General features: G+C 48.6%; 1 protein-coding gene and 1 non-coding gene across 2 annotated transcripts; both read left to right on the forward strand.

The window, feature by feature from the left end:
- The first annotated feature begins 43948 nt into the window (after positions 1-43948).
- On the forward strand, positions 43949-116096 carry PTPN3 (protein tyrosine phosphatase non-receptor type 3). The gene is made up of 25 exons (XM_036260812.1): positions 43949-44088; positions 48384-48491; positions 48568-48610; positions 51340-51418; positions 56306-56350; positions 59864-59916; positions 65381-65501; positions 66555-66642; positions 70390-70478; positions 71587-71650; positions 72945-73114; positions 76100-76234; positions 78252-78428; positions 87443-87629; positions 88066-88143; positions 89251-89307; positions 90401-90557; positions 92793-92953; positions 103580-103670; positions 103947-104008; positions 106319-106465; positions 112192-112320; positions 113141-113286; positions 113774-113909; positions 115521-116096. The coding sequence occupies exons 1-25, from the start codon at positions 43951-43953 to the stop codon at positions 115596-115598; spliced, it is 2739 nt and encodes a 912-aa protein (XP_036116705.1). The 5' UTR covers positions 43949-43950; the 3' UTR covers positions 115599-116096.
- On the forward strand, positions 97706-97823 carry LOC118630353. Its single transcript, XR_004959595.1, has one exon. It is a non-coding gene; the product is annotated as a small nucleolar RNA SNORA31 (small nucleolar RNA).
- Positions 116097-140970: the final 24874 nt, after the last annotated feature.

Here is a 140970-nt window from a genome sequence, read left to right on the forward strand (position 1 = left end):
GTGGAGTTGGGGAAGGGTGTGAGAAATACCGGGGCGGTAGCGTGGAGAGGACATGTTGTTCCCTTCGATGGCCACAGAGAGGGAAGTCCTGGGGCTTGGAGCCCAGGCACCTGGGCATATGGTCACTGGATAAGGAGCAGGCTGAGGGATGGAGCTGCTCTCTTAGTCCGGGGACAGTTAAATTTGAGGTGTTTGTGGGACATCCAGCCGGAAGTATCAAGTAGGCATCAAAGATTCAGAACTGGCCTCAGAAGAGATTTCTGATTGATATTGTAATCTATTCATTTATATCACATTTACAGATGTTACAGTATTATTATGTATATCACATTTACACATGATCCCCACTGAGGCAAACCCCCACCCCCTGACCCTGCCGATGCCCACCAGCTAAAGAGCAGGCTAGCGGCTGGGTGTTGCTGGGTTTTCCTAAGTTTCTGCCTGGAGACAAAGGGGACAGAGGACCCAGCAGGAAATCAGGTTCACGGAGACACGTGGCCACGCCAGGCAGAGCTCCCTTCTTTCCCTAGAAGTCTGAACCCTGCCAAAGACAGCCCCCGACTTTCACACAAAGGGTTATTAATCCCTTCTCTGTGCCAGGCACGGTGCTCAGGGCCAGGGACACAGGGACGAATAAGGGAACACCCCTGCCCTGGAGGTCAGAGAAGGGGGTGGAGACTTACGGATTTAGATAGCTGCCACCAAGCGATTCGATTCAGAGGTGTGGATGAATGATCAGTGGGCGTTCAGAACAGGCTGGCAATTCTGTCTGACCAGAGGGCGGAACATAGTAACAGACACTAAACTTTTGGGAAAGGTCCAGGTGGATGGGAATGGACAACAATAAAGAACCTTCTAGATACAGTGCACAGCTTGAGCCAGGACTAGTGACAGGTGAACCAGCCTTTGTGTTCTTGAAGAGCTGACCCTGGGGGGCAGGAGGAAGAGGAGGGGGGCCAGGGGAAGGAGAGACCAAGGTGATGCAGGGCTGAGATCATGCACAGACTTGGACACCGGGTAAAGGAACTAGAGATGTGGCCAGGTGTCCTTCAAAGATGTCCTTGAAATATTTCCAGAGGGGTCTCATAGGTCTGGCTCTCCCTTCCTTAAGAGATCAAAACAACTCGTACTGAATCCTGAGTGATTAGCTAAATATAGATAGAATATTTTAATCCTTTGCATGACATAGCTGTGATAAAGAATGAGAAATCATCCGCGTGGTGCTTTCTGTTTCAAAGCGCCATGACTTAGTCCTCGGAGCACAGTGAGAGGCAGATGTGACCAACATCTGATTGACAGATGTGACATTCAGACTTAGAAGGAGTCGCTAACAAATGCATCTCGGTAGTTCTGAAAGCCTTTCTTCTAAGAGCCTTGGAGATTAGCACGAGAATGTCTGACTAAGGAGGTGTGTGATCTCTGTTCTCAGGAATTTGGAAAGTGTGTTTGGCTCTCGGTGACTTTCAGAGAATTCTGTTGGTTGGGCCAGTGGTTTCCAAATGCCCTTCACTCGTGAACCAGCTGCACCCAGGAGTTTCTTAATAACACAGATTGTAAGTCTCCACCCCCAGGGCTCTGCAGAGTCAGTAGGTCGGGGGTGAGGATAAGGAACTAATATGAACAAGCCTCCCAGGTGATTCTGAGGCACAGCCCGCTGGAAAATCCGCCAGTTGGCCTTTTCCAGTCGCACGAATAATTTGAGGCCCTGATGGTGAAAGTGTGTCCCGCAGGCCACCTGCCCGGGCCCCTCTCAGGTGGCTTAATAGCTGCGCAGTTTCCTGGACCCAAACCAGGATTACCAAATCAGAGTCTCCAGCGGTGGGGCTCTGGAAGCCATATTTTAAACAAGCTCCCAAGATCTACTCGTTCATTTATTTACAAATATCTCGCAAGTTCTTGCCGTGTGGTAGACGCCATTCCAGGCGCGGGGGTGTGATGGTGAACAGGACTCATGACTCCCCACGCCCACAGACACTCGCTCACGCGTCCCTAAAGACACTCACTTCGGTTCAGCTCTCTCAATGCTGGGGTTGGACAACTGCCTTAAAATGATGCACGACTGAATGAAGGCAGTAAAGACCAACATGAAAGATGGGAACCTCAAGGAATCCCAGAAGACTTAGCTGGGCCCGGAGAGCCAGGGATAAACGCAGTTGAGAAAGGGGAGGACGCAAGGCAGAGGCCTCAGCAACGGGAGTTCCTGTTGGGAGTCCCCAGTTATCTATTCCTGGTAACGAACCACTCCCAAGACTTAGTGGCTGAAAGGACACAGTGTGTGTACGTGCGTGTGCGCGCGCGTGTGTGTGTGTGTGTGTGTGTGTGTGTTTCAAATTCCTCATGACTCAATGTGTTGGGGTGTGTGTGTGTGTGTGTGTGTTTCAAATTCCTCATGACTCAATGTGTTGTCTGGTGATTTTTCCACTGGTCTTCTCTGGGTTCCACTGAGACAAATCTGGACCTCTCTCCATGTAGTCCTTCATCTCAGGCTTCTTCTTCTGCTTCTTCTTTTTTTTTTTAAATAATTTTCTTTATTGATTTGAGAGAGAAAGGAAGGGAGAGGGAGAGAGATAGAGACATTGATGAGAGAGAACATTGATTGGCCGCCTCCTGCATGCCCCCCACTGGGGATCAGGCCCACAACCTGGGCATGTGCCCTGACCATGAATTAAACCCGCAACCTCTTGATTCATGGGTTGATACTCAACCCCTGAGCCACACCAGCCAGGCCAGTCCAGGCTTCTTAACGGCATGATGGTCTCAAGGTCCCAAGAAGGCCACTGTGCAGCTAACTTAGGGATCTAGACAACAGGAAGTCACTTCTTTGAGGGTCATTAGTATAACATTTGATCACAGTTCCTCTGGTTGTCTCTTGATCTTGGGACCTCTTTGAGTGTCTTCTCACTTTTCCCCCTGGGTTCTCCAGTTTAAATTCCCGAGCGAAGGAATCCATTTGACCTTGGTAAGCACTCCCATGGCTCATGAACTTCCCAACTCAGGGGGGTAATAGGACTCAGCAGGACTGCCACGGCTAGTGTAAAGAACACGTGAAGATTGTGGTTATAGTAAGTCTGTAGTTAAACTCCCATGGAAAAGTCGTGAAATTGCTGTGCTCAATGCTGTAGTCACCCTGATATAAAAAGATCCTTCTATACAAATATCTGGGAGCAAAGGTGAGTTTCTGTATTTGCTATTGGTCACACAGTTTTTTAAAACATTTCCTTCTTATTTTTGAAGTGCTGTGTGTACGTTGTAGAAGCTTTGCAAAGTACAAAGAAGAAAATTAAAATCATTAGTTGCAATAGACCGAATGTTTGTGCCCACCCCCAAAAAACTTTTATGTTGAAATAGAATCCCCAGTGTGATGGTGTGTGGAGGTGGGGCCTCTGGGAGGTAATAAGTCGTGAAGGTGGAGCCTCATGAATGAGATTAGTCCCCTTGGAAAAGAGTTCCAAAGGAAGCTCCCTGGCCCCTTCCAACTTGTGAGGACAGTGAGAAGATGACCGTCTCCGAACCTGGAGGCACATCCTCACCTGACACGGACCCTATAGCACCTTGACCTTGGACTTCCAGCCTCCAGAACTGTGAGGAACCAATGTCTGGGTTTATAAGCCGCCCAGTCTACGGTGTTTTGTTGTTGTTGTTGTTGTTGTTGTTGTTTTATCCTCACCCGAGGACATTTTTCCATTCTTCGTTCAGGTAGAGTGGGGGGCAGAGAGAGAAACATCGACGTGAAAGGGACACATCGAGTGGCTGCCATCCGCACGACCGACCAGGGCCGGGGACAAACTGCAACCGAGGCACATGCCCCCAGCGGGAACCGAACCCGGGTCTCTCAGGACCGCAGGCCGACGCTCCAACCGCTGAGCCAAACCGGCCAGGGCTATGGTGTTTTGTTGTAACAGCCAACAGACATCAGTCATATCATCATCTAGAAATAACTACTTTTTACATGTTACTGTGCTTTCAGTCTTTTTTTTTTTTTTATCCTCACATATTGTGCATTTATCTTCAGATAGAGCAGGAGGGAGAGAGGGAGGAATAGAGAGAGAGAAACATTGATGTGTGTGAGAGAGACATCAAGTGGTTGCCACCCACAAGACCCCAACTGGGGCCGGAGACAAACTGCAACCAAGGTACGTGCCCTTAGTGGGAACTGAACCCAGGACTCTCTGGTCCACGGGTCAACGCTCTAACCACTGAGCGAAACTGGCCAGGGCCTTTCAGGCTTTTTAACATGCATAAATGTGTTTTCTTTACAAAGTTCTGCTATGAATACAACTTTATGTCCTACACTTTTCATCTGAAGTAAAGTATTTCCCCATGTCATTGCAAACTCTTTGTGAAATAATGTTGAGTTACATAATAATCAATGGGCCATCCATATTACATATTTATTCAGCCCCTTATTTCATAGTTTTAGCAATTATCAACAGGCTAAAGTAACTCATGTCCGTTCATAAGTCTGTCTACATTTGGATTTTTCCAATATATTGGGTCCACATTTTTTTCCTTATGTAGCACAGTTTTTAAGATCACTTTGTGTTTCTTAACAAATCGCTAAAGAAGTATTTTTCCTCCCGAATGGGATGGATATTTTTCTCTGCTCCCCATGCCAAGGCTGGCTTTGCAGAATGGGTCTATTTCCTCTTATTTGACAGTCCTCGTCTACCCCATTTCCGTGTGGGCTCACAGGACAGCCGGGCTGGGCTGGCTTCTCAGTGACTTCGCCAGAACCCGAGACAGGTCTGTACATGTTCCCACGGTCACCTCTGTATCCAAACCATGGAAAAATGACTTTTTTTTTTCTCTCATAATTGGCACAGACTGTGTCTGGGTCAGGAACCTAACATTAACTACAAAGACTGACCTCAACCAAGGGAATTCGAGAAGAAACCAGATAACACTGTTGGGAAATTGTTCCTTCCTATAAATTGGCATCTGAAATATGTAGAAGTATTATGTATACTTTTTTATGCCACTGAACCAAGTGTAACAGAAAATAGTACACTGGCCTTAGTAGGTCAAGGGACTTGGCCTGACATGGGCATAGCAATAAGGCAATCCAATTTCAACTAATTTTTCATTTTCTCACTCATCACACTCTTAGTAAGAACCAGCACAGGAGGAAAGATGTGAGAGCATTCACAGCGGAGGTAGCAGACTTGCTCGATTATATGGTATGTGTTAAGTGTGAACCTAGTGGAATCTAAATGCACAAGGAGGGGCCCCTGCACCTGCCTAGGTAGTCAGAGGATGATAGTTACTCAGGCTGCACAACAGAGAGATCTGAAGACAGCCCTCGGTGCATTTATCTGTAGCATGAGGATGAGACACTGTCGTGGTGCTGAGACTGGCCAGCTGCCTATGGTTGGGACTACAGATGATTTAGATTGCAATGGAATTGAAACCATGAAACACCAAGGAGGTTTTAGCCCCACTCTGTTCCCTGGTAATTTTTAAAAAATATTTATTGATTTGAGAGAGAGAGAAATATCGATTTGTTGTTCCACTTATTTATGCATTCATTGGTTGATTCTTGTGTGCCCTGACCAGGATTGAACCAGAAACCTTGGTGTATCGATGATGCTCGAACTAGCTGAGCCAGGGCCCTGATAATTTCTAGGATAGATTTTACTCGCCCTGTTACTCCTGGTCCTGCTGTATAGAAATGTGTGTCATGGGCCCCAGAGCTGGTTGAGAATTAGCTCACTCAGCAACGCTGGTAGATAACAGGGTGTGTCCTTGACCTACAGGCCTGGGAGCGCAGCTGGGTGACTCCCAGGTGTGGAGGGGCAGAGGCGATGTCCTCATTTCTTTCATTGTTTCACATAGAAATCGAGAGTGCAGAGTAATATCTAGTCACAGAATTAATTATGCCTTATCTGTGATACCACTAATCACATTCTCCCTTATCTCTCTATCTACATCTGTCTGTGTCTCTTTTCTGTCTACCTATTGGTGAATTAATTATGAAGCTCAAAAGCAACATTCCAGAGGGACTTTAGACACAACACAAGTCTTCTTGCTCACTGCAGAAAGGCAAAACATTTTTCAAAAGGGGCTCAGAGCCCTCTGTATGCCTTGCTCAGAAATGGTATCAGGAACAACTTTGGCCCCCTTCAGGGGATTTGCCAAGAGCCTTCCAAAGGGGGCAAGTACATCAATAACTAAATGCAAGTCAAGCCCTGGCCAGTTTGGCTCAGCGGTTAGAGCGTCGGCCTGCGGTCCGTAGAGACCCGGGTTCGGTTCCCGCTAAGGGCACGTACTTTGGTTGCAGTTTGTCCCCGGCCCTGGTTGGTCGTGCGGGTGGCAGTCACTCGATGTGTCCCTTCACATCGATGTTTCTCTCTCTCTCCCTTCCTCTCTCTCCCTCCCACTCTATCTGAACAAAAAATGGAAAAATATCCTCGGGTGAGGATAAAAAATAAATAAAATAAAAAAAAATAATAATAAATGCAAGTCAAAATGAGGTAAGAAGCATAAAAGAACAGACCAAATGCCCTGGGGTGCAGGGATGAGGGAGCTCACAACCAGTTGGGATAAGCCAGGAAGAGGTAGCTTGTGAGAAGAACCTTAATGGAGAAGTAGGATTTCAACAGGCAGAGATGGCAGAATGAGTTGTTTCGGGAGGTTGATCTGCGACAAAGAGGTTTGTGCCAGTGCTTAGGCTGGGATGACCAAGACTGGGCTAGGTGGTAGCATCAAAGACCAAAGTGAGAGAAACCCAAGAAGGTGAAGAAATGGGGAGAGGGTAGTATTTTTGGATACAGTAGCTGGAGAACTTTCCCCTGGAAGGGGGAATTTGGAGTGAAGAAGAGCAGTATCTGCGTTGGCCTTGGCGGCGGCTGCATGAAGTCATCTGCTCTGGCATCTTGGCAGGAAACCACGTGACTCTCATCAACCCAGACCCCACATATGAAGATGATATGCCTTCGGAGCTCTGCTGTCCCTGGCTGAACACAGATCCCTTTAGGTTTCCACGTGACTCATGTTTACAGAAGCATCGGGGGACACTCTGTTTGGACTGTGATGCGGTGACGATGTGTACCATGGAAAAAATGAGATGGACATCCCAGCAGGACGCCAGGGCGCAGTTGAGGAAATCCTGTGGTGTGTCATCCATGCAACACTAGAAGGTCACCAGAGCACTGGGCAGGCTGAACAGAGTCCCCTGTTCTTGAAATGTCACCAGGGCTGGAAACACAGTTGTCTCCTGGGGTCCAGATCAGGTTTCCAGCGTCAGAGATGGAATGGTCAGTCAAACAAGAACAGGCTTCAGCTGATCATCTTTTCATGGATGTGACTTCCAGTCGAGGCCCAGGTCAATCAAGTTCTCTGTCTTACTGCTCCAGCCATTTTGTTACCAGCTGTTGTCAGAAAAGCATCATTCTTGATCCTGAAGCCACTGAAACAAATTTTCTGTGTCTTTTATCCTCATCCAACGCTTTTTTTTTCTGTTCCATCCCTCAGCCACACATAGTTCCAAAAGGACTAAGAGTTCTTGACCTGCCCTGGCTGGTTTGGCTCAGCAGTTGGAGTGTCGGCCTGCGGTCCAGAGAGACCCGGGTTCAGTTCCCGCTAAGGGCATGTACCTCGGTTGCAGTTTGTCCCGGGCCCTGGTTGGTCGTGCGGGTGGCAGCCACTCGATGTGTCCCTTCACATCGATGTTTCTCTCTCTCTCTCCCTTCCTCTCTCTCCCTCCCGCTCTATCTGAACAAAAAATGGAAAAATGTCCTAGGGTGAGGATAAAAAAAAAAAAAGAGTTCTTGACCTATGGCTGCGTCTTTCGGACAAGTTATACTTTGCTGTGCACTGGTCATAGTTACAGACGTGACTTGTCAAGTAGCCTGGGCTTTGCACTTCGTCAGCAAAATTTTGTGGGAGACGGAATGTAAAACAAAATAATTTTTACAAAATAATATGCATATATCATAATGCTTTTCCAGAGAGTACTTAATTTTAAATAGGTTATACATCACATTGTAGATGTATAACCCTCCCCTGCCCCCACTTATCCAGTTCCTCTTCGGGAGGTAATGACCTTCCCAGTTTCAGTTTTGTGTGTACTCTACACACCTCAGTGTGTTTACTTTAAGGTCTACCCCTCTTAGCAAACATCACCACCACTGTGACCACCACCATTATCACCTCCTCTCCAGTCACATGGTTGGCTTGCTCTTGGCCCCCAGAGAGCATAGTCTGATGGATGGAGTCAGAGATCCAAGGTCAAGAGCAGAGAGCCTGACAGCCCTCTATTAGTGGTCCCTATCCGTCTGTAGGTGGTGTCCTCTCTCCATCTGCTCTTCTCCTCCCCTTTGACCCCTTGATATGTGCACTTTCTTTTTTTTTTTTTTATCCTCACCCGAGGACATTTTTCTATTTTTTTTTGTTCAGGTAGAGTGGGAGGGAGAGAGAGGAACAGAGAGAGAGAGAGAGAGAGAAACATTGACGTGAAAGGGACACATCAAGTGGCTGCCACCTGCACGACCAACCAGGGCCAGGGACAAACCGCAACCGAGGTACATGCCCTTAGCAGGAACTGAACCCGGGTCTCTTGGGACCGCAGGCCGATGTTCTAACCGCTGAGCCAAACCGGTCAGGGCGATATGTGTACTTTCTTTAAGAAGCTGATGCTTTGGTTCTTAATCCCATCCATCCAAGCATCAGTGATGTCTACAAGACCATGATTATGTCTTGGTAAAATTCCCCATCCTCTTAGTTAATTATTCACACTATGTTCTTGGTGTACATACATTGGAGACTGTAGGACAAACGTTGTAAAACCAGTGTGCATAAGATTCTTATAGCAAATAATAAAATGCAGGTTCCTGGGTCCCATAATCAGAGATTCAGAAGGTCTGCACTGAGACCAGGAGGCTATTTTCCAAAGGACTTCTCCACAGGGACTCTTTCCCCCAAGGTGATCTTGATAGGTAGTTCCTAGATCAAACTTGAAGACAGGCCGCCTTCGGTGTTGTTCCTGAATCTTCTATTGAGGATCACTGGGGGTTTCCTTGATCACAGCTGACTTCTTAAAGCCATGACCTCTGTATAACTATTCTACATTGCCTGTTGTTTTCTTTCTCCTTATGTAGGTCAGTCATATGAACATTGAAGGTGTGGGTCTGGCCGGTGTGGCTTAGTGGTTGAGCGTCGACCCGTGCACCAATAGGTCGCCGGTTTGATTCCCAGTCAGGGCACAGGCCCAGGTTGTGGGCCAGATCCCCAGTGAGGGGGCATGCAGGAAGCAGCCAATTAATGTTCTCTCTCATTGATGTTTCTATCTCCCTCTCCCTCTCCCTTCCTCTCTCTCTAAAATCAATAAAGGGAAAAAAATGTATTAAAAAAAACATTGAAGGTGTGGTTGAGAGGCTTGACAAACCCATTTTCCCCGGGGTTCTGTAAAACAACACCTCCCATTTCAGGGAAGGCCACTGTTTAAATGTGGTCTGCCGCAGTACCAGATGCCAACTTTCTTCCTTGGCATTTCTCATCATTTCTCTTCGCTTCTAAAGCCGTGGCTTTCTATTGATGGGAACATCCTTAATGCTTTGAGTTTCCAGAGCAGGATCTCAAAGTCCCCAGACTTACATTTGTGCTTTTCAGCGTATCTTTGTGGTGGTCTGTGGATCCATCATGGTCCATTGAGTCAGATCTATAGCATGTGTGCCAGAAGAGAGTTTCTGAAACTCAGGTCTATGTATCCTTGAGGGTTCATTCAAGTGTTCCTGAAGGTCTCAGAGCCCTCTGAGATCATTGTTATCTTTCCATTTCTATGATAATGTTAAAATATATTCATAATCTGGATTGTCTGGCTGACTCCCTTATAAAGGAGGGCTACTACATGATTTCAGTGCCCTTACTGAAACCTGTGCTTACTGTCAAGTTGGCATCAAGTGACTATCCAAAGGGACAGCATTTAACTTTGGATGTGTTGTCAAGCACGTTTGACAGCCATTACATCGGCTTTCCGGCTCTGAAAGGTTGAGTCCCTCCTGAGGCTGACTTGGGGGGGCGGGGGACAGGCTCCTGTTCTAGCCCCTGCTACCCCTTTGGCTTCACCTCCTGCAGCTTTCTTTCCCCTTGCCAACCAGCCCCTTACTCCAGACACACTCCCTTAAGGGCCTTTGAACTGGCTATTCCCTCTGCCCAGATTCTTGCCCCAGATTCTGCTCATCTCCTTCGGGTCTTTCCTTACGTGTTTGCTTAAGTGATTAAATTTCTCAGTCCTGTTTAAAATGGCAACTCCCCGCCCCACCTCCATCATTCTCCCCATCACCCTTAACCCTGGTCTCTTAGCATACAATATGACTCACTTATTCATAATGTTTGTTGTTCATTGTCTGGCTTGCTCGGTTAGAATGCATGCCTATAAGAGTAGAGGTTGTTTATTTTGTTCACTGATGTCACTCAAGCGCATAGAGCACTGCCTGACACACAGTAGGTGCTTAATAAATAGCTGATGAGCCCTGGCCGGTTTGGCTCAGCAGTTGGAGCGTCAGCCTGTGGACCAGAGAGTCCCAGGTTCGGTTCCCACTAGGGGCATGTACCAAAATAAATAAATAAAGTCTTGAAATATTAATTTAAATAAATAGCTGATGAATGACTGAATCCACAACAATCACCTCATCACTGCTTTTGTGCTCTTGTTAAATCTGTTCATTGGTTTTACAGACAAAAGTCTTTGGCAGTAATAATTTGCAACAGAAAGATTAAAAAAAATTTTTTTTAATTATAAAACTTGAGGTTTAAAAATGTGTGTTTTCAAGGTGAGACCCATGAAATCCTGGATTCCCCAGGAACACAGGCAGAGGGGATGAAGAGTTCCGAGTTGAACTAACATTTTTCTACAGGCTCCTGGCTTGACCACTGACCAATTCTTCTTCTCCCTCCCTCCTGGGCCAGTAACAGACATCCTGTCGCCATCTGCCAGTGCTGGACAGGCAGAGCAGAAACTTCACCCTCTGCGAAAAGAATCTCTCATGTTTCTGTACAAATCCAGAGTAGCTATTTTACCTCTCTTTACATCATTTTTTACGGTTTGCTAACTTTCAGGTTTGTTTCATTTTTTTTTCCTGATTATAAAAGAAACACACTTACCACAAAAGAAGATTTAGGAAACTAGAAAAACATACAAAGAAACAGATGCCCAAAGACTTGAAATTCTCCTGATTTGTAAAAGATACTTTCTGTATCTTTTTCTCTCTGCCTGTAAAGGCAATACGCAGCCACCATTAATATCTTGCTGCAGTTCTTCCTAGTCTTTTTTTCTATGTGTCTGTATTAAGTTGAAATGAAGGAAGTTGCCAATGTTCAACCACTGCGGACCTACAAAATGGCAATTTTAAATGGTTTAACCTAGTAATTCACACAAATGAAGCCATACTATGCAAGTCATTTTACATCACATTCTTTTCACTTGTCATTATAACAGCACCACTTGCCCTGTATTTAGGGATTCCTGGGCCCTTTTCGTGAGCTTGCATTAACAGCACAAATAATTGATGAGCATTAGCATCTCAGCTGGGAGCCCTGCCCTGTAAATCATTCAAACTGTCCACCCAGTGACCAGACTTGCTGAGTCTTGATGTGAATGACAATCCTCAGTGATTCTTCCAGGAAACTCTTCCTATAAATGCCCCCAGCCGATTGCCTGTGTGCAGCACTTTGGCACCAGATTTCTGCCCAAATGGCAGCTTCTGGGAAGGCTGCTAATCACTGTGTTCAGTTGCTCATCTGTCTTTCCTCTTCATTTGTATGAAACTGGTCCATTACCAGTGATGCATATTAGGTTTGTGGAATTTCTTTCCAATGAAAAGACCCTCATTGGCTTTATGCATTTGTTGTTGTTGTTTTGTGATTTCTGGACCAGGTACAGTATATCAGCACTATTTTAAAAAGACAGCTGACTAATTTTTTTTTTTTTTTAAGCTTATAAGGCTGCTTTTAGGGCCCTGTCTTCTCTCAGCAAACATCATCAGGACTATCAGCTCTGTTACTTTTCATCATAGCAAAGACCTGAGGAGTGCACGGACCATGTGATTCCATTATGTTGTGATTCTGCCTCCAAAATGATTGCCAGGAACAGTAATCTATGTAGGTCCTTTCTGGACTGGCCTCATATCTGAGACTTGGTAGAGCCCTATTCCCAACTGGCCCTCTCTTTGCTCTAGACTTGGCTGGGTTCAACCACACAGACTAAGAAGATTATGTGCCCATCTAAAAAAAAAACCCATTTGCATAAGGTTTGGGAGCTTAGGATATAAGATCAACTGTCATTGCTGATAATAACAGCTTGTCACTCCAGGTGCAACAGCTTAACAAGATGGACTTTACCATTTTGGCCCCAAGAATAAAACAGCAACAGGAGACTAGAACATTTAAAGGTAATCTGTGGTCTGCAAACACATCAAAGGGTAGAGAAAATAAGGCAAAAAAGACACAAAATGGAATAATATGTGCTTTCTTTTATGATCAGTCTACAGTAAGCTATTACACAGAAAGGCAGTATTATAAAACCTAACACTCCAGCTTTGAGATAGACCAATTTGTGTTCAGATCCTGGCCCGTTTCTTACCAGCTGTGAATAGCTCCTGAATGTTTCTCTTTGGTAAAACTGAGCGAAAAACACCTACTCTGTGGAGTGACTACAAGGATTAAAGACAGCACATGAGTAAGGTATTGATCACACTTGAGCTCGGTAATGGCAGTTATTATTGCTGTTATTATTATTAGGCTTACACAAAACTTTAAGAATTCTTAATTTGATCTTTTAAATCTTTATTATTGCAAACACAACATTGCAACATTAACAGATAAGCTTAAAAAGAAAAACCAACACACTACCCCCCAAATCAGACTGTTAGATATTCCTACTTCTTTCTAAGTCTTGGTGAATGTGTCGACATCATCTTTACACCGCACATTTATGTTTACAGCTCTTTTTTCACTTAACATTGTACTGTAAGTGATCCCTTATTGCAACATGGTCTAGTTTGGTGTAGAATAGTTATTATTTCAACAAATACCAAACCTAATCACTCCTCTATGTGTAAACATGTATTTGTTTCCAATTTGAGTGGTCTTCTTTCCGTTTGGTCCTGTTTCTGTTATGATGATTTGAAATGCATGATTTTTACAAATATTAGGTCTTTTTCTCAGGTGTACAGATTTTTTTTAGCTTGAATTTGAGAACATTGTTTAAACTAATGGTTGTGACTGTGGGGAAAGAAAGGGTAGTTTCAGCCTAATTGCTTGTAGAAGGCAAATTAAGACAATTCCAAGAGACCCGGTGTCCACTAACTGCAGTTCCTGCTCATCTCAGCACTTGGCAAACTGCTATTAGGATAAGGGATAATTGAGGTAAGCACTCAAGAAATGGATCTCTAAGTGGACTAAACATGCTCACGTTCTTGATTTCATTCAATCCCCACACGCAGGCCAAGTCCAAGAGGTACATATTGGTGTTATTTGAGGCACAGAGAGGGTAAGGTTCATGCACCAGATCACACAGCGGCTGAGAGAGAACAGAGAACACCTTTCGCAGACTCTGAATTCCCAGTTTTACCCCTGAGCTTTGAAAAATAAATGTCCCCAGCCACCTCCCCCTCGCTCAGAGAGGGGGACAGAGAGGGTCTGAGGGACTGGCGGGGGCTCCACTGAGGCCGTCGCCTGCCCCACCAGGAGGCTCCTCTTCCAACTCGGCTCCGAGCATGCTCAGTGCGCTCGCCGTCCGTCTTCATGGTGCCTGCAGGGGGCCTCAGCTCCAGGTTTTTTGGACGACCGCAGGTTGGAGCGGGGTTGGGTCCCGTTCCTGAGTCTCCCTAGCTCCGTAGGAATTCCCCCGACGCCTCTCCAGCGGTGCCCGCTGCAGTGGCGCTACGCCAGGACGTGTGACGCGGGGACAAGGATCGAAGTGGGGTACCAGGTGCTGCCGGCGGCCGCCCTATGACCCTAGGCCTACCGGCCCTTTGGACCTCAGGCATAGGTCCGGACGGAATCTTCATTTACTTATTTATTCAACAAATCGTTTTTGAGCACCTACTGTGTGCCAGGCGTAATTGTTGAGTCTGAAGACACTGCAGCCAAGACAGGCAGCAGTCCCAGAGCTGAAATTCCGGAGGTGAATAATACACAATAAGAAGAAAGCAAATTAGAGGAAGTCAGTTATCGACCTCATCTCCTGCTACTCTGAGCTCCTTGCCATTGCCTAATCAGTCCTGCGCCTTAGGGTCTTTGCACTGGCTGTTCCCTCTGCAGGAAATGCTCTTTCCAATTTATCTCCGTGGCTGAAATGTCACCTTCTCAATGTCACCTGATCTGACCACCTTAGTGAAAATTGCACTTCCTCCACCCCGAAGTCTACTTATCCTGTTCTTTTTCCCTCGTAGAGTTTATCACCTTCCAATATACTATACAGCTTGCTTACTTGTATGTTTATTGTCTGTCGACTACCTCTCTCCCCACAAACTCCCCCGATTTTTGTCTATTTGGTCACAATGCATGAAGAACCAGAGTAGATGATCAATAATTATTGGTTGAATGAATTAATGGATAAATTGTGATAAATGTGAAGTAAAGAAAGTGAGGACATGGACAGTAGAACGGGAGCAGAGAGCTAATTTAGCAAGGTGGTCTGGGAAGGCCTTCCCAGGAGTTCATTTGCACAGTGAGAAGGTGCCAGCCACGTGAAAAGCTGGCAAAGACGCCCCACAGAGAGGGAAAGGCGGGGAGGCTGGCCAAGTTCTGAGTGTTTGATGGACAGAAAGGTGCTCATAGGGCTGCAGGAAGGCAGGTGTGAGGTGAGGGGGAAGAGGTGAGGTAGGGGCCCCACAGATCCTGGGAAAGTTAAAGCGGGGAAGCTCTGGTGGAAGGGGATGAGCACTGGACTGGGAGTCAGCAGCACCCTCTGGACAAGATTCCTCCTATTCCACAGATTTGTTGGGCCGACAGTTTGACATTCCTAGGTATGAAAACCCTGAGTGCCGGGCACACAGTAGGTGCCCAATGGGACGAATGTCTGCGTGTTTGCGCGAGGGGACTCGGGGCTGCCCGGAGCCCGGCAGAGGAGCCCCGGTGGCCCTGGGAGGCGCGTCCCGGAGACACAGCCCCGGGCGGGGGCGGGGGCGGGGACGCCCCGCAGGGCAGCCCGGGCGCCGGGCGCCCGCCCCCCGCCCCGCGCGCGGGCCCGTCGCGGCCAGCCCGGCCGGCGGGAGCCGCCCGCGGGCGGCACTGGGCATGCTCAGACGGCGTCCAGGTCGCGCCGCGAGCGAGCGAGCTTCCGCGCCGCCCGCAAGCGCGACCTACCTGGGCGCCTGGCGCCCCCGGATGCTGCAGGTACGGCCCCGCGCGACCCCAGCGGGCGGGGACAGGGCGCGGGGCGACGAGGGGCCGGGGTCGCGCTCGGCGCCGCCCCGCCCCCACCCGTTCCCAGGCGCGCGGCGAACGCGCGGGCGGGCTGGCGGCACGTTAGCCCCGGGGTCCCGGCGCCACGTCGGGGCGGGGAGGGGGCGCCCCCGCCGCGCTCACCTGGCTGGGCCGGGGCGCCAGGGAGCAGGCCGGACCGGGTGGGGCTCGCTCCGGGCGGGCGCCGGGACGCGGCGGCGGCCGGGCGTGGGCGTGGGCGTGCGCTCCGACCCGGGCAGGGGCAGACAACACCCGCGGAGCCCGCGCGTCCGGCGGCTTCGGAGGACCCAGCGGCACCGCGACCCCAGCCCGGGCGCCGAGGGGGCGCGCAGCCCGCGGGGAGCAAGCCAAGCCCGGCGGCTAGACCTCGGCTCCCAGGGCGAATCCGCCTCTCGGCTTTCAAAGATGGCATTTCCTGGGCCTGGCACGAACTCCAGCGCCAGTAAATCCTCCTGGTTCCGCGGGCGATATGGAATGGTTTATCAGGTACCTGCGGCGAGACAGCTGCATTGGGGGAGTATATGTGAGCGCGCATCGCCCCGGAAATTCCCATTTTCAGCAACCTAAACTTACTGAGAAGTTGCGATTGCCTTAAAAATTCATGGGAAGTTGAGACAACTTGACACCTGGGTTGTCCGAGGTGGTGGAAAGAGCTTGTGACTTGGAAACTGGAGACCTCCGGTCAAGTAGGTCTCCCCTTTGGCCGGCTGGTGACCTTGAGCGAATTGTTTAACCTCTCTGATCCTCAGTTTCCTCCCCTGCAAACAGCCTGTAATAATGCCCACCTCACTGAGTTGTCGGGTGGATTAAGTGGGATAAATTATGTGGAGGTGTTTGGCACTGTGCCCGGCACAAAGCAAGTGAGCAGTTGGCGTGATGTGAATTTAATTCGTTTAGGACCCTCCTGCCTCCCATTTCACTAGGAAATTAGAAATAGGAAAGCATCTTCAGGGCCTAGTGGCAGAGTGACAGACCCTGTCGTTGTGCCCTGGAGAACTACTGAAGTCAAGGGCTTTGGAAAAACAATTCAGTCGAATTGTAATCGGAGAGCATCTTCTTTAAAGGCGTTTTATACATTCAGAAACTCCAGAAGTTGGCAGTTCGGCTGTACTTACAAAAGAGCTGTTTTGCGAGATGATCCATCCTGCAAATGTTTAAGCAGATGATGCTTGAAAGTAAAGCCAGGTCAGGAAGATGTTTGTTCTAAAAAGCTTCTAAACCCACTCTTAGTGATCATTTAGAACAGCGTTTCTTAACCTCATGGCGGGGCTAGTTAATTCTTTGTTATGGGGTCTGTTTTATGCACTGTAGGATATTGAGCAGCATCCCTGGTCTCTGTCCACTAGATTTCAGAAGCAGCCCCTGTCCCTCAGTTGTGCCAACCAGAAATGTCTTCAGACATGGCCAGATGTCCCTTGCGGGGGCAAATATCCTGCTTGGACATTTGGAACTATTCCTGCTTTGTCATTAGCGTATTGAAGTTGTTTGAGAATTTCATCTTATGTTTTTACTATAATAACTAACCTTTGTGTAGCCTTAACTGCACAAAGTGCATCCACATGCATCAACTCATTTAATTTTTACAACTCCCGCATGCAGCTGGTGTTACTCCCATTTTACAGATGAGGAAATTGAGGCTTTGAGCAGCCGATTATACGTTATGTGTTATAGTTGGGATGTAACTCAGGTCTTCTGGTTCCATGGACAAGTCTTTTAGTTCTGCATCAAGCTGCCCTTTATTGTACTGAGACTTTCAAATAGATGACTTTCCTGATGATTAAATCAAGATATAAAGTAGATTGGAAGCTGGAAAGCTTTCTGAGATTGACTAGTTGAACATTAACAACAGTAGGTTATTATCTGACAGAGAATAGGTCGTTCTAGTTAAATATTCTAGTTTATAGTGAGCTCCCATAAATCCCACGTACAGTTAATGGAATACCAATTTGCAGAGAATCAGAGTAGAATAAAACGTGCCTAATTCTCTGTATTGATCCTGAGTTGTCTCTGGTGATTTGCCATCTCCTAAAACAGACTCCTATATGCAAATTAGGCATTAGCTGGGGAATGTAAAAGGTCAAGTTACTGAAGGCATTTCAGAGTGGCTGAAGCATTCAGTTCAGCCAGCATTTATTAATTAAGCTGCTTCTATATGGCAGATGTAGTGCTGTGTGTGGGTGTGTGGGTGTGTGGGTGGGGGGGGCAGAGTTTGCCAGCAGACCCAGGGAATCCAGGGTGCCGTCGTGGGGACTTCTTTGCTGGAAGAGGGCAGGTCCTGGCCAGGTCGGATACATAGCAGGCCCTCAGGGACAGCTTGGGGCAGGAGAAAGAACCTAAGTTAACATGGAGTCTAACTCAGGGTCCCATACCGCTTCACCTCCTGTCTCAGCCCTGCTTTCTGCATTTTATCATAGAGGAGTATTCTGGTAGCTTTTAGCATTCTCACTCAAGTGTCAGGAACCTGGTCAGAGACAAATCTTATTCCTGAAAGAAGTTGGGGTTCTAAGCTGGTGGTTGGTCTCAGCGGATTGAGTGTTGACTGTGAAATGGGAGATTGCACATTGTTTCATTTCAGTGTCCTCCCTGTCCCCCTTTTGCAGATAAGGAAACTGTGCTAGCAAAGTGGGTCTAGGAGCAAGAGGGACAAATTTTGACTTTTGAACCTCAGATCCAGGCCCGCGAGGGATTTCTTTTTCTAAGATGGACAACCAACCAGAGGGGCTTAGCTTTGGGGATTGGAGGGAACAGGAAGATGTGGCACCCTACCTCCCCACCAACTTCAGGGTTTGTGACAGGTTAGGAGAGGACCAGCGATTTGTGGTCCCTTCCTCTCTGCCTAGGAGAGTGCTAATAGACCACAATCCCAGTGCTCACCTTCCTTCCACCAGACAATGGTTCCTGGACAGCAGGACCAGTCCTCTTCCTCTCTTCCCAGGGTCTGTTGCTGGGGTGGAATGCCTAAGGCACTCTGCACTTGTCCTGGTGTTGACCAGAGGCGGGGCAGGGCAGCCTGCTGGTGTTCCCAAACCTCAGCTCTTCTTACCAACTCTAATAGAGACAGGATAGAGCCTGGTAGGTGTCCACACTGCTGTGGTCTGGGTCCTGGCCACCACAGCCTCTTTCCCACAGGTGTCTTCCTTCATCTGCCTGAGGGGGGACTAGGGAGTGTACCTGGCTGAAATCTGATCTGGTGATGGGTTCCAAACCAAGAGATTTGCATCACATAGCTTCTGGTTGTGCCTCCAGTGAAGACCAGCTGTGAGCACAGATTTAACACCAAGTTCAGACATTTATTGAGTCTCTACTATATGTCAGGCAATAGGGTTACAGAGATGAAATTTGAACCTCTGTTTTGAAAGGATTCATGGTAGAGTTGGGAAGACATGTGTGCGCATGCGCGCGCTATCTGTCTGTCTGTCTGTCTGTCTATCTGATAACTGCTTTAAGACAGGATAAAGCCAAATGCAGAGAGACCGGTGGAAGTGACCACTCATTCTGATGGGCATCTGGGAACATCATAGGGAGTAGCTGGCATTTGAATTCAGCCTTAAGGTATAAAACGATGGTATTCAGAGGGCAGGCAGAACAGCAGATGCAAAGGCTCAGAGGCATGAAAAGCCCTTGTGTATATCAGGAATGGTGACTCTTCCCCTTCTGGGCTTGGTTAATGCAGGACCCATCTCCTGTAGTTAGAGTACTCTCCCATCTCTGTACAGGAGACTGGCCTCACTCAACCTAGGGTAGGTGCCAATTCTCCTTTTCCTCGGATAGGAGCAATGCCTCTGGGTTGTCTTTAGGGTATGAGCACCTTCTGCCTGGGATGTCTCTGGTTTTAGTTATTCAGCACTGATACAGCATTTACGAGCTTCCAAGCGTTGTTCCTGAGCGCGTTCCAAATATTAACTCATTCATTTAATCCTCATAGCAACCCTCCAACCAGGCTGCCTCGGTGGGTAGTGCTCACTTGGTAGGTAGGTGTGGGCAGAGCTTATCTCCCCAGCCTGGGCCCCACTGTGAGTGATGCTCCGATCTAGTACACCTTCTCCTGGCTCACTTCACGCGACTGTCAGAAAACAGCCACTCTGAGAGCTGTGACGGGGTGCTGACTGCTTCAGATTTTTATCCCTGACCCCGTTTCCTTGAGGGCGCCTGCAGGGCTCCCTGACTGCGTTTTTGGAACCAAAGATTGGGAACCGTAGTCTGGGAAAGAGTGTTTGTGCTGGTTTTTTGTGCGGGTGGGGGCGGCGGGGGACCTGGGAGGTGTTGTTTGGATACTGAGAGAGTGGAATTTTTGAAACATTTTGATGGTTTGTGTGGAAAGTTAGGATAGAGGATTTGAAATTGGGATAGTCCTGGAAAATTCATGTCCTGTGATTTATTGTCAGGATATACAACCTTTTAGTAAATATTTAAGCAGTATGTAGTTTGGAGTGAGTTTTCTATACTGAGCCTATTGGAACCTCAAAAGGGGATAAATGGTACCTTCTAGTCCCAGAATCTTGCAAATTCCTCAAGCCCCAGTTTACAGGTGGGGCGAGAAAACGGAGGCCAGAGAGGAGAAGCGGCCACCTGAAGGGCACATTGCTCATAAGTAGGGGAGTCAAGATTGGAACCCAAGTCTGTTCCTAGACAAGTCACTCAACTGCAAAATGAGGATACTAATAGAACCTGTGTTTTTTAGGTTGACCATTTTAAAGGAGCTAATGATGAAAACCCACAAAGGCAGAACTTGGTGCAGAAGAGGGTCCCTTCCCATGTGGTCAGACCCTGACCCTCGGGACACGCACTTTGTCTGGAGTTCAGTGCTGAGAGTCACTGTGGGCAAGCATGGCCCACTCCCGGGGCAAGGTCCTAGCTCTTAGCACGAGAGAGGTGGTCAAGGGCCGGGACCCAGGACCAGAACGGGGCTATGGCCAGCTGGATGCTGTGTTGATGAAAGGCACTGGTCTGACTTTGGGAGTGGGGTGTGAAGACCTGGTCCCTGTACCCCACTTCCTTCAGGTGAGTCAGCCTCAGTGTAGACCTGAGGTTCTTAGTGAGAGGCAGCAACCATCTCTGACCCAGACCACGGGTGGGCCGGGAGAAGGGATGTCGACAGCGTGAACCCAGATCTTACCCACTTTGTTTCCCACCCTCCCCTGATCTGGTTATCAAATTTGTACATGTTGTTGGAGAAAACTAAAATTAAAACATCAGCCCTGGCCAGTTTTTCTCAGTGGTTAGAGTGTCTGGCCGTGTACTGAAGGGTCGCTGGTTTGATTCCTGGTCAAGGGCACATACCTGGGTTGCAGGTTTGATCCCTGGCCCTGGTCGAGGATCTTGTGGGAGGCAGCCAATCAGTGTGTCGCTCTCATACTGATGTTTCTCTCTCTCTCTCCTCCTCTCTCCCTTCCACTCTCTCTCAAAAAATAAAGAAAAAAAAATCAATGAAAAAAGTATCCTTAGGTGAGGATTAAAAAAAAAAATTTTTTTAATGTCAGGGAGCAAAAGAAAAATCAGGGGCTGTGGGAGCCTGGAACCTTCTCCCCGCTCCCAGGTAACTCAGCTTTGGGGCTTTGCTCCATGATCGCAGGTGCCTTCCTCACCTCCCTGGTTCGGGCAAACCTGCCTGCGCTAAGTGCTCACGCCACCGTCTGTCTCCCTTACAGAGCTTTTCACAGTTGCAGTCTTACAGTTAATTAGTGTAATTATTTGTATTAATTAGTACCTGCCTCCCCAGCTACACTGAACTCTGTGAAGTCTTTCTTTCTTAAAAAAATTTCTCTGAGACTTATTGTTTCCTTTTAATTTTTTATTTTGACCTAATTCAGACATAGATAACTTCCAAGAATAGAACAAAGAACTCCCGTATACCCTTCACCAGCGTCCCCAAAGGGCACCGTTTTATCACATTTATTTTATCCTTCTCTGTATGTAGGTATTTTTCCCGAACCGTTTAAGAAATAGGTATAGACTCTTCCTTCCCCCAAATTCTTTAGTGTATTTCCTAAAAACGATGACATTCTCCTATAAAACTATAGTACAGTTTTTAGATCAAGTCAGTATTGATCCAATACGATTCTCTAACCCATAGACCTCATTCTGGTTTTGCCAGCTACCTTGCTGGTTTCCTTTATCACAAAGAAAAGCCCAGATGATGGGCTGCATGTGGCTGTCATGGCTCTTTGTTCTCTAAACTGGAACCATTCCTCGGCTTTGTCCTTTACGACCTTGGCGTATTTGGAGAGTGCAGGCCAGTTATTGTGAAGAATGCCCCTCAACTTGAGTCTGTTTGTTTGAACTCGCCATTGTGTCCCCAGTGCCACTGAAACATCAAATGCACTTAGTAAATATTTGTTGACTGAAGAGACCATAAGATGGAAGTTGCTGGAAGGAAAAAGTCAGCAGTTTTCTCCACTCCCAGTCTTTTCTTTGCTAAATGATGTTGTTATTTAGTTGCAGTCATACTGTACATAGGTTTGAATCCTGCTCTTTTTATAACACAGCTTTCCCCCAGAAAGAGACTTCCTCAGGGAATAGTGAGCCTGCTGTCCCTGCAGGTATACAAGCAGACACTGGGTATGGCTTAGCAGGATGCTGGAGAAGAGGATGGAACATTTGACGAGGGGTGGGGCCCAGCCTAGAGATCCCGCCCAATACTAAGCAGCCTTCGCTAACTACAGCTTTAACTTTGCAGGCCTAGGAACCCAAGAATAGGGCGAGTAGAATTCATCATCCGAACCAGAACATTTTGAGAATAAAAGGAGCGGCTATAAATAATTGCATCAAATCAACAGCATCAGCTGGGACTACCCTAGGCAGATGAGGATGTATGGTCACGCTCCCCATTGTGACTTTGAGTTTGGAGGTCAGTGCAGGGGAATCAGCCTGGAAAATCCCCTAGCACTAGGAATCGCTACCTGGACAAAGACAAAACTTGACATTGCCTGCCAGGCCTGTGTTCGTGGCTCTGGTCCTCTCTGGTCGCGGCCTCCTCTTCATGCTTTGCTCCAGCTACACCAGCCCTCTTTCAGCCCTCCCCTCACCTGCTGCTTTCTGTCCCGGGAGCCTGAAATGTCAGTTATGGATCCAGGCTGGATGAATTAGGAGAGGCGGGTGTGTGATAGATGCCCAAGGGGGACAAACCAGTCAGCTGAGCTACTTACTGACCAAATTCTAATGGAATGTAAGAGCCAGGGTGTGTGGGTGAGGTGGGCCTGGAGAACATAGTCTCCCGAGACCTAATCTTCCTTTTTCCCCTGGTGCTCACACCTGCACCCTGTCCTTCCTGCACAAACATCCATGTTCCCGTCCCAGCCCGAGTTCTGAGATCAGAACCGAGTCGCTGGCCTTTGGCAGAGGCAGGGAAGCAGATGCCACTGGGGACCCAGGCTCTGGTAGGTGCAGACAGGGACTGGAATACAGAGAAACCAGGCAGGAAACCAGCATCTAGGAATCCTGGTAACAAGGTTAACAGGGGGCCATTTTCAGTGTCAAGTGCCCAGACTCTGGTCAGAGACAAGCACCGGGGTCCGTGTGGTCTGGTACTTGAACCCACATTATGCCTAGCAAAAACTACAAACCCTGGCTTCCTGGGTTACACAGCATGGCAGATGAAAATGTGAAGCTGTGTCTTTCTGGGGCATCCCAGGCGTGTGGACGTCATGAACACAGCCCAGTGCAGGGCAGGTTCTCATAACTCCAGGCGTCGGTGGCTTTCATGGAAAAGCCAGCTAGTGCAGGAGAGTTCTAGTTCTTAGAAGGCAAGATACTAGCACTGACTGAACTTTGGAAAGGTTTTCCAGTTAACTGTTCTATTCTGCCTTACTGGTTTAAATTGTTCCTTTCCGCCCCAAGGCTCAGTGATGTAAGAGCATTTAGTTTGAGGTCACTTTTTACAGGACAGAAAGAATCATATAGTTTCAAACCTGGAAAGGATCCCACCAGCTCCCTCTCTTTACAGATGGGGAAACCGAGTCTCTGAAAGGCTGTGACACACTCCAGGGCGCACAGGTAGTCCCAGGGCAGGGACTGGTACCCATGGGGTACAGTTTCAAGCCCCAGCTCTCAGATCTGTTTTCTAGATCTCATCTAAGCAAGTTTGTTAAATAGACCATATATTTCTCTAATTTTGTTAATAGCATGCTTTGGTGTTTCTCTCACTGTAGAAATAAATTGCGTTGGCATTGAAGCAGTTATGTATTTCTTGCTCTTTAATGTAGAAGTTGCTGGGCTGATTTTTCATATAAAAAAGATACGTACTTTCTTTTGGATTTCTGTATACTAGTGTTTCTCAAACTTTGGCATATCAGAATCACCTGTGGAAACATGGGCTGCTAGGCCCCTCCCCCAGAGTGTCTGACTTCTGTGGGTCTGAATCAGACTCTCAGGTGGGGCTTGAAATTTTGCATTCCGTACAAGCTCCCAGGTGATGCTGCTGGTCCAGAGGCCAGGGACCATGCTTTGAGGACCGCTGCCCAGGCTTAGTGATAGTTTCAGACTGTGCTCTGTGCTCTGTAGCCAGCCAGGCCCTCACTGCTTTCCGTCCTTCCTTGGTACTGCCACCCAGCCAGCCTAACCATTTCACCCTTTCCAGCTCTCCTGCCTGTGTCCTGGCCCCCAGGTGCTCAGGCCCTCTGGCGGGCGCCTCCTCCCCTTCACCCCTCCTCCTTCATTTCTGGCTCCTCCTCTTTCTCCCTGTCCTCCTGTGGAGAGAGTGAGTGTCTGTGGCTCAGGCTTATCTCAGCGTGGAAGGCTGTTGCCCATCACCTGGGAAAAAGCCCTCTCCAGGCCTCCTCCCTTCTCTTTCACTGCCAAGCCTGCTGGGGCGTCGTCTGCAGTCGGAAAAAGGTTTGCTCTCACCTCTCTTGACACACACATGCCGTTCCATTCCAGGTGTTCAGACTCGCTATACCTATAATGAAAGACAGAACTTTCTTCAATTGTGGTAAAATACATATAACGTAAAATTTGCTGTCTTGACCATTGGTCAGTGTAGAGTTCAGTGGCGTTAAGTACGGTCAGAATGTAGTGCTGCCCTCACCCCGTGCAGCCACGGACCCTTCGTCTCGCTCCCCATCCGCCTCTCCCCGAGCCCCTGGCACCCACCCACCTTCTTTCTGTCTCTCATGTGACTGCTGTAGGTACCGCAGATACGTAGAACCATGCAGTACTTGTCTTTTGCGGTCGTCGTATTTCATTTAGCACAAAGTCCTCCAGGTTCATCCATGTTGTACCACGTGTCTGAATGTACTTCCTTTTTAAGGCCGAATAATCTGTTGGATGTATAGGCTACATTTTGCTTATTCATTTATGTATCCATGGACACTTGGGCTGCTTGCACCTTTTGGCTATTGCAAATAATGCCGCTGTGATGTAGGTGTGCAGAAAGAATTTTTATTGAAGGGGACTTGCAACCTCAGGTGGGATGTTTAGGCATTTGTACAGCAGTGTCGGCTCTATCTACCCTGCATCCGCCAGCCTGCCCTCCCCAGGCTTCCCCACTTGGCCCATGAGTAACACTACCCTTGCTGTGACGGCCAGGGACCGCTCCCTCGTGAAGACCAGGGGCGGTGTGGTCTCTGTGCTGCCGGCCGATCGCCCCTTCCTCGTGCCAGGGCCTCTGTGGTGCAGCTTCCCTGCCCCCCGCCTGCCTCAGCACACCCTCTGCTGTCGTCCCTTCGTCCTCTGCTCTTACCGTCCTGCAGGCTTTCCCAGGTGAACTCCCCTGACCCCTTCGTCAGGGCTCACAAGTCTGTCCCAGCCTGGTCATCTGGGCGGTTCAGGTCCTATGTGTATCACATCTGAACACTCCCCTGACCTCTGCACATCCAAAACAGAGCTCAGCACCTTCTTCCTTAAGAACACCCTCTCCTTAAGTCTCCGCTGTGAAACCCAGGGTCACCCTTCACTCACCCCTACACCTGCACTGGACAAGTCTGCCTGGGAAAACCCTCCTCCACCCACCCCTCCTTCCCACCCTCCTGTGAGCTTCTCCAGGGCAGAGATGTCTCTTTTTCTGTTCCAGCTCCCAGAGCACAGCTGGGCCTCCTCAGGATGTTGGCTGAAGGGGAAGGTGAGTGTCTGGTTTTCTCGGAGATGCGTGTGGAAATATGACTTGGTGTGGGAAAACTGGGAAGCCCGTGCCTCCGACCTTCTGGGGAAGGCGGGACCAGTCGGAGGAGGGAGAGAGTTCCTGGCAGCTGGACTTTGCCGAGGGTCACATGAGGTCCGTTTTGTGACTATTAATAAGTTTGCTGTGGAGGTTTTGGGGAGCTGGGCTTCGGCCTGGGAGAGCAAAGAGGGGTCATGCAAGGCAGAAGATGAGCCAGTTGTACCTGGGAGTGGAGAGGCATTTGCCGCACGGGGAGGGTTGGAAAAGCAAGTCCCCAGTGGTGAAGAATCAGGTTCGTGGGGGTGAGGGGAGAGGATGGGATGGATGTCAGGGAAAGATTTTCCACTTTTAACCAGCCTGCTCCAAAAACGCCGTTACCTTCCTGCCCCCTGCAGGTCTAAGCTCTTTATTTAGTCCGCTACTGAAGGGCGTCATGGCCTGCCTTTCCCACGGTTCTGGACGCCTTCGCCCTGGTTTCCAGGTGCTGGCCAGGTGCCTGTGCCCCACGTCAGATGCACACGTGCTTCCCCAGCGCCTCACCGCCTCACACAGCCAGATGCTCACTGTTAACTCTTGGTGCAGGTGTAATCCTGGGGCCGTCCCCGCCCCCATCTCCTTTAACCCTGTGACCCCCGTGGAGCCTCCTAATGTCTCAGGTTTCCTCACCTCCACACATGGAGTGACAGGTATGTCAGCCTCACTGCAGAGGTTCCATGATGACAAGGACTTCTGGTGGCACATGTTACTTGCTCAGGAGGTACCCTCTCCGGAGGCTTGACAGGAGGACCATAGTGCGACCTGTCTTCAGGTGGAGCCAGAGGTCCCAGAGGTGCAGAGCTGAGAGGTGTGCATGCTGCCCTGGGAGGTGGGGCTGAGGTGCTGGGGTGGTTGGGGAGTGAAGGTCAGGGGAGCTGAGGAGGAGGAAGCGAGGCCTGGGAGAGTTGATCTGGAGCACAGAGCAGAGCATCTCAACCTTTAATGTGCATACTAGTTGATTCAGATTCCACAGGCCTGGGGTGAGGCCTGAAAGTCTTCATTTTTAACCAGCGCCAGGGTGATGGTGATGCCACCAGTCTAGAGCTAAAGTGGCATTAGTCCGGAGCGTGACTTATGCTGGGGAGGCTCGTGGAGCTGCACGGCTTCCCTCCCAGTTCCATGGAGACACCGTGAAGAGGCAGGTGCACCCAGGTGTCTGGAGTCTGGCGGGTTAGATTGGAATCAGATGATGGATGATGATGGGGGGGCAGTAGGGACCCCTGAGGGCTTTGGGATAAGTATTGGGTGATTTGATTTTGCTGTTTGATACTCGGTCCTTCAACGCCTAGCTCTGCCGGTAGAATCCCCCAGAAGCTGTCCCAGGCTGAGCTGTGGTCACAGCCCAGACCAGGCCCCGGCAGCCAGTGGACCTGGGCACACCTGTCTGCCCAGCACTCAGCACGCTGAAAGGTGGTGATTTGTGCATCTGTCTGACACGCCTGTGAGTTCTCCTAGGGCAGGGACCTAGGCTAGCCTCTTCCCTCCGAGTCCCAGCACCTGCCATGGAGCCTGGCTGCAGCTGATGCTCATTAAATGCTTGAGGAGTCAGAGAGAGGGATGAATATGGAATGTTCATGAAGGAAGAACGTGGAAAGCCCTGTGACTGAATCACAGCACTGAGAGCCAGTCACTGAGCCGGGGTGCCTGGGAGGGCGTTGGTGTGGACAGGGAAGATGGTTTCGAAGTCACCAGGACCTCAGGTGAAGATGCCGATAGGACTTAGAAGGGAGAGTGGGAACTCCGGAGGGGTTGGTCATGCGATTGGATTTGGGCGTCAACTCTGAGGAGCCAGAGTTGGGCTGTGAGTTCTCTGAAGGAGTGGAGGCTTCGGCAGGGGAAATAGGGGCGTCAGTTAAGAATCCACTGTGCTGGTCTAAGGCCAAGGGCAACGATGCTTTACTTTGCTGCTTTCAGGCGAGGACAGGTGTCCAGGTTCAGGCAGATTGAAGATGAATTTCAGCTTCACAAGGTGGGGCGCAGCCAGCAGATGGGGGCCTAGAGCCGTGGCAATGTCTAGAGCACACTCAGCCGTTAGCACTTTGAACCTCAACCTCAGAAGGGCCCTGTGAAGTGGGGGCCATTAGCTCCCTGAATCTCAGATGCCCTGTGACTTGGGGTCAACTTCATTTTCTATGTCATTATGAAGTCACCATGGATACCCTGTGGCTATTTTGTGACTTCCTTAACTACCCTCTCCAAAGTTGGAAATCACATTCTTTGATCGTAATGTTCAATGTTATAAATGTCTCTGGGAGGAAAATCTTTGCAAACACAGGGGACGACAGGTTCCTAGAAATGGAGTTACTTGGTCAGACCACTCCGAGCATTGGAGCGTGAGCACAGCCTTCTGGAACGGCAGCCGCAGGTCCACTCACTTGGGTGTGCAGTTCAGAGCATGTTCTGAGCGCCTGTGGGAGACCCCGTTCTGTGTGGCCAGGCCAGCTCCTCGGCGGACTGGGACGGAGTGTGTCATCACCCAGCGCCTTTGAGCCAGGACAGCCCGGGGGCCTCTGGCTGCAGGGGCCAAGCAGCACTCACCCGAGAGTTTGAGCTGCCTGCCTTCCCCTCCATAATGCTTAGTGATAGGGTGCATACTGAGGTGGTGTCCCCCATTCTACCCTTCTAACCCAGCATTCCACAGATTCTTACTGAGCACCTCATGTTTGCTGGCATCGTCCCCGTTGCTAGGGCTGCGGCAGTGAAGGAACGAAAGTCCCTGCCTTCCAGGACTGTCGTTCTAGTGGGAGGTAGGGACATGGGGACTGGGAGAAGGTGGGCAGGGAACAAATGGTGTTGCGTCCGGTGCTGACAGATGCTCAGGAGAAAACCAGAAGAGGGGAGGGGGAGGCTTCGCTGAGGTGAAATTTGGGCAGACTCACGAAGAAGGTTGGGGAGAGCCAGGTGTCTGAGGAATGGGTGTTCCAGGCAGAGGAACAGGTGTGAACACCTGAGGTAGGAACGAGCTGGGTGCAGCCGAGGAACTGGAAAGGGGGCAGTGTGGCTGGAGCAGAGAGAGCGGGGGAGGTGCTTCGTGAGGAGGGCAAGATGAGATCTAGGACCAGGGAACTTTTTTTTGTTAGGAGATTTTGGAGCGACAGGGCCACTCCTACCCTGTGCAGGAATTCAGACTAATCTCATACCCGTTGGTCGCTGATCTGCCTGGTGGTCGCTGAGGCCGGTGTTTGGTGGGGAAAGCCCTGGGAGCTGAAGCCCTGGGACTTGGGAAGTCAGCGCCTCCGTCGGCCCGCAGGGTCCTTCCTCCTCTGTGCAGTGAGGACCTTGAACTAGGAAACTGGTAAGGACATGTTGAGCTTTTCAGGGCTGGGGCCTCTGGCCTGTCATTAATTAAGCATGCTAGTTAGATCTCGGATGATTCTAGTTGAACTGATAGGAGTGTGTGAATATAATTGTTGATGTGTATTTAGTTCTTAATATGTTTATCAGATCAGATTTACTACTTTGTTACAAAGGAGTCTTTCAGCCAGTTGTGGGTGGTCTTGTAGCTGAGGGGTGGAGTTTATCCACTCAACCATCCATTTATCTCAGTTCATTATTGTGCACCTGCTGGGTAGGCGCTGGGCTGGCCGCCTACACCACGTTGGTGGTTTTTAAAGGACCCAGACTCTGTCTTCATGAATTTCATGATGTATGCAATGATGCTAGGTATCTCTGCCAGACCATCATGGTGGGGAACGACCTGCTCAGGAAAAAACAGGGCAGCCTCTACCTCACACAGTGTACCAAAATTAACTCAAAGTGGATCCATGACCTAAATATAAGCACTAAAGCCATAAAACCCTTACAAATCTTCATGACCTTGGATTTAGCGATGGATTCTTGGATATGATACTAAAAGCATGAACAACAAAAGAAAAATAGATAAATTGGACTGCATCAAAATTAAAAACTTTTGTCCATCAAAGAATAATATCAAGAAAGTGAAAAGACAATCCACAGAATGGGAGAAAATATTTGCAAATCATATGTCTGATAATGGTTTAACATTCAAAATATATAAAGAATTTCTATAACTCAACAACCCAAATTAAGATAAAAAAAAAAATGGGCAGAGGACTTGAATAGATATATCTTTAAAGATCTGCAGATGACCAATAAGAACATGAAAAGATGCTCAACATCACTAGTCATTAAGGAAAAGCAGATCAAAACCACAGTGATGCATCACACCTACTAAAATGGCTGTCAGGAAAAGTAAAATAAGTATTGGCGAAGATGTGGAGAAATTGGAACCCTCTTACATTGCTGGTGGGAATATGAAATGGTGCAGCTTCTGTAGAAAAGTTGGGTGGTTCCTCAGAAAGCTTAACATAGAATTACCATATGATCCAGCAGTTCTCCTGGATGTACACCCCAAGGAACTGGAAACGGGCTCAAGCAGATGCTTGTACAGTGATGTTCATCACAGCACTGTTCACAGGAGCCAACGGTGGAAACCTTCCAAGTGCCCAGCAGATGGGTCACAGATGGGGGTCTATCCATCCAGGTGGTGTATTATTCATCCTTAAGAGAGAATGAAGTTCTGACACCTGCTACAACATGGATGAACCTTGAAGACATTGGGCTAAGTGAAGTCAGCCAGATACAAAAGGACAAATATTACATAATTCCACTTGTATGAGCTATCTAGAATAGGCAAAGTCATAGACACAGGAAGTAGAGGTTGCCAGAGGTTGGGGGGGTAGGGGGGGATGAGGAGTCATTGCTTCATGGGTACAGAGTTTCTGTTTGGAGTGATGAAGTTTTGGAGGGAGGTAGTGGTGATGGTTGCACAATATTGTGGATGTACTTAAAGCTACTGAGTCGTATACTTAATAGTTAAAATGGCAAACTTGATGTCCTGTTTGTGTTACCACAATGAAAAAGACCTGAGCAGGTAGTGCCGTGTCTGGGAGGAGGCTGACTGTGCTGGGAGCCACTAGGCTTGGGTTCTGCTCTGCGCCGGGTCACCTCAGGCCCGGTTCCTGCAGTCTTTCGCCAGGTTCTCTCTCTTGATGTGGGAGTCGAATGAAATGACAGGTGCCTTCCTGTCCCCTTTAATGTGGTCCTTCTCAGTATAAAAAGATGGTTCTGCCTCATAGAAAAGACGGAAAACAGTAAATCTGGTGGTTTTATCCAAATCATCAGTTACCTGCTCATCTGTTTTGCCATTTTCCTCCAGGCAGTGGTCTGGCCCCATTTTTGTGCTTTTGCCTTAATGCGGGCTCAGCTGGACCTCACTTGCTGACATTTGGGCCTGCCCTCAGTCCCATGCTCCGTCCTCTCTGGGTTCTTTTGGAAGTCTAAGCCCTACTAATTAGAAGTCCTCTGGACACCCAGCCATGCCCGTGACTCCACTGGGGAGGGTATTGTAAAACCATCACAGCAAGTGCGGTGGAGTGTTTGAACATCCTGGGCAGATGTTTGATAGTGGGATAATGGGAAAGAGTGGGCCGTGTGATTGTAGAGACATTACAAATACAACTTTAAAAAAATATATACCCCAGACAAACAAGCCGGTGCGTGGGTTTCATCAGATGTGAGCGCATCAGACCTGCAGCCGGGTCTGGCCTCTCCTTCCCCTCCAGGGTTCGTCCCTCTGGGGGTCTGAGCCAACTTGTTTTTTCTCTGCCACGGAGGTGAACTTTCTAACAGCAGGTGGACAACCCTCAAGGTTGAGATGCTGTGAGGCTGTCCTGGGTCCTCCTGGAGACCGAGGCTCCTGCCACACCCAGGGTGCCCCCCACTTTATCAGTTCCCCCACCCCCTGTCTGCCATGAGATCCTCGGCTTAGAGCCAGCACCTCTGCCCCGAAGGTGAGGGGTCTGGTTGGGCTCAACTTCATGGAGAAGCCCAGCCTCCCAGGCGCTGGAGTGCACCTGGGCCTCCCTCAGGAGACCTCGAGGTTCTGAGATCCTGGGCTGGTGCCGTAGAAGGGGCTGGTGCTGGAAGGCAGTGCGGAGCTGGTCAAGGGGTGGGAGAGGCGCAGGCCAAACCCGAGGCCCGTGCTGGTTCGGGAAATGAGGCAGCCCACCCCGGCCCGGCTCTGCCGCTGCTAATGATTAACCCCGTGGCAGCCTGTGTTGCTGGGAGGGCCCTTGCCGGTCCCAGGCCTGACTCCAGCGCATGCCTTTTGGACGGGAGAGGAAGTCATTCACAACGCTCCCGCGGTTCTGAAAGGCCCATGTACCGCATTGTAACTTTTCTGAACTTGGCGTGATCTTTGCAATCTCAGGGTACTTGGGATGTACTTTTTCTTTAAAATTTATGAAACACCTGTTAAATCATTTGTCATCTTAGAAAGGAGGGGATATGGTAATAAATACCCAAGTCATTACTCAGGTTTCTGTAGTTGCGGAATTAATTAGGGGGAAAAAGGCTTCCTGGACCATTTCTTCCCTAAGAGGAAATTTACCAGCTTGTGGCTATGGGGAGTGTTTATGAAAGATTATCTCAAAGCTAAGGACATACTTTTAGTCAGTAAATTAGAGGCAATTGTGGTTAAGTGGGGCCCTTTCCCCTCAGTGAATCACCTGCAAGTCACCTTCCTCCCAGTCATACGAGCCAATAGACTGAGTGGGCAGGTGTTTGGTGCCCTGCGCCGAGCTCGGGAGCACTGCCTCGTGCGGAGGCTGGCTGGAGCATGGGTCTGAGTCCGATCTGCCAGCACGTAAAACGGGGACCACAGTGCTGCCCGCCCGGCTTGGTCAGAATGAGCGGAGCCAGGAGTGATGGGCGTGAAAGTATCTGGAAACCTGAAGCCCTGTAGGCAGGACCCTTAGTTGCTCCTCAGGACAGGAAGCCTGGGCGTGGGACAGGCCAGGGGCTAGGAGTGAGGTGGTGGAAAGGCTGGGACTCGGGAGTCGGTCCTCATGGCAGCTGGTGTAGGGGCAGTGTCTGCAGGGGCCAGGCCCTCTGCCAGCTTAGGTACAAGATCACTGCTCCTCGAGATGATCTACAGGTGAGTCAGCGGAGACTTAGAAAGTGAGTTTGTCCACAGTCATGTCAGCTTGGATGTGATGGAGCAGAGACTGGAACCCAGGTCGGGTTTGTTCCTTCAGACCTCTGGCTTACTGAGACCCTGGCTGCCGGGACCCCGCAGGTGGCAGTGTCACCCGTCTGAGCCGCGGAGTGTTCCTGGAGACCAGCGCACGAATGGGTTGTATCTGTCCTTACTTCCAGGTACAAATAAGTGCACCAAAGGCAGCAACAAGAGATACTTTTTCGATTGTTCCTAAACACTGCTTTCTGATTAGCATTTTGGCCACCTTTATAAGTCTTTCTTAGAGTTAATACAGTTTCCTTTCATTACTTTCCTGACCCCCATCTCCCAAGACCTATAAAGCCCTGGAGACCTGACTAGGCTGCATGAAGCTACATTGTGTCTTGGCTTCTGGTGGCGTGGGCAGGGTTGGTGCCTGAGAACCTGAGATGGCCCCTCAGATTAACCCTTTCAGGCAGGGGATTTTAAAGCTGGGAGGAGCCTTGGAGGCTCTGAGCTGGGAAACCCAGCTGAAAAGTAATGGTCACTTGGCTGATGCGTGACAAATAGGGTGATGCTTTGCCTGGGAGGGGTTGGAAGGTCTTTTTCTGTGTTTCCTTGCGATAACGTTATGGCGAGGGCCGCTGGTGGGGACGATTGGGTGTCCCTGGCCAGGCGGCTGCTGGCTTCGGACAGACTCCTTGGCGGGCCCAGAGCTGGCCCGACGGGCCTGTTGTGAGATTCCAGCTTCTTGGCCGGGATGCGCTGCGATTAGCACATCTCAGACCTTTCAAAGTGACTTTAGCTGTTTTTTGAAGGCTTCTGCTCTGAGCTGTAAAGGGTGGGGACTGGAGCCTAAGATAGAAATATCGTGGACTGACACCCACATGGGCGTGTCTCTGCCCGAGGGCAAATATTAGCTCAGTATTTTTGTCAAGTTTAGCAACTTGATTCACATCCCTGTAGAGTAAATTTATTCCATCCTGTTTTTCAGTCTGTTTGGGCCTGGTAGAGTTGAACAGCTTAATTTTAGGTAGAAACTGCTCCATGTGAAACATATTCCATTATCTGTATTTTGAGCTTTGTGTATTGCTGTTTGTGTGTTCGTGTTATTTTTATCCCCTATTTCATGGTATGATGGGCCATTCTTATTTCTTTTCCAAGACTGAGGTATGAGGCGCCTGTTTAGAATTATTTCCCATAAGAAATCCATGCAAGAAAATCCAGTTTTGAATGGTGTTGCTCTGAGCAGGGCTTACATGTGCAGAAATTTAACTTTGGCACCGTCGGAACTGTCATAATAGAATTGTGGTCCTAGAAGCTCAAAGTCCTACCCTTCCCATTTTATCCAGCTTCTCTGTGTGGTTACCTCTAGTGATGGGGAACTCCCTCTCTACCAAAGCTGTCTCTTCCTTGTTTGTGCAGCCTTAACTGTTCAAAAACTGTTCCTTCTGTTTCACTTCTTCTTCCATCCCTTAAAACCTTGAGGTCTAAGACAATGAGTCTAATCGTAGTAGAAAGAGTAAATACCATTGACTGGGCCCTGCTAGGTTCCATTTAATTTGCATAGGTATTATCTTCAGTGCTTAAAACAACCTTGGAAAGCAGAGAAAATCCCCCCTTTTATAGGTAAGGAAACTGAGTCTCAGAGAGGGTGAGTGATCTCTGTAAGTTCACAGCTGATAAGTGGCTAAGCTGGGCTTCCAGCCTATGTCTCTGCCAGATTCCATTGCTGTTGACCTTCCCACAGCCTCACACCACATTCTGACTCTTCTGTGTCACAGTCCCTTGGATTTTTGAAAAACCTCATCTCTTCCCTGCACTGCCCCTAGGATGTCCAGTGTTCCCCAGACACTCCTACCAAATCTTTGTCCATGGAGTTTCTAAACTGCCCGTGCACGTCCCCTCCTGGCCTTTGCACGCACGGTGCCCGTTTCCGCGTGGCTGCTGCTCCACCGCCCACTGCCCTTTGTCCGGCAGGACTCCCCGTGAACCCACGGAGCCTTTGCGAACTGCTCCCCCGTCCCACCCCACCCCACCCCGGCAGGAGCCTTCATCCCTTCCTCTGGCACCAGGGCTCCCGTTCACTCTGAACTTAAACTCCAGGCGCCTGTGCCCCACCCGCCCCTCTTCCTGGCCTGGCACCGTGCCCCGTCAGTGCGTGCTGAGCCAGGGCTCCGGAGCGCCCTCCTAAAGCACTGACGAAGACCCCAGTAATCACACACGAGTTCGATGTGTCTGTGAAATTGTAGCCCCCAGCTGGGACGGGAGTATGCCCGTTTGCTTGGAGGCTGTGGGCGAGCTCGGCCGCTGCGGAGTCCTAGAAGTCGCTTTGGGTTGTCCAGGCCCTCCCCGGGCTGGCAAGTGTCTCCGTTTTCTCCCGGGGGACAAGCTCGCTGGTCTCTAAAGTTTCTGGGTTCACCGAGTTGGCAGGTAATGGAAGAAGGTTCCCAGGCACTGTGTAAAGACATACTTGGGGGGATGCCGAGTCACAGCCCCACCCGTTTCTCCACAGGCCACGCAACACAGGCTGCCAGAAGGTGCCGTGGGGGGAGGCCAGCCCGGGAATGGGAGGGCAGCATTGCCCGGGGCACCTTTTCTTACACGTTAAAAAACAACTAAAAATCTCGTTTAAAAAAATCTCATGAAAATGGTATTAAAACTTAGGAGAGTGGTCCTCTCCAGGAGAAGAGCCATGTCTGAAAAGGGGCGTGAGGGGCTCCTGCCAGGCGCTCGAGAGCTGTGCCCTCAGAAGCCGCGGTGTTCCCGCTGTGTGGCACTTCGAGAGAAGGGGGGGGGGGTGACTTAATTTCACACACTCACAAGTTCAATGTCAGTTTCCTGATCTCTTTGGAGCAGACTGTTTTGAAGTTACCTGGCTTCTCATCCCAACCCTGAAACTCAGCTCATGGAACATAAGAGGTTGGTTTCTCTTTATAGCAACATTACCTCTTTCCAGAAGCGGCCTGCAGCTCCCCCCACATTCTTTGTCTTGCCCTTCAGGGAGCTTAAAGCTACTTCTTGTTATCCTCCGGTATCAAGTATAACTTTTATTTTGTCAGTTTTGCAAGTGTCCTGGTGTCGAACCTATAAATAAACCCCACTCCGTAAGAAGAAAACTGTTTGACATTTTGAAGTTGTGTGAGAGCAAGCGTGCTAATGATGGGTCTCTGTTTGAACAAGCTCACCCTGCAGATTACTCTTCCCTGCTTCCTGGGGTGCAGTTGGAGATCTGCATCCCTGAACAAATGATAGGATCTGTGGAGCAAATGATTTGATTCCAGGGTTGTACTTCTGGAGCATTTGGGTTAATAATTGCAAGATAATTTGAGTATTGAGCTGTTTGATTTAAAATAACCGTGTGAGCCTTTTCTCCCCTTTGGTGGAGCATAATGTGAAGTCAGAGTTAAAACCTTTCATAGATGCATTCACAGAAGCATTTTTAGAAGTCAGAGGTATTAAGTACTTTTATATACACATACCCCAATTAAAAATAAGTCTTGTGTATCAATATTTTCATTGCTGGTTGGGATTAGTGTATTCATTAGCAAGCTTTAAGCTTTAAAGATGTTATTTAAAAATTAAATTTTTGGTTTATAGGCTCAGGACAAATTAGTTGATTGGCTTTATCGTTGAATTAGAAATAAATATGAAAATGCCTGCCTTAATGAATTCATTTATTTCTAATTTAGGAAGTGTTCAATGGTGATATTTACATTATAAGCTAGATTTTAAAAGAAGTATATTCATCTTTGTTACGCAGTGTTGTACTTTGGAAATTAAAAAAGTTGAATATGCAGGAAAAAATGGCAGAAGGTAGTACTGATAAATTTATGAAAATTATAGTCATGAGGAAAATTAAATTTCATGTACTGGTCGTATGGTAATTTGCTTATCAGCTACACATAATTTAAAATTAACGTGAAATAGAATTTATGAAAGTGCTTTCTAAGATACAGGGGCATTTCACAAATGAAAGCTAAAATCATTCATTTTTCATTTGTTGGGCTGAGTTTCATTGATAACATTTGCAAAGCGTACAAAACGCACACATCTCTTTTCCTTCGGTCTCTTTTCTTCCTGTGACAGTCGTGGTTGACTCTCACCATTTCTGACCAAGGGTGCCCAACAGAGGAGAGGCACTGTGGTCTTTTTGTATAACATGGATGTATTGTGAATTGTTCAGAATTGCCCTCTCTGAAAGATGTGAACTAATTTGAAGGAAAGACAAGACATCTGGTTATATAATATCAAGCGAGAGAATCCTTTCTGAACCAACATTATTTTCACGTTTCTTTCTTCCTCTCTGTTATGACAACAGTGCTAATTCCAGCACTGACATATAGACAGCAGTCTGTGACTGCAGGGCTGCAGGAGGTGCTTCTCCAGGACCAAGTGCTAATCCCAGCACTGACATATAGACAGCAGTCTGTGACTGCAGGGCTGCAGGAGGTGCTTCTCCAGGACCAAGTGCTAATCCCAGCACTGACATATAGATAGCAGTCTGTGGCTGCAGGGCTGCAGGAGGTGCTTCTCCAGGACCAAGTGCTAATCCCAGCACTGACATATAGACAGCAGTCTGTGGCTGCAGGGCTGCAGGAGGTGCTTCTCCAGGACCAAGTGCTAATCCCAGCACTGACATATAGATAGCAGTCTGTGGCTGCAGGGCTGCAGGAGGTGCTTCTCCAGGACCAAGTGCTAATCCCAGCACTGACATATAGACAGCAGTCTGTGACTGCAGGACTGTGGGAAGTGCTTCTCCAGGACCAAGTGCTAAGCTGTTGAAACTGTTTAGCCCTGGGATCTATTTGTAATTCAGACAGTAAAACTGACATAGGGTGCTGACCTCACCGAGCCCCTGGCTGTGGGCTGAGATGGGCAAAACCGAAAGGAATGCCCTGCGATCATCATCTGGTTGAGTGTTCTCCACTGCCAGATGCTCAAGCCCCCCGCACCACAGTCCCCTGGAGGTGTCTATTAAAAATGCAACTTCTAGTTCGGCCGGGGTGGCTCAGTGGTTGAGCGTTAACCCATGCACCAAAAGGTTGCCAGTTCAGCTCCTGGTCAGGTCACATGCCCAGGTTGTGGGCCTGATCCCCAGTGGGGAGCATGTGAGAAACGGTCAGTCAATGCTCTCTCTCATTAATGTTTCCATCTCTCTCTCCCTCTCCCTTCCTCTCTCTCTGAACAATAAAGGAAAACAATTTAATTTAAAAAAATGCTACTTCTATATAACAGTTAAAGCAAGGCCTGGATCAGGAGGAAAGAAATCGAAGACATTATCAAACACTGTGCACGATTTCAGTATGGACTGTATATTCCATAAGCGCTTGATCGTTGTTAAATTGCCTCTGTGTGATGATTGTACTGTAGTTACAAAATGTCCTTGTTCTTGGGAGATTCATGCTAAGCTATATACAGTTTTTAGGTGTTCCGTTAAAAGCCTGGGGTGGGGGTGCAGGAGAAAGAGAGAAAAAGCATAGGTAGCAAAATGTTAACAGGTGAATCCAGGTGGGGGGGGTAGGGGGAGGGAGTTCTCTTTTCCTTGCAATTTTTCTGTAAGCTCGAAAAAATTCTTAAGTTTGAAAATGCAATTTCCTGGGTCCTTACTAAACTAGAATTTCTATGGGTGGTGCCAAGAATCTGTATTTTAACAAGCTCCCCAGATGATTCTTAACTACACTCAAGTTTCATTTAAGTCTCTGGCTAAAAAGAATTTCATTTTAATCACTCTTTCTTTTTTAGCAACTTAATAAAGTATACATTCTTATACTTTGATATAATCTAAATCTAGGGCTCAATAAATGAACAGTCCCCATCCAGATGTTTGTAAGCTTTTTCTTTAGAGGGGAAACCCCACTCACCTCAGAGAGGTTTAAGGATACGTAAGCCTGGCCTTAAACCAGAACTAGAAGCTGTCCAACGCGAGGTGCAGACAGCAACCGGAAAGTGTGGTTTATGTTCTCCTATCGGTATGCAGTCAAACCGTGAGTGATGTGAGTGATTATTAGGGCCCTGGTTTGCTCCCCAAAGACTTGGTTAGCCCATAAAGCAGCCCAATTGCTGTCTGTTTACAGTGAAAAAGGAAAAAGCAGTATTGGTATTCTATTAGCAGCTAAACAGGTAAAACATTATTAAATATTGGTGTCTGCCGAGAAATGCACTTAACTTGATGATTCATTCGTCTGGCATGGCTGGCTGTACATGAGTATTTATTAGTTTTCCATGGAGGAGATGTCCCTCTCTGGCTGATCAGGTGATCTGTTGGGGCTCATACATAGCCAAGAAAAAAAGAGGGAGCTCTTCTGAATTCACTAGGGAAGAAGAATTAGGCATAGGTAGGAGGGAATCAAGACACAAAGAAAGCCTATATATTGTGAGAGAGCATTTTTTGTTTTGAAAAAAAGCTGTGTTAAGATAGAAGGGAGCAAAGCGGTCCATGTTTCCTTTGAAGAAGGAAGCAGGTCAGGGTGAGAGGTGGTGTATTTTCTTTTGGTGGCCACTAGGTGGTAGCATTGGCCCAGGTCAGCTGGATTCAGGTAGAGTTACCTGTGGTTCACATTAGGGTTTACTCACAAATTAGGTGTTTATGAGTCAGGACTGCTTGCTTGCTTTCATTCCTTCCTAACTGGCACTTGCACTCAAGTAAAGGGGTCTAAGTTCTTTTTTCTTTCTTTTTTTAACAAGGGTGTGAAGCAACCCTAACACTTTTAAAATGATCAAAATGGAGTTGAATTGCTTTCTAACTTTCTCTAATGGAGAAGAGTGTGCCCCTCTCCCTTCTTTCTGTCTGTGGTCATGGGCTTGTGAAAGAACAGAGTGCCCAAGATGTAGGCCCTTAGGAAATAAAGCACCACCTTTTCCTGGTCTAGGCTCCAGGGCAGATGAAGAGCCCAGAGGGGACAGTGGGTAAGCCTTGTCACCCAACCTGAGCAGGAGGGCTCTGGCGTCTCACGTGACAGGGATGTGGCTGTCTGTGGCACGGTGCTACTGCTGCTTCTGGGTCGACCGAATGTGTAGAGAAGCTCAAAGGTAGATCTCATATGTCTGACAGCTCTCCTTATTAACATAAATAAAATGTCGAGGAATAGAGCATTTATGCATTTGTACGGTATTTGAAGTCAGGCTTGTCTACAAAATACAGAATCTACAGCCAGTTCCTGATGGCATTAGAAGCTCGGTATTATTAATAAAATGCCTTTTAATGAGTACCTAGTACGCGTCCCACACTGTGGGGGCACCCTCATGCTCACTGTACCTGTGGGCTTCTACTGGGCACAGAGAGGTGTGGCCTCCTTCTGTGTTTTGCAAGTAGAATCTTTGATTTAAAAAAAAAAAAAAAAAAACTAATCGTAGTAGAACTTTTATCCTTACAGTGCAGAACAGATTCTAAAGCCATAACCGTTTGTTTGTTTTTAAGTATGCAACGGACAAGCTTGGCTTCCATACTGTCCATTGCACCAGCTTACAGCTGTAATCATGTGTGGTTGCAGAGGCCAGAGTGTTCCTGGTTGGGTTGTGGCTTTGTTTAGAATTAAGAGGCTTATAAAGGAAGCCATAGAAGCCCCGAGTTCCCCCAATTGCTGTGGTGCAGGAAACAGGGCAGTTAGTCAGCATCCATTGTCCCGACTGGATTGTTTAAGATGTGATTTCAAGACCATCTGAACACGCTTCACAGCTTGACTATGGTGAATTATTAGCGGGCTCCCCTTATTAAGGTTTGCTTTAGGAACAATTGTGGGAAGAACGTTTCTGCAACTTTCATGAATACCTACTTAGGGCATTGTCATTAGTTCCAGGCCCATGTATGTAGCAGGGAGTGATGTGAGGAGGAAAAAGTATGTCCCTTCTGGGTTGCTGGTCTACAGGGTTATGATGGGGCGCACCATGAACTACAGTTTAGTTCAGAAGACCCACGGTACCCACACTGGTGCTAGCGATGTGGAGCCTCTAGGTGAGGGGCAGTTTGAAAATATGGGCCTGCACATGGTGCTTCAGTCCCGGTGACTTTCATTTGGTGACTCCTGTTTGAAATCACCTCTGTGCGTTTGGTTTGGTTTTTTCCTGTCCAGTGTCATAGTGTGATGAGCTCTCTGTTTTAGCTGTTCTGAGGACCTGCCTGAGTCCCCCAAGTGTCCCCACAGTGAGTGGCTCAGACTCTGCAGAGCCTGTATTCCAAGCCCCACCATCTGAAGCACACCCCAAGGTGCCCTGCAAGCCTACTCCTCTAGCCCTGGACTGCCCGGCCCCTCCTCTGAGAGCTTCCCGAGGAAATGTCACTCTGTGCCCCACCCAGGATGCTGAGTCACCACCTGTGGATGGGGCCAGGACAGGCATACTTTCTACAGGCTCCCCAGGGGACCCTGATGTGCACCTCCCACTAAAAGTTCGATTGTGTCTTTATAAAAAGTCATAACCCACCTGGAATTCTTAGACAAGGACCAAACAATAAATTTGACATTTTAGATTCAGTATGGTTCAGGCATTATGGAACAAACACTTTTGTTGTCTTTTGATAACTTTTGGTATTACTCAGAAAATGCATTCCTGCTTCTGATGACATTTTCAGTGGAAATGGCAAGGTGGAGGTGGTGGGGTGGGTGGAATTTTACAAGTTTCAGAACAAGTTTCCTTCCACTGCTGGGCCCAGGAATTTAAAAAATTATTAATATGAGAGTCGCTGTTCCTGCCTACAGGAGAATGGAGGTTCGCCCGGAGCTCCTTAGACAGGATGAGGGATCACTGCACCCCTCTCTCCTGGATGTATCGTCTACACAGCTTTCATCTCCCTTGTGTTTCCAGTCCCTGCCGCTGAGCGGTGCCTCTGTGGCTCCCTGAGGCTTGATTCTGCTTTGTCTTCCTCCCTCTTTGCTACTGATCCCCAAATCTGGCCCTGCCCTGACATTTAGTGCTGTTTTTTCAGTTATCTGTGACTCTCCCTCTCACAGTGTGGACCCCAGATCAGCAGCTTTAGCATCACCTGGGAGACCAAGAAAAGCAGAGGTCAGGGCCCTACGCAGGCCTACTTGAATCCCAGTCTGCGTTTTCAGATCTGCAAGCCAGGCCGTCAGTGTGCGCGTCCCAGTGTGGGGGCGCTGGTCCACGGTGCATCATGCTGCAGCGCAATGGAAGCCCCATCCCGCCCTTCCTGCCTGCTTCCACAGTACACATCTGTCTGTCATGTCGGGCTGCTGTTTTCCACACTGTAAATCTCGGCTTCGTTTTTCATCTCACTCTGCCTTTCATTCATTGATTTGTTCAGAAATTCATTGAATGCCTCCCAGAGCTAAGTTTTGGAGATACAGTGAGCAAAACCAGACCTGGTTTCTACCCATCGTGAAGTTTACTCTAACGGCGGGGGGGGGGGGGGGGGGGGGATTAAATGTTACATAATCTCATCACTAGTTATAAATGTGAAATTATAATGAGCCCTATGGAGAGCCCATAACACAAATGAGTGGAAGGCTTCCCTGAGGGAGTGGTGGTATGCTGAGCACGGAGGTATGAATAGGAGTTAATCAATTGAAAAGCAGGACTAGCTCTCAGGCAGAAGGAACAGCATGTGCAAAGGCCCAGTTCATTATAGAAAGTTTGCAGAGAACTAATCAAAAGGAACATTCTTAAGCCCCTTCTCTTTATCTGCTCTTCTGCTCAACTTTGTCAGATGTGCACCTTCTCCATTCCTTAAGCTGGCCTGACTCCTTGGCTTCCTTCCTCATGATGGGACCATGTGCTCAGTTGCGTACCTTCCAGGTTCTTAATCTACCACTCCACAACTGTAAACTGCATTCACTAGTAAAACCACTTTTCTTCCTGCTTCCTGACTATACCATGGTCAGATTCCAACCAGCCTACTGAGCCCATCTTCATACATGTATTCTTCTTAAGTAAATTTGATATTGAAATATACATACATAAAGGTACACAAATCATAAATTTAGAGTCTGATGAATTTTCACAAAGTGAATATGTCAGTCTCACTAGCACCCAGATTAAGAAATAGAATAGTATGAGCACCCCAGAAGGCCCTGTGACCCCCTCAGTTCCTATACCCAAAGGTAACCACCCCCCTGTTTTCTATAAGCCTTGATTAGTTGCCTGTTCTAAACTCATATAACTGTGTTCATACTATAGGTAATCTGTTGTGTCTGGCTGCTTTTGCTCAATATAATGTTCGAGGATTTAATTTATGTTGTGTGTGAAAATAGTTCCTTTATTTCCTTTGTTGCGTAGTCATGAATGATATGCCTGTACTACGACCTACCCATTCTGTTGATGGACATTTCATTTTTTTTTCCAGATCGGGGCTGTTATGAAGATTCTTGCACATATATCTTAGTGAAATGTACATTTTCCTGTTGGGAATGTGCCTAGAAGTGGAATTGTCATGTCACAGAATATACACGTGTTTAGTTTAGGAGGGGCTGCCAAACAGCATGTGCTCACCAGCAGCGCGAGAGTTCCAGGCTCCGCGCCCGGTCAGCGCGGCTTTGTCAGGGTTCATTGTGGCCGTTCGGTGGGTGTGCAGTACTATTGCTTTGTGGTTTTAATGTGCACTTTCTGACAACCAGTGTGGCTCCTATATTCTAACAGATTGTTTATCTTTTCTTACTGATTCATAGGAGCGCTTTCTGTATTTATAAATAGGTATATTGCAAATATTTCTGTGGGTTGCCTTTTTATTCTTTTAAATTGTATTTTTTGCCCTAGCGAGTTTGACTCAGCGGTTAGAGCGTCACCCGCGGACCAGAGAGTCCCAGGTTCGGTTCCCGCTAAGGGCACATACTTTGGTTGCGATTGTCCTCGGCCCTGGTTGGGGTCATGTGAGTGGCAGCCAGTCACTGTGTCTCTCTCACATGGATGTTTCTCTCTCTCTCTCTTCCTCCTTCTCTCCCTCCTGGTCTTTCTGAAGATAAATGCAAAAATTTCCTCAGGTGAAGATAAAAAAAAAAAAGGTCTTTTAATAGAAGTTCTTAATTTTAATATAATCTAATTTGTCAGTAAATGTCTTCCTATTTTAAATCATTTTTACATCACATTTAGTTCTGCAAAATCTTAGGGGTTGGATACACAAATGTATAAAATAGTAAAACATAAATAAAAAATTAAAAGCCTAGGAAATATATATATAATATGTGTGTGTGTGTATGAAAATTTAAACCAGGGAAATAATAAAACATGTCAACAAGCCGTGTAATCCTACAAACATGTTATAATTTAACAATAAGTTTGCTCAGAGCTTCTTAGAAGTCGACACCCACACAGAAGCTTGGTCTTTTATCTAGTTCTCCTTAGTCCCAGGATCCTTGTATTGGGACTGTCAAAGCAGAGAGGTGTGGGGTGGGTCGGCTGTGAGGTGCGTTCGTGTGTAACTGTTCATTTGCTTATCAGAGAGCTAACAGGTATGTCTTCTGTTACAGGTTACTCAGCGACAGTTATGACCTCCCGATTACGTGCGCTGGGTGGAAGAATTAATAACATACGCACCTCAGAATTACCCAAAGAGAAAACTCGCTCTGAAGTCCTGTGCAGCATTAGCTTTTTAGATGGCTTGGTACAGACCTTTAAAGTTAATGTAAGTTGTCCAAATACAAGTCTGAGTAATGCACCTAAGAAATAACTTTTTCTTCATCTTATAAACTATTTTTAAATGAAAGCTTGAGAATCTCAGGTCTTGTGTTGAAATTGGACTGGAAATGCCCTTAGAAATCATGCCCACACCCGGACCGGTGTGGCTCAGTTTGTTGGAGCATTGTCCCATACACCAAAAGGTGGCGGATTAGATTCCTGGTTAGGGCACATACCCAGGTTTCAGGTTTGAACCCCAGTCAGAGGGCAAGTAGGATGCAGCCGATCAATGTTTTTCTCTCATACCAATGTTTCTCTCCCACTCTGCTTCTCTCCTCCCTCCCCCCTTCCACTCTATAAAAATCAGTGGGAAAAATATCCTCGGGTGAGGATTAACTAAAAGAAAAAGGAGACCAACTGCTTTGGTGCACTGAACTTTGTCCTATATTCTGTTTCCTATTAACATCGTCATCTATAGAATTTTGTGATTGAACCAACTCTGCAGAGGTCCCAAGTATCTCTTCTAGTTACTGTAAACTGACAGTTAATTTATATCGAATTCCTTTGTTAACATTTATGTTGTCAATCTGGAGCTATTCCTCAGCCATACATCTTCTTCCCAACAAGAATGTGAATGTTTATTTAACAGATGTTTACTGAGCACCTACTGTGTGCCAGGCTTTGTTCTGAGTACAAAGGGTACAGCAGTGAACAAAACAGAGCCAAGTCCCAGCGAGGAAGTGGACCATAGACAAATGCATGCTATGTCAGTGGTGTCATGTGCTTAGAGAAAGCATAAAGCAGGATAAGGTGACAGAGTGCCAAGGAAGGACAAGGGGGTGGGGTTGTCATGTTACAGAAGTGTTCGGGGAAAACCTCACCCAAAAAAAGTAAGGGCAAGAATCCTGTTGTTCCCTGGGGGAAGCCCATTCCAGGTAGAAGAAATAGCAATGCAAAGGCCCTGGGGCAGAATCATGGTTAGTGTGATTGTGGAACAGTATGTGGAAGCCAATGCATCATGCGTGGAATAAGCAAGGAGAGTGGCAAGAGAGGTCAGAGAGATAACAGGTCAGTTGGGGTGGGGAGGACTGTGCAGAGTCTAGTAGGTCATTCTGAGGGCACTGGGTTTATTCTGAGTGAGGCAGAAAGCATTGCTAGCTTTGGGCATTGACCCGACATGATCTGACTCAGGTATCACTCTGGATGCTCTGTTGACAGTAGACTGGGGCCAAGGGCTAAGAGGCTGCTACAACAGTCCAGGGGAAAGATGATCATTGGACAGTGTGGCAGCATGGAGGTGGCCAAGGAAACCAAGTCAGAAACTATTTTGAAGGGGTACCCAGTGGGGCTTGCTGACAGATGGGATTTGGGATGTGGAAGAAGCCTCGAGGTGACTCCAGGGTTTTTGGCCTGAGCAATTAGCAGGACAGAGGTGCAGTTTACAGAGATGAGAAAGGCTGAGAGAGGAGCAGAAGTGGCCAGTTCTGTTGTGACCAGAACGGCTGCCTTTGCGATGCCTGTTGCTCACCTGCGAGGGAATGCAGACATGGTGGCAGATGTATAGAAGTTGGGAGTTTAAGAGCGGAGTCTAGGCTGGAGTACATGTTGGGTGTCACCAGGGTAGAGGTCGTATCTGAAGCTATGGAACTGGATGAGATCCCCTGAGACGTGAGTGGACAGGAGATACGAAGAAGATTCGATGTTTAAAGGTTGGTGAGATGAGGAAGGAGCACTAAAGAGGCAGAGGACTACCCAGGGAGGGCGGAGGAGACCAAGAACAAGAGTCTGTGCCCTGGCCGGTTTGGCTCAGCGGTTAGAGCGTCGGCCTGCGGTCCAGAGAGACCCGGGTTCGGTTCCCGCTATGGGCACGTACCTCGGTTGCAATTTGTCCCCGGCCCTGGTTGGTCGTGCGGGTGGCAGCCACTCGATGTGTTCCTTTCACGTCGATGTTTCTCTCTCTCTCTCTCTCTCTCTTCCTCTCTCTCTCTCTCCCTCCCACTCTACCTGAACAAAAAATGGAAAAATGTCCTCGGGTGAGGATTAAATAAATAAAGAAAGAAAGAACAAGAGTCTGCGAATCCTAGGTAAGAACACCTTTAAAAAGGAGCCATGAGCCCTGAAAACGGGAGCAGGGAAAGCACCCACCCAGAGCAGGAAGCACAGAAGCCTTAAAAGAGAGCCTGGCATTCAGCAGGTGCCCCGTCGTGCTGAGCCGTGAATGTCTTCGTTATCAGCACGCAGCTGCTCCTGCTGCGTCCCCAGCTGCCAGCAGCCTGGCCAAAGCTCCCTCACACTGAACTTGAATCTGAGGGCCTTGTGGCAGCTGAGAATCTCTAGTGCTTTGTATTCGTCTGCTCGTGGGGACTGTTCGCACTGTCTCATCAGACTCTTCAGCCCAGATCGTCTTTCAACCAGGAGCAGGCATCATCAGGGAAGCTGACCTGGGCACCGTTGTCCTTAGCCCAGCCAAGGGAGCAGTCCAGTCACTGGCGGTCACCTGGTATGGCAAAGGTGACCTCTGGTGGGATAGGGACTGGGCTGGAAGGCTTGTTCTAATTACACACGTGTCCTGTATTATATTTCAGTTTCTTTTGCGATCTGGGCAAGTTGTGCAAAACAGATACTGGAGTGGATGGGCTGTGCACCCCAGAGGAGGGAAAGGCGGTATCGTGGGAACATGCAGGCCTTGGCTTTCCACGGACCTGAGTCAGGCAGACAGCAGTGGTCCCTTGGCCAACAGCACGTGACTCGGAGTTTCCCAGGGTCTATGTTTGCAAAGTTGCTGCAGAGATGAGACATTGTGTTTCAAAAGTGCATATGGTGTTACCATGTCTAGCTCCTTGTAGACGTTCACTGGATTATTCTTGTTAGTAATATATTAAATGTAACACAGAGCCATAGAAATAATCGTGTCAATAAGGGGAGCAGAGAACTCTTTGACACGTGTCAAGAGTGTCATTATTTAGGGGGAGAGAACCTCACGATTCAGAGTAAATGACCGGTCATCTTTTCCACACCGTCACGATTCCCTTGTGATGGAGGTGCGTCCTGGGCACAGGAAGCGGCCGGTACAGTAGGGCCCTCAGGCAGGAAGAGGGGATGTATTCCGGAAATGGGTGTGTCTCGTGTTCCCACACTTCAGATCCAATTACATGAGACCATGCCAAAGGAGAGGCTGCAGGAAGGGGCCTGAAATTACCCACTGTCCTGGTCACTGCGACCTATTTTCAGGTACATTGTGTGCGCGCAAAAAAGAAAGCTACCTTTGCTTCTTCTATACATGGTCTATTTCTGACTCAGATTGTCCTTAAGTTAAATGGTTTGGTTCAAAGGACTCCTGAGAAGTCAGCCCATCAAAGTAGACTTTGCAATTTCCCAGACCCCCCACGTTCTTCTTGACCGCTGTGCCTTTGTGCCGGGCTACCTGCCCGAAAGGGCTTTTCTTAGCTCCTACCCCTGGAGGAAAGGGGCGTCACTCAGCCCCATCACCCTCGCAGACCCAGTCAGGGGTTGCTTCCGCTTGTCCCCAGGTTGAGTTGAACATGTGTGCTGCCCTCGTGTGTGTTCGCCGTGCCCTGAGCATTCTCGGCACGTGAGAGCATTTGGCACCGTGCAACAGTCACTGCTTCCATGCTGGCCTCTCCGGGCGGGCGAGAGAGGGACACTTACTGTGCCTCTGTCCCCACGCTCAGCCTCGGGCCTGCGCCATCAGCCCTGCGTGGTGACGGTGGCAGAGTCCTGCTCCTGATGTGAAGTGTGGTTGACTGTCCCCACGGGCTTCTCATTTCAGATGGCGCGGAGCAGTGAGGCAGATAATCCCCAGGGTGCCACATGCCAAATCACTTTCAGGGTATTTTGGGTGTCATTTGAGTCTCCTTAGCCCTCTTCCTTCATGTGGTTAGTAGAGAGTTTTCTCTTCCATGCCTGCCGGGGAGCCAGCGAAAACCCATGTGGGATTAGCATGGTGCTGGGGATAATCCTGGGGGGTCACGGAGAGTTTGCTGTAGCTGTGATTGCTGAGTTTTCCAGTTTAGTCATCATCCCTCGGGATCTCAGCTAAGGGGAAGCAAGACGTCTCACAGAATTTAACTACACGGTCTCCAGTCAAACTTAAGTCGTTTTTCTTAGCCCTGCTTCCCACAGGTACCATGTGGCTTCTTGAAATTTATTAAAGCGTTTCTTATATGTGTGCACATAAAATCTCTCGGAATGCTTTAACTCCTTTCTCCCTACAATGAAGAATTTTAACCACCAGTTCTTCATTTGTTTTAAAATTTTGCCCACTCGACATTTTTTTCCTAGAAACAAGATACCGGTCAAGTTCTCCTGGATATGGTGTACAACCACTTGTGCGTGACTGAAAAGGAGTATTTTGGTTTGCAGCATGCCGACGAATCGGTGGGCTCTCCCGTGAGTACCATCCCTTTACGATGTGCTGGACTCCTGCACAGTTTGGTTTTACATCTTGTGTTTTCTTACCCAGCAGAGATGGCTGGAATCGAGCAAACCCATCAGGAAGCAGTTAAAAGGTGGGTGTGCCCTCAGTTTCCTTGACTACTCTGTGTTAGTGTATCATGGCCCAGGTCCTCCGAGCATCAGTGTGCCTGCATTTGGTACCTGGATTCCCGGTGGCCCAGGTGACGTGAGGGAGCCGACTTCTCCCTGTCTGACTTCTGAGTGAGCAGAGGTGCTTCCAAGACCAGCCCCCAAGGATCCCCACCGACTGTGAGAAGGCAGGGAAGAGCAAAAGAAGGCAGCCTGGAGCCAGGGAAAGCACTTCCTTGTGCAAGGGAGGGAGGTGGCCTTTCCTAGCCCAGTGTGAGAGCAGGTGGGAAAGAGGGACGGACACCCACAGTCCTTTCCAACAGCATGATTCCAGTCACTGGGAACCAAGGCCTAGGCAGGTGACATCACAGATGTGACATACAGTGCATCACCCAGAGGCGGGTCCCAGTGCAGGTCAACTCCTAGCTGGGTGAGCTTTCAACATCGCCCTCCGTGGCTCCTCTGTGCCCTCCCTCCCTCCCTCCCTCTGTTCCCTCTGTTGGGAATGCCTTTCCCTCCTGCTTCCCTGTATCCAAACCTTGCCATTCTTCAAGGCTGCTCAGATCCCATGTCTTCCCTCCTACAAGCCGTGAGGCCCTCCGCCCTCCCTTACATTTGTCATTCTCCGCCTCGTACCTCGGGACACTCTCTCGTCCCATATTCTCTGCCTCTGTCTTTCTCAAGGAGCTTTCAGTTTTGCAAGGTGAGGGCCCTTGTCACATCCTCTCTGCACTCTTTGCAGTGCCCCCTCATCACAGGAGGTGGCCAGTGAGTGACTGAGGGGTGAAGGCAGGTGGATTTGTACACAGAAGGGTGCACACACAAAGGCCACACCCCCAGCCGCCAGATGGGAAGGAGTAGAAACGAGTTGCCCAGACCCTGATCTCACTGCTGCTCTTACCTGGAGCCAGGGCCTCGGCATCCTTACCTGCTGTGAGTTCTGTCCTGGGCATTCAGAAGGACCCACAGGGAGCCATGGAGCCTCTGTGCAGATAACTACTGCCTCATTTGAATCCACAGAGGGATGAGTGCACATAGGCCTAGGTAGGTGCTGTCATTTATTCTCTCACTAATGCATTTATTCAGCTAGTGTCCTGAGCTCAGACTTGGGCAAGGCACTGGGATCAGCTCTGGGAATCGGGTCCTAATCAGATGTGGACCCTGCCCTTAGGGAGCTCCCAGCCAAGTGTGGGGCCTTTGACAAGAGGAGAGACAGTTGTAGGATAGTTTTTAGCACATAATAGGATGCTCTGGGTGCACAGAGGAGGACGAGAAAGACTTGGACGCATGTTTGAGTCACACAGTGACAACTTACAGAGGGGGGAGGGAGCCGGAAGGGCATCCCAAGGCAGTAGGAGGACTTAGGTATCCCCTGATGTGCAGGTGGTCAGCCTGCAGCAGTTACAGCACCACCCATTCTGGTGCCCAGGCACCAGTACAGAGGTACATTCATAGATGCGCACACACCAATTAAAGTCTTTGACATGAGCCCTGGCCAGTTTGGCTCAGCGGTTAGAGCGTCGACCTGTGGTCCTGAGAGACCCGGGTTCGGTTCCCGCTAAGGGCGCGTACCTCGGTTGCAGTTTGTCCCCGGCCCTGGTCGGTCGTGTGGGTGGCAACCACTCGATGTGTCCCTTCACGTCGATGTTTCTCTCTCTCTCTCTGTTCCTCTCTCCCTCACACTCTACCTGAACAAAAAATGGGAAAATGTCCTCGGGTGAGGATAAAAAATAAATAAATAAATGAAGTCTTTGACATGAGCCAGACGTTCAGAGAGAGGACACTAAAGAGAGGGAAAGGTGGAACCCAGAATGAACTAAGGCAGAGGAGATGAAGGAGAGGAGCCTGGTGGAGAGTGCTTGAGTTTCAGAGAGCAAGCAAGTACTGAGAACTTAGCCAGGTCCAGTGAATGTTTCCTGAGCAACAGACGGGGCAAGAGTGACCTTAAGAAGAGTACGGATTTTAGCAGCACAGTCTGATTCTCTCCTGTTGCTGTGTCTAGCAAAAAGGAATGGGCTTATTTTATTCATACAAATGGTTCGACTCTAGGTATTGCATAAAGCCATGTTTGAGTATGTTAATTGTGTACTGCTTGCTATTATATTGATCACTTTTGGAATTCACTTTGCATTAAAAGCATGATGTGTTTTTTAATATAAAAATGTTTTTGAACTGTGGCATAGTAGAATCAGAAACCCCAGTGCTGTCATTCTAGTTTTGTGGTCAGCTAGGTGACCTGAGGCAACTCACACCTGTAAGCCTGTTGGCTTATCTGCCATCAGCAGCAGCCTGGTCTTTGCACAGGCATGGTGGTGTTACAATCAAGAGTGTACAAGAAAATGTTTGAAAAGTGAAAATCACTATATGTGGGAGAGAGTATTTCTTTGTAGATTTCATATAATCTGCTGATGTAAGGCTTTTTAAAATTCCTAATGCAGATCATGGAGTGCACTATTTGAACACAGCCCTGAGCTAAACATGTAATAGGAAGTAGATCACGCCTCATTCTATGCTGATGTTGCAAAAATATTTTACTTGTAGATGTGATGATTTCTGAGCAATTAACTTATGCACTCCTGTTTATGAAATTGCTGCTTTTATTGATGGGAAAGCTGTGGTCTAGTGGAAATGCATCAGTTATGGGAGAGCAGCAGCTTACATACAATGACTTCTTTAAAGGGAAAATTTAATTTGTTTTTGAAAAATGTTGTAGGAGGTTTCCCCTGTACTCTGCATTTTCGAGTAAGATTTTTTATACCTGATCCCAACACACTGCAGCAAGAACAAACCAGGTAATAACATCTTTTTTTAAGTCTTCTATTTAGTGTATAAAAATGAGTAATCTCTAAAAATGTACTCTTTATTTTGTCACTGTGGCCAAATATTTTACTGGGGTAGAACTGTACCAACAACTATGATCCAATTAAAAATCGGGGTACACAGATTGGCATTTTAATAGCTAATTTGTTTTCAGTCTCAGGCCTGCTTCTCTCCCCTCCTGACTTGGTGTGGTTCCCAGCACACTCCCTTTCACCACCTCCTGCCTCCCCCACCGCCCAGCCTCTCCCGCCTGTCGAGCTCCTGTGTGAGAACCAAGTCCCTTTCTACTAACGCAGGCAGGGTTTGGAAGACGAGTTTGTTGAACAGTCATCCAGAGATCACGGAGCGGGGATCTCCGAAGGGCTAGGATTGAGGCTCTCTGGGATGACAGAGATCTCTAAACTGAGAATTCTCCATCGGATCCCCAGGTGGCAGGAGCTGGACAGGCAGGCGAGCAAGCTGGGCGGCCCCTCCCGTCAGTGAATCAGCCAGTTCAGACAGCCTGGGAGCCAGATAAGGGAAAGTGGGCTGTGATAGGGGTTGTTTACCCCTCGGGGCTTGGTGTCTGTGGAAGGCTGGCACGTGGGTTTTCTGGGTGGGGAGCGGTGTTTGGAATGGAGGGGGCGGGCACAGGGAAGTTGTCGCTGCCTGAACAGGTACTATGCCAACTCAGCCTCTGCTTTTCCTCAGAGCAATGTCGAGCCCTTTATTACTGATCCTTTCATTCTTCTTAGGGAGGGAAACTCCCACCAGGAAAAGCCGTGCGTGGAGAGCCATTCAGGAGTCCTGAGTCCTGTTCTGTGCTCACCTGGCACGAGACCACCGCCAAGACAGCCGTGTTAACGCAGACATAGAGTGTGGTCTTTTTTATTTTCCTTTCTTTTTTTTTTTTTTAAGTGGTAGTCACGTGATCATATTTTAACTTTGACCATATTTAAAGGCCAAACATTAGTCTGTTACTCTGTTTTGCCTTCTTTGTGCCCCTTTTCCCCGGCAGTAGCAGACACTGGCGAGCTGGCTGTTACCACGGAGTCACACTGTAAGCCAGTGTGAGAGGTGTCCGTCATGGCTCACTGGGTGACCGTGGCAGTGCGCGTGGCAGTTCGAGTTTTCCCCCGTAATGGCCCTTTACTCGAGTGGACTCGGGGATAGTGTAGACGCGCTCAACCTGGGAGGTCAGTCCGTAAGCCCACGGACAGAGTGGTGGCGTAGTCTGTAAGAACATGTGTCTGAAATGACCCTGTGCCAAGGTTTCCCCACACCGTTACTAAGTAGCAAGTCCTACTAAAGGAATGCTCTGCCAGTGGCATGATGGGTGGGTTTTATACACACACACACACACACACAAGGTGTGTGTATATACATGTGTACAGTGAGTTTTTTAAATCACAAAATCACAACCCCACAGTAAACATGTATTTTGATTCATTACACAGGTATATATAAATTACTGAAGCCAACATTTCATAAAACAATAGGAAATGCAAAAGTACTCTGAAGTCTCCTGTTCTTTTTCTTTTTAAAATACCCACTGTGACCCCGTAAATTGATTCTACTGCCGGTGAATGGGTTCCAGCCCCAACTGTGGGCCGTGCCGCCTACATGGGTGATGGTCACGCATCACCCCGTCTCCTCCCTGCGATGCTATCCAGACGAGGGCTGGGCCGGCGTAACCCTGAGGCCCTCTCCAGCACCCTCCCTTCCTGTTGCTGGACTCCCATGCCCCCTGGGAAGAAAGCTCACTCCCTCGGGAGCCAACAGAGCCTTCCCACTTGGCCTCCCTGACATGTGAGGGAAGCGTGGGGAGCTCAGACAGAGAGGCCTTGGATGGCCGTCATCGGAGAGGGGGCATGAGAGGTGCTGGATCTATGGCCCCTGGGCAGAGGCTGCAGAGGGGCAGGTTTTGACTCAAGATGAGTAATAGACTCATTTTTGTTTTTATTGAGTCTCATATAAGATTCAGTTGTTGTGTTCTCCTAAAATTCAGTGGTTCGGGACAGACACCCAACCCCGCCACCCACCTCCCATCATGAGATCGGTGGTATCCCCAGTGTGCTGTAGGGTGAGCTGTCACCCCCTAGGACTGGGCATTGGGTTTCTCTGTAGGGCAGCAGCCACCCCCATGCCTCCAGTGGAGCTGGGCCCGGCTCCCACCATTAATTCTCAGGAGTGTGTGTTTTGTTGGTTTGTCTTTTACTTAAATGAAGAATTTTACCTGTGTTCCTGGCACATAGTACTTTCTGAAGCCTCCGCTCTGTAGCTTGTCCAAAAGGGAAGTTCTGTTTTAGAAAAGTAGCTCTTGAGAGTCAAAGGCATACAGCGGTAGTGTCTGTCGTTTCCTAAGGGTCTAGGCAGGCAGGCATGTACCGGTTTCTTCTGAAGATGAGCTCATGCATGGGGTGTACTGCACGAGTGATCATTGCATTTCTGAAGACAGAAATCTCTTCTGAAACTCTCCTTTATTCTGACTGCTCCATAAATGTCTCCTTGATGGTGAGCCTCCACAGCAGCTGTTTCTGATAGATTTAGATGATTCCACACAGAATCTCACTGACTGACTAACTCAGAATGAGGCTCCTTGAAGATGTCTAGGGGTCTGCTGGCTTTGGGCCTCATCCCATTGAAGATGTCTAGGAGGTCTTCTGGGTTTAGGTAGGCCTTATCCCATTGAAGATGTCTAGGGGTCTGCTGGCTTTGGGCCTCATCCCACTGAGGATGTCTAGGGGGCTGCTGGCTTTGGGCCTCATCCCACTGAAGATGTCAGGGCTTTGCTGGCTTTGGACCTCATCCCACTGAGGATGTCTAGGGGGCTGCTGGCTTTGGGCCTCATCCCACTGGGGATGTCTAGGGGGCTGCTGGCTTTGGGCCTCATCCCACTGGGGATGTCTAGGGGGCTGCTGGCTTTGGGCCTCATCCCACTGAGGATGTCTAGGGGGCTGCTGGCTTTGGGCCTCATCCCACTGAGGATGTCTAGGGGGCTGCTGGCTTTGGGCCTCATCCCACTGAAGATGTCTAGGGGGCTGCTGGCTTTGGGCCTCATCCCACTGAAGATGTCAGGGCTTTGCTGGCTTTGGACCTCATCCCACTGAGGATGTCTAGGAGATCTGCTGGCTTTGGGCCTCATCCCACTGAGGATGTCTAGGGGGCTGCTGGCTTTGGGCCTCACCCCACTGTTCTGTCTCTTCGTGATGATGCCATGCGGCTTAGGAGCTTTGCTGAACATACGACGAGGTAGCATTTGGTGGATGGTGATGTCCAGGTTCATGTTTTCATTTATATCCCTAGGAAAATTCTCCGATTAGCTGGGCTCGTCAGTGAAAGCCCAGATTTACCATTGGATTATCTCTAATTCTCTCCCTTCTCTTCTTTCTCTTGGTAGCATTGTGGGAGGAGAGAACACTTAATTCTGGTTGAATGTCAGCTCAGATAAACATAGAAACAAACTACAAAGGACTAATTATGTTCTCCTAGGTGGAAAAGGTAGAGATTCCATTCTGGAAGGAACATGAATCAGCAAATCTGTGTCTCTCGATGCTGGTCTTCAGCCCATGAAGGGCAGCTGATGAGAATTTTAGTCCAAGTCAACGCCAGAATTAGGAAATCGATCCTTAGCTTTTTAGTCATTAGATGCATAAGAAATCTGTACCATGGTCAGATTTTTTTCATAGCATAATTGTCAAGGTTAAAAATAAGACATAACTGACCCCATATAACCCCTCTGAACATCAGTGTCCTCATCTGTAAAAAAACTGAGGTCGTGATCCCTCCCTCACACAGCTATTATGAGGCTAAAATGAAGCAATAAGTTATAAAATACCATGCACATGGCCCAGAACTGTGTACAGAGGAAGTTGTAGTACCATGTGAAGCATGCATGTCTCAAAATACCAGCACCTTAACCTTTAAACATGAATTTGAAGGAATAATGAGAATGATCTTCTGCTACGTCTATATTATATTTCAAGAAGTTTCACTTCTGTCATCTTGGCCAGACACTGGAATGTCTATCCCACTTGAGCCCAGGCTTTAAAAAAGAGTGGGAGCTAGCGGCCAAGTGTCACGGGTATGCCGCATCCCTAAATATAAAACTCGCCAGGGCCCTTCCCAGCCTGCACAGCGCTGTGAATGCCTTCTGTCTCCATTACCTGGATGGAGCCAGACTCACAGGATGTGAGGGGCCTGTTACAACTGACCAGGCTCTGCCCACAAATCCGATCCTGGGCTTTGAAGTGATGTTGCTTACAAAGAAGTGCAGAATCCAGCTGGGAGGTCCTGGCAGCCTGCAGTTGACTGTTACGCTTTTGCTGGAGCACCTGGGGCATAGGAGAAAAACCCAGCTGGGTGTCTTCTCCCAGACCAAGGAGATGTCTCCACACACCCTCCTCTCAGCAGCTTCATGCAGAGGGTATGTGGGTGTGCAGATGCTGTGTCCAGCACAGCGTCCTCCCCGCGGGCGGGGCTGCGTGTGCAGGGGGCCTGTAGGTCCTGGTGCTTTCGGACACCCCAAGTTTGATTGGGGAGGTCCAGGCTGAGGGTGGGGGCGCTCCCTGACCAGCTGATTCTTGAAGAGTTGCTTCCACACCATCCATGCCTGCTCAGCCACCCCTAGGACAGCATGTGCTGACATGAGGCTGGCTGGAAACCACGCCTGCCCACCAGGACTGAAGCCGCCACGTGAGCCATTATTACTGAAGGGGCAGCTTTGAAATGTGCAAAGTGGTACCTGATGCTTTAGACAGAAATGTGCCTTTATGTATTTCGTTTTTCAAATGTACAGGCCGTATCCTTGATGCATGAATTTTTTCTGTTTTTGCTTATTTCACTTTGATGATGAATTAATGAAAATAATTGTTTCGTAGGCATTTGTATTTCTTACAACTGAAGATGGATATTTGTGAAGGAAGGTAATGAGAATTCTGCATTCCTCTCTCCCTGTCAGCTGCTAGATTAGCGAAACCCCTGGTTCTGACGGAGTGAGCACGCACCCCTGGTAGCACCGGCAAGCGAGCACAGAGAACGGATGTTGGAAGCAGCATCCTGTGTGACAGCATGCTCTGGACATCTGTGTCCAACTCGGCCCTGGTGTGGAGAGGCTGGGAGCCATCAAATTCATTTTATGTTGTTTCGGTTTTATTACAAAAGGTACAGATATCTTTCTGGTAAAGACCTGAGAAATTTTCAGGGGAAGGAGAGACCCCAAATATAAAGTGGGCTTTCTACAGGAAGGCAAATCAGGCCTAATTTAGGTCCACTCCACAGAGCCCTAGGTACCTGTGGAGGACTCTTTCCCTCTCTGGGACACTCGTTGCTCAAAGACGCGAGCACCTGCAGTGATTTAGCACTTCGTGTGTGTCAGGACCAGCTTTGTGGCTGGAAAGCAAGCTGCACATAGCTCAGGAGGAGAGAGGAGAGCCCAGCCAGGGGTCTCTGAGCCACCTCCCCCGAGTCCAGCAAGGAAGCGCAGCAGGTAAACTGGTGGGGACGACCACATCTTGTTCCCATTCTCCTCGTCCCCTCCCCATCAGTTCAGTTCTGCTGCAGAGCTCTTCCGGGCCTCCAGTGTGCTTTCCTCAGGGAGCTTGCGGGCTGGTTGGGCCATGAGATGGAAGAGCACGGCGTTCGTAAGGTTTAAGGAGCCGGAGATGCTGGTGGGAGCTGGACGTCTGTGCGTTGCTGTGAGGAGCCGGGGTGGGGTTGGCAGCGAAGTGAGGAGTTGGGTCTTCCTGGGCAGTGAGTGAGAAGGTATGCCACCCCTCCCCCGCCCCAGTTGGAAACGGCCTGCTGGGGGCTGACAGGAGAACCGAGAAAAAGGACCTTTCACGTCCAACGGAGACGCGCCTTTGCATCCAGCAGGCAGAGGGGATCTGTTGGCGGTTTTTCAGCAGGAAGGAGGTGGCACGAACAGCGTCCACAGATGGCGTCTGTGGATGAAGGAAGAGCCGAGAGGCTGAGGGGATCCGTCTAGATCAGGGGAGGGGAGCGTCCAGCCCACAGGCTGTGTAAGGCGCTCAAAATCAATACCAGCTGACATCACACACCTCACTGAATTAGCTTGACCAAATATAGCGGGCTGGTTTTGCATGGCCTGAGAACGATGTTGTAAATACCCAAGTGGCCCTTGGCAGAACAAAGGTTCCCCACCCCTTGTCTAGATGGAGGGGAAGGCACGGCGCGGTCCTTGAGGAAGAGTCACAGATGTCCAGGCCAGACTGGGGACCGTGGCAGTGATGGTAGAGGGAGGGGAGGAAGAGCCTTTAGAAATGAGAGGGTGAAGGAAGGACAGCCACAACCTGAGGACTCTTTAGTGGTCATAGGGATTTTCTCACTGAACTCATCCTCCCACTCAAGGGAGGGACGACTCCCTTCTCTGCACAACTGACAGGCCATCGGGCCTCTGCTTGGACACCCCTAGCATGGGGAGCACACCCTCTCAGGAGGCAGCCTTCTTACATTTCCGGGCAACTCTACATTGAAATTACCACCCCCTCTTCTGGATCCAGGCTGCCCTCTGGAACTTGTCACTCTCTCTCTACTCACTGATTTGTTTTTCTCGCCATTGTTTTGCAAGCACCTGCTAGGAGACAGGCACTGCTCTGTGCTGGTCAGGTAGGGCGAGGCCTCTGCCCCTTCAGGAACTTTCAGTCTAGCTCTCCAAGCATTGGAAGTTGGTCACCATATTTTTCTTCTCCAGACAAAATGCCTCTCGTTAGTTTTGTGTGAATTGATAGAAATCTGTTGAGGGCCACAGACTTCCTGGCTCAGACCCCTGGCATTCCTGTCATACTCAGGTCTGCAGGTGGCCCTCACCACCTCTCTGAGGAGAAGGCCCGCCACTACCAGATGCTTCTCAGGTGTGCCCCAGGGTGGCACCTGGCCCTTGTAGCCACAGATCTTCTGGCAGACTCGGTGGATGTAGGTAGTGTTCCTCCCGAGTGTCGAATCGTGCCCTGACTGACTTGGACTGTCGGAAGTGGGCAGTACCGGAGGCATCTGTTCTTTCCTGCTGAGGTAGGTCCGACAGATGGAGACCCGAAAGCCCGGAGACAGAGGGAGGTGTGAGGGTGAGGTGGCCTGTGAGCAGCGAGCCGGAGGAGAACGCAGGCTCTCAGTATTCTTCACTTCACACTTACCTTCTTCGGAGACGCGTTTCTTTCTGACTTATTCACAGAATCGTTTCTTCCATTTAGCCCCTCTCCTACGTTTCCTCAATCCCATCCAGCTGCTCTTCCCTGTAGCAAGGATTAGATTTCACTGACACCCACCTTGGTAGGACCGTGAATGACTGATGTTTATTTGCTCTTCCCCATGGATTCTCTGTGTCTCTGACGAGTGAAGAGACAGTGAGTATCCCTGGATGATTCTCCAGCCTTGGAAAGCGCACTTGTAAGTTCTAGTTGGGGGCGTTCAGAGAGGGCAGGCCAACTTCCCATGCAGCTGCAGGGCCAGCACACAGGCAGCAGACTGGAAGGGAACCCCTGGCGGGCCAGCCAGATTAGTCAGAGGGGTGAGGGTGACTCACATCTTCACGGCTGCCATGGAAACTGCGTGTTTTCTCCACTTTCCCATGGGTTTGCTGGGAAGAATGCTTTTAAAATCTGTGCCTCCCCACCCTGCAAGCCCACAGCCATTTCCCAGTGGGTTTCTCCACCTGGCAGTGACTCGGTCCCTGCTCCGGGATGCTGGCTGGGCGCTCAGTAGACCCTGGGGGCCCGGGGGGGGTGGAGAACAGGGAGCGCCAGAGGATTTGACGAGTGACCAAGATAGAGATGGAATCACAGGCCAAAACGGGGTGTTGGGGAGAGCAGTGAGCTTGAGGACAAGAGCAAGTCCAGCCTGGGTCTGTGGGTTCCTGGTGGATGGCAGGAAACTGGGAGGTGGGCAGACCATTCCCCAGAGGTTGGACGCTTCACGGAGTAAATCGATTTAGGAATCTTGTAACTAATTTAGATGAAACTTACTGGAGTTTTAAAATTCATAATACTTTCTATTTTTCCCTTTTAGGAGAGGTCCCTCTTCTAGAAAGTGGGTAATCAGAAATCACTCGGCAGACCTCAGGGATTAGTTAGAGCCCAGTGAAAGGTCTCGTGTCTTTACCAGAAAGATACAAAGGTCACCCATTGGTCTAAGCGCACAGTTTTCTCCTTTTTCTCTTAGTGGCCTCTCTTGACCAGCCAAAACCTTGGCCAACCATGGTATATGTATTAATGTACATTATTTTAAGCATGAAAAAGGTTTCTTTCAATTTTTAGAAATCTTTAGTGTTACATTTATCTTTACTGCTCGATATTAGTTGTATCATAAAATTGTCTTTGTTATGATTCATGGTGTGTTTTAATGGTTACCTCAAGAAGGAAAAGACAGGTGATCAATGAAGGTCGCAGGCTCTTGTACCACCTGACATGTTTTTCTCCTGACAGGTTGACCTGCCCTCTTAACTCAGCAGTGGTCCTGGCATCCTATGCAGTGCAATGTAAGTCTCGGGCGCAGTTCATCAGTCGACAGACTGTTCTGACACATGTATTAAGGGCCCTGACCAGTTTTGCTCAATGGTTAGAGCAACAGCCTGCGGTCCGGAGAGACTCGGGTTCGGTTCCCGCTAAGGGCACGTACCTCGATTGCAGTTTGGCCCCGGCCCTGGTTGGGGTCGTGTGGGTAGCAGCCACTCAATGTGCCCCTTTGACGTCTATGTTTCTCTCTCTTCCTCCCTTTCTCCCTCCCACTCTATCTGAAAATAAATGCAAAAAATGTCCTCAGGTGAGGATATTAAAAAAAAAGTCACTGATGCCTTGGCCGGTTTGGCTTAGCGGTTAGAGCATTGGCCTGCGGACCAGATTTGCGGGTTTGAGTCCAGTCAAGGGCACATAGTTGGCTGTGGTTTGGTCCCCCAGCCCTGGTCAGGGTCATGCGGGAGGCAACCAGTCAATGTGTATCTCTAACATCGTTGTTTCTCTCTTTCTCCCCACCCCCTTCCTCCCACTATATCTGAGATAAATGGAAAAAAAAATTTTCAAGTGAGGATTTTAAAAAAAGTCACTGGCTGCTCCTGTTTGACCTTGTCCCTTCCCGTCCTCCCCAGGAGTCCTGTTGGGCAAACATCTCTGGTTAACAGACAGTCCCACTCGCGCCCTGAGTTATACTCTCCTTCAGCTCACGGGTGTTGGATTCAGGAAGGTGGTCAAAGGTGTGAGGTTTTCTCCCAGGGAAGCCCATAAAACAGAAGACTCCTATCGCTCATTGCATTTTCCAGAGGCTTTGCTCACATTTTTGATTTGATCTCTACAGCACACACCAGGGAGGCAAGTATTTATACCAGTCACCTCTTACAGACCTGGAAGCTGAGGCCCACCCAAGTTACAGCATTTGCTGGAGGACATTCCTGCCACTCTAAACACTGCTGGGATCTTAGGAACTTACTTTCTGAGTTTCAAAAGAGCTGATGGGAGATATATATATACATATATATATATATATATATATATATATATTTTTTTTTTTTTAGTCATAGCAGTACTGCCCAATAGAAATATAATGTGAGTTGCATATGTGATTTAAAATTTTCTAGTAGCCATATTAAAAAAGTAAAATGAAACAGGTGAGCTTAGTTTTAATACCTCTAGAACCGACCCAGCCGTGTCCATGTGGGAAATGGCCTGGACACCAGTCTACTGTATTCTTACTGATCTCTGACCTCATGGATGCCATCTCTGCCAGGCTGATCGGCCACCGAGACCAAGCTTCCTACACCTTAGAGCGAGTTTGGTGTCATAGCCAGAGCTTTGGGTGTGAGGGGCAGGAACACCAGAAAGGAGCTAGGACATAGTCGGGCTTGATTGACATCCTGGCTTCTGCATTTGCCACTTATGTGAATCTTGGTTTTCTCACCTCTAACATGGAGTTGATGATGGTGCTTATGACAATTTGCAATATGACTGCTTGGTCAAGTAATATATGTGAAGGTGATCTATACCTAGACACTTTATAGTTAGACCATTGCTATGAACTGAGTCAGTGATGCATGACAGGCCGTATTATCTGGGTCTTGCTTCTTCCACTACACCCACATGACCTTGAGCCTCTCCAGACCTCAGCTTCTTAATCTGTCAAGTGGGGACGGGAACAGGATCAACTGCAGAGGGGTGTAGTGAAGGGGGGATAGTACATGGACAGCTCTTAGAACAGTGTCTGGCCAGTGTGTTTCCATGTCTGCCTAGAAGAAAGCTTTTAGAAAGAGCTGCCTGTTATAAACACATTCCATTTAGGGTAAAATTTAAGAATGGGGGGGACCCTATTCTAAGCTTCAGTAGTCAGGTTCCCCTCTGCAAAAGACGGCTAGATTGGGGGGCTAAAGGAAATTTTTAGCCCCTAAAAAGTGCAGACTAGCTTCCATGGAAATACTAGCTTGATTGTCATGCTAACAACAGCGTGAGTTGTCAGGCAAGCCGTTTTAAGTTCTTTATTCCACCACCCTCAATAAATACTCCATACTTTGTGTATGTTTTTCTGTAAGATTAATTTTTAGATATGAAATTGCTGGATCAAAGGGCATGTCTACATTTCATCTGATACATTTTGCCACATTGTACCAAGAGGGGTGTCTAATATGAAGACAGACCCTACCTACCAATGATCAGTGAGGGAGCAAACGTAAGGCACGTTTTCTTACTAGGTAAGGTAAAGGGATCTCTGGGTGAAGGACCTGAGAAGTCGTGACAGTGGAAGATTGCTGGTCTCCTGTCGAGGGTTGATGAGGCTCAAAGAATAAGGTTTTTAGAAATACGTATTACTCCATAATGCCCTCTAAGCCTCTGCCCATGTGGGTTCTGCACCAGGCTGGGTGTGCACAGCACAGCTGGCTGGTGGGCACGCGGAGGACAGCCGTGCTGGCGGGAAGGGGGAGCACACGGGTCTGCTGCATCCTGCCTGGGGGAGAGGGAAGGGAGTCCAGGGGAGCTTCCTAGTGAAGACCCCTGAGAAGAGCCTCGAAGATCAAGTGGGAGTTTGAAGAATGGCAGGTAGAGGGCTTTCCCAGTGTAAGCGCCGGACAGCTTGAAATGCCACACGTTTGAGTTCCTGCCACATTCTCTCTCTCTCTCTTTTTTTTTTTTTTACAAAATATAAAATATCAGTGATAAGAATTCATGGAACTTAAAAGGCAAGGTATTTCTCACATCCAGCCCTTATTTCTTCTTCTTTCTGCTATAATTAGCTTTTGCATACATTGCTTGGGCATGTGGTGCAGTCCATAGATAAAGAGTGTGGACTGTGGTCAGAGTCTAGGCTCCAAGTTACCAGCTGAGCAGCAGTGGGCAGATCCCTTCCTCGAGTCTCAATTTCCATTATCTGTTTAATGGGGATGGGAGTGTTGGCTGCAGCTGGGTTATCAGGAGCACCTGCAATGATACCCTTGAAATCAAAGTGGAAGCCGCCCTGCACTTTGCTCCTGTTTGTGTATCACCGGTTAACTTTGTTCCCCCTAGTGGTTAGCACAGGGCATTGCACAGAGTAGCCAGATTTCAAGGGAAAACCACCCTACAGGTAGGTTCATTAGTCATGTGTTCAGGTCAGACATTTATCGGTGACTTGACTGAAGAGAGAACTTTGCTGTTCGTGTGGGCGTTTGGACTGTTGGTTATAAGATGGATGACCAAATCAAGGGCCCAGAGGATCTGAGCTAATGAAACCAACAGTACATTTAGTAGGACTCTGCCTTGAGGCGCAGGAAGATCATTTGCGGCATTGGGTTGCCCTCTGGGGACATGACCTCCGGCCAGCAGGCTGCCGGAGTGCGGATCTGTGTTCTGATCTGGACTGCTGAGGAGTGGCTGTGGTGGGGACAGGTCCTTCCTCTTGGACCTTAGTTTCTTCCCCTTGAACACGAGGAGTTTGGACAAGGGGATTCTAAGGCTTTCTCGAGCTTTCCTTGTGGACCCTGTGTCAGGGCATCTGAGCTGCTTCCTGTTAATGAACTGTTGTACACTTTGTGTGCACAAGCTCACTTGTCAGCCACGCTTTGCTGACATCATATGCCTGGGCATTTCTGTCCAGAGCTACGCTACAATGGGCTGGCCTTCACGGCCTGTGGTCTGCCCTGGACCAGGTGCGTGCATAGGACACTCGGCTTTCTTCTCTCTCCGCCTTCCAGAATTGAACTTCGCAGTAGCCTCTATACAGGTCAGTTCCAGGCAGCATGTCCTTGAGCACCGACTGTGTGCCATGCCTAAGAGCTAGGCCCTAAAGATGAGTCCGACCCACTCCCAGCCCACAAGGAACAGCGTGAGGAGGAAATGGATCCCTTCCTTCCAGTGTGATCTCAGAGAGTGGCCTTTGTATGTGATGGCACTTGAGGGTCAGCAAGGCTGGGTGGATGTAAAGCAAGATAGTTTTGCATCTGACCTTTCAACTTTTATACACACACAGACACACACACAGATTTGTTTTGAGAGAGAGAGAAACATTGATTTGTTGTCCCACTCATTCATGCATTCATTGGTTGATTCTTGTATGTGCCCTGACTGGAGATTGAACCCACCACCTTAGTGTATCAGGACAATGCTCTAACCAACTGAGCTACCTGGCCAGGGTAAAACCTCTCAACTTTTTTATGAAATTCACCTAAGTGGCCACCTGGCTCGCATCCTTTCCTTCCGGGATTGGCCATGAAGCGTCGCCTGGGTTCTCTCCAGTCCGTGTCCTGAGAGAGGAGCTGTATTTGACTCAGAAACCTGTGCCGCATGGTTGCTTGGGAAGGGCCGTGAGCCCTCAGAAGACCCTGGCCCTGAAGCCAGCTGCAGGAAGAATGCATAGAAAACTTTGGAAATATCTAGGTCCATATTTTTTAACATATGAAATAGTCCTTTTTTGTTTTGTCAGGAAGATAAAATACGAAATTAATTGCCCACCAGAGCAAGAAGTTGCCTTTCTCGCTCCTGTTTTTATACAGATGGAAAAACTGAATCTTGGGGAAGGGAAGTAGATGTCCTTGGGTCCCTGAGGCCAGAGCCTTGGCCCCCCATCCAGGCTTCTTTTTCCCAGTCTCCTCCACAGTCCAGACACCCAGATGTTCGAGTGCCCAGGGCAGCCACGCACACCTGTGCAGGTTGGGCACTCTGCACAACTCTCAGGAATGCCCATCACACCACAGACTTTGTGGGTCATGTCTGCAGAGAGCAGTCGGGGATCTTGAGGGAGATCCCTTCGGAGCAGGAGCCAGTCTGGGAGTTCTTCTAGAAGGTTCCTTTCCTCTTCCCTCTCTGGTTGCAGGTCCCAGCATTATTTCCAACAGCCCCAGCATCCATCTTCCTAGCTTCTGAGCCCTCTAAGAATGTCTCCATCTCCCCAGAAACTCTTCCCTCAGCCTTGCCAGGGCCGAGACCCTTCAGCCTCACCCGCTCCCATTCCTCACACTTCCTGCCACCCCATGGCCTCTGAACACATCCTGGTTCCCTTCCTTCCACGCTTCCTGAATTCCAGGGAGTGAGTCAAGGTGCAGTCCGCGGTGGGTCAGCATCACCTCACCCATTTCTTAGAGCTAGTGGGTCCGGTGTTAAAGCAACCTTGGGACACTGCAGAGAGAGGCAGCGCAGTGCCTGGCACACAGGGACTGGCATTTGCAGAGTGGGCTCTCGGTTTTCTTTATCCAGGAGTAGAAACAGAGTATGGAGCACATGTGGGATTAGACTAGGACTGAGCTTCAAACTGTCTCCCCTTTCCTCCTGTGTGGCCTCGGGGACAGAGACTCTGGTTGGAGCACACTGGCCACGCTTCACCCGGTGGGAGGGTGCGAGTGGGAAATGTGGTACGCAGCCCAGGCTCACGTGGGGGGCAGAGCTTTGGGGGAGAACACTTCCAGTTAATGTTTTCCTTGTGACGCTACAGATGCTTGTAAATGCAGACCATGCTGAAAAGGCGATTTCCTCCTTGTTCTGTCTTGATAGCTCATTTTGGAGACTATAATTCTTCCATCCATCATCCAGGCTATCTTTCTGAGAGCCAGTTCATACCCGAGCAGAACGATGACTTTCTAAGGAAGGTGGAATCGCTCCACGAGCAGCACAGGTGAGAGCAGGGCTGGGTGGCCTACTTCGGGAACCTGGGCTGGGTACTGGCGGCCGCGGCCCCTGGCGATGCCGTGCTCTCCTCTCCCTCCTGTTCCCGAAGCCCCTTCCCATGCCGGCGGGCATCTGTGAACCTCTGCGCTGCGAGGAGGGCGTGCACATTTGGCATGACTGGCGTCCTGTGAAGGGGAAAAGGCAGGCAGCGTTGAGGGTGCTCTGCTGTGTTCTTTTTCAGGATGTCGCTGACATCAGTTAACTCCCGTAGAACAGGCCCCTTTTCAGTCTGGCTGCCCCACACATTGGCCCCACCAGGCAAACCTTTGAACATTTACCACATTGGCTAAAACGAGCCCTTCCTTCAGGTAGTACTGAATCCGCAGGCAGACGGGGCAGAAACGCCGATGGACTGGCTCAGTCTGGCGCCCACTCTGCCATCAGGTCACGAAGTGGCCTCACCTCCAGAAGGGAGCCCCAGGCTTCTGCGCGGCCCTTTCGGCAACAAACATGGCCCGTCTGGCCTCCTCTTCCCTTTGCCTCAGCTGACTCGAAGCTGCCGTGGCCCCTGCCGGGAAGGCTGGGTCTCAAGGGACCTCACATGCTTGGGAAGGGCCATAAAAACAAAGGCCAAGCGCCCAGCGTCCCTTCTGAAAGGCACTGCCAATCCTCTCTCCCAGAACTGCTCCCCGGGCAGAAGCCAGCGTCCTGAAATAGCACAGTGACGTCGGGAGGTTTGAGGCCGCTGCTGACAGGGTAGATAAAGGCACAAGGACCTGAAGAGCACCTACTAAGCAACTTGGAATAAGGAGGGTGGGAATTCCAAAGGTGACAGTCCTCTGCACCTGAATATCGAGAGGAGTGTTATTTAATAAAGAAATGAGTGGGCTGAAAGAAGTCTTATTCAGTGGGCATTTAGTAGAATTTAGGGTTAGATTAAGATTAATAACATAAGGCATTTAGTAACCTTAGAGTAATGCTGTTGAATTGTTTAGATTTGTATTGATTTTAAAAGTTGGAGTTAATGTCCTCCGTTGGGTGAACTCTGTGTCTCCTGTAGTGGGCTGAAGCAGTCAGAAGCTGAATCTTGCTTCATCAACATAGCACGGACCCTCGACTTCTATGGAGTGGAACTGCACGGGGGTAGGGTAGGTATCCTTGGCATATCTTGCTTCAGGAAGTTATTTTGATTTTTAATTTCTGAAAGTTTGGAAACATCTTCTGAACCCCTTTCTTTTGGGGGAAAGAAAGATTTTTTTTAGACATTTGGAAGTTTATAAAATAATATTGAGTTTTGCTGGTTGTTTTTTCAGTTGCTTTTTCATGTTTGCCTTTGTACTTGAAGACTTTTTTGAGGGGGTCAAGGGGATTAGAAGCAATTTTTGTACAGCCGTTTTCTGCTGTGGCTACAGAAGTGAAAATTGTATATAAATCTGTTTTCTAAGTAACATGTTAATGAGCTAAGGTTTCTACTGTTTAATCGCAGTGCTGCTCAAATTAGAGCTAATTATTCAAATACGATTTTTTTAATTATGATTATGAAAATCAATGTTTTAAATTGGTTGTGACTTTTTATTTCATTTTATTTTTTTAAATCCTCACTTGAGGACATTTTTCCATTTATGTTCAGACAAAGTGGAAAGAAGGGAGGGAGGGAGAGAAAGAGAAACATCCATGCAAGATACATCCATTGGTTGCCTCCTGCACGATCCCAATCAGGGCCGGGGACCGAACCACAACCAAGGTACGTGCCCTTGACCGGAATCAAATCCGAGACTCTGGTCCGCAGGCCAACACTCTTAACTTCTGAGTCAGATCGGCCAGGGCTGGTTGTGACTTTTTCTCTTTTCTCTCTTCTTCTCCTCCTTTCCCTCCCTCCTTCCTTCCTCCCCTCCCTCCCTCCTCCCCTCCCCTCCCTCCCTTCCTCCCTTCCTCCCTCCCTCCCTCCCTCCCTTCCTTCCTTCCTTCCTTCCTTCTCTCTCTCTCACCCCTCCCATCCAAGGATATTTTTCCATTTATCTCAGATAGAGGAGGGCAAGGGAGAGAGAGAAACATCAATATGAGAGCAACACATTGATTGGTTGCTTCTCGCATGACCCCAATCAGAGCTGGGGACCAAACCACAACGGAGGTACGTGCCCTTGACCGGAGTCGAACCTGAGCCTCTTTGGTCCACAGGCCGACGCTCTAACCACTGACCCGAGCCAAGCAGGGCTGCTTGTGACTTTTTAAATAAAATTGACTATTTTATCTATTATTCCCTGAGCAGTTTTCATCTGCTACATAGTAGCTCATTTATTTCCCATGAAATAAGTATTATCACTACCCCCATTTTACAGATGGAGAAATTAATACTTACGGACTTACCGAAGGGACTTACAGCACATAAGTAGTGGCTTCAGTACTTGACCCAAGCACTATCTAATTGATATCTGACCTTTACTTTTTCTATCTTTAATTGGCTTACATCATATCCAAAAGGAAGCAAATATTGGTTGACCAGCTAGTATGAACTAGCCATTTGTTCCACATATTCTCATATGAGACCATCAAGTCTCATTTAAAGATTATAGTAATCTTAGGAAATTAGTATTCTAATTATCTGATTCTGCAAATGAGAAAACTGAGGCTCAGGGAAGTTGAATAAACGACCAAATTTTATATCTATGTAATATTCTTGTAATTTATAAAAACACTTTCTTCAGTCCCATAACTGTGGCAGGCAAATTATAACATAGGTGATGAAGTAGGAGAAAGATACTGGGTCTTACGATATCAACTTTGGGACTTGACCATTAAGTTTTATTTCATTTGCAAATAATATTTTGTCTCTAGTGGAATGTCCTGGAGAACTTTCTTCAGTGGTGATATAGGATTCATATCTGCTTGAGTTGGTCCATGTTCTCCCCACCCCCAGTGCCCATGAGGATGCTGAGGCCAGGTGATTACCTGTCTAGGTAACACCTGCAAAGTGTCAGAGGGAGTTGGGTTACCCCTGGCTATGCTACGTCAACCAAAACCCCCTAAATTTCAGAAACTTGATACCACAAAATTTCTAAGTAGTTCAAAGTCTGCAGCGGGTCCTGACAATTCTCCAGGGCGGCCCTCCTCCAGGTGGTGACTCAGCAGTCTGGGCTGCTTCTGTCTGGTGGCTTCATCTTAACACAAAGCCTTGTGCTTGTCACAAGGGAAGAGGGAGCTGGAGGATTGCACACCAGCTCCTAAATTATTTGGCTCAGAAGAGACACACTGTCCCTTCTGACCACAACACACTAGCCAGAACTAGTCATGGCCCTGCTTTGTACCAGGTGGAGCTGGGAGATGGGATGGGCATGGGAAGTTAGTGATCAGTAACTGTCCGTGCTGCCGGGGTTAAAGGGCAGACGGAAAGACCACAGAACCAGGAGATTTCCTTATTCTTCACTCAATTTGTATTTTATTTGCAAATTTGTTTGCCTGTCCTCGCTGCTTAGTATTTTTCCCTATATTTTGATCCCTGGTGTCATGTTTAAATGCAACCCTGGTTTTTACCAAGCAAACTTGGTTTTGCTTAAGCATGTGAATTCAATTGAATTCATTTGGATTCAATTGAATTCATGTGGATTCATGTGAATTCAATTGAATCAGTGACTACTCTCTGGATTCTTCATTATGTCGGCTGTTTTCTTTGGCCAGTTTCTCTAATTCCCCCATGTTCACATAATTTTTCAAAAAGAAGTTGTTCCCAAGCCCTATTCTATGTTCTTTACTTATGTTCTCTAAATTTGGCCTGGTAAAAACCTTTGGAGGAAAAACTGAGGCCCAGTCTCCCAAAGCCACACAGCTTGTAAGTGCAAACCGAGTCAAACTCTGCTCCTGCTTTGTAATTACAACTGGTGGGGCAGATAAGGGTACAGATGACTCAAGGGTAGGAACTGCTTTTTGTTTTTATAATTTTTATTTATTGATTTGAGATAAATATTGATTTGTTATTCCACTTATTTGTGCATTCATTGGTTGCTTCTTGTATGTGCCCTGACTGGAGATTAAACCCTCAACCTTGGCATATCAAGACAACACTTTAACCAACAGAGCTACCCAGCCAGGAAGGAGCTGTTTTGTTTATTTATTTTTAATTTTTTTCCCTTTATTGATTTGAGAGAGAGAGGAAATGAGAAGGAGAGAAAGATGGAAACATTGATGAGAGAGAACATCGATTGGCCGCCTCCTGCATGCTCCCCACTGGGGATCGGGCCCACAACCTGGGCGTGTGTCCTGATGGGCAGCCTCTTGGTGCCTGGGTCAACGCTCAACCACTGAGCCACACAAAGCTGTTTTTTTTTTATTTATTTATTTTATTTATTTGTTTACTTACACTCACCTTGTTCCCAAACAGACTTACACTGCTTATAGTTGCTGTATCTTCCTTCTGTATCTTCATTGCCTACAGCATGCCTGGCACATAGGTCCCTGACAGATGTTGAGTTTATCGGATTTATGAGCAATATTGATATCTCGATTGGATTTAGGGTCGGTGGTTTTATACTTCCTTATAACAAAAGCCTTTTCAGTGCCGGGAGTTGAGATTTATATGAAAGTTGAATACGGGGCAAGGCCTATGTGATTTTAATATGATATCTAATACTCGTTAAAAATGTAAAACCGAGTCTTGTTTCAGTGGTTCTGTGGAGTGAGTGGGCTGGTCTGGTGGGGCAGGTGTCCCTGTCCGGCAGCACGAGGGCACGTTAGGTGAATCTGGTGCTGCGTGTCCGTTGAGAGGGGTTTCTGCCTCCTCCGTGACTCTCTCCTTCAGAGCCTCTGCATATCGCTGCTTATGAAAGCGTGGGCGCGCGAGTTCCCAGAGCACACGGGCCTGACAGTAACACCCTGTGAACCTGAGCTCTTCCTTTTGACAGGACCTGCACAATTTAGATCTAATGATTGGAATTGCTTCCGCGGGCATTGCTGTGTACCGAAAATATATTTGCACAAGTTTCTATCCTTGGTAAGTGCACGCTGGTTCTAATTATGTCTGCATTATGCTTAAAAAATACGCATGCTGAGTAAAAGTAATGTCACCTCTAATTTTAAAAGCTTATTTCTTTAGAAAAGGGGTAGAGACTCTCTCCCGAGTGTTCACCTCTGACCCCTGAATTTGATCCTGAATTTGACCCAGGTTCAGTACTTGGGAATGTGAGTTTGGTTTTCATCAGCACTCAACTCCCCCCAGTCACCTTATCGTTTGCGATGCTCAGTGGAATGTGAATAAAGTGGTACAAGGCAGGTTTCGGAGTTAAGAAATCCTGGGGCGTGCATTGGCCAGAATTCAGAGAACTTTCTCTGGGCAGGAGCTCTATTTTCAGTGCTGTTCTTTGGTTATTAATTGAACTTTTACCAAGTGTTCAGTTCTTGTCTAAAAACTCAGGGGACCCACCTTGTCTTGAGTCCTCACAAGACAAGTCCGTGGGGAAGGCAGTGCTGCCCCCACTGTTCAGAAGGCTTCACAGTGGAGGACTTCGGAGCACGGGCTCAGATCCTGGCTTCACATTAGTGATGCCTCTGAGCCTCGGTTTCCTTATCTGAAAACTGGGCGTAATAAAACGTACTTTTCAGGATTGTTGCAGGGCTTAGTTGAGGGACTGCTTGTAAAGCTTTCAGTAGGGGACCTGGTATATGGAAAATGTTCCGTTGATGGTGGCCATAACTGTGCTGTTATGCACACACAGCTGTTAAGTCACGGAGCTGGGATGTGGGTCTGGCTGCCCGGCCTGGCTGCGGTCTGTCCTCTCTGCTGCTCCACACTGCCCTCACCTGTCTCCCCCAGGTACACCAGCTCGTGCAGAGCTGCAGTCACAGAAGCAGCTGGCAGCAAAGAGCACGCTGCCCATAGTTCTTCTTTAAAAGCTACATCATAACCCATGGCCCTTATGTGATACTGGGCTTCAGTCGGCTGCGTGGGGTCTGGCCGAGGTGATGGGGCCACGACCATTTCTACACCAAAGTGAACTCCGGCCGTCGTGACCGTGGTGTAGAGATGCACAATGGGCAGCGTCCGCTGCAGCCCGGCTGATCCCTGATGTGCTTTTTTGTGTGTTTCCTTTTATTTTATGCAGGGTGAACATTCTAAAAATCTCTTTCAAAAGGAAAAAGTTCTTTATACATCAGCGACAAAAGCAGGTGAGTTCTGTCTGCACCTGCTTTCTTCTCGCCTTTAGCGGCTTCGCTCCTTCAGCAGGTGAGGGCAGTTTGCCACGTTCATGACGGGGAGGGAGGAGCAAGGCAGATGGTGGAAAGAAAATGGCCCTTGGAGCCCAGGGGACCCAGCAGTGAGCAGAGCTCACTCCGCTTCTCTGGTTGGAGAAGTAACTTGCTTTGGAGTCAGGTGATGCATTCGGGCTAGCTCTTCCCCTTACCAATTGGGCAGGTTACTCAACCTTCCCTGGCCCGAGTCACCTTGTTTACAAAAACAGGTGATGCCTGCTTCTCGGGGAATCATGAGAATTAAAAGAGCATTGGTCAGGGCACCTGGCACAGGAGTAGCAATAAGTCACCACAGGGTCAGTTCCTTCCCTTGATGTGTCTCAAATGCACGCCGGCCTTCGTACATGTCTCATAAGAGGATCTGGCTCTCCAGATACCCTGTTTGGTCATCTGGGAGGAAGAGCCAGAGCTTGGCGGTGAGGAGGCTGAGGCTGAGGCTTCCACAGCTACGAAGTGGAAGGGCTGGGATTTAAATCAGAGCTGCCTGCTCTTTTCTCCACACCACGCTCCATCTTGTGGTGATGCCGGGTTTTTACTTATGTCCCTATGTCCCTTCCCCGGTGTTTCAAAGGTAGTACGTGCCCACAGTGGTTCCCCGTCACAGTGAACGCTTAGAAACAAGAACACAAAAGCCCAGAGAAAACTAGGGCAAGCACCTGGGTCTCCTGACCCCCCAGACAAGATTCAAGGTGGCCCAGAAATGCAAAGGATGGTAATTTAACATGAAAGCAGAAATCCTAAACTGAGGTAGGCTGAAAGTAAAGCAGATCATTGACGTGATCATTCTCTATGAGCAGTAGATTGAACTCTGCTTCATAGAAAGCAAATAGAGAAATCCACAGTGTCCCGAGATTCCTGTTGTCTGATAAATAGGTGAAAGTTACCTCTCCAGGGGAGAGATTTGCCCAGAGCTAAATTTTCAAAAGAATGTATCAGATAGCCGTTCTGGTTGCTCCAAATATATCCAGCCTAGAAATGTAAGCACCTTTGAAATGAAAGTGTTCATGAAGGATCGCAGAATCTGGTGAAGAGTAGACTCGGGTCATCTTGACCGATGGTCAACGAACCTGCTCTTGAGCGTCCTGCACGCTGGGGCGCGGCCTGAGGCAGCTCAGAGCCGGTTTTCTGCTGTCTGCTGCATCTCACCTGGGGCCGCTGACCTTGCTTCTCCATCTGTGCCGATGAACTCTCTGCTGTGTTTTCCTCCCAGACTGAACCCAGGGATCACACTGTGGCCTTCAACATGTTAAATTACCGGTCCTGCAAAAACTTGTGGAAATCCTGTGTCGAGCATCATACGTTCTTCCAGGCAAAGAAGCTGCTACCTCAGGCAAAGAATGTTCTGTCTCAGTACTGGACGCTGGGCTCTAGGAACCCCAAGTGAGTACCCTTTCGTCTCCACACTAGACTGAGATGTAAACATGTCCTGGTCACCCTGGGTGGTGGCCATCCTCAGTCGGGGGAGGGGTGCAGTCACCCAAGGGCCCCAGCCGCTGGAGCGGGAGCTACTGGTGGGTCTCGGAACCATGGCTGGAAGTCTCTCCGGGGGCAGCGGTGTCTTTCCACACATACTCAGATACCACTAGAGTTCCAACATTGTCTCTGCCTTCTCCATTCTGTGGCCCTCCAAGCTCTCAAGCAGCCAGAATTATAGCTGCTCTCACACCAGGTCACAATGAGGGAAGCACGTGGCACTGACTCAGGTCATGCGGAGCCTGGCATGTACGCTTTCCTGGCCTGGTGCCACCGAGGCAGCCTCTCCCGCAGAGCTAAGTCCCCGAGCTGCTTCGCGAGGGTGAGTGAGCAGAAATAAAGACTTCTGGGGCCAGGCGACTTTGGGAGATGTTATATGTAACAATCACGAAATAACAGTAATTATTATAGCTGATAATTATTGAGTGCTTACTCTGTGCCATGCTCATAATTATATTTAATTCTTAAAACAATCCCTTGTGTACTATTATTTACAAGAATAATATTCAAAGCATTTAATAAGTAGTGCAGTAAAAGGAATTAAGCTACAAATGTTTTCCTTTTAATATAGATTAAAATTTAAATAAACAAACCATGCAGTTTATATTTCTGTATATTCTAAAACTGCTTTCTAAGTACAAGATGTAGCAGAAATAAATTGTTTACCAGTTATTCTTATAATTTCTAGATTGTTGGTTGGTTTGAAAAGAATGTTTAGTGATTTCTGCATGGTTGATGTGGCTGTCACTCACTAAATAATACCCGTGTGAGCCAGTGTCTGACACGTGGGGCTGTACCAGACCGCTCCAGGGACTGACTTTCCTGTTCATTGGTAATCGTTAAGGAACTTTATAGATTCAAGAAGTAGGGAATTTCTGTTAGTAACAGTGATCGTATTTATGGTGCTAAATGCTCTCAGCTTCTGATAAACCACGAACAAATATATTTTCAAAGTTTTAAGCTCTTAGAATACTGTGTAGTATCTTTATACACTCAGTAGCTGTATAGCTGAGCAAGTCATGAGCATAGCGTACTGGAATGTAGTGTCCACTGCCGTTGGACTCAGTCCTCGGGGCCAGTGATGGAAAGCATGGGCTTTGGTGCTGAGCAGCCTGGGTTCAAGTCCTGCCTGTGTTCCTTCAGTCTTAACTTACTTTGCCACCTCGATTCTCTCATCTGTGCAAGGCAGCCTATGTGGAGTGTAGGGGAGGGGGATCTGGTTATCCATGTGGTATTAAAAAACCACCCTTATTTTGATGACCTAAAGCAACAACCCTTCTATTCTATCTCGAGATTTTGTGAGTCAGGAATTTGGGAAGACCTCAGCCAGACAATTCTCTCCATGTCGTATGGACTGGGGGTCCTCAGTGATACGCAGCTGGTGGCTGGGCTGGGCTGAGAGTCCCAGGTGACTTCTCTCACATATCTGGTGCCTTGATGAAATGATTGGGAGGCTGGACTCACCTGGACCCTTCACCCGCTCTCTGTGTTCTCAGGGCCTCTCACGTGAGTTCTGCCGCAGGGTGGTTGGATTTCATACACCGAGGCCCAGGGCTCCAAGCGTCTAGGACAGAAGTGGCCAGTCAACTTCAAAGCTGGGCCCAGAACTGGCACAGCCACTCTTGGTCACAGCAGTCACAGGCTGGCCCGGATTCAGGAGTCTGAGCACTTGTAGCCATATTACATCTGCCACTGGGGGACACTTAGGATGTTGGGGTGGTTCAGGGTTACAGGTCAGCAATTTTTACTACCAGTATCAGCTTCAGTGTACCATAAGATTTCAGCCCTCATTATCTCCATTTCGTAGACGAGGAAACAGGCTTGGAGCAGTTCCATGCTTGGTCAACCCCTAGAGGAACAGCTACATATTTGCACATTAAGCCCCCCGAAAGGGTCCACATGAAAGAAACCTGTTTGCTGTTTTCCAGGTTTATGGGACAATGGAACACTTTTTTCCCCAAAGGGTACCTATTAATAACCTATGACACATTCTTTGGGGAACTGCTACATGAAACCTTTAAATACTCCGGCTTGCTCCCTCTTTCTGACTGTGCTGTCCGTCGGTGGTGGTTGAGTTTCTGATGCAGAATCTCCTGGAGGTGCTGCTGGGAGCATTCTGATGAGGGTGACAGCAGTACTTCTTATTATAAATTAGTACATTGATATTCTAGGGCGTGTTTTACATTGTTTGTATCCTTTTGGATTTTGTTCTATTTGTTGTTGGCTTTAGCCTGCACGGAATGTATGGAATGTTTCATTAGGACATTGAAACATTGTTTTTAAATTTAGAAATCCCAGAACTGAGTTTCCCCTGAACTGGCTTCAAACTTCTTCCTCTGAAGTAATTCATTCTCTGGAGGGTCTAGATGGAAGCTAAGATTTAAATTCCCGGTACAAATCAAGTTCAGAAGTAGCCCTCAGGGTGGCACAAAGGACAAGACCTGAAATTCTCTTGTCTAAGCATGTTCCCAGGTCTTCTGTCAGAGTTATCAGTGACTGACAGAGGCAGCCTCTGGGATAGGACGAGAAGCACCTAAGACGAGGGGTAGTGACTGTGCTCGTGCCAATGGGGGCCAAGGGAGGGCTCCTTGGATACTTGAACTGTTTGTCTGTGTTATCCTGAAATTCCTTCTCGTCGAGTAAGGCTTGATTAGACTCTGGAAGCAACTTGGTTGCTTGCTGTAGTAAGGACTAGAACACATCTTCACCGTAAGAGAAGTAGTAACGTAAAGAAAAGCCAGAACAAAAAAGAATCGCTTTTGACCCATGCACCTCTGCTCCTCCTAACCTCGGCTGATGTTCACACGGTCTGTGTAGACTGTCTCACTTGCTGTGATTTCTTTCTTGTGGAACATGTCAAGGTAGAACGTGAACCTGCGTCTGATTTTTCAGGTCTGTAAATAACCAGTATTGCAAAAAGGTGATTGGAGGGATGGTCTGGAACCCAGCCATGCGGAGATCCTTATCCGTGGAGCATTTAGAAACCAAGAGTCTGCCTTCTCGGTCCCCTCCTATTACTCCCAACTGGTATGTCCTCCTTTTTTTTTTTTTGTATTACCCACCAGTAAACACTTTCTCTCGTTTAAAAGTAAAAACTCAATAAATCCCTATGTAGAGATGCGCAATCAGAGCTCACACTGGCAGGTTTGGCTGCTGGGGAAGAAACTGTTTCCATGGAATGCACACCTCCAGCTGAAGGCTGTCCGTTGTGCCTAGTGCTGAGAGGTCCTTTCTTAAAGCCACTTGGTCTAAGCACATTGGAGATCTCCCGCCTACCGAGATGCCCCTCTTGGAACGTGAGCACACCTGGGCACGTCGATGCTATAATGTCCTGTGATAAAGGGTCTCCTTCGTTGTATTTGTCTGGTCTCGGGTTTCCCGTTAGCATCACAGAACCCGCTTTGCGGAAACCTGACAAGGGCACGCGCTGAGCTGATTGAGGCTGTGTGACCCTCGGGAACAGTGCGGGTGCGCACGGGGAGCAGCCTGCCCACGTTTAAGATGACGGAGCTGGCTAAGAGAGAAAGTGGCCACTGGGCAAACAGAAAGGGGGCTGGGTTTGCAGTTGAAAACCCCAGGCTCAGATTTTGACTTTTCTGTTAATTAACGAGTGTCTTTACCTCTCTGGTCTCGGTCACCCCAACCGTAAAAGGATTATAAAAATCTCCTCAAATGAAAGAATGTACAAGTGCTTTGTAAGCTGTACAGATAGTTTGAGGTGGAATAATAATAATTGTTATTGTTGTTGTTTTATTATAATGTTCCCCAAAGACATCAGGAGGTTTTCGTGACTGCCTCCCGAACAGCCTGGCATTAGTGCAGGAGAGGAACCCAATCTGAACGCTGCCCAGCTCCACGCTGGGGTGGGAGCATGGCTTCCTGTTCACTTCTTGACAGACAGGCGAACTAGTACCTTCCCAAGCTAGGATTTGTTGGGACGAAGGGAAGTTCTCACAGGCCTCTGGTAAGGACTCGGCCAAATGTCCTGGATAGGGATAACGATGGCGTTTCTTGTTAGCAGTCACGACGTGGCTGAGTAGATTTGTTTCTTGGTTTCCAAAATACAGGACATCCTTAAGTGGTAAATTTATGCTGTAAAGTAGCAGTTTAATTTGTCTGAAAGTCTCTGAGGCAGCAGTGCCAGGGACAGCAGCGGCCCAGGACAGCATCCAGGAGAACTGCCGGGTTTGATGTTGCCACACCCTTGGCTGCGGCTCTTAGGCTATTTATAGGTAACTCCTTTCCTGAGGAGTTACAGCCTTCCTGCTCAACCTTGGGCACAGTGTACTGATGATTCAGGCCCAGGGGATCGCGAACGGTGGAGGCCCTGGCAGTCCCAAGGAGAAATGGCTAACAAAGCCTGGGATTGCCCCCTGCAAGTGCCCAGGCGTCCTGAGAACATGGCCTCATCTGATTCGTTCTCAGGAACAGGCAGGTACAGCTAAGGCCCAGAGGGGTGCTGTGACTTGCCTAAGGTCACACAGCTGCTGCTACTATTGGAGGAAAAGGATGGTGTGTTACATCCATCTACGATCACCTAAGGGACATATTTTTACAAAGCAAACATTTCTTCTTGAATCAAGTGAAATTCACATGAAGGGATGTAGTTGAAGTAAGGTTTGAGTTCTGCCAGAACTGTACCTTGACTTCTAAGCCCTTTATTGATACTGTGCAGAGGAATCAGAGAAATCGTCTGGTCAGCAGTCAGTATGGCCTGTCACTTATGCACTGAGAGCTTGAGTCCTCCTCGAATAATGACTCCCCTCAGTCACCACTCAGTGCCTCCCCCAAGGGCGTGAACCAATACCATCTCCTGTTTATAAAGCTGAGCCCACTGCTCTGGGGGCTGCACCACGGGGCTGAGAGTATTGGGGACCCATGTCGCCCTCAGGTAGTAATAGGTGAATGGGCTCCTCATTTCCAATGGCATCAGCCCAGGTATCCTTGAAAAGGTCAGGGCACAAGTTAAATCACTGGTGTCTGATAACAACTGTTAAATGGAATTTTCTTGCAACGTGTCACACGCCACCCTCTCCCCGCCCAGGCGCAGTCCGCGGCTCCGGCATGAGATCCGAAAGCCACGGCACTCTTCTGCGGACAACCTCGCCAACGAGATGACCTACATCACCGAGACCGAGGACGTGTTCTACACCTACAAGGGCTCGCTCTCCCCAAAAGACAGCGATTCCGAGGTTTCTCAGAACCAAAGCCCACACCAAGAGTAAGAAATCGGGTTATTCTTTCATTTCACCTTCTTGTTTTGGTTGTTGAGTTTGTTCAGTCCCAAGAGGTTGGTTAAGAGGAGTCCAGGACTGGAGCCCACAGCCAGCAACCTGGGGTGCTCACCGGAAGCAAGCTGGGTGCCTGGGGCCAGGGGCTTGGCTTCTGAAGACCTCCTCCTCTCCCAGTTATCTGTCCTGACTAGTGGCCTCTCCCGTCTGTGAGCAAAGCCCTGTGTTAGTCATTCCACATTCCAAGGGTGTAGACATGGTCACCACAGTCATATTTCTCTAGGTTGTCCAAGTTTTAACACTGCCGGTTCCAGGTCCCTGGAAACATGCTTCTTCCTGGCTCTCCACAGGATGCCCTCGGGGTTTTCGTTTTCATTTTGTCTTTAATGAATATTTAGTATAAAGAAAAACATGCATAGAACATCTCTGCTTTTCTGTTAAATTTTTGTCAAAGACGCTTTGCATTAAGTTCTTTGATGTCCCCCACTCTCCTTTTATTAAATGTGACCAACTCCTCTCAAAGCCAGCAAAAAACGATCTCTCCTGAAATACTGGTTTGCGTCCTACTATTTGTCAATAAGATGTATCTAATACACTAGTTCCCTTTTTGACTTGACTACCAGGGAGCTCCGAGCTCTGTGTTGTGCTCAGTTGAATTGGCTTCCCTTAGCCCAGATTTCTGATAGAGTCCCTCCTCTTCCTTGCCTTACATTTTTCTCTTGTTTCAATTAATTCACAGTTCTACCATATCTGTACATTTTAGAGTAAGCTGTCTCAAATCATTTTTTGACGTGGAAAAGATCCAGATCATAATTAATAAAATGACCTTTTAAGCTAGAGTGGGATAGGAGAAACTGTTAGGAAGTGAGCCGTGGTCACTGGTCTCCATCCTGTGAAGCCCCAGACTACCTCCCTGATATGAACATGCGGCCTCCCCCTCCCCCAGCAGTGGAGGGTTAGCAAGGAGCACTTGGGCCCATCCGCGAACGTTACATTCTAGCTGCTGGCTGAGCGCGGCAAACCCAACCCGACTTCCTCCAGGCCTCGCAGGCAGTGGCACGTCCCATTTCCCACGTGTGCGCGGTTGCGCCCTTTGTTGCCCCAGACCACAGCAAACACGGTTTCTAGCTTATCTGTGTTCTTAACACGTCCAGTTAAATAATCCCTCTGGCCATTGTCTCCCTGTGACCTGAGCTTGGATGATGCTTTTGTTGAAATGATCACTATCTCTTGCCCCAACTGCAGGCCTGGTGAGGCTCCAGGGGAGTGTGTGCGTTCTCTGTGTCTCACTGGCTTTGCAAATCTGGAAATACAGGGCTCGAGGGCAGACGCATCGCTCGCACCAGACTGAGTCTGCAGTGGGCTCTGTCCCTTTGCTGAAAGGAGAAAGCGCGTGTGGGGACGACCAGGGGCTCTGGGAGGCCCAGTCACAGCCTCGCGACAGCTCGTCCTACTGTGGTTTCAGTCTCTTCATGGAATTGTGGAGCAGCTAGACCTTCCCTGACCAGTACAGTAGCCACTAGCCACTGTGGCTATTCAGATTGAAATTATTTAAAGGAAAATAAGCCCTGGCTGGTTTGGCTCAGCAGTTAGAGCGTCGGCCCGTGGACCAGAGAGTCCTGGGTTTGGTTTCCACTAAGGGCATGTACCTCGGTTGCAGTTTGTCCCCAGCCCCAGTTGGGGTCGTGTGGGTGGCAACCAATCGATGTGTCCCTCTCACATCGATATTTCTCTCTCTCTTTTCTTCTCTCTTTCTCTCCTGCTCTATCTGAAGATAAATGCAAAAATGTCCTCAGGTGAGGATAAAAAAAAAAATTATTTAAAGGAAAATAAAATTTAAATTCAGTCCCTCAGTCACACAGCCTCATTTCAGGTGCCCAAGATCCTCACGTGGGTCGTGGCTCCCGTGTTGGACAGCACAGGTGAAGCCTGTTCCCCTCATCCCAGAAGCTGCTGTTGATAGCCCTGCTCAGCACGGGTGCAGGGGATGGGAATTCCATCCAGCGGCGTGGGGATGTTTGAAGTCCAGCAGCACACTTTGTTTACCTTTCCCCACTCATCCAGGGAACGACAGGACGAATTAGACAAGTCTGTGCCTTCAGGGGCCTCTGGGCTGGCTGGGCAGATGGCACATCAGACTTCATCGTCGTGCTGGGGGGCCCTGTCGCTTTGGTAAAAGGAGCCGAGTGTTTGGGGAGTTGTCTGAAGGTTCCAAGAAGCCCAATTATGTGTCCTCCGTCAGATGTTCCTGCCGTGGTGTGTCATCTCACCACGCAGTTAATTGCAGAGCATCCAAGACCTTTAGCAGTCCAGTTCAGGAGCCCCACGCCACCTATGGCTGTTTGAATTTATTAAGTTCATTCGAATTAAATTTCAAATCCACTTCCTCAAGCCCAGTTTGATTTAAGCCATTTCTGACCCTGCTCACCCGGATGCGTTGCACATCAATTCTTTCTGAACTTTCTCCAGGAGACCTTGTAAGATGTGTCATCCTGGGGCACTTTTTATTTTGCAGCTAAATGTTAAAAGTAGCCAATAATGGTGATTGAAAGGCAGCCTTCCTTGGCAGGGCTTTGCCAGGTGCGCCGACAGCAGACATCCCGCAGTCACGGTGGCGGCTGTGCTTTGCAAGCGGGGTGAACAGTTGAAAAACGGCAGCCCCTACCACCTCAGTGAGGCGGGGAGACCCCTGCTTGCCGGCGGAAGCCTTCAGGGTCTCCCGAGGCAGCCTGCCTCCCTGGGAGTCTGGAGGCTGTCCATTGCCCGAGGCAAGAGGCGTTGATCTGTACTTGGTGAAGAAACTGGGTGGTTACTGCAGTGAGTATTTGCAAAATGTTTAAGAAATGTTTGACATGTTTTACGCAGCAGATTTGTGTTAAGAGGCATAAAGAAGGATTCTGTCAGAAATCAGGCGAATACTAGCACAGGCATGGAGGAGGGTTCCTTTTAGAAAGAAGAATTAAGTGTGCTGTGCCGTGCCCACTTAGAAAGAAGAAAGAGAAAGGGAGGAGAGGGGCCCGTAGCCTCAGCGCTACACCCGAAGTGGCGCAGCTCAGGGTCTGGGAATGGTGTCTGGCGGAGCGGCCCGCCGGTTTGCCCGTATTTCCAGTGGCACAGCAAAGTTGGGGTTACAGAGATGAATCCTTGGCAGCGTGCTCTGTGCCCTTGGGCTGTACCCGTTACTCTAGGCTCTCTCAGCCCTTCCGTCTTCAGAGCAAAGATCACAATCTGCAGAGAAGGAAGTTTCCTTCATGGCAGAATAACCCAAACCAACCACCCAGAAAAATGGGAGGGACGTTCCCTAAAGGAAAATGGCTTTGCAGAGCAGACACCGGAGGGGGACAAGTCTGTGGGCAGATTGGGGACGCGTGTGAAGAACTTGGTGGTGGTTTTGTCACAGCTGTGACAGGTCACCAGAGGAGACACTCGGAGGGAGTCAGGCGTCCTGCCATCACGATGCCTTTGCTACTCGCTTGTCTTGCTTCAGAGTGGCCGTGTTCCATGGGACCCGTGGCACCTGCCACTGTGTACTCCAGAGCTTCTGGGCACACCGCAGTGTGAGCACCCTTAATGCCACTACACTGCACAGTGGTTAGGCCAACCCAGTCTATATGTGTATCGTACCGTTAAAACTTTCTTAATTTGCTTTTGTAATGGCAGGCAGAAAAAAATTTCTGAACAATTTCTGTGCATTGGAAGGGACTTTGGGAATACCCTTCTTCAGTCACATCAGCCATGTAGGAATCCCCTAGGCCCTGTCCCCTGGTCACCCTGCCAGGGACGAGCTCTCCTGTCGCTGGACAGCTCCTCCGCCCGGGCAGTGGCCCAGCCTGAGCACTGCCATCCGCAGGCACAGGCCCCTGCCTGGAGCTCCTGGGACACCTCCCGTGGTGTCTGTCTCCAGTCTGCCTGACAGCCTTGTGCACTGTCCTTTAAGGTAACAGGTCCACTTCCTCCGGTCACTCTTCACCCTTCACGCTCTCAGTCACTATTCTCCGAGTTCATACTGCTTTTATGAGAGGGTGGCACCCAGATTTGAACCTGGTGACAGGGCCTTCGCCGGCTGAGTGTCCCGCAGAGACCCACCAGCACCAGGGCTCTTGAGGAGCTTTGCGTTCACCTTCCCTGCACCCAGCCTGTCTTGTACTTGGTTCGGACCCTTCCCTGTGGACACGGGGCGGGCGTCTGAAACCCAGCGTGGCCCGGGCCCAGCTCCTCATCTTCACGCCCGCCGTGGCTCTTCCCGTGTCTGGTGAATGGGACCGCCTTTCAGCGCTACCCAGTGTGCACCTGCTGGGAACTGCAGTCATCCTTGACTCCTCTCCCCGCCCCCCACCTCGTTAACGCTTCCTCCCTAGCCCCTCTTGAACTGGACCCTCCATGCCCACTGATTCAGTCACTGTCGTCTCCTGCAGGGACGTGGCAGCAGTGTCTGAGCCTCCTGTCTTGGTCTCTCCTTGTAAACCGTCCTTAACAAGGGTAACGGGCTGATCTTTCTGAAATCCACACCCAAGCGGGGCACTTCCTGCTTACAGCCGTTTCTGTGCTTGTTCAGTTTCATGCGTCTGCATATATTGTTGCTTAGTGTTTTTCTAATATATATTTTTTATTTAATGACTTTATGTATACATATTTTAATCCTCACACAAGGATATTTTTTTCCATTTATCTTCAGATAGAACAGGAGGGAAGGAGGGGGAGAGAGAGGGAGAGAAACATCGATGTGAGAGGGACACATCGACTAGTTGCCTCCCACATGACCCTGATGAGGGCCAGGGACAAACTGCAACCGAGGTACGTGCCCTTGGCCAGAATCGAACCTGAGACTCTCTGATCCACAGGCGGACGCTCTAACTGCTGAGCTGATAAACCAGCCAGGGCTGCATTTATATTACTGATGTTTTGCCTAGAATACCTTCTCCTCTGCGAAGCTCTCCTGGCCCCACTGCACCCCGATGACTGTACACCCCCAGACATGCTGTTACTCTTCGATTGCTTTTACGTCGCCTTATAAACTAGACAGTGAACCTTGAGGGATCACGTCCTATTCACCTCTGCCGCCCCCCTGAAGAGATATTCAGCGAATGATTGGATGGATGGAGGACTGGAGAGACAGACAGATGGTGATGTGAAGCGGGGCTGTTGGGGCGATCACAAACAAGCTCCCGCGTTTTCGCACTGGGATGCCCCTCCGCCACGTCCGCGTCAGGCACTGTGTCACATGAGCGGCACCACACGGATGATTTTGCCAGTTTTGATTCCCTGTCGTCTATGAGCAGGGCCGTGAGGTGGGGGCTGCTGCGGGTCTCGTGCTGATGAGACGTGCTCATTGGAGAATTCAGGTGTCATTGACTCAAATTTAACCAGCGCTTTCTTGCTGTTGAGGTGTCTTAATACCTGAGGGGGTAGTGGGAGGAGGAAAGGGACACATCCCACCAATGAAGAAACGTGAGCTCAGAAAGCAAGGTGTCTGCAGCATATTCCCTCCCGGAGTTATCCTGGTCGTGGGTGCTCAGGTTGATTGCAAAGCTGAGTGTTGTGTGAAGAATGTCTCCGTCTCAAGAACCCGTACTTAAGACACTGTTCTTTTTGTTACTCAATGACCCTTATGTAAGGATCCTCGTGAAACATTTCCCCAGGAGTCTTCTTCCAAAGAAACGTAGCAGAGCCGGGATGCCTCCTTCCAGCCCTCACCGCCGCAGCTTTGGCCGCGGCTCGGACGGCAGCCTCCCTGGGAGCCTGTCAGAAAGCAGCCCGGGCCTGCCGCAGGCCTGCTGAGCCACCTGCCTTTTGACAGTATCCTCTGGCGCTCCCAGGAGCTCTGCACTGAGATGCTGACCCCGCCTCCTCTTTCCCCTGGGCTTCCCGGTTCCCAGGGCGGTCTGAGCTTTCAGAGCTTTCAGAGGAAGTCCGAGTCCCAGGGACCAGCGGGCATTTCCCGTGCGGCATTGCATTTCCCTTCCTCCACCAGCATCCTAACCCAGTGTGCTCTGTGTGCCTGAGCACTAGGAGGGAATGCAAAGCAGTCTGCCGTCTCTCCCGACCTTGAAAAAGCTCAGAGACTGGGGGGGGGGGGGGCTCCTCGCACGTTATTAGCGGAAGCACAGCTTTGCTCCGTGTAACAGGTCTGGAGGCAGAGGACTTGGTCATTGCCTAGTGTTCAGGAGAGGGGGTAATAGAAGCATCACACGGGTATTTTGTTCATGAGCAGTCTTCCCATTTTTACTTGAACGGTGCTTTCCTTCAGAGAAAAGGATTCTGTCATGGCTGTGGTGTCTGAAACCTGTCACATTTACTGTGCCGAAGCTGAGGCGAATACCTGTTTGCCTGTCTGTCTCTAGCCCTTTATTCCCAGGGAGCTGGGGTTGGTCAGTTCCTCCCTGGCTGCTCTGGATCCCAGATGGCAGTGACAGCCCCCTTCCCTCTTCCTCCTCCTCTGACAAGTGTCCCCTTCCTGCCTCATGGACAAACCTTGCTTCTGCTGCCTCCTCCCCGTCACCTGCCTGCTTCCTGCAGCAGCCCTGTCTCCTCACTTCCCTCGCCCTGGTCCACCCCCAGCTCCCCTCATCTTTCCCTCCTCACCCACTGGGCTCCCCCTCATTAGCACCTCACGTCCTGCCCCAAGGAGAAAGGGAGCCGACATGGTTCGGCGTCTTCGCTCCTGGCACCCCTGTGCTGCGTCCAGCTGCCACCTCCTCACTGCTCTCGTCCCCCAGTGTCCCCCTCACCATCTGCCCATCTCCATTCTGAGCAGAACGTCCCTGCAGCCTACAGGGAACGTCTGGACACAGTTGATCAGCCAAAAAATACCATTTAGTAAACAGGTTTAATAAATTACTGTCTAAATGTAACCTGTCGCCAGGCCAGTGTGGCTCAGTGGTTGAGCGTCAAACAAGAGGTCACTGGTTTGAATCCCGATCAGGGCACATGCCCAGGCTGTGGGCCTGATCCCCAGTGGGGGTGTGCAGGAGGCGGCCAGTCGATGTTTTCTCTTATCAATGTTTCTCTCTCTCTCCCTCTCCCTTCCTCTCTCTCTCAAATCAATAAAGGAAATAAAAGTTTCAAAGTAACCTCTCTGACCCTAGTTGGAAAGTAGGGTGGAGCACATGATGGCTTTGAGTATGTTCTGTTTGGTACTGGGAGGGCCGTTTTGGGTAGACCGTTACATCTACTACTGAAAACAAAAATACGTTAAAACCTTCAATGATGTAATTCACACATTAAAAATTTAGAAAAAGAGTGAATATAAAATACATTAGAATTACACAGAAATCAGTCTGTTCTCTTCTGCTTTGTCGCCTTGCTTTCCTGTTTTTTGTGGGGATTTGGGGGGTTTTTTTGCATGCCCGTGACCCTTTCCATCGCTATCACCCTCTGGGGTCTTCCACACATCTGAAGTGTGCATGCTGCTAGCAACTTCTTCCTACTGAAGGCTCAGGTCCACCCCCAAACTGGACACAGCGTTTCCCAAACCCTGTTTGGGTTGATTCTGCCACAAGGGGGTGCTCTTGTGAACATTAAAACAGCCAAGCTGCCCTACTTGTGGGGATGTTTTTTTTAAGCTTTGTTTTAAGTAAATTGGTCTCATTCATTTTTAGTCTGAAAACCTACCACTAGTATGCAGCTTCAGTTCCCAAGTATCCTGCCCGAAATGCCTTCCCATCCATAGCACCTTTCCCATATTCCTCACTGGTCTGGAACTGGATTTCTGTATTCCGATCAGTCGGAATTGTGACTCCATGAATTGAATAGGATACAGATTGTGTATTTAAAGTAAGCTAATCTGAACTTGCTGGGAAACGGAGAGAAACCATCACTAAATGAAACAAAGGCTTAGTAGGAGGCAGTGGCAGCGGTCTTCTGTCTCTCACCGGATGTCTCCGTCTACGCACCACCCCATCACTTAACTTTATACGTAGAACATGGGGGAAAGCCTGTATTCTGTAGGCTTCTTAAGGCATCTTTTGCTAGGCCAGAGGCTCGGGGGGGGGGGCGGGCAGAGAAGCTGAGTGTCCTAAGCAGCGCCGGCTGAGATGTTACTCCCTGTGGCCCTGTGAGGTTAGACATTTGCGGGGGAGGCTGTCTTAGGAGCAGACTTGGCAAGGCCTGGACATGAACCAGTGCTCGGGAATCCATGTCCATCAGACTTCTGTCTGTGAAGTGAGGAGAATGCTGTGGACCTTGGGCAAGTCACTCAGTGTCTCTCGACAACAGTGTCTTCATCTACGAAAGGGGAGTTGGACCAGATGCCCATAGAGACTAGCTGAGTTCTAATGGTCTGTAATTCTCTAAGACCGTGCTGTCCAGCGGAACTTCCTGTGATGATGGGGATGTTGCGTAACTGCGCTGCCCTGTGCAGGAGCCGAAGCCACATGTGATCATTTGTAAATGGACTGGTACAATGGAAGGGCTTTCTAATCCCAAGTTATTTAAATAGCCATGTGTGACTGGTGGCCACCGTATTGGACAGTGCAGCTCTAAGACACAGAAGGACCCATGTTAGAGAAAAATAAACATAATCTCAGCGTGGGCAGCTAATGGATGTCACGGGCAAATAACACAGACTAGGATTACTACTAATTGCCCTGACTATGCGACGTTTGTCCCATTTCCTTTGGGGAGCCAGGAGTTCTGTGAAGCAGGGTGGAGGCAGAAGGAAGCTTCCAGGAGGGCTGGAGGTGTGTGTCCGAGTAGCTGGCACGTTTCCCCATCACCCTTCTGGTGCAGCTGGGAGGGGAGCTGAGTTTCAGCAGCTCCTGGATCTGCCCTGACCTTCTGTCCCTTTTCCCCCAAACTGAAGGTGGTGATGTTTAGGCCCGATGGGGACGAGAGTAGCCCATGGACTCTGGGTGTGCCAGAGCCCTGAGGCTGACCTTTGGAGCTCTCCTAAGGTTCCAAAGGTTCGTGATAACCATGGGATTTCAGGTCTCAGCAGCCAGTAATGTTTGCTCTGATAAAATATTAATCCGGTTATTGAAATATCTCCTCCTCCCCCATGATGAAGGAGCATATCCGAGAGCAATCCAACACAAAGCTGCCTGACCCGGAAGTCATCCAGTTCTGTGTCTCCATCTTCAAATGCTCCAGGCTCCTGCTCCCCTGATGGTGTGGATCAGCAGTCCTTAGAGGACTTCCACAGGGTGACCAAAGGGGGCTCCACCGAGGACTCCAGCCAGTACTACTGTGACAAGGTGAGGGAGCTGGGGTCCTGCAATGCTCAGGTAGCCAGGTGACCCCCCCAGGCTTCCTGCTGCAGAGGCACCACATGGGCAGTTAAGAAAATGTATTCTTCCCCTGACCAGTTTGACTCAGTGGTTAGAGCATCAGCCTGAGGACCGAAGGGTTGTGGGTTCGATTTCTGGTCAAGAGCACGTACCTGGGTTGCAGATTCAAAACCTGGCCCTGGTTGGGGTTGTGTGGGAGGCACCCAATTAATGTGTCTCCCTCACATTGATGTTTCTCTCTCTCCCTCTCCCTCCCTCCCTCCCCTCCTTCCTCCCTTCCACTCTATCTAAAAATCAATGGAAAAATATCCTCGGGTGAGGATTAACCAAAAAGAAAAACTGTATTCTTAGCAACCACTGGAGAGGGAAGTCACATAACTGACCACTTTCCATCATTTTCCAGAACGACAATGGTGATGGTTACTTAGTCTTGATCCGTATCACACCAGATGAAGAGGGAAAATTTGGATTTAATCTGAAGGTATGTTGTATGTATTTGTAAGGAAGTGTGATGTTCTGAAGCCATCTGTAGATGACGTTTAATTTCCACTGGAAGCGTGCCGCGTACCTCAGGCTACCTGAGGGCTTGGCTCTACCCTCAGAGTCGGGAGTGTTTTCATGTGCCCACGGCAGCTGCCTCATACCAGTGCCTGTGCTGTGCTTGGTGTTTGCTGTGCACTTATTTATACCACCTTACTGAGTCTAGTCAGTGAAGCTGGCATTTTGAATCCCATTTTACAGCTGCACACTAAGGCTCAGAGAGAGGAGGGCCCACAGTTGGCAAGCAGATCTACTTCGGGAAGAGCGGTTAATAAGAGAGCCCTCAGCATTGCTAAGCCAATAAGAGAAAACAGTGGTTCAGGTTGCAGGGCCTTTACCCTCCTTTCCCTGCTTCTGGGTGGGGTCTGCAAACTGTGGCCGGGGGGGGGGGGGGGGGGGGGCCGAATCCCACCTGTTTTTGCAAATAAAGTTTTATTGGAACACAACCACAGCAATTCATTTACAAGTGGTTTATGGCTCCTCTGGTGGCAGAGTTGAGCATTTGCAACAGAGCCCTCTGTCTCACAAAGCCTAAAGTATGTACTGTCCGGTCCTCTGTAGAAAAGGTTGACCAGCCCCTACTCTAGAGCTGAGTGAGGGCAGCTGGTCTTTGCTGCCCACCCCACAGCTGCTACTGTGCACCCCTTTCCAGTACCCCAGGAACCCCACAGATGACCTGCTCTCCCAGGCCAAAGCCCTCACAGCGTGGGACCTCGTCTGTGACTTCTGTCTCCTCCACAGAAAACTCCCTGTCCGTCAGCACTTAGAGCCTGTGCTTTTGGGGTCTCTGTCTTGGAGTTGTTTGCATTTTATTAAAGGAACTTGCGTCCTCCATGTGCACCTTAAGCTCGTGGAACGTGGGGATGGCAGTGAGAGCTTCTGAGCAGTCTTCGGGTCATTCCGCTAGACCCAGAGGGCTCAGGAGCCCGGGGATTGAAACAGGATAAAGTGAAGTCGGACCCCGCCTTGTGCCGGCGAGAGCGCCATGTCTCTGTTGCTGTGAACGACTCACGTGGCTGTTTTGTTTTTTAATTTTGCATGTTTACAGGGAGGCGTGGATCAAAAGATGCCTCTTGTGGTATCGAGGATAAACCCAGAGTCACCTGTAAGTAAACATGTTCCTTCCCTTCCCCTGTTTCCTTGCCCCTGAATCTAAGAGACCTCTGTTTCTGTGCCCTGTGTCCCTGTAGCCAGCAGCGGAGGGTGTGTGTCAGTGCATGTAGATGGGGAGGAGAAAGAACAGAGGCCATGTTTCCCAGGACCTTGCTGCTCTGTGAGGCCCTGGGAGCTCAGGAGAAATGCAGAATCCCGGGCCCCACCACCGACCTCCCAGACCATGGTCTGCCTTTTTACAGGCTCCCCGGGTGACTGGTGTGCATGTTGAAAATTAGAAGGCTGCTCAAGAGAAGGAAACTGAGGCACAGTATGCTGTTCGGCTCACTCTGAGGGGGCACATGGCCTCCTCAGCAGACCATGTGCTTTTCTAAAGCAGGGAGCGCCACTGGGTGGGTCGCTGTGCCTCCCGAGGAGGCCCCGGAGTCGGGGCCTTGCCCTCGGGCAGTCCTGAGACTGGCGGTTACTTCTCACTGCCTGTGGCCCGTTTCCAATGCCGAGGCTGCCGTTGTACCCTGTTCAGTGCCCGGCTTCTCTCCGTCATGCCTTCTGCCTTGGTGTTCTGCTTCCAGTCTTGTTCCATTGCCAGATGGGGAAATACGCACTTTTAGCTGACAAATCATTTTCAAACAGCCCATCTAGAAAACAAGGCTAGACTCATCACAGGCATTGCGTCCCGTTACTAAGGGAGGTTGCTTTGCCGCCACAGAGAAATGGCTCCCGTGATTTTCTTCGCCTGCTCCGAGATGTTTCGAAACTTGCATTCTGGCCCTGGCCGGTTTGGCTCAGCAGTTGGAGCGTCGGCCTGCGGACCAGAGAGTCCTGGGTTCGGTCCCCACTAGGGGCACATGCCCAAAAAAAAGAAAGAAAAAGGAAAGAAACCATCAAAACTTACATTCTGAGCAGCAGGTCGTTAGAATCCCACAACCAGCTGTCAGGTCATCCTAGCAGTGGCTGCGAAACCAAAGACGGCACCCCTGAGGGAGAGGGGAGCCTGAGCCTGGTGTGGGGTGTCTGGGCTCAGAGCATCGGCACCCTTCCCTGGAGGACAGTAACCGAAGGCGCTGGCTTTCCCCTCCACTCAGGCGGATACCTGCATTCCTAAGCTGAACGAAGGGGATCAAATCGTGTTCATCAACGGCCGGGACATCTCCGAACACACCCATGACCAAGTGGTGATGTTCATCAAAGCCAGCCGGGAGTCCCACACCAGGGAGCTGGCCCTGGTGATCAGGAGGAAAGGTAACAGCCACCTGCGGCGGGGGTGGGGGGGGCACAGGGACTCTGCCCTAGCCAAGTGGGGGCCTTATCTGGCCCTTGGTTTTGAAAATGTTGAGCTTGGAGCTAGCATTTGAAAAATCAACAACGTTCACATGATAACCTGGATATCTGACTTCTCACTTGAAAAATTCGAAGATTTTCCCAGAGGGGCCCCTCACAGCCAATCCTCTGGAGGTGGGCAGCACGCACCCCCGCCACCCCCGCTTTATGCAGGTCATGACCTGCAGTTCCTCCCAAGCCCAACTCGGCCCACAGTACACATCTCTTAGCTGCCTGGCCCTGCGGGTGTTTGCATTTTCAACCCTTTCTGGAAGGATCGGGTTCTGTTTTATTTTATTCATGTGCTTCTGTTGTTGTTGGAGAGGCTTTGAGCAGAGGGGGGCAGGGCCTGGCCGCCTTGGGTGGTTCTCACTCCGCCTCCTGCCAGGAGGGACCTCGAGCAAGTTTCTTGCCCAGTCTGAGCTTCGGTTTCCTCTGATGTAAAACGAGGACAACAACCACCCCTGCCTCGTGGGGTTCTCGTGAAGATGAAATGATACTCATACTGGGAGCACCTAGGACGCGGACTGGTGCGGAGCAGATGTTTGAAGGGTGGCTTCTGCTGAACACCATCACTGGCCCCACATCCCTTTTCTGGCCTTAGCAGTGAATGGCACAGCCCCCCACACATGCCTCCCTCTGTTCCCCTTAAACTTCCAGTGCAGAGCCATCCTGTGTCCACGCTCTCCCATCTCCTCCGGAGGCCTCGCAGGGCCCTCCAGGTCGCCCCCGCCTGCCCCCACCAAATCCCAGCACCTGCTCGGCGCACAGTAGGTGTTCGGTTATGGTAGGCGCAGCTGTCTGTGGAGCGCCAGTGAAGGGCCTTGCACTATGCTAAGTGCTTTACGTGATTATCCTCCTCAGTTCTCCTGACACTCTTAACAGTGCTCGTGCTGTTATCCACATCTGAGGAAATGGGGAAACCAAGTCACAGAGGTGAAGTAGGTTGCCCTGCTGCTGTGTGGCTGGTGAGGCCGCAAGATAATAGGGCCCAGAGGAATCCAGCGATGGGGAGCAGGCCCTCAGCTGCTCTGTGCGCCCGTGGGCACTGTGCGCCCGTGGGGTGCTGGGCTCACCGGTGGCCTGTCTGAGGGGAGGAAGATGCGTGTCTGGAGACTCTTAGAGCTATAAGGGCAGGGCCTCGGTCTTCCACAGCTGCAGTGATAAGTTTATCCTTTAAATAAACATTGAAGTAAAAATGCTAGCTGACTGAAAGGAAAGTAAGCAAGCAGTGTAGGGAGTAGCTTATAGGACAGAAGTCAGGACAGCAGCAGCAGAGGGAGCCTCTCTGACCAGGGGAAAGAATGTGATCTTTAGGGTCAGATGTGGACCAGATTCCCCTGTCCTGCCCGGAGAGGCAGAGTCCTCATCTGTGTAATGGGAATAATGACGCTTGTTTGGCATTATGAGGATTCAGTCCAACTCGGGGGAGATGCACAAGTTGTTACTTCCCTCTCCTTTCCTGTGGTCTTGAAGGCAGTAGGAGCCAGTGAAGGCTGTTGAGTGAGGGAGAGACATCCCCTACTGGGTGGAAAGGGAAAATTCAGAGGCGAGCCTAAACTTTCCAGTTTGGGAGATCGGAGAAGGAAGGAACAGTAGATGGAGAGGCACGTGAGGCTGGTGGCGTGCCGGTGGGGCAAGCGGGGTCCCAGGTGGTTTTTAGTCATGTGTTAGAACTGGAGTTGTTTACTGGGGAGCCTCGACCCGCAAAACAGCCGTCAGGTCGATTGAGGTCTGTGGGACCAGGGTGCATGGCCGGCATGCTGGACCTCACACCAGTGCCGGAAAAGGGCCTGTTTTAAGGGAGCAGATGGAAGGGAACCGAGAAGGGGGCGAGGGGATGAGTAGAGGAACCAGGTCAGAGAGAGCAGACAGAGAAGGTATGTTTTCTTTAAAAACACCCTTTTCCTTTCTTTTACCTCCAGCAAAAGTCTGAGTACTAAATACTATCAACAACAAACCAGAATACTATGTCATTTTGTGCAATCAACACACATTGAATCATTCAACAAGGAGTAGTGTCTTTGGGGAAGATGATCACTGTGTGTGTAATCATTTAATAAGATGGTTTAAACCATCTGCATCCAGGTGTCATAGTGCAATTTCGGGGGAGGAAACTGCTCCACAGCCCAACACACCCTTTCTTGTCCACCACAGCTGTCCACTCCTTAGCTGATATCAAATCTGAAGATGAGCTGAGCCAGCTCTTCCCAGAGGCCATTTTCCCCGTGTGTCCAGAGGGTGCGGACACTTTGGAGGGATCCATGGACCAGCTGAAGAAGGGCCTTGAAAGTGGGACGGTGCTGATCCAGTTCGAGGTAAGAGAGCCCGAGGGCACACCCCACAGCTGGGCCCCAGGTCTCGGGGGCTGCTCAGGGGCTGTTGAATCAGCCCAGACTCGGGGGCCCAGGCCCATCATGCAACACAGGTGGGGCTCCGAGCACAGGGCAGTGGAGCGGCCCAGAAAGCGGGACCACGGCCCATCCCTGAACTCTGCCTCACCCTCTTATGCCAGCGATGTTTGGTAGTCATGGAGAACACGTCAGAAATCGAGGAGGAGGGACTCTGAGCTATTTAGCTGCCAGCACAAAGGTTCCAACAGCTCAGCGGTAGAAGGTGGTAGAGAGGTGGCGTGGGTGAGCGCCCGTGACGGCGCCCGTGACGAAGCCCGTCCCCGACCCCACCATCCCTGACCCACCGGCATCCTGCAGAATTTGGAGGAGTTAGCGCCATCCCACGAAAGCACAGTGGCTTCTCTCCCCAGGTCCCCAGACCCCTGTGAACATTAGTAGTAACCAGAGTCAGATGCTGTCTTCCTTCCCCACACGCAGACTTGACAAAGCAAAGTAGGACAAAGAAGGCTCAGTCTTTAAGTCAGATTTTCTCATCTGCTCACTAGCAGAATGAAAATGGAGTGTGTTTATCATCCCAGTTTTTCTCATGGTAGTGGAAAGCACAGTAGTCCACGCAGTGGAAGATAACAGAAGAAAACAGATCATGATTAACACCAACACACCGTTTGGATTCATAAATGAGGAAAGACGGTCTCAGTTCGAATTCGAAAGCAGAAATCCGCAATTCATTGTTTATTTGTAGAAAGGAAAAGGTCACAGAAGGAAAACTCGGCAGTCTGTCAAATGTATGGGACCACGTACTGACGCAGGCAAGCGGGAGTACTGTGAATATCGAACAGAAAGGAGTGCAGAGCGCAGAGTGCTGAGTGCGGACAGGTGTATCTTGCAATGGTGTAAGGAACAGGATGTAAATAGAATACATTATTAGAGTGATGTATTGAACAATAGTAGAAAATAAAACTTACAAGTGAAGGGTGGAGATAATTGACCTCACCTCCTCCCCAAAAATCAATAGGGAGTTTAAAACTTAACAGCCATGGCACATAATATAGACAAAAAAAAATAAGCCCATATCTTGTGGAAATGAAATCAGGATTTAGGCTAGGAATACTATAATTGCTTGGGTAGAATTGGATAGACATCTGCTGAGAATCTACAAAGAGAGGAAGCCCTTCTTCCCCGTGGCCTGCGGGAGGCTATGCAGGCTGAGGACTTTAAAAGAAGAAAATGGAGAGGTTATGTTTTCCGGCCTTGCATTGCAAAAAAGTTCAGAATTGAAATACATATTCTAAACACTAAAACTGCGTAGTTTTAAACACTCTCCGAAGTAATTGAAACAAGGAGAACTTAAAAGCCAGATACAGAGCATATTAATTTTATTCCTTTTTTGGTGTTGGAGGAGATGTCAAAGGAGAAAGGCACGGTGCAGGCATCCATCCATTCAGGGGCTGTGTTTTAGGTGTCCACCATATGCCGAACACTGGATCAGGAACACGGTGAAGGAGGGAGAAGGTGGATTTCTGGTCCCAAGAAGTTTGCAGTCTAATTTTAGTATATTTGAGGAGATGTATCATGAATTCCATAAACAGCTAAAGGCCAAGATAGGGCAAGAGTTCATTACACAGAATGTATGTTCTATAGAAGCGGGAGGTGAGAGTGTTTCAGGGGGTCCTCTGGAGTAAGATGTGGTTAACAGAGGATGGATGGGATTAGGCCAGGAAGGTCACGGCCTAAATGCAGATTAAGCTCATAGGGTGTCAGGTAGCAAAGGGCCTACCTGGAGTGAGAAATACAACAAGGAGCTTTGGGAGATGTCTCCAGGTGATGAAGCCCTCCAGCCCAGAGGGAACCAGTTGTCTTTGATCACACTGTCCACAAGGAGGCACCGTGTGCTCTCAATGAGGAAGACGACCAAGCTTGGTCTTAACCTGTGCTCCAGAAAATCACCTCCACTAGGGGGTCTCTACTTTTATGTTTTACATATGGGAATCCCACATAAGGTTTTCCTTGAACAACATTCACTGAACTTCAAGAAATGGTTTTAAAATGCTTTAGAGAGAAGTACCCACCTGCCCCCATGTTTCTGAGTAGTGTTTCTCAAAGGATGACACTTTGAGCATCTGTAGTGATATTACCTGAAGAGCTTGTCACACTGGGCCCAACCACAGCTCCTGAATCAGCCACGCTGGGATGGGGCCTAAATGGTGATATTCAGCCAGATCACCAGGAGGTTGTCCAAGCTGATCCAGAGGATGATGGGAGAAGGGAGGGTAAAGATTGTACCCTAACTATTGTCCCATTGCCGCTCATCCCACATCCTACTTTTAGAGCTTATTGTTGGGCTCAAGCATCTGAAGTAGACAACACAGAACTTCTAGGGTTAAATTTCAGTTAGGTACACATTTCCACTTCTTTCATTTGGTCTATGTATTTCCTAGAAATTAAGTAGAGAAATCCTCTTTTAAAATAACATTTGCAGTATTCCAGAATGCAGAACACATAACAGCAGAGGTGCTTTGTGATGGAGCTGATGGGGTACATGGAGTCCTGCCTCAGTCTCCCCACACTGTCCCAAGGAACCCTAGACAAGGCAACATAACTAACCAATCACTACTACAGATGGGGAAAAGATGCCCTACACATCTGCTAGAGAAGAATTCGAAAGCCAGAACAAACCAGAAACTAAGACAAAGGGAAACCTTCAATGAGCACTTGCTATGTGCCAAGGGAGTTACATGCATCATGGCACAGAATCCTCACAGCAGCCCATCGTATAGATGAAGGATCAAAGTCTGGGGAGGTTATCGCACAGGTAATAGCACAGCCAACTGGAACCCAGGCAGGCTAACTCAAGAGCTTGCTCTCTTAGCTATATAACCTTTGTGAACAACAGACTATTTACTTATGAGAGTTGTTGCTGGACTAGTACAATATCAGAGCTAGAAAAAAGTCTGAGAAGCTATCTGACTGTATGCAGCCAAACAGACTTTAAATCCTGGCTCTACCACTCTCTTCCTACATGACCTTGGGCATGTCCCTTCACCTCTATGGCCTCTGCTTCCCCGTCTGTCAATGGGTGTCTCATGGGTTGGTTGTAAGGGTTAGATGAGATAAATACAGTACTTAATGCATTGTTTGGCACATGGTAAGAGTGCGATAAAAAGTAACAACTATCATTACTTATAAGTAGAGTCTCCAGGAGTCTAAAGAATATGCCCAGTCTCCACACAAAGAATAATCATGTCACGTTGGGATTGGACCTGGGGCTGCCTGACCCCAGAGTCCCGGCAGTTCTGGTTCTCCCCGAACTCTTCCAGTGCTATCAGCAGGTGGCAACTTGGCTGCTGGGAGCCGTGCCCTGGACCAGGGCAGGAAGAGATGGTGGTTCCTAGCAGGTGCCCACACCGTCCACTCCACCACACAATGGGCCTGCCCTGGGGTAGCTGGGCCACTGTGGAATCCCTCCCACTCCCATGGTGGCCAGCGGGTTTTCAGCGCAGTTCACTTTGAAGCTTATTCTCATGAAGGTAATTCCTGTGCCCCCTGCCTCCCCTGTGGCTTTCGATAAACAGTTACAAATGTGTTTTGGAAAGCATGTGGTCCCTGCTGTAGCAAAATCGCAGTTAATAATTAGCATTTCTGTAGCACTTTGGAATCTGCCAAGTGTGTTTCACATGTTGACACTCACAGCAGTTCTGTGAAACAGATATGGCCAGAATTACTAGGGTCACTCCTTTATTGATGGAGAAAATGAGGCTCAGAGGCGAAGGGACTTGCCCAGTGTCACACTGGTGAGAGAGAGGTCTCGGATTAGAATCTACGTTAAAAGTCTAATCCATTCTCAGAACTCACCATTGCCGGTGCGACCCAGCTCTTCACCCAACCTCCAGCATGAGCCCTCCCCCCCCAGCAGCTGCTCTGTCTGCCTACTCAGTGTGAGCAGTGTGGCGGCATTTGTAATGGGCCTGAAACTGCCTAGATCTCTACTCTGTTCAACCAAGGTAGGGTGTCTCATGTAAAGGAGATTTGGGGTTCACATAGCTCCAAGTCCATTAGCACCTTCAGGACACTCTCTTCCTTTAAGGAACTCATCCATTCAGCCCCAGCTTCATTTCTTCCCGAGAATAACTGTGGCTCAGTCCATGCTTGGCCTGAGTTGTATATTCTACTGAAGCAGGGAAGGCTTTGCATTCCGCATAGACATCCCTGGAGGAAAGCCAAGTAATGATGCTGACTTGTCCTTTGAGAGCCCGCATCCCAGCAAAGGACCCTGCACCCATCCTCACCCAAGGACCACGTGCCTTGCAGCTTCCTTGCCCAGTTAAGGCCTCTTTGGAGCCTTGTGGAATGTGGTTGATAGAAAGTGAGGGACATCTGTCCTCCTCCCTCCTCAGCTGCTGCGTTAGAGCAGTGGCTGCAAGACTCACCCAGCAAAGGGCACGTCAGACTCGGGTAGCCCGCCATCCCCCTTCTGCCTCTCCCATCTGCACCCAAACCAGAAGCCATGTTCTTCTGACCTGTTTTTCCCTAACTCGCTCCTCCACCACCCCTTACAGGAAACGTCCACTCGTGTGAACACAGGTGACTCACTGGCTCCTATGATCATTATAAAAGTTGATTTGGGAGGACAGAGGTGGCTGGAGACTTAATGAGAGGTTTAAATGGACACACGTAGGAATTAGTTAAGGCAGTTGTACCTTTAAGATTAGAACTCACCTGCATCCACTGATAGACCTTGAACAATCTGTTGTTTGGGTTTGCAGCAGGAGGCAAGAAATCCCTGCGCTTTCTGTCTGCCTGTGTGGCGGCCTGGATTGAATAGGGGACTACATCTAAGAAAAAGAAAAAAAAGATTACAACTCACATCTTTAAAAACAAAAAATTCTTTTAAAAAATATTTCGAATGGTTTTTACCTTTTTTAGTTTTTTTTTTTCTTTATTGCTTTTTAGAGAGAGGAAGGGAGAGGGGAAGAGAGATAGAAACATCGATGAGGGAGAACATCGATTGGCCGCCTCCTGCATGCCCCCCACTGGGGATCAGGCCCACAACCTGGGCATGTGCCCTGACCCAGAATTGAACCGGCGACTTCTTGGTGCAGGGGTCGATGCTCAACCACTGAGCCACACCGGCTGGGTGGTTTTTTCTTTTTTTAAGAAAGGAAAGCATTATATATAAAGCGTGCGGAACACCAGGAGCAAACCGAGGGCTTTACATTCCAAGCGCCGCCTCGCGTGTCATGTCTGTGCAGGAACGAATCCCTCCCGTGCCAGCCGAGGCAGCCGCCTCCAGGACTGCGGGTTTAAAGCAGCACTGTTGGAGGCCCCAGAATTGTTAGCCACACTGTCCGTTCATTTCAGCAAACCTTGGGGGGAGGCAGAGGGAGGTTCCAGGTCTTTAGACAGTGTCCCTGCCCACGCTGCTTGGGTCGGGTTCAAGGGAAAGGGGAGTCCCCGGAGTGAATTATAGTGTCTGCAAAGTGGTTCTAGGAACACAGCCTCTGGGGGCCTTCCTAAAAAATTAGTTACCCTTTGCTTAATGATATGACTCTGTGCCACCTGTTGTCATGCTTTACTCAAGTGGCTTCCACCCTTTGTTTAAGGCAGCAGATGTCATTATTCCTTAATGCTACGAATTTTCACTAGGCACCTACTGTGTGCCAGGCACAATGCCAGCCTAGGGTTTATGGTGGTGATCAAAACAAACAAGATACCTGCCTTCATGGAGACTATAGTGTGTGGTGGAAGCAGACAGTATACAGCTGTTCTGAAAGACATTGCCCTACAAGTAGACTTTTTGGGTCATTGCTGAAGGCATGAAAGGGAGTCTATTTCTGTTTGCTCTCTCCTTACCCATTGTCCCTTCAAGTCCCTCCCCCCTTTTCTTCCCCCTTTTTCTTCCTCCCCCTCCTCCGGTTCTCAGCCTCCAAGAATTCCCGCGGGGATTTGCCCTCCCCTGCCGGTGGAGTGCTTGGCTCCGTGTGGGCCCTGCCGGCACCACTGCTGCACCTGCTGGGTGCCTGGAGCCCTCGTCTGGGGGGCGTGACTAGATTTCAGGTTGGTTGGACCAGAAGCTGAGGAGATCGGAATTGTCTCCTGATGCCCTCTCTGTCACGTTCCATGACTTTTCCAAAGAAGAAATGTTTAAACTGGAAAAGCCGCGTCGTCCTGCCCCGACGGTGCTGGACAACTCCCACTCCCAACGTTCCGTTGTCTGTCTTTGGAGGCCAGAGCCGGTGATATGGACACTGTCGTTTCAATCTGGTCGTTCCACAGTAACCCCGTCGGCAAAGCTTTTTGTAGTGTTCCTAGGTTTCACAGCGTCTTAGAACTGTACTCTAAGAACAGAACACAGAAATTCATAGTTTTTTGTTGTTTTTTTTATCCTCATTCGAGAACATTTTTCCATTTTTTGTACAGACAGAGTGGGAGGGAGAGAGAGGAAGAGAGAGAGAGGGAAACATCGACGTGAAGGGACACATCGAGTGGCTGCCACCCGCACAACCAACCAGGGCCGGGGACAAACTGCAACCGAAGTACATGCCCTTAGCGGGAACCGAACCCAGGTCTCTCCGGACCGCAGGCCGACACTCTAACCGCTGAGCCAAACTGGCCAGGGCAGAAATTCATAGTTTTTAATAATACTCAGTGGTCTTACAACCTCTGTACCTATGAATGTCCCCAGGGACTGAATGTCCCCTCCTCTTTGCTCTCCTTCAAGGGCAGAATTCAAGGATCGCTCTTGCCCGCCTCACACATGTTCAGCCCTGACTAAGTAACACACTGTCCTTTTCCAATGAGGAGTTCTGGAAAGCACCTTGTCTCAAAGTTCAACTAATGTTAGAGTCCTTACTCATTTCCCTCCATCCTTAAACCTTCCGGAAAGGTGCACCTGTGTTTCCAACTTGGCACTCGGGACCACCTTCCCCAGGCACTGTTTCCAACCCAGACCTGCCGAGCGACTCACGGGGCTGCAGGAGAGTCAGTAAAGCAAAGGAACTTGCAGGTCGGCTCTTACACCTTCCGAAGATGAGTGTGTGGATAGGGTTGAAGCAGTTCATTGGAAATGGGATTCAGTGTTCGCCTTGGCAAGGCAGACATAAGTATGAGAATATTCTCACACCTTCTAAAGGTTCCCAAAAATCTTAGCTTTGTTCACCCAGCTTTTTGTAAAAGTTTTAATTTTCCATTTTATATAGAGATTTTTTTTTTTGCTGTTGTAGTTATTTTTCTCGCATCAGTCATTTGAATTAAAAAAAATATTTTGCCTTACAATAATTCAGAAATAACCAAAGTAAAATTAATATACTATCCTGACCCCCATGTCCTTTAGCATCTTTCTCTTTGTTATAATTTACAGATAATTTGTTCTAATGCTCATGAAAATGCATACACACATATATACATAAGTATGTACACACATATACATATGTATTATACATACTATGTGCATGCTGCTACGGGCTCACTACTGTATATATAATTCTATAACTCGCATTTTTCACTTAAAAATAAATGAATGGCCCTGGCTGGTTTGCACAGTGGTTAGAGCATCTATGAGTCTTCAGACCAAAGGATCTTGGTTCGATTCCTAGTCAAGGGCACGTACTTGGGTTGCAGGTTCAGTCCCTGGCCCTAGGGATCAAACAGGAGGCAGCCAATCAATGTATCTCATATCAATGTTTCCCTCTCTCTCCCCCCCTCCCCCCCCTTCCATTCTATCTCTATCTAAAAAGCAATGGAAAAATCTCCTTGGGAGAGGATGAACAAAAACAATTTTTTTTAATTAAAAAAAATAGATGAATTGAATCCTGGCCAGTGTGGCTCGGTTGTCGTCCCATGCACCGAAAGGCTCCTAGTTTGATTCCCAGTCTGGGCATATGCCCAGGTTGCAGGTTCAATCCCTAGTTGGGGTACATACAGGAGGCAATGGATCAATGTTTCTCTCTCTCTCCCTCCCCCTTCTTTCTCTAAATCAATAAAAATATTTTAAAAAACAGATGGAGATCCTTCCAAGTATATACTTTTAGTCTAATTTTTTCCTTATTGCATGTAGTTTTGTGGTATGACTGTACCATGCATTTCTAGCCAATGAAACCAGGGTGTGCACATGTGAAAATTTTGTAAACACTGCTGTAGTACTTTATTTTTTATTTTTGGTGTTCTACGATCTTATCAACAGATCCTTACACTGCTGAGATGCTTATGTACTCACTATAATGAAAGCCTTTTGCTAGGTCTGTGCTTTCCTGCTGGACCATCTCAAGTTAATTATATTTACGTTTTTTGTTATTTGGGGGGAAAAGTCTTTTTACCTCCAGGTTACCTTTACTGATTATATTTGCTTAATTAGATTTCACTTCTGTGCAGTTAGAACCACTGTGTTATTTAGGGGAATTTGATTCAGATATTCTCCTTTCAGAATCAAACCAAAGCCTCCAATAAATCATGAATTTGTTTCTAGAATGAGCTAGGAAAGTCCACTAAAGTTCGCAGATACTTAAGAAGTCCAGTGGCTACTTGACTGTTATGAGCTAGAATTATAAAGATGATCAGTAGCTGAGCTCAGGGAGAGATTGGACTTCTAAACTCTTGGTAAATGTATAAGATATGACACAATTATCATTACCCAAAATCTCTATGCTAATTCTCTCCTGGTGATTTCTGTGCAACTTGTTTGTTTAATTAAAAAAAAAAAAGAACTAATAAGAGAAAATCCAACAGAGGCTGGTTTACGAAACGAGTAATAAGCTTTGCAGAAACATAAGGGGCAAAATAACATTCAGCCTCCTATTCAGATTGCAGACACATTTAGCTGATGACACTGACCACAATTTGGTGAACTAACCATTTTCATACAGTTGGTTATATGTAAAAGTCCTTCAAAATATGCTTTCAGTACTCTGTTCCTGAGAATTTATAAGAGTAAACAAAAGAAAACAAAAACAGTTTAAAGCCTAATCAGGAAATAGAGTATAAGTCTAAATTATGAGAAACTATAGATTACTGAGACAGTAAATCATGTGTATAGAGAATACTTAGAATATTTAATGACACAGAGAACTAGACACTATATAATACGTAGGAAAAAAATAGGCTTCAAAATTATAGTAATATTTCCCGGAACACTTCTTGTGAGATGTGAGATTCTCCATGGCCAAATTAGCTTGAGAAATGCTTAGCTAATCATAATTAAATAAGCATATGCACTGCAGGGCTTGTCTTCTTGGAGAGTCATAGAATCATAAAATGACTTATAATATTTCCCAAATTTCTTTGACCTTGAAACTTTTTCTAAGGAGTATCTATTAGCTTCTTTCAAAACACTTGGGTTCCAGAGAACACAGTATGGAACATGGTAGCATGTAGTTCAATCGCAGATTTCTGTTTTTTAAAAAAATTATGTAGTATGTGTTTGCATATATGCACATGCATATTTGTATATACATGCACAAAAATATATCAACTGGAGAACATGTATGGGAAAGGTTGCCTCCGGGTTGTGTAATTTTCTTTTTTATACTAATCTGAATTTCCCAAATTTTCTGCCAAAAAAACAGATCACTTCCAGCGTAGAAAAATTGGGTTGTTTTTAAATTCCCATAAAGTTAATAAAACCCACTGGTGAACAGTGTTTCAATTTCGAGTTCAAAGTGGGAGAAACAGTTGTGGGGCCAAGAGGAAACTTGGGAGGGGGGGGAGGTATGTCTGTCTGGATGGTGTTGGTTCCACTGGTGGGTACTTATGCCCAAACTCACTGAGCTGTATAGAGTAGATATGGACTGCTTTTTACATGTCAGTCATACTTCAATAAAGCAGTTTCAAGGGAAACTCAAGTATTGAAGTCAGATCTGATTTCAGCCTGTGGTTTATGATCTAAGCATTTAATCTCTGCCTCTTTGCTTGCAAAATAAGGATACTATTAATACCTCTCACAGAGCTGTTGTCAAAATCACATCAGGCGTTGTGCAAATGTGTCTAATATGTGTTTGTAGCTATGCAAAGACGAATATAATTGGATTTTTTGCTGGTGATTGCATGTACAGGGGAATGCCTCTTTATGTGAAGTTTACTATGTGGGAATACATGTTTTGTTTTGGTTTTCTGGAGGCAATACATGTTTTTCCTATGGAAGTACATTGGTGAAATGATGAATGAAATGCTCTTGTTTTAAAGTAAAAATATGGTTTACTCCACCAAATTGGAGGGAATTGTTTTTAGACTAATGTAAATGATTTTCATTTCATTTTGAGTAAGGATTTTTTCTTTACTTGCTTTTAGCATTTGTCAAATAATTGTCATAAAGATGAGGTTTTACTTACTGTGATCCATTATCTGTGACTCAGACAGATATGACTCCCCCTCCCCCACCGCCAAGATCCTCATGTTTAAAAAATATTTAAGAATTTAGCTTCTTATGAGATTGTAGAATTTCTTATTGGGAAGATTTTTCTTTTAATATATAACACAATCAGTTATAACTGTTAAGATTTTGGTGCCATGAAGGGTAAACTTTTACCGTTCCAGTGTTTTCACACTCCCTTCATAGCTGTTTTTTTGCAATGGCTTTTTACTTCTCTATTTGCCATTTAGCAACTCTACAGAAAGAAGCCCGGGTTGGCCATCACGTTTGCAAAGCTGCCTCAAAATTTGGACAAAAATCGATACAAAGATGTGTTGCCTTGTGAGTATCCTGCTCGAAATGCCTCCTTCCCCCACACACTGAGATAATGTTTCCCTTTCTAAAACAGATTGTCTCGTGTTCTGGAACGGTTTTCAGTGTGTCTGTAAACACCACCGTCTTTATTGCAGCCATTTCAAACTCGGAACAGTTGGGGAATAGTGTTTATGCTAATGAGGCGAGAGCTGCAGATGGGGCCGGGAACTGAACCCTTGTTTATTTGGTATGATACAAATAATGCTCGGAATCATCGGTAAATGTCTTTCCTTCCCCCCGCAGATGACACCACCCGGGTATTATTGCAGGGAAATGAAGATTATATCAATGCGAGTTACGTGAACGTAAGTTAGGAATCTGGATAATGAAGAAAGAGCACATTAATCATTGTAATGAGCGTGGTAATGGCTCATGGGGTGCTTTGCAGTTGACGAAGTGTGTTCCTGTTCACTCCCTTATTTCAGCACAACAGCCCTTCAGGGAAGGCAGAATCGGCTCATTTTATAGCACTAAGGTTCAAAGATTCAGTAATTTGAAAAGTCACAAAGCTAACAGAAAAGTCACAAAGCTAAATTCAGAGTCTGTGTCTCTGACTCCATCGTCCGCATGCCTTCTGTCCTCAGCTGCTGGCATCTAGGTGTTTGGGCTTTGATTTGGGATTTTTTTTTTTTTGCCAGTTCTAACTTTCTGTGTCTCTCTTATTATTACTGTATATACTGTCTAAAATAAGAAAAATAAAATCATCTGTGCATATAACCCAAAAAGAAAAGGTAAAAGATTTTACATGTTGTGGAGAAAGCATTCATTTCTCTCTGAAAATACATCTTGGGCAACTTAGTTGACCTCTCCGAAGCTCAGTTTCTTCATCTAAACCAAGGGTCCGCACACCTTCTCTGTGAAGGGCCAGACAGTAAATATTCTGGTCTTTCCAAGTCAAGAGGCAAAATGGAGGCTATTACTTAGGTATGTACACAACCATTCAAACTGCAACCACATGAAAATATAAAATACCACTCTTAGCTTGCAAGGCGGAGGCGAGGTTTGGCCCTCAGGCCATAGTTTGCCAACTTCTGATCTAAATGAACAGATGATTTCTCAAGTTCAGTTCTCAGCTTATAGCAAAAACATAGTATCTTTCCTATTAAAAATGGGTCTGGTCAGTGAGTCCACTTATTCCGAAATGTCTGTGGGATTCATTGACCCTCACGTTAACATTCGTGGTGTCTTGAAAGCCAAAGCATCAGGAATGGCGGGGACAGCCCTGGCCGGTGTGGCTCAGTTGGTTGAGCGTCATTCCATGAACTGAAAGCTCAACAATTCAGTTCCTGGCCAGGGCACATACCCAGGTGGCAGGTCTGATCCCCGATCAGAGTGCGTACAGGAGGCAGCCAATCGATATTTCACTCTCACGTCAGTATTTCTCTCTCAAATCAATAAAAATAAATAAAAAATAAAAAGAAATGGTAGGGACAGTAAGGCCATGCAGTCCAATCTCTTTGAGTTATTGGGGAACACTGACACCAGGGTTGAGGAAGCCCTTAACCCAAGTACCAACCAAACCATGAATCAGGTGCCTCCTGTTACCTTCCCACCCAAGGATGAGTCAGTCATGGTGCCACTGCCAAACTCAGCAAGCTCTGGAGTTCTCTCCTAGAAAGGACTCGAGCAGGGAGCAAGACTAAAAATAGCTGAAAACATTGTAACAATCAACTCAAACGGGAACTGTGAGGTGATGGATGAGTTCACTAACTTGATTATGGTCATCATTTCACAGTGTGTATGGATATCAAACCATCGTGTTGTACATTTTAGTATATACACTTTTTATTTGTCAGTTATACCTCAGTAAAGCTGGCGGGGAGAACATTGGTCAACTTCATGATGTAAGTGTTGGCAGCCATGCAGAAAGTTGGTGCAACAGTAGCTGGTGGTATAAGCCTGTATAGTTTATATTTCAAAGAAAAGTACATCAATTTTAATAGAAAACCCTCCATAGAGAAGAAATGAGAATCGGGGGGAGGGAGAGCTTTAGTTTTATGTATTTATTTTTTACTGTCAATATTATTTTTGCATTAGTTTCAGGTATACAGCATAGAGACTAGACAGTCATATACTTTACAAAGTGTTTCCCCAATATTTAATATTTCTAGTACCCACCTGGCACCGTACATAGTTATCTCAGAATTATTGACTATGTTCCCTGTGCTGTACTTGACATGCCCGTAACTTTGTAATACCAATTTTGTTTCTCAATCCCATCACATTTTTTACCCAGATCCCAACCCCCTTCCACCTGACAGCCATCAGTCTGAAAAAGTGAGGGTTGATACATGTCGTTGAAAATACAGATACCCAATATAGATTATATTTACAATACAGCAGTGAGGTCATTTAAACTCTCCTGCTGTCTTATAGGTACATTTCTAAGCATCGCCTACTGAGTATCACACTTTTAAATATTTGGTTAGCACTTTGGCCAAATTATCTTTCAAGGATTTTTAAAACTAGTTTGTTAAAAAGATTTCTTACTGGCCATAAACTGAAAGAGAATATTCTGGTGTGATGTCAGTTACCAGCTAGAAGCTTTGAAGCTCCCGTTCCCTGTCTACCTTGCGGCAGGAACGGATTCTGATGCCTCCACACTCTCTTGCCAGATGGAAATTCCTGCTGCTGACCTTGTGAACAAGTACATTGCCGCTCAGGGACCCCTGCCACATACCTGCGCACAGTTCTGGCAAGTCGTCTGGGATCAGAAGTTGTCACTCATCGTCATGTTGACGACTCTCACAGAGCGAGGGCGGGTAAGTGGCTTAATTTCCAATTCAAATGTGTGCATGTCACACTGTGTTCTGTGGAGCCTGAATGTCAGAGCGGAAAGGGGTCTTAAATGGTGCCCTGTCTAGCCCCTACGTGACCCATGACTTCTGTAAAGAGCTGCTGCTGGCCTACGGACGGAGAGCACAGCCCGCCCCTGACCCGGAGCCTTGACGACGAGCCCGGGGCAGTTCCCCTCTCTCACCTCACCTGCCAGAATCCCTGCCTTGGCTGTGGCCGCACCCACAGGACGGGTGCTAGTCCTGAGAAGAGCAGTGTGGAGGCCAGGTTCACAGGGTGGTAAAATGTAGGAGGAATGACAGCCTATCAACCTCTGCTTGTGTTGCAGCAAAACCCACTGCAACGTAGGTAAGAAGGGCTTAATACTGTGCTCGGCAGGGCACGCGCTTCCCAGGGGAGGAGATCTCTGATGATGTAACAAATCAGCGTGCAGGGGATAGCTATAGCGTGAATGCTCTGACACGTGCCTGCATCTGGATGCTTCCTTCTGAAGCGCTTATTCAGAAGCACATTCCGAAATCAAATATAAATTAATTTTGAGCCACCTCCTCCCAGGCCTTTCCTTGGTCGTAGTTCAGAATGCCAAACTGACCCACACTGGAGTCAGTACACAGGATGGGGATGGGTAGTTTGTTTGAAGAGACCGATCTACCCTCTCCCCTGAGACAGCAAACTAAGTGTTCCTGCTAATGTATAGAGCCCCGTCGATTGCAAAGGGCTCTTACCTGTGGTTTCCCGGGCAGAGAGCTCCCCAGCTCTGCTGAAACACTCCAGGGTCCACTCCGTGGGCGTTCGCTCTGATACTCTAAATTCCTCCGCACAGCGAGCTGAAATCCATGTTGCTCTGAACCTTCACCCCACCCACCCCTCCCACCTGGAAGACACAGAATGAGTCACCCCTTCTGTGCAGTGGTCTTTCAGGTATCTGAAAAGAACTTAGACTTGGAAAAGGTTACAAGTTCAGCTTCCAGTAAGCTTGTGGTCAGCGGACCCTGTATGGTCTTTGTCTCAACGTTGCTGTGGAACCAGTTTCTCTGTTTTGTACTCATGCCCTTGACTCTTAAAACCTCCATGCAGTACTCTGGTGAGGCTTTGGAGCCAGACGATCTGTGTCCAAAACATGGTTCTCTTGAGCAAGCTACTTAACCTCTCTGACCCTTAGCATAGTGCTCACCTTGGAGCGTTTGTGAAAACGGAGACAATGTATTTCTGAGAAGCTTAGAGACCGGGTGTTGCAAATGTCCAGCAGATGTTAAGGTATTGGGTGTGCGTGCATGCATGGGTGTGTGTGTGCATGTTGGCTGTCATCAGCGTGTGTGCGTGCGTGCGTGTTTGCTGTCATCATTGCTAGTAGGACTCAGCCATCAGAGCTGGGCTTTGGGGTGCTCTTCGGGGCTTTCCTCCTGCCATGCTTTGTGTTGGCTATCGCCCTTAGCTTCTTGTCACAGTTCTGATCATAACCTCTTCTCTTCACATAAATCACAGTTAAAAAATGGGAAGGCCCTCAAAAGGCTGTAGAAACCTGTGAGTCAGACGCATCGAGGGCACCCTGTGGGGAGCAGTTATTCTCCCAGCTCTGCTCCCAGCCCCCGCCTCTCCCCTGCTTCTCCACCCAGCTCGAACACTGGCGGAGGTTTGCTGAGCTCACGGGGCAGCAGGCTGTGGCATCACCAGATCTGGTCTAGAAGTCTCGCTTTTGTCTGTTCTTTATTTTTGCTCAGGTTGTGTTTTTGTTTTCCTGGAGCACTTGATACCATCCTGTTCTGTGGTGTGATGGCCTAGAAGGCAGACTTAGGGCCATGTGTCCTGAATTCAAATCTCAGCTCCACCGCTTCCCACCTGTGTGACTTAGGAAAGTGCAAACCTCTGTGGAACACAGAACAATGATGCCACTTCTGTTGTGGAATTATAGGGAGATTGAATGAGTGAATACCGGCATCCTTCTCGGAAGAGTACTTGGTACACAATAAATGTACCAGAAATGTTAGCATCAGTAGCAGTTCGAGTACCACCTTACCAATTATTGCCAGGACTAGATATATTTATTTATTTATTATTTTTAAAATCCTCACCTGAGAATATTTTTCTATTTATCTTCAGATAGAGAGGGAAGGAGAGAGAGAGAAAGAGAAAGAAACATCGACATGAGAGAGACACATCGACTGGCTGCCTCCTGCATGACCCCGACCAGGGCTGGGGACGAACTGCAACTGAGGTATGTGCCCTTGACCGGAATCAAACCCGAGACTCATTGGTCCCTGGGCCAATGCTCTAACCACTGAGCCAAACTGACCAGGGCTATATTTATTTTATTGTAGTATTATTTTTTCTTAAATTGAATCACTTTTTTTTTTTTTGCTTGCTTGCTTTAATAAATTTCCTCAAAAGATACATCATTAAAAAATTTTTTTATTTAACTGTAGTTGGCATACAATCTTATATTGGTTATATTAGTTGCAGGTGTACAATATAGTAATTCAGCTTTTTTGTTGTTGTTAATCCTCACCTAAGGGTAATTTTCCACTGAATTTTTTAGAGAGAGTGGAAGGTGGGGAGGGGGGTAGAGAGAGACAGAGAGAAACAGAGAGAAACATTGATGTGAGAGAGACACATCTATTGGTTGCCTCCCACATGCCCTCAGCAGGCCAGCACCCAATCAGCCGGGGCAGAAGGTGCATCTTCAGTGGAGGTGCAGCATCACCTGCCATCAACAGACGGTGTGTGTGAAGTCCGAAGGTCACAGAACAATGCTGTGAAATTCTGAGTGACTGCCCCTGCCTTCCAGGCCTGGGCCTGAGGCTTGCTTCCTCACACACCCGCATCACATCTCTGCCTTCTTCCTGCCCTCCCTCCCCCTGGGAACGAGAGTTCAGATGTTAGGGAGACCATGTTCAAGCTAACCTGGACCCAGATTGAGACTCACCACCGCACCCATGGAAACAGTTCATCCCACCGCATAGTCCTGAGCTGTTGAAGACAGACCTGTCTCCTAACTGACCAGCAGACATCCCAGTCTTTGCAGGCCCAGATCTGGGGCCTCTCTGGTATTAGATGACAGGCATCCAGTTCATTGCCTTGTCCTTTCTGAAACCTGCCAGTCTCCCCCTTTGACAGCTGGGCTCTGTCTGCCTACCTATTCTGTTACCCAGCTGCTCCGGGTTTCTTGGGAACCATCACGGAGGTTCCTCTCTCCTATCTCCTCGGGCCTTTCAGTTCTGACGCAGTTCCTCAGAACCAACACCTGAGCCCAGCAGGTGCTGGGCACCCTCTCCCTGCCCGTGACAACCTTCTCTTTTCCCTTTAAAACCGACCTCCCCCATCCGGCTGTGAGGCCCTTCTCCACAGAGACGAGAGCTTCAGCAGGCATGGTTAGTGCAGGTGCCCGCCCATCGCACCCCCTTCTCCCTGGCTGCTCCGTCCAGCTCGGCAGACAAGGCCCTTTCTTCCAGCCACGAGGGAGGCCTCGCTTCCTCTGGCTGCTCTTGCGGGTGCCGCCCCCCTGCTCTGTCCTGATTACATCCCCTCCTCTCTCTTGTTGACGGCAGCTCTGAACCTGAGCTCCTCTGTGTCCCTGTGACCCCCACGGGTGTCTTTGTTTCCCAGCCCTTTCTTCCTAACTGAGCCCATTGTGGCTAGTTGCACGGGTCCCTGCGTGAGAGATCCCCATCTCCCGGGGTCATAGCGTCCCCTCCACTGTCTCTGGCCCTGGGAACTCGCCCCTTTTGCTTAGCGATTGTCAGCAACCTGTTCTTCTAAAGCCCAGGCTATGTGCTTCCTCCCTCTCCTGTTACAAGCTCTCAGGTGACCGGAGCCCTTCATCCGGAGGGCCCCCCTCGGGTCCTTTAAAGCACCCAGCAATCAGTTCTTCCTGGTTTCTGGAGTCAGTCACTGCAGGCGAGACAGCATGTTCATCATGCCCGTCTGTGTCTTCTGTGGCATGCATTTAGTAGAGGGAGGTTCCCCGCGGGCGTGTGACTGGCTAGAGTTCCCTGTCGCCGCTCCGTGTCGCCCTTCGCCTGCCTTTGGGGAGGGCTCCAAAGCCTTGATTCACCCCGTGGTCCAGGAGACACCTCCCTTGCAGAAGAGGAGGCAGATGTAGGCTGGTGGGTGTCGGCTCTGCCTTGGGTTCTACCGACAGCAGCTCTCATGTCTAAGTCAAGTCGGGAAGTGGCTATTAACCAAACGCCCAGACTTAAGGTTTACAAGTAAATTCTTAACTCTGACTTTCCAGCAGCATGCTTTAATTTCACGTTATTAAGTTCGAACTGTGAGCTTTGACAATAAGAATAGAAAAGCTGTTTCCAGACAGATCATGCGCATCCATGGGCGCGCAGCCCCTTCCAGCGGTAAACACCTGTGAGGTTCACGTACGAGGGAGGTGTGGAGAGAGAATTTCCGGTGAATCAGAATTTGACCGAACTATGATGAGGTGGACAGCTTGGCCCTGAATTCTGCTTCAAAGACAGGCAGGAGTATGATATCTATGGGACAAGCTTCAGGGTTTGCCCAGGGGCGGGGGTATAGAAAATGGGGAGGGTGGTGGCATCTGCCAGCCTTCGGGCCAGCCCCAGCAGCCCTGAGACCTCAGCTGCCCTGAGCCGGGGGTCTCTGTCTGTCGTCTGGGGGTGTCAGCTTCGTAGGAGTCTTGCCTGAAGACACGTGCAGGCCTAGGAGCTGCCACTCAGGTGCAGGGGGTTCATCCCAGTTCTGGGATTTCCTTCACCCGGATTTGTGTGGACGCTCTCTTCATCCTTACCCCAGTTGCCCTGGGGCCATAATGGTAGTACCAGTGGGCACCATTAACGTGACCCCCCCACACAGTGTGCCTGACTCTGCACTGGCATCTCCAGCCTCTGTCACTATCTGTGAAGCAGGTGCTGTCCCCATCTTTGGGTGAAGAATATTAAAATCAGAGCAGTTAAGTAGCAGATTCAAAGTCATACAGCCCTGGCCAGTTTGGCTCAGCAGTTAGAGCGTCGGCCTGCGGTCCGGAGAGACCCGGGTTCGGTTCCCGATAAGGGCACGTACTTCGGTTGCAGTTTGTCCCCGGCCCTGGTTGGTTGTATGGGTGGCAGCCACTCGATGTGTCCCTTCACGTCGATGTTTCTCACTCTCCCTTCCTCTCTCTCCCTCCCATTCTATCTGTACAAAAAATGGAAAAATATCCTCGGGTGAGGATTAAAAAAAAAAAAAACAAAGTCATACAGCTAACTCCTATAGAGTTCTGACTCCCAAAGGTGTAACCTTAGCCCCTGTGCCTTGAAGCCTTTACCTCAAGAGTGTGGGGGTGCATGGGGATGGAGGGGTGAGCTAGAGGCGGGGTGTTGAGAGCAGAGAAGAGTCCCGAGGGACTGCCATGGGCCCGATTGGGCTGGAGGAGGTCGGGGTGGAGACGTGGGGTCCTAAGTCAGGGGCCCACGCCTGAGGCCCCTCCTGTTCATTCCGGACCTGGTGAGAAAGAGGTAAGTCTTTGGCTCATCTTCTAGCTTCTGGCCCCGGGCTGGCTTGTGAGCTGCGGCCTGGCCCCTGGCAGCCCATCCTCTGCCCCTCGGAACATGCAGGGCAGGCTGGCCTTGCGCGAGCTCTCTCCTGGCAGGAGGACCCGGCGGGAGTGCGAGGGCTCTCTCCGGTGAGCAGCGCGCACGCACCACCCCGCAGCGGAGGTTAACTCACACCCGCTGTCCCCTTGCAGACCAAGTGCCATCAGTACTGGCCCGACCCTCCCGACGTCGTGGAACACGGCAGCTTTCACATCCGCTGTCAGTCAGAGGACTGCACCATTGCTTACGTGCTCCGAGAAATGCTGGTCACCAACACCGAGGTGAGCGTGCCTGCTGGTGGACGGGCTGGGCAGGGCGCAGCAGAGGCGGGTGTCCGCCAGCATCCCCTGTGGGCCCGGGTGGAGCTCTGTTCAGTCAGCCGTCCGATGCCCCCTGGTACGCATGTCATTAAAGAGCCAGAGCTCATGCTAACAACAGCACTCTTCATAGTAGCCAGCAGGGGAAACCGCCGGTCTGTGGGTGGATGAGTGGCTAAGCTAAACAGGGATAGCCATGCAACAGAATGGTATTCAGCCTTAAACAGGACGGAAATTCGGACACTTGCTACCACGTGGGTGAATCTTGAGGCCATATATAAGTAAGATAACCAGACACTGAAGGAAAAGTACTGCATGACTCCACTTAGGTGAAGAGACTGGCGGCTGCCCGGGGCTGGGGTGGGGATGGGCGAGGTTACTGTTCAGTGGTAGATAGTGGTATGGTTGGCCAATGCTGTGAATGTACTTAAACCCACTGAAAGGTACACTTAATGATGGTAAATTTCATGTTATGTAAATTTTGTCCATTACAACAAAAGAACCAGCTACTGTGCGTGGCCTAATAGCAAGTGCTGTCGGAGCAGATGGAAGGGGCTCCCTGGGGCAGAAGTGGAGCACGCCCTGCAGGGGTGGCCTGAGCTGAGCCTGGGGCGGGGGCAGGTGGAGGGTGGGCGGGAGTAGGCAGGGGCCCCAGCAGGGCTGTGTAAAGCGGGCAAAACAGCGTCAGGAGACCGAAGCCCCCGGGCCGGAGGCTGGAGCGGGTCTGGGTCGTCCTGCCCGCCCTCTGGATCACCTGACCAAGGCCTGTCCGCCTCCTCCACAGACTGGAGAAGAGCACACGGTGACACACCTCCAGTACGTCGCGTGGCCTGACCACGGAGTGCCCGATGACTCCTCGGACTTCCTGGAGTTTGTCCACTACGTGAGGTCCCTGAGAGTGGCCGCGGAGCCCGTCCTAGTGCACTGCAGGTACTGGGGCCAGCCGGTCGGTTCCGTCCGCAGTGCTCCCACCCCTCGGGCGGGGCCCGGAGAACCTTGGCAAACATCACGTCCACCTAAATCCCACAGAATAGATATGCTTTGCCAAGCTCTACCGACTGTTTCTTTACGGCATCCGAAGATCTGGAACTTCGTGAGAGAGTGAACTCTGAGTTTGAAGAAGTCTCTCGCTTCTTGTCCACCTGTTCTGAGGCAGCGGGCCTTCAGAATAGGTGTGAATAAGGGGGTGGGTTTGCGTGTAAAGGGGGTTTCTTTCCTTTGGCTTCCAAGCCCCCGGCCGCAGACTGACAGGAGGCCTTTTCGGCCCCTTTGAGAGCATCCCCTGAGCGTGTGTCGTGCTCTTGAAGGTCCGGGAGGAAAGCTCTGTCTGAGGAAATGGGGGTGCTGTGAGGAGTCGGCTGGGCCGTGCAGAAATGCTGGCTGAGCGAATCCCAAGTCTCTGCTTCTCTCTCTCCAGCGCTGGAATAGGTCGAACGGGTGTCTTGGTCACCATGGAAACAGCCATGTGCCTAATTGAGAGAAACCTGCCCGTTTACCCGCTGGATATTGTCCGGAAAATGAGAGACCAGCGTGCCATGATGGTGCAGACACCAGTGAGTGGAAATCCAATAACAGAAAGAGGGCAGTGCCGATGCTTCCTGGTGCTTGTCCGGGCCAGACCCGTGCAGAGGGCTTGGCAGGCCAGGTGACCGAGGCTTGAGGGGACAGAGTCACTTCTCACGGTCACAGAGCTTGTCAAGCTGAGCTGCTCCAAGGCCCACTGCACCTGCCTCTGCTTTGCACCCCTCCACTTCTGCTGCCTCGTGGTAGTGCCCGCCAGCCACGCGGCCGGGAAGCAGCCCTGGTTGCGTTCTGCGGGGTCCACTGCTGGCCACCACTGGTCCGTGAGAGGAAGCCACGGTCCCCCAAGGGTTTCACCCCTCCCACCTACCCCGAGACGAGCCTTTCGGCTCAGTGGACATTTCACACGGCCCTGCCCCTCCTGAGTGCTTTCCCCCACGTGGGTCACGCTTGGGTACGTGGCACTGCATGTCTCCTAAAGAGGAAATTTGTGGCTTCCCCTAGAACTGTAAGAAAGGTGACGGGGGAAAAGGCCGTGATTCAGGCCCCCTACCTACTGGGCAACCTTTGAATAATCCCTTGACCTCTTTCCCAGCCTCAGTTTCCCCATCTGCAAAAGGGGCATCATTCCATATTCATTATTTCATCAGATAATGGCACAGACGGAGAGCCCCAAGCTCGTATGTGTGGTAGGAGAACTGGATTAGTCAGTTATAAATCTCAGTAGCCATGGGCGAGTCCAAGGGGAATCTAAGAACTCGGCGCAGGAGACTCAGAAGCCGACTTCTAGAAAGTCAGAGAAGGCCTGGAGGAGTGGCCTCTGAGGAGAAAGCCCGGAAGGAGCTAACGAAGGAAGGAGTGGAATTCCATCTCGTGACCACTCTGTCCCCTCACAGGCTCGTGGGCGACGTTTATAAGGGGTCTGTAGTAATTGTGAGCTCTTGTAGCTTAATGTTTGTTTGTGCCCAGGAAGTCGGGTTACGAGGACAAAAGCAGGTCAGTCACTAAGGCTGTCTTCTGCCCTGTTCTGTGGCACGGACACCGCCTTGCTGGCTGGGCCTTGTCTGAGTACATCGCTTTGGTAGCTCTTCCTGCTGGGGGAGCCGTCCCCGAGTTTTCTGTCAGCCTGTGCGCACCGCTGAGATGCTGGTTCTTAGGCTGGCTAACAGAAAGAACCATGTTCCACAGAGCCGTTTTCAGTGGCCCTTCTTTTTAAACAAAATCCAAATCCTTCCCCAAATGCAGTGCCCACATGACCTGGCCCTTGTCCAGCTGCACAGTCCCTCCTCCCACGCCCAGGTGTTCTGGGCCAGGACCGTGAGCTCTGACTGCACGGCTCAGAACAGGCCGTGCCTCTCGGAGCCTCCTTCCCGTGGCTGCATGGGGTGGCCACCCTACACCGTCACCCTTCCCTGACTCCCCCGGACGGCCCGTTCCTCCCTCTGCCGTCCCTCTGGCCACTCGGCCATCCCTCTCTGGGAACAGCCCCCGCTCACAGCAGGAATGGGTCCCCAGGCAGGTAGCAGGGGCTGGCCTGGCCGGAGCTGGCGCTCAGAGGGTATTGACCAAATAACTGCGTGTGTGGTGTGATGGACCGTTTGTGGAGCGGCTGTTGGACTTGACGGCTTCCTTCTCTCTTCCAGAGCCAGTACAAGTTCGTGTGTGAAGCGATTCTTCGTGTTCATGAAGAAGGCTTAGTCCAAATGCTGGACCCCAGTTAAGGCGACTGTGAACACGTCCATTCCTCTTTCCAAGGGCATCCTCCTCAAGGACAGACCTTCTCTCTGGAAGCAGCAAGAGGAATCTGTGGGCTGTGGTGGGGAAGGAAAGGGCACGTTTGAACCCAGGCACTTTAAATTTCTGTGAAAAAGCAATTGTGTACATAGGAACTGTGTAGATACGCATGCAGCATCCTTTAAGCCCGTTATTTCTCCGGAGAGAAATATGCAAAAGGGATCTCAGATGGGAGCCCGTCCTGACGCCTTCCTCCCCAGACACCACCATCCTGTAAACTGTCCTCGGCCACTGAGAGGGGACGCCAGCAGCGCCGCTGACCTCCCGGAAGCCCGACGGTGTGGCGACGCCCAGCGGCCGAGATGCTGTGTATGAGGCGTGTGCAGGACTGAAGAGCTGAGCTGTCGCTGCTGGGCCGAGCCGGAGTGGTCAGCGGCCACCGGCCCCAGGGCTAAGGAACCCCATGAATGTACCAAATGGCAGGGGGTGGGCTTTCCTGCTGAAGAATGAGCAGCACCTTTCCTGCCCTCCCTTTCCAGTGTCCATCTCCCTGCCCCCGACTTTCGTGTCCAATATGCCCCGCTTTCTGCCTGCATGAGTGACCCTCTCCAGGTCCCCACGCAGCGCCTGAACTGGGTTAGTGACGTGGGTTCGGGGGAGTTTCAGCTGAGCCTGAGTGTGAGGCCATCGGTGTCGCCTTGGCCTCCAGGCCTTAGCTGCAGGAGCAGGGGCCGCCGGCCTCTGTCCGCCTCTCCCTGTGCCCTCGGCGCCCAGGCTGGGACCTTCGACTACTGAATCTGCTGTGTGGATCGCTGCTACTTCAAGCTCTGACACTTGAAGCTTTATCCTTTTCCTGAGGGGAGACGGGCTGTAGGCTAAACATTCAGAATCCTTGGCCCTTCCGAGGAAAGATCTCCTAGCCACTGAACCACGGGAAAGCCAGCTTCCAGGCGGCTGTCCGTGGGCGTGGGTCGATGCGTGTGCCCGTGGCTGAGCGCTTCTCGAGATTCCTGACTTGATTCCAGTGACAGTGGAGTTCATGTAAAGAACGAGTCTCTGTGGAGAACAAACGTGTGCATTCACCCTTGGTTACAATGGTCTCCATTTCATTTCAAAGGAGAGGATCAGACTATCTGAATATAAACGCAATTTTATGTTAATTTATTCTAAGTACCCCATGATTCTGATTGTCCTAAAGAATTCTGCCTTTGTTAATAACTGTTAATTTTTTTTTTAATTTGTGACAGGATTGTAGCAAATTATTATTTAAGGAAAATAAATTTCACACACACAAAAAAACTTTAATGTGGTATGTTTAAGTAGCAGTTTTTGTGTATCCAGAAGAGGACATGAAGGCAGTTTCTTAACAGATGTATAGGAAAAGGATACTTTTCTCTTAGTGTGCACAGAAGTGATGTCATTTTGATGTTTAAGCAAACTCTAGACCAACTGAGTAATGTCCTGGTTGCGAGAGGAATGAAGATCCGTATCTCCAGACCTAGTGTATTGACTCGCGTGCTTCCCATCTGTTTCCCACAGTATTTTCCTGCCGAATGGCAGGGTGGGAGGAAGGTGTGACACGTGCTGTCACCCTGTGTGTGGAGCAGGGGCCGCCTGAGCCCCTCCTTGTCAGCACTGTGCCAGGCCAGCAGAAGGAGCGGAGAGGAGGGCTAAGCCGTAGGAAACTTGGTTCCCAGGTCCACTCATCAATAACTAGCTCTCGGCCTAGTCACTTAAGAGCACTCTCTCTACTTCCTCAGCTGTCAAATAGGAGAAATAATACTGAGGACTTGACGTTAAACCTGAGGACTGACTACAATGCTCTCAAGGCAACTTCTCGTCAGCTGGACTCCAGCACCGCTGTGGATGAATTCTGTGGAAAAGTTAACTGATCAGTGATTAGCCCCAAATCCCATGGAACAGAAGTAGAATGATAGGGGCTTTTATAAGAGAAAATTGCTTTTCTTCTGGAGAGAACAGAAGCACAAAAGATTTTCCTACCAGTACCTTGTTCAATCTGGACTCAGAAACTCTATCTGCAAAGCACCGAAAGAGAGGGGAAGGCGGGGAAGCTGATGTAAATATAAATGCCATCAGGATATTTAGCAAGTCGTTGTCATTTGATAAAAATGCATCATTGCCCTGTCTGCAAAAAGCTGGAGACGTCTAAATGTGTTTTCAGATTTGTATTTTATTGCTTTTTTTAAATTGTTTAATACAGTTGCAGAAATGTTGTTATCACATAAATTTCTAAGAAGCCTTCCAAAGGTTGCAACTAGCCCTTTTCTGCCTCTGTGCAGGCCAGGAATTCAGACTCAGCCGATGTTACCAGAAACAAGATCCACAAAATACTGGAGACAAGAGAATGACCTAAAGGGGCAAAATATGCAAATAAATACTGTAGATACTACTGATTAAATTCTGTAACTCAAGATTTCTGCTTAAGCAATTCTACTTAAGAAGCCTTTTTTAGTTCTAAGGGAAGAACATCAAAATCAGGATAAATATTTTGCCTGGGAAATGTGGCTGGGTGTGAACGGAGAAGCATTTACATCCTGCGCTCTGGCTTCTCCAGACGATCGCATTTAGATGCATCCATGTGCTGACTTAAATCAAGATGGGAGAGCCCTCCTGGCGTTACCCATTCGAATCTGCAGTTGGTATTTTGACTTTCCAGGGAAGAACACTCAACTCCATTTGGATGGGGGTAGACAGGGCAGTGAGGGGAGTGTGAATCACCAATGTGTACGGGTCTTTCATTTCTACCTTGTTAACTTACACCTGAATATGCTTTTAGGTTCGTGTAGGTGGTATTGCTGCCGCGTTGCTACTTGGCATGTCTTACTGCTCAGAAGTTATATGAGAGCAAACAGCAGATCTCTTCGTCCTCCACAGGTAACAGGCTGCGTCAGTGGGCAAGTGGCTCACAAGGCAGGTCTTGAGTTTACACCTAGACTTAGGCAAGACATGTTGCCCTCAGCCTCAGTTTTCTTATATGGAAAAGGGAAGGTTGGACTGGACTAGAGGAGTTCTTTGGTTCCTTCAACATTTACCATGCTAGGAGTCTGTATTCTAGAGCTTTGAAATTAATCCTATAGAGCTTCTGGAGAGAGATGTATCCTATTTCTGTGACTTGTCCCCAAGCGACTGTCCCTCAAACCTTGGAGCTGTTGAATAACTACAAAGACGAGGATTGCCACCCCTGATTCTTGCCATCCTTGCCGTCCTAAACTGAGAGCAGACTCAGTAAAGATGGTAAAAACTCTGACCTCAGCCTGAGGAACCAAATACGTGGGATTCTCACGGCCGGACTGTCCGCCATCTTCATAACTCACGTTCTGTTTGGAGCAACAAAGGACTTGTGTTCATGTGGTTTTGAAAAGTCTCTTAATTGATCAATACTTTTTGTGTAAATTTGGAATGTTTGACATTCAGACCTGTTCTGCCAGTGATTCTACTGAAAACTATTTGATCAATATAAAAACATTCAAACTATGCAACACTAGCACTGTGTGTTGACATGTTTATTCTAATAATTGTCTTGATTTCTGTTTTGTTTGCTTTCTTTTAAGTAAATACTAAGTCTTGGAGGAGAATGCTGTCCTTCCATCCCCACCTTCTGTCTGGGCAGGACATGACCATGCACAGCACCTGGCTGTCTGCCTCGACCTTGTGTGGCAATTTCTAGATCAGAATTAGGTTCCACTCATAAGACAGTGATAACTTACACAAAGTAGAAGGTTCTTTACCCTCTATCATGCAGGGATGCTGGGGTGGCTCCATGATCCCAGGTCCAGGTTCCTTCCAGCTTGTTGCTCTGCCATCCCCAGTACGCAGTGTCTACCGAGGGCCCCGATGGTGGCTGCGGCCATGTTCTCGCTGCAGCCAGCAGGGTGGAGGGAAGTGGGACCCCTTCCCTCAGGGGGTGTCATCTGGATGCTGTACATCTCATTGATCAAAATTTAACCACAGGGCCATACCTACTACAAGGAGTCAGGGAGAGGCAATTTTTACTCCAGGAAGCCATGTGCCTAACTGAAACTCAAGAGTTCTGTTTCTGAGAAACAAGAGAAAAGGTGTTTGAAGGGCAAGTGGTGGTCCTGATGTAGTTCAGCTCTTTGGTCACCTTTCTTGCCTCAGAAAGGGCCTGCTCCGCTCCCCAAGGTAAGAAAACCCACCCCCATTCGCGCAGGGCACACAGCTAAACTAAGATCACCTTTATGGCCTCCGTCAGCTCTGGGTGGCTTCTTGTGGTCTAGTGACCTATGAACTCAAGACAAGTTATCTTCTCCCAACATAAGCCTTCAACAATAGTGAAAACTCATTCATAAGAGGGCAGAACAGGAAACACTGCTCCAAGCGGCTGTCACAGGCCACTGCGCAGGAAGAGTGAAGACCACACGGGCAGGCCCGCGAGTCCCCTGGAGAGCCTCCTGACGTCACTCCGGCTCCCTGGGAGGAAGCCTTGTCCATGGACCGCCATGGCCACAGCTGAGGTGGGACTGCAGAGGGAGGACTCCTTGGAGACAGCACAGCTTCTGCACCTGCTTTCTCTTGCGGCAGTTTTTGGGGGGGTCCCCAGCATTGTGTTTCTTTGCCAGTAGAATTTCCTTGAGCACCCACAGCTGAACATCTGGTCTAACGGCATTCTGTGCTCTCCTGATGCCTCTCTCAATGGCCACCGAGAAGGAAGCTAGGGTGGGAAGGCAGCACCTTTTGTTTGTTTCTAGAGACTCTTTTATTTTTCAATGTTGTGTGATGGAATATTTCACACACATGAACCCTCGTGCAACACCCCCCGGTTTCAGTGGCTAACATTTTGTCAACCGTGTTTCCCCTAAGGCACCCTCCTTCCTCTGCCCCACAGGTTGGTTTCATTTGGGTTTGGTCCTTACCCCTCTGAGGCAGCACCCTTCCTCGGATCTTTGGAAGTCCTGGTGTGCGGTTTCTGTGCGGCTACTGCCCCAGCCAGGTCTCCTGCTGAGACTGCCCCCTGGCGGCACCGCTCTCCATAGCAGAGCCCCCCCCACCCCCACCCCACCCCCGTCCCTGGGGAGCCGGGCTGGCTCTAGCCCCAGCTCCGCTCACTCTCACAGGGCTCCGTGCAAAGCCACAGGAGCAAGTCATACTTGTCACCCTCCCCCACTTTCTCTGTTGTCTTGGCCTCTGTCAGCATGGTCCATCCTCCTAGTTTCTGCAGAGGACAATTTCATCAAATGTTGAAAAGGGCAATTATGGCCCTGGCCGGTTTGGCTCAGCGGTTGGAGCGTCGGCCTGCGGTCTGGAGAGACCCGGGTTCAGTTCCCGCTAAGGGCACGTACTTCGGTTGCACTTTGTCCCCGGCCCTGGTTGGTCGTGCGGGTGGCAGCCACTCGATGTGTTCCTTCACGTCGATGTTTCTCTCTCTCTCTCCCTCCCACTCTGTACAAAAAATGGAAAAATATCCTCGGGTGAGGATAAAAAAAAAAAAAAAGAAAAGGGCAATTATGGAAAAGGTAATTCTATTCCTGCCATCTGCTGGCCTGCCAATTCCACTAAGCCAGTGCTACATTTTAGGAGGATGTGATTTGCAGCACCCACTTTCAGGCATCATATTCTAAATCCCAAAACTAAAGTAAAAGTAAAACAGAAGGTTATTTTCTCTCAAGTAAACACAGGAATCCAGAGCTGGTACAGTAACTGCACGGTCATTGGGGCCCACATTTTTCCAACCTGGTATCTTCACTATCCTCAACATACACTTTCCACCTCATAGTCCAAAATGACTGCTCCAGCTCCACCCATCACATCCCTATTCCAGCTGAAAAGAGGAAAAGGAAGATAAAAAACAATGCCCCTTCCCTTTAAGAATAATCCCTCAAAGTTGCATAGATTTGCACAAGGTTAGCCAGAATTTAATCACATGGATACACCTAGCTGCAAGAGAGTTTAGGAAATAAAGTCTTTATGCTGGATAGCACTCTACCAACATTTAGGAGTTTTATTATTGAAGAAGGGGAAATAATTATTAGGGCATAACCAGCAGCCTCCCCTGCAGATTCCTTGACTTCAAATCTGCTGAAGGGCTGATTTCTGAGGAGTCACCCTTCCCAAGACCCAGCACACAGGAACAAATGCATTATGTCATCTGAGCAAGGCTTGAAGTCCAGCACTGACAGCCTCTGACAGAACCAGCACCATCTGTTACATGCACGAATCACTTGAGTGAGTGTAGACTGATAACACAAGTTTTACCTCTTCTAGAAACCCCGATCCCTACCCCTTCTCCACCCCCAAATTATACAGGTCCATCTTCATCTATGGCCACCAGTGCATCCTTTGCTGGTTAGTCCCTAAACCTGTGGCTTCCTCTCCAGTCAAGAAAAGCTCCAGGACCCCGAGGCCACCCCAGGTCTTCCAACGTCATTGTCCAAACCAGAGCTAGGTAAGACCTGTTGTGGTGCGGTGGCGGAGGTCTGGGGAGAGATGGTGGCAGTGAGGATGACGGGAGTTGTCTTAGCCTCGACATTTAAGAGGAAGAGGTGATGCTAACTGATAGCTGTAGAGAGGGAGGAGCCAAGGATGGGGCCAGTTTCTAGGTTGGGCAACTGGGTGGGTGTTGGTGCCACAAATAAGAAAGCGAGGCGTGGGGAAGATGATGAGATTGTTCTCTGGGTCTGGTGGCTAACACTAAGGACACAAGTGTCACCAGTCTCAGGAATCTCACATAGCTATGTCTGAGTGTGAAAGTTTATTCTTAAAAATGGTGTAGACATTTCTGGGTCCTGAGCACCCCCGCCACCAGAAAATGTTTGGATTTTTGTTTGTTTGTTTTTTGTGCCACTGTTTACATTTTAAATCATTCTGATGATTTCTGTAATCAAATCTGATTCTTAAAATAGCCTGCCTGGAGTGACCATGCAGTTGTCTTAGCTCTCGCTGCAACAGCAAAATGCCACAGGCGGGGGGCTTAAACAACCGACATTATTCCTCACAGTTCTGGGGCTGAGGAGTCCAAGATCAGGGGCTGGCCAGTTCGGTTCCCGGTGAGAGTTCTCTTCCTGGCTCGCAGGCACCACCTTCTCCCTGTGTCCTCTTATGGTGGAGAGAGCAAGCTCTCATGTCTCTCCCTCCTCTTCTAAGGTCACTAAACCCATCCCGGGGACCCTACCCTTGTGACCTCATGACCTCATCTAAACCTAAGTACTTCACAAAGGCTCCACCTCTAAGTGCTATCATGTTTGAGGTTAGAGCATCAACACAATTCTGTGCATAGCAGCAAATTCCTATTTTATCATAACCGTAATCAGAGGTCCAACTCTCTAAACTTCCTTCCCTACCCCTACTCAGTCCGCGGGAATTCTCGGGCCTCGCTGCCCCTACTGCCCCCCAGGCAAGGCAGATGAGGAAGAGAGTGCTTCTAACCAGGGGGCAGCCTGCTGGGACTGAGGAGAGGTCCCCAGGCTTGGTCCCAGTGTTGGCCTCTGCTGATCGGTGGTCTTGGCACAGGCACTGTGTGTGATTTTCTTTAGTGGTGTTCAGCTTTGAGAGAGAGAGAAAGAAAACAGAGCAGAGATAGATACACGGGTGATGGCAAAGAGTCAGGGAAGAGGTGGGGAATGCAAGATTAAGAGTGTCTGTATCTAGGGATGAAGTTGTAGGAGGGGACCCTTTTCTTTTTGCTTATTGGTGTAGTCGAAGATGCTGTCCTGAACATCGTTATTTGTATCATTTTTAGAGGCTGGAATAGTGCTACCAATGCGGGTATGTTGAAGAAGCGAGAAACATTAAACTTGGAGGTGAAATTAGACGTAGGAATCAGAGCCTCACCCTGGCCGGTTTGGATCAGTGGTTAGAGCGTCGGCCCGCGGTCCAGAGAGACCCGGGTTCGGTTCCCGTTAAGGGCACGTAACTAGGTTGCAGTTTGTCCCCAGACCCAGCTGGGGTGGTGTGGGTGGCAACCATTCAATGTGTCTCTCTCACATCGATGTTTCTGTCTCTCTCTTCCTCTCTCCCTCTCGGTCTATCTGAAGATGAATGCAAAAGTGTCCTCAGGTGAGGATTAAAAAAAAAAAGGGAATCAGAGCCTCTTACCCCTACATGTGTCAGGCAGGATTCTTTTGATCACAAATGACAGGACCCCAACTCAGATTAGCTTTAACCCAAAAGGGGGACTCCTGGGCAGGATACTGGGGTGCTGCCTGATGGAAGGACGACTTCAGGAAGTCGGGCAGCTCAATGAGGGGTTGGATTCTCGACTCCTTCTGTTTGGGTTTCTCTTGTTCTACATTGTACTGGGTGCCTTCAAGTGAGCCTGGTAAACGGATCGCTTTCTCACCACTCCGAGCCAAAAGGAAGGGGGCGTTTCCTCATTCCCATTCCACACTGCTCGGGGGAACATTCTGTTGGCCCAGCTCAGGTTAAATGTTCACTTGTTGGACCAATCACGGTGGCCCAGGGGTTGGTTGGTGAGTCACAGACCTACCCCTACAGAACTTGACCACTGGACTCGGGAGTGGGAGACAGGAGCTCCCAGAGAAAAGAAGAGCTGTTCTGGGTGAGCTCTCACAGGCCCTGACGTTTTGCCGCACCCTACAGTGAGCCTGCCCCTGGCCCGAGCACTCAGCGAGCTGGCCTCATTGCATAAATGCCTGGCGAGTGTCCAGAGGATGCCTCCAGAGTTGCAAAAGATTCCAACTTCGGGCCTCATCTTATTCTAATTAAAACTGTATTACTTCAAGGACCGGCCTTCAAAAAAAAAAAGAAAACCTTTCAGGCCATTTCCACTTTGATTTAAGTCCCTGTTAAAAGGTATTCTACTAGTTAAGATTGGAAACGTGGTATGGATTAAATTCACACGCCAATTTGGAATTCCAAACCTTCATACGAAGATGACCTGTTTTAATACAACTCTTTCTTTGTGAGCTGGGGACAGCCTGTATTTGCCAGTCACTCTAGGGATGACGTTGTTTTGCTTTTGTTTTTGTTTTGTTTTTGTACAGTGCCCCACAGGGTCGTCTTGCTCCCCTCCTGGCGGGACAGTGACAACTTCTACCATCAGTGATTCCCACAGCTGTCTTTCCTTTCCTCATATCCACGTGCCCATGCTTCCCAGCCACCTAGGTCCAGCTCAAATGCCCTCTCCTCCCGGAAGCCATTCTTGCCTTCCCCTTCCTGAACTGAAACACGTTTCCTCCTCTGGCCCTCTCTGATCGCTTGCAATACCTTGCCCCTCGCTATACTCACCTTATCTCGCTTCTGGAGAGAGACTCATGCCTGGGTCATCTCTGTGCCTCTACAGACACAGTCATGAGTGGATGTCAATAAATATGTGCTAAATGAATATAGGCCAATACTGCCCAGCCGGTGTGGCTCAGTGGATTGTTGACCCATGCACAAAGAGGTCACCAATTCAATTCCCAGTCAGGGCACATGCCCAGGTTGTGGGCTCAGTCCCCAGTGGGGGCATGCAGGAGGCGGCCAGTCGATGTTCTCTCTCATCAATGTTTCTATCTCTCTCTCCCTCTCACTTCCTCTCTCTAAAATCAATAAAGAAAAAATATTATTAAAACAATAAATAAATGAATATAAGCCAATACTGTTTGCATTGCCAATCTCAGGATTCTGTGCTCCCTGACACCCTTCCTTTTTGTATTACTTAACACCTATATCACCCTTATCCCCATGGCAAGAGGTTTTTATTTATTATTTTTTTTATTTTATTTAATCCTCACCCGAGGATCTTTTTTCCATTTATCTTTAGACAGATTAGGAGGGAGGGAGAGAGAGAGAACACATATCAATTGGTTGCCTCCCGTGCGACCCCCCACCAGGGCTGGGGACGAACCACAACCGAGGTACGTGCCCTTGGCCGGAATCAAACCCAAGACTCTTTGGTCCACAGGCCGACGCTCTAACTGCTGAGCCAAACCAGCCAGGGCAGCAAGTTTTTTAAGTGGGCTGTCGAGATAAAAAGATTTCTAGATCTGATCACATAAAAATTCAGACCACCATAAACACAATAAAAAGGCAATCAGGAAATTGAGAAAAATATTTGCAATAAATATGATGAATGCAAATAAGAGATGACAGTTTTAGCTTAAACTTGGCAAAAATGAAAGTCATGTTTTCGGAGAATATTTAATGACAATTTTATGGAAACTATTTGAATAGAGAAAAGCCTGGAAAGAAAGTCAACAAACATTTTTTTTTATCCTCACCCGAGGATATTTTTCCATTTTTTGTTCAGATAGAGCGGGAGGGAAAGAGAGGAAGAGAGAGAAACATCAACGCGAAAGGGACACATTGAATGGCTGCCACTCACATGACCAACCAGGACCGAAGACAAACTGCAACCGAGGTAGGTGGCCTTATCGGGAACCGAACCCGGGTCTCTCTGGACCGCAGGCCGACGCTCTAACCACTGAGCCAAACCGGCCAGAGCAAGTCAACAAACATTTTAATAGTGATTAGACAAAAACTGGGGGATTATGGTTGTTGTTTAAGTTTTGCTCTTTGTTTATAATAAATATGCATTACATGTATAATCACAAAGATAAAGCAAGAGATGCCACGCCTGCTAAATGTCCTGTATTCTCAGGTAAGACTCCATGCTGGTGAGGGGGAGGTGAGGATGTTGGAGCATAAATGGTACAACCTCCCAGGAGGGCAGGGCATGTTAAGTACATAGTAACTGTACACATTGAGAACTTTTCTTTTTTAAAATTTTTTAAATTATTTTTTTAAATACCCAACATTTTTTAAAAATATGTTTTTATTGATTTTTTTTTTTTTTAGAAAGAAAGAGAAGAAGGGAGAGAGTGATAGAAACATTGATGTGAGACAGAAATATCGATTGGCCACCTCCTGTATGCCCCGTACTGGGGATCGAGCCCACAACCTGGGCATGTGCCCTGACCGAGAATTGAACCGGAACCTGTCAGTCCATGGAATGACACTCAGTCCACTGAGCCACACTGGCCCAGCCATATTAAGAACTTTTAAAATGTTGATATTCTTGTCTGGGCAGTGTGGGTCAGTGATTGAGCGTCAACCCCTGCACCAAGAGGTCAATAGTTCGAGTCCCGGTCAGGGCACATGCCGGGATTTTTATTGATCTAAAAATCAATAAAGAAAAAAAATTTTTTTAGGTTGCTGTTCTTTAACCTAACTTCTCTGTCTAGTCATTGATTCTAGTGACTGGAACAAAACATGTCCAGGACCAACTTCTACTTTTAGTCATTGATGCTAATAATTAGCATAAAAAATGACCAGGAGCCCTGGCTGGTTTGGCTCAGTGGTTGGAGCGTCGGCTTGCAGTACAGAGAGACCCGGGTTCGGTTCCAGCTAAGGGCATGTACCTCGGTTGCAGTTTGTCCCCGGCCCTGGTTGGTCGTGCGGGTGGCAGCCACTCGATGTGTCCTTTCACATCGATGTTTCTCTCTCTCTCTCTTCCTCTCTCTCCCTCCCGCTCTATCTGAACAAAGAATGGAAAAATGTCCTTGAGTGAGGATTAAAAAAAAAAAAAAAATGACCAGGAAATCAAACAAATGAGAACAATGACTGACATACAGCAATATTCCCTGCAGAGGTTTGTAAAATATGAAAGAATTGAAAACAGCTTAAGTGTCCAATATTGAGGAGGTGGGTTAAGTAAATTATGATATGGTCATACAATGGGATGATATGCAATCATGAGAATGCCATTTGTAAAGAATATGTAAATACAATTTAGAAATGATTATGCTGTAATGTTCAGTGTAAAAATCTTAATAAAAACCTGGGCAACTAGTGTGTACATGTGTATGTACATACACAAAAAAGGATTATACCAATTCCTTCACAGTGAGTAGCTCTAGGTTTATGAATTATGGGTATAAACTGCCTCGTGTACAAAATAAATAAGATAAACTTTATGTTGGCTGTTTTTAAGGAAGTGATTGCTTTATAATACAACCTAACATCACGAATGTGAATGATTTTGACCCAACAGTTCAGCCTTCCGGAACAGTCTTCCTGTCTCCAATTACTCACTACAGCGTTGTCATGGCAGAAGACTAGAAACAACCCAAATGCCCAGCACGGAGGTGTAGTTAAATAAATCTTAATCCAGACCTATAATGGAATATCCTGCAGTCACAAACAAGAATGAGGAAGACCTTTATTATTTTATTCTTCTTCTATATATTATCAGTAATAGTAAATATTCTATGTTATTGTTATTCTAAATGGGTATAGAAGACTGTCCAAGATAGAATGTTCAATGAAAACCGCAAGATGAGTGTGGAGGAAGCTTCCAACTGGGCAAAGGGGGAGAAAGGAATATCCATCTGTGCAGACAGACGTGTATGTAACTGTCTGTAGGCACACAGTTCCTCTGGAAGGTTCCACAGGGACTGGGAACACCGGTTGCCTCTGGTGGAGGGACAGAGGTGGAAGACAGATGTTTCACTCTAGACCTTTCAGTACTTTTTGTTTTGTTTTTTTAATCCTCACCCGAGGACATTTTTCCATTTTTTGTAGATAGAGTGGGAGGGAGAGAGAGGAAGGGAGAGAGAAACATCGATGTGAAAGGAACACATCGAGTGACTGCCACTCCCACGACCAACCAGGGCTGGGGACAAACTGCAACCGAAGTACGTGCCCTTAGCGGGAACCGAACCCGGGTCTCTCCGGACCGCAGGCCGACGCTCTAACCGCTGAGTCAAACCAGCCAGGGCCCTTTCGGTACTTTTTGAATCAGTGACTGCCTTACCTCTTCAGTAATCAGTAACATAAAATGAAAGTCAAAATGAACAAGCTTTGGTTCCTTAGCATTGTTGTCAAGAGCGTGGACCATGGATTCAACATACCTTGATTTAATTCCCACCTATAATGCTCTAACTGTAAACATCGAGGAATTTTTTAGTGGCTATAAACTCAGTCCCTGAGCCACAAAATGCAGGTGATAATCACACTTGCCTTGAGAGATTATTCTGAGGATGGATGAGATTATTAAATGAGGATTCAGTGAGATAATCCTGGATGTAAATATAAACTGCTTTATTTTATTATACATAATCATGTATAATGTTTTATCATTATTCCTTGACTTTCTTGGGGATGGCCAGTTCATCCGACTACACCTTGCCTCCCCAGTATGGAACAGTATCACCTACTTCGGATCAGATGAGTTCCTATATTTAAAATCCCTGACACTGCCTGGTTTCTAAGGAAGGTTAGCAATTTTTATAAATGGAAACAGCCTTTGAAAGGCCATTCTCATCCTTTCCTCACATCTCTGAATTCATGGGCTCCCTTTATTTCAAGATTTATATCTTCCCTGGAATTTCTATGTAGTCACTTTTCAAACTTGCCTATTCTTTTCTACTCTGGCCTTAAGGCTCAAAGCATCTGTTCTTTGTTTATCACTTCAAAAATGGTAAACCTGCTTGTTTTAAGGGTTCTTTCTAATTGTTTTACTGTCTTTAGCTCTTGGGGCATGAAGTCTTTGATTTGTTGCAGTGGCTGCCCATGTGTGGTCGTATTGCTCACGTGGCTTATACATGTTTTGGAAGCCCACCTTCAGCACCTCTCTGCGAACACCTGGAACCTGACTGTGGCAGTGCCCCATCCCACAGTATCCTGGACTCAGGTCCCCCGGAGCCACAGTCCCGGACAAGTATTTACATTAATGTTGTCACCCGGGATCCCCATCCATTCAGATGACAGGCACTCAGACCCCACATTGGCACGCGGCTCAGACTCAGGAGGTGGAGCTTTTCCTGTCCTGTGTCCACAGTGAGGCAGCCAAATCTCCCTTCCTCCTCTGCAAATGGAGATCTGTTCAACCATCCATTCATTCCTTTCTGTTGTTGCTGTTACCCTCACCTGAGGATATTTTTCCATTGATTTTCAGATAGAGTAGAAGGGAGGGAGGAAGGGAGAGAGAGAAAAAAAAAATCAATGTGAGAGAGACACATAAGATAGAACCAGGGCCAGAGATCGAACCTGCAACCCAGGTACATGCCCTTGATCTGGAATCAAACCTATGACCCTTTGGTCCGTGGGCCAATACTCTAACCACTGAGCCAAACCATTCAGTTCATATTTTTTTATTGAACACATGCTATATGTGCTTGGCACTGTTGCAGGACCTGGAGCCACCACAAAGAGCAAGACAGACACACACTTGAAGTTCACATTCTAAGGCCACTTCGTCCAGTAGAACTTCCCAGGATGATAGAAATATTCTGCATCTTCGCCATCCAATGTTGTAGCCACCAGACACACAGGGCTACTGAGCACTCAGAATGTGACTAATGTGACTGAGGGACAGGACTTTTTTGTTGTTGTTACAGATGTTTCTCTTTTTTTCCCCCATTGACACCCTCCTCCTAATCCCGCTCCCCCCCAGCATTATTGTCTATGTCTTTGTTTACCCATACATGCGTAAAAGTTCTGTGGTTTATCTCTTTCCTCCCCCCACATCCACCTCTTCTGAGGTTTGTGTCTGCACCCCACTTCCATGTTTCTGCGTCTATTTTGTTCCTCAACTTGTTTTGTTCATTATATTCCACAAACAAGTGAGATCATGTAATATTTGTCTTTGGATTGTTTTGCTTAGCATAATACTCTCCAGGTCCTTCCATGTCATCTCGAAGGATAAGAGACCTTTCTTTTTTACGGCTGCATAGTACTCCATTGTGTATATGTACCACAACTTCTTTTTTTTTTTTTTATCATTTTTTCATTTTTTGCACAGATAGAGTGGGAGGGAGGGAGAGAGAGGAAGAGAGAGAGAGAGAGAGAGAAACATCGACGTGAAAGGGACACATCGAGTGGCTGCCACCCGCACGACCAACCAGGGCCGGGGACAAACTGCAACCGAGGTACATGCCCTTAGCGGGAACCGAACCCGGGTCTCTCCAGACCGCAGATCGATGCTCTAACCGCTGAGCCAAACCGGCCAGGGCGTACCACAACTTCTTTATCCACTCATCTATTGATGGACGCTTGGGCTTTTTTCAGATCTTAGCTATTGTAAATAGTGCTGCTATGAAACATAGGGGTACATATATTCTTTCTGATGGGTGTTTCAGGCTTCTTAGGATATATTCCTAGAAGTGGGATCACTGGGTCAAATGGAAGTTCAATTTTTAATTTTTTGAGGTAACACCATATTGTTTTCCACGGTACCATATTGTTTTCCACGGTGGCTGCACCAGTCCGCATTCCCACCAGCAGTGTGCTAGAGTCCCTTTTTTTCCACACCCTCGCCGGCACCACTTGTTTGAGGATTTGTTGATGGCAGCCAAGGGACAGGATTTTTTATTTAATTGTCATTAAATTTAAGAAGCCACATGAGGCCAGTGGCTACCATACTGGATAGCATTATACAGAGCAGATGGTACTTCTTGCCCTGTGTCACACAGTTTGTGAGAGGGTCAATGCAATGTAAAAGCAGAGCCGTGGGCATCCTCGGAGGTGAGGGGGTTCCATGCCTCCCTCAGACAGAGCAAGCTGCAGCAGGAGACCCAAAGGCTGTCTCATGGGCCTGAGACATGGAAGAACACACTCAAAGCTGCTGCCTGTGGTCTGGGAGCCCCTACCCCAGGCAAGCTGAGGCCTCGCTGCGGACACGTGTGCTGCAGAGAACACTAGGTAACCAAATCTGCCTGTATCCCGGGGACTCTGCCTGCTGGCCGGCTCCCTTTGCTCTCCTACACTTGGCCCCGGGTCCCCAGCTGCTTTCTTCCCACGGTCCGAAATCGATACCGGGAGTTCCACTTCCCTTGAAACGGGTCAGGGCCAGCGCACGTGGCTTCATTCCGGACATTCCCACTCTCCCCTCTGCCCGCCCGAACCCTCCGTTCCAAATCAAACTGGTTTCTACTCAGCTGGGAACACAGGCCTGGAATGACCTTGTTCTTTGTCTTCACCTAACAAACTCCTTTCCAGACTGTAACACTCAGGGCACTTTTGCCACAGTAAAAAAAAAAAAAAAAAAGTCCTGGCCAATGTAGGTCCGTTGGTTGGAGCGTCGTCCTGTGCTCTGAAAGGTCGCCCGTTCAATTCCCTGTCAGGGCACATACCTAGGTTGTGGGTTCAATCCCCATTGGGGGCACATAGGCAACATATGGATGATTCTCTCTCACATAGATGTTTCTCTCTCTCCCTCTCTCTTACGCCCCCTTCCCCTCTCTCTAAAATTACTAAAAATATAAAAATAAAAAATATATATAATCTCAGGGCAGATGGCAACTCCATGGGAATGTTTCCTCCTTGCCACCCTCTCTCCCATGTGGATTAAATATGCCCCATCAGGAATATCTAACGCCCCACAAAGCATGCTCGCTGGGTGGTCTGTAGGTAAAGCTCCCTTTCCTTCTCACAAGGTGGTCCTGAGTCCGGAGACGTACCTCGATGCCTTTGCGTTTCCTGACTCTCATCCCTGCCCGATGTCCGGTTGCATCCCTGCCATTTGATTCGCAAAGAAACCCTAAAATCCTTTACGTTCTCTTCATAAACTTGCTTTCTTGTTCACGCTAACTCAAGCTGCTTTCTTTACTCGAATCCAGGGAGTCATAATCAACGCGCGAGCCCTTGCTTACTGGTATCACAGCACTCTCTGTGGGGCACAGACAGTCCGTGCACACCAAGCATCTGTGAGCCTCCTACATGTCCCAGCTCCCACTGAGTGGCCTGGGCGTGGGCGTGGCCGTGACTGGTCCCAGGCAATGGACTCTGAGCCGAAGTGATGTGTGTTACTTCTGGGCCAAGGCAGCTAGGAGCATGTTCCTCCTCCATTCCTTTTTACCCCACTGTGAGGACAACGTGTCCCTGTGGTGTGGCTCTAGGAAGGAAGAGGGTTTCCTAACCTGCAGTCAACTTTGCATGAGCAAAACAAAAACAACCAAAAAAAACTTTTTTCATGATAACCCACTGAGATTTCAGGGGGTTGTTTATTGCAGACACCACCATTGTAGCATTATATCCATTACATTATAGCAATGTGTTACCGATCTCTTTCATTAGAATAAAGATCCGTCTGAGATCAGTACCAGGTGTGTGTCTTATAACCACAGCACCAGCCCCTACAGGGCCTGGGACATGAAATGTGCTCATTAAATGCATGTTGAATGAATTGCAAGTGAATGAATCATTCCACCTGGCGTTTCAACACCTCAAGTGAATACTTACTAGAAACTTCTAGAGCTGGAAATTGAGCCTAGAATCTTCTAACTCTAAGCCAAGGGCTCTCTGTGGATGGCTGGCATTATTGTAGACAGATGAAAGAACTGTGAATTGACTCTGATGTGCGGCAGCTCGACAGACAGGCAGTCTGTGTGTAGCTTTCTAGGACAATTATTCTGGAAAGTCATTTCTGGGAAAGGGCCCAAGAATTTACACTCCGCGGAAGAAAAGACTTCTTTAAACATTGACTGCTTCTGTTGCTCCGGTCATGAAACTCTGAAAACAACACAAGTCAGAAGCATCCTTGGGGACAGAGGAGCATCTGTCCTTTCAGAAATGTCGACATTCTTGTTAAACAGCTTCTATGGAATCGGCAGAGAGGAACGTGAGTAGGGAAATTCTTAAAATCCCACAAGCAGGCTCAAAAAGTCAGTGCAGATTTGGGATAGGGAGAGAAAACTTGCCACAGCTGCTAGAGATGTCCAAACGAGCTGCCGGCTCAGTAGTCACGAAGATAAAATATACGTTGCTGTTGTTCGTGGGGTGACTCTACTGTGTGTCAGGTACAGAACTGGACTTTATAGATGTGTTTCTTTCTTATTCCTTCCAGTAACGTCAGGAGGTACCTAACGCTATTCTGATTTTACAGGTGAAAAATAAAAAAGGCTTCAGAGTGCTTATGAAACCTGCTACGGGCCCCAAAGCTAGTAAATGGTTAGTGTGGAACTCAGACCCAGGCCTTTGAACTTTAAAGCCCATGCTCAGGCTTTTAGACATGGACAAGGTGATCTTTTATTTGACACACTCAGCAGCCCTTCGTGAACTGCACACTGGTTCAGACAAAGGGACTTCGTTGGTTTACAGAACTCACGGGTTCAATGACAAGCCATTGGAGGGACAGGGGGAGCCCTGGGCTGCCAGGGCAGCTGCGCCCAGATGCCCAAACGCTGCCAGCGGGGCTCGCCCTCCCTCGTTCTGCTCCCCCGCTCACCTTCGCTTTCTCTCTTGCACAGCGTCTTTCTACCGCACAGCAGAACACACGGCTGCTGACTCGTCCCAAACCTCACGTCCCTCGGCTCCTACCAGGAGAGAGGATCTGATTTGCTCCGGTTCCAGTTTGAGAATCCCAGGGCAGGAAATGGTTGGCCAGCCTTGGTCCAGTACCTTCTCTGCACCAATCCGCTCTGGCCATGGAGGTGAGTCATTGAAGAACAAGGAAGGTCCTTGTTTAGAGGAGGATAAAGCGTCTGAAAAACAAAAAATGGTCAAAGGAAAAAGAAAAGCTTGGCCTGTGTCCACTCAGGGGGACACAGTCCTGTTATCTTCAAACATCTGAAGGAGAGTACTGAGGAGGCGCTGCTCCGGGTCACGGTGGGACCAGTGGCTACAAGTTCCAGGACACGAACTTCAGGTTCCGATCCAGCATCCACAGGGTGTTTTCCATGTGCCAGCTGTTAATTAAGTTCCTTCACGTATATCATCTCTTAATCCTCACAACAAATATGTCAGATAAATTTTATTGCTCCTATTTTATGTGTGAGAAACAAACCAAGATAAATAAATGGACGAGTGGCGGGGATATAAATCCAGGTGTTCTGTCCCCGCTCTTTCCATGACCTCATTCTGCTTCTTCACGGACAACCCCTTAGTAGTCATTTCTGGTCACAGAGAGGTGGGGTTGTCCAGGACTTAGGGGCTGTCCTCACCTAAAGGATCTCTGCAAAGGTCAAATGGCCGTCTTCCCAGGACTTGATAAAGATGCATTTCAAAACGGGAGACGTGGTTTGATGAGAAACCCCCTAAAAACTGTCTCAACTTTTTTTTTAATTCCTCACCAGAGGATATTTTTCTACTTATCAGAGAGAGTGGGAGGGAAGGAGAGACAGACAGACAGAGAAACACTGATATGACAGAGCCACATCAGCTGGCTGCCTCCCGCATGACCCGACCAGGGCCGGGGACCAACCACAACCAATGTACGTGCCCTTGACTGGAATTGAACCCGCAACTCATTGGTCTGCGGGCCAACACTCTAACCACTGAGCCAAACTGGTCAGGGCCCATTTCAACTTTTAATCAATAAATTTTTCAGGCTTTAACAAAATAAAAAAGTATATATTGATTGATTTGAGAAAGAGAGAGAGAAGCATCAATTGTGGTTCCACTTATTTATGCATTCATTGGTTGCTTCTTGTATATGCCCTGTCTGGGTATTGAACCCGCAACCTTGGCATATCAGGATGATGCTCTATCCAACTGAGCTACCCAACCAGAGCCTACAGATTCTTTGACAAATTGTACTTTCCTGCGGCCCCTCCAGATCACTCTACCCTCTGCACTCTGCTCTGAGCCTCGTATGCCAAGTTATATGCAGGGCAGCATGGTCTCCTTGCGCCTGGCTTCCAGGGGGTTCTGTCCAGCAGGGGTCCCCAGCAGGAGTTTAGCGGAGGGAGGAGTCTCTGAGAGGTCGGTCACCTTTGGTGGGCTGCTACCCCAGCTGGAGGTCACTGCTCCTTTCAATGTGGCCTGCTCTGCACAACTCCTAGCCCTTCTCGTTCTGTGAACTTCTCCCTTGCCTCTTGTCTCAACCCAGCGATGGTAACAGCTCTGTTGTTCGGTACCCCAAGTCCTACAGCATCCCTTGGGCCCCCTACACCCCTAATCTTTGTAATTAATCCCTCTGTCACTATACCTTTCCTCGAACTGTTCTAACTTGAGTGTGCATCTGTTTCCTGTTGAGACCCTGACTGATAAAACAACTTTTTCCAGGTTATAGATTCTATATTCTAACCACATCTTTCTAGATGCTCACTATAGGCCTTTCAGATAAAGCTAAAGAAAAATGTAAAAGTCATCTATAATCTCACTCCTGAAGATAGCTCACATTTTGGGGCATTTCTTCCCAACATTTTCAGAGCATGCATTGCATATGTTTTTCGAAGGTTTATTTTATTGCATTAAAATATAAACAACATAAAGTTCTCCACTTTAACCATTGTTAAGTATACAATTCAGTGGCATTAAATACATTTAAAATATTATGTAACCATCACCACTATCTATTTCCAGAACTTTTTTAAAAAGGCAAATTTTTAGAGCAGTTTTAGGTTCATAGACTGTTGAAAGGAAGGTATAGAGGTTCCCATATAACCCTTTCCCCACACATGCACGGCCTCCCCCATTATCAACATCCGCCACCAGAGTGGTGCATTTTGATGAACCTACATTGACATGTCTTCATCACCCAAAACCCATGGTGTACACGAGGGTTCACTCTGGGTGTTTTATACTCTATGGGTTTGGACAAACATATAAAGACATCATTATGGTGTCATACAGAGTATTTCAACTGCCCTAAAAATCCTCTGTGCTCTGCCTATTCGTTCCTCCCAGACTTACATGTTTTTTATACTGCTTACATCTCAATGTATATACGTATAATTTCACTAACACGATTGTATCATGAGCATTTCCCCACATCATTAACAAGTCTTTCATAAACATCACACTTCTAAGTTGTATATCATAATATACCGTGATCATTTTCCCACTTCCCTATTTAGGTTATTTAATTTTTGCTGTCATAAATGTCACTGCTATGATAATTCATAAACTTAGTCCAAACGTCTAATTATTTCCGTAGGTCCTTCAAAATGTTGATGCTCAAGTAATGCCCAATATGTTGTATACGCTAGAGGGAGCCTGAGAGTTTCCGGAAACAACAGTGTTCTGTGCCCGGGGAAAGAATGAACATGACCTGCCAAGGCGGGCAGAAACATTGAAGGCATCTGAGGCCTTCCCTTCACCACTGGGCAAGCTGAGCCTGATCTCACAGTACAAAAACGTGGGCATTTTCTTCCCAGGCCCGTCCCATCTTGGGTCAGGAGCGAAGCTCAGGTGGTTATTTGGCTGATGACGGGTGTGGTCAGGAATCTTTAGATCTGTGGGTGACCAATGGCTGACCACAAAGGCCACACGGAGTCTGTGAAGAAAGGCCCTTGGAGAGGACGCCGAGAGGAAGCCCCGGCCCAGGCCCCGAGCTGCAGATCTGGAGCCCGGCCAGCTCTCCCTGCAGAACTCGTTGTGCAACTTCCCCAGAGCAGTGGGTGCTCTCTGGGAGACTGTGGTGGGTAACTGTCCTCAGGTCACCTGCAAATGGGCAAGTGGCAAGCCATATGCCAGGGCTCCTGGACTGACTCAGAGAAGGTAGGGTTGGGGGACTGAGCTCTTAAGCTTCTACAGCCTCCGCTGTGTTCCCTCCTAACTTTCTCGGGGCACAGGATTCTGACACAGGGAGAGGCTGCCCAGAACCCATGCAGCCAACAGGGCCTGGGCAAGTGCAGCTGCCCAGACTGTGGGGTGCTGCAGCATCAACCCTACCATGCCCCAGGATTAGGGTGGCACCATCTTTTGCCCTTGGACCAAGGATTTTGCCTCTTCCTCTCTGGCCTCCATCTTCCCAGAGATGGGTCCCCCCTGGCTCACCATGCTTGACTTGCTCATTGGTGTGGGAGATAAGACCCTCTTTCCTGAAACTATAAACATAGGAAGAGATTTAACTGTACGCCAGAGTACTCACGAGAGCTAAGAAGGCGCCGGGGCTTCCATAGTTGGCAGAAATGGTGAGCACTGGGAAAGGTGGTTCTAGCCAGCTCAGGGGCCTGTACTTTCAAATGCTAACAGCAACACAGGTAGGGTTAAGGTAAGCCTTTCCCTTCACAACTGTGGTTCACAACTTTAACTGCATAAAATCACCTGGAGAGTTTTTTAAAATCCCGACTCCCAGAGCAATGACGGCAGAGTCTCTGGGGAGGAAATCCCTTCATCAGTGGTTTCTTAAGGTCTCCAGGTGATTCCAAAGTGTAGCCAAGGTTGAGAACCACTGGCCTTAGAAAGATAATGAAGAAAGACCAAGGCTTTAATGGATTGATGGCCATATAAATTTAATAGCCATATTTCCAGTCTGTACTTAGGTGTTTTATTTCTTTAAATCTTGCTTTATAATGCATTCTGGCTTTCATTGGCACAGCCAATTAGAGATCTATAAACAAGTTATAATTGTAATAATTAAATTTAATGAGGAAAAAAATACCTGTGTCACCCGGCCCTGTGAGCGCTCCCTGTCTGAGGAAGACTTCATTGACTGGCACACCCACGGTCTTCTTCCATGGGGCAGGCAGATGGATGGCTTGGAAGAATGAGAGGAATTGTCGGTACTCATTAAAGCAAAAACGTAAAGACAGCGGGTTGAGAACCGAGGGGAACGTCAGATGCACACCCAATCAGAGGACTGTGCGTTTTAGGTCCAGAAGGAGAGCCTACTGGGGCCAGAGAGTGGCGCCAGGTCAGGAGCTTCCTGGGTGGCACACCAATGCTCAGAAACCCCTCGGACTGACTGTGGTTTGCATGGCACAGGACAGCCAAGATTCATCCGATCCCAGAGGCTCAAGATTCAGTCCTCTTCTGTCTTCACCTTCAGCCACCCTCCTCTTCGGCCTTTCAAGGAGTCCGTGGAGTCCAGAAAGAGCAGGGATCTCGGGGTCAGTCCGATGTGAGTTCGCAGCCTAGCTCCACCGATTACTAGCTGTGTGCGTGACAGTCGTGAGCTTTTTAGCCTCGCAGGGTTCAATTTCTCATCTGTGAACTTAGCAGATAATCTCAGAATGGGGTGCTGCTGTGTCACCTCAGCAGGGCCCATGGAATAGATGAGATCTTTTGGCCCTGGCTGGTTTGGCTCAGGGGTTAGAGCGTCGGGCCCGCAGACCAATGAGTCGCAGGTACGATTCCAGTCAAGGGCATGTACCTCGGTTGTGATTCATCCCCAGCCCTGGTTGGGGTCGTGCGGGAGGCAGCCACTCGATGTGTCCCTTTGGCGTCGATGTTTCTCTTTCTCTCTTCCTCTCTCTCCCTCCCACTCTATCTGAACAAAAATACAAAAATGGAAAGGTATCCTCAAGTGAGGATAAAAAAAAAAAAAAAAGAGATGGGATCTTCTGTTCCCCTGGATGAAGTATGTTGCCTCTTTCACCGGGGTTCACCTTCCCAGGACCGGGCCCTCTTGGCCAGCTATTTGACTTGCTTGTTTGTTCAGGAGATAAAAATCAGTAAAATCTTTAGGCTCAGACAAGGGGCTCCCTACTCTGATCCCCTAATCTTTAGGGCCCTGTTCTACATTTTCTTTGTCTAGATTTCTCTCTGCTGAGTGAGGGGTTCAAGGGAGAAAGGAACCTGCCCCTTAGGAACCCATGCTTCCTATGCAGGCCACATTTGTGGGCCAGGGCCCTGAAATTCTGGGTCCAAATGGGCCTGAACCCACTTCCACGGTCACTGGGGGCTGCTCCCAGATCCATCCTCTTGGAGATGAACTACCCTGCCTGTCTGAGGTCCGCTGGAAGCCAAGGGCAGCTGTTGGAGCGGGGATGTGGACAGCAGAAACATCTGGTTCCCACACAGGCATGTCCTCCTGGCGGCTCAGGACAGCGTCAAGGTTGAGGAGAGAAGAGGCTGTTCTCCCTGCTTGGCCGCATTTCAGCTCTGATGAACCTGAGAATTCTAAATTTGAACTTGGCCTTCCGCATCATTATGAAGATGTTTGTCCACTTTGAAGGTCAGCACCTACTTTATTTAATAGTTTCTTAGCTTGACTTTCAACTTGAACAAACGTTACAGCGTGAAGTATGTGGTATGTGAACCTCCACTTGTACTTTTTCCTAGCCCTGCGAATGTCCCAGGCCTGCCTGGGGAAAACAAGACTATCGTTCCGGTGGTTGTGCGGATTAACATAATGAGTGATTAAATTATATAAAATGATAGGTCCTCAGTAGGTGTTCTTCTCTTGTCCTTCCGGCTCATCAATATCACTGAAAACATGCAGCTGCAGGAAAGAATCCTTGTCTAGGGAGAACCAGCACCTCCTTTCTCAGGTCCTAGGGGGCAGCCTCAGGCTGTGTTGACTTACTGGGCGAACGCGCCCTCGGGCCTCTTCCCTGAAAGGTTGATTCTCGCTTGAGCTCTGAGCCCAGATCCCTCAGTTAACTGTGGCCAAAAAAAAAACAAAAAACAAGAAAAGGCTCTTCTGCCAGCCAAGCAGGAAGGCTGCAGGTCCTTCCTGAAATGGCTCTGGGCAAGGGAGCCCTCTGGTGTGCCGGGCTTCAGAAACCCAAGTCTTGCTCGCGTCTTGCGATCCAGCCAGAGAGAGATTTCTGGGTGTGGGAGGTCACCCTGGGTCCTCCTTCTTGAGGGTTTTTATCTGGAGGTCCTAAGGGAGGGTCCCAATAGACTATTCGTCTGCTTTCCAGGTGTGTCCTTTCAGGGTCATGGTGTCCACTGATTGGTCGGTGCCAGGGCAGGGGGTCACTGGTCAATGCATCTGGTCCTGATGTCAGCCATGGTGTCACCCCTCCTGACCTTGCTGCTTTTCTGGGCCTGGAGCTGAAACAGCTGAGGCCTAGACGTTATCCTAGGGGTTAATGCTTAAGGGAGTGGTTGTGCAAGGGCCCGCATGGGAGTCACATAAGGCCACTGGCCCCTCGCTCCTCCTCCAAGGGGGTCTACCGCATGACTAGCAGTACATGCCAGGGGAGGAAGGGGAGGGGAGGGTCCGAACTGCACGACCAGTGAGATGAAAGGTCAGGAGGTCTAAACCGCAGGACCAGGGATATGCTGGGGGAGGACAGGTTATTCTAGGGTTGAGGTCCTGGTTTTCCCAGTTTTGCCCATTGCTAGGCACCCGGGCCTTTCTGTGCTGCTGACCTTCTGAACCTGGCCCGTTGTCCTTGCTCCGCTCATGTCTGTCCCTGCCTACCACACTTTGGAGACTGCAGAGGTACATGGGCTCAAGCTCAGGAATGGTACCTAGAAAACCGGAAGTGCTTCACCAAGGGCCATGGTGCAGGGGGAGGGGGAGGGCAGCTGACTGCTCTGGGATGGCAGCTCAGGACTCAGGGAAGCCAGACTTCCCAGATAAGTTGGAACCAGCAGAACTGGTTTGCTCCACTATATATCTCAGATTTGCTGCGGTGAATCTACTTTGCACTTTGAGAGTACCCATTTGTTGTTTGCATTTTAAGTAGCAAGTAGGAGTATGCTAAGCCGGCAGAAAATAGGGCTGGTTGAAGGAGATCCCAGCAGGCTGAGCACACAGCATTCGCAGAGCTGGGGCTTGGAAGAGGGGATGTGTCAGCGCAGGTGATGTGTGAAAGATGC

The sequence above is a fragment of the Molossus molossus genome, unplaced genomic scaffold (genome assembly GCF_014108415.1).
Source record: "Molossus molossus isolate mMolMol1 unplaced genomic scaffold, mMolMol1.p scaffold_m16_p_14, whole genome shotgun sequence".
NCBI lineage: Eukaryota > Metazoa > Chordata > Mammalia > Chiroptera > Molossidae > Molossus > Molossus molossus.

What these genes read in the sequence shown, in the direction of transcription:
- PTPN3 (XM_036260812.1), top strand. Translation starts at nt 43,951, where the DNA reads ATGACCTCCCGATTACGTGCGCTGGGTGGAAGAATTAATAACATACGC. An exon ending in TACAGACCTTTAAAGTTAAT is followed by an intron (nt 44,089 to 48,383) that starts GTAAGTTGTCCA and finishes TTTTTTTCCTAG; the next exon opens with AAACAAGATACCGGTCAAGT. An exon ending in CCCGTCCTAGTGCACTGCAG is followed by an intron (nt 113,287 to 113,773) that starts GTACTGGGGCCA and finishes CTCTCTCTCCAG; the next exon opens with CGCTGGAATAGGTCGAACGG.